The sequence below is a fragment of the Balaenoptera musculus genome, chromosome 5 (assembly GCF_009873245.2).
Source record: "Balaenoptera musculus isolate JJ_BM4_2016_0621 chromosome 5, mBalMus1.pri.v3, whole genome shotgun sequence".
Lineage (NCBI taxonomy): Eukaryota > Metazoa > Chordata > Mammalia > Artiodactyla > Balaenopteridae > Balaenoptera > Balaenoptera musculus.
Genome location: NC_045789.1, coordinates 78,784,207 through 78,928,385, shown reverse-complemented (window position 1 = coordinate 78,928,385; position 144,179 = coordinate 78,784,207). Strand labels below are relative to the sequence as shown.

At 36.6% G+C, this 144,179-nt stretch overlaps 1 protein-coding gene across 1 annotated transcript; it reads left to right on the top strand.

Annotated features, from left to right (window-relative positions):
- Nucleotides 1-23,347: 23,347 nt before the first annotated feature.
- Nucleotides 23,348-95,664, top strand: DTHD1 (death domain containing 1). The gene is made up of 10 exons (XM_036853210.1): nucleotides 23,348-23,640; nucleotides 25,583-26,198; nucleotides 29,942-30,272; nucleotides 32,896-33,075; nucleotides 34,144-34,388; nucleotides 49,310-49,474; nucleotides 51,178-51,467; nucleotides 58,510-58,754; nucleotides 93,848-93,905; nucleotides 95,206-95,664. Exons 1-10 carry the CDS (start codon nucleotides 23,370-23,372, stop codon nucleotides 95,565-95,567), a joined length of 2,763 nt encoding a protein of 920 aa, XP_036709105.1. The 5' UTR covers nucleotides 23,348-23,369; the 3' UTR covers nucleotides 95,568-95,664.
- The last annotated feature ends 48,515 nt before the right edge of the window (nucleotides 95,665-144,179 follow it).

The following is a 144,179-nucleotide window of genomic DNA, read 5'->3' as shown; positions in this document are numbered from 1 at the left end:
AGATAGAAGTTACCAGAGTAGCAGCTTAGAGGTGGGGCCTCACAGAGTGGAGGCCCAGACCTCTGATCGGGAGTCCCCCTTGGCTGGTGCTGGTTTCTCTAAGGTATGTGATGAAACTTATTTTGGAAGTGCCAAAAGGAGTGGGAATAAAGAGTCACTCTGCGGGTAGATAACTGAGGACAGACAGTGCTGAGAGAAAAAGCAAGAAAGAGGACGGAGGTCCTCTCTGCTCTTCCTGCCCCATCCCCCCATCCCCTGAACCAAATAGAACATCAGCTGGCACAACTACCATACAGAAGCATATGGAAGGATACATTTGTGCCAAAACCAAAATGGACAAACAGAGCAAGCACAGAAAAGAACTGTGTACAACTATAATTATGGACCTATATTTTTTTCCCCAGGTTGGTGTAATAGCACCATTGGTGACATATTTTTTCCATATTTGATTCTCTGTTGTTCAAAATTAAAGCTGAAAAGCATAAAAGAGGTAAAGTGTCTCATAAAATTACTCTCAGAAAAAAGTTTGATATAAATTATGGCAAAGCCATAATTTTTGGAAGATATTTTTTAAGATTCAATTTTATATATTGAGAGAGTAATATTAAATTAGCACCATTCAGTATCTTGAAGATGTATTTTGCAGGGAATTTTAGACACATTAGAAATTATTTAATATTAGGGGCTTGACTGGTAGATAATGCCTGCTCTTAAATTTTCTTGACTAACGTGTTATCCTCTGCTTTTTAGGACACAAAAATCTGTGATCCCAACGAGGTACATTTGTAGGTGTTCATATTTATTTAATTTTTTGGACAAAATTTTTGCCCCACAAATCACACACTGTAGGATGTTTATCTATTTAAAATATAATAATAATAATAACTTTTTGAATATTCACCATGTGGCAGATACTGTTAAAACACTTGGAAAACTACAAGTGAGTTACTTTAATCTCAATAACTTCTGGTCAAATTTTCTTCTTGTGTATTTGAGACAGATGGATCATGCTTGCTTTAATCCAAAACACAGGACATTGGACTCTGAAGGCTGTCTGTGTAGACCTCACTCCCTAGGCTAGGCTTAACTTGCCCATTCTTTCAATAGATGTTTATTGCACCGTTACTCTATCAGTCAGTGTTCAGGCAGGGGAGGAGAGTCACTATGTGTTCTGGCAAAAGGAATTTATTATAAGAAATAGACTTTACAATTGTGGGAGGGGCTGGGGAAGTAAAAGTCTGGAAGGGAGATTTTAGAAGATCAGAGAAGTTAGCAAGTAGTCAGTCTGAGAAGCCAAGTACATCCCATTCCTAAATTAGAACCATAAAAGGGGATTCCATGGGGAGCTTTATGGAGAGTTGTTCTTTCTGTGGAGGACAACCAGCTCTGTGGGTCCACAGCCAAGTGTTTTGGGGTATACATGAGGTCACTGTTGATCTTCAGGGCCAGTAAGCTGCAAGTAGAACAGCTGGCAGAGCAGAGGAGAACGAAGACACCTTGGAACCCACTGATCACAGCTTCATCTGTCCATCATCTCATCTGGCTGCAGAATAACTTTCAAAGTAATGTCTGCTGCATCACTTCCAATTTTCAAACCTCTTGCAGGTTCTTCTTTTGGCTAACTCTACAGGTAGGGGGACCAGATAGGTGAGGGGATTCTGGGAAACATAGTTCTCAGTTTAATGAAGATGATGTAATAATCCATCACAGCCGGTCCATGCAAGAAACTCATTAGGCAATCTTCTGTAAAATGGGAATAATAACAGGGTGTTTGTGACGGTGAAATAACATAATGCATGTAAAGATTCTAATAGTGTCTGCCACATGGTGAATATTCAAAAAGTGATTGTTATTATTATATATTAAATAGATAAAAATAGAAAGTAGGATGATTAACTCTGGTCAAGGTAAATTAAGGCCATTATATGTACATCGTTTTGGTGGCCATGAGATTTCCAAGGTCCTTTGGATCTCTGACTACTGAGAGTATAACTAACTAATGGACCCAGCTGCTAAGCTTTGCTGAATTCTCATAGGGCCACGCCTTCCCACTGGCCTCCAGCCAGTCACTGGGTGTGGCAGCAATACTAAGCCAGGTCTGCTCCTGGGAGACCAGAAATTCCTCTCACAGTAGAGACTCTGGCTCAAGACCTACCAGATGACGATGATGAACTTTCTTTAGAACTGCAAGGCCCATCTAGAATCAATACTTCTCTCTTCTCTCCCTCCCTCCCTCCCTCCCATCCTTTCTTCCTTCCTTCCTTTCTTCTTCACCCAAGGTCAGACCAAGCCTCTCCCAGCTCCCTCCCCTTTTCTCTCATTGGAAGTTCCCCTGAATATATTTCTAGCATGTTTAATCTGGTATTGGTATTTGCTTCTTGGAGGACATGGAGTAACATGAGTGCAAAAGAAAAAGGTCAGTACCCTAAGAAAATAAGATCTAGCACCAGAAAGTGAAAAAAAGGAAAAATTAATAAACAGATGATTAATTTAGAAAAGCTGACCTTCATAATTTTATTACACCACAAAAAAAAAAAAAGCTGCCTGGGTATTAATTCTAGACTTCCTTGTTTACAGAGTTTCAAGATAAAAGTTTTTTGTTTTTTTTTTTTTAAACACTGAGTTTATATAGTTCATATACCATGCCCTCCCTCACAGAAGCCAGGCTGTGATGGGGAGCCCTCTAATTAGAAGGGGAAAATTCTCTTTTCCTGAGACCACACTGATGAAGACTCAGAGGAGCCACTCCCATTTCATATCTCCCTACCTTCTTGTTCACATCCACTGGGCTTTTGGCTGGAATGAAGCTATCGCTTGGAGAGTATCCTGTGAAGGGTATCAGCCTTTCCCAGGTCCCAGGAATCCAAGTAGGTAGTGAGACATTTGCTCCTGCTGTTTACAATGTAGCGTTGAATGGACAGGCATCTATTCTAGTCCAAAGCACAGCTGATATAACATTTGAATAAAACTGTAGGGGATGTTAAAAGATAAACTGAGGCATATTAAAAATTTTAAGAGTTTACGTGGGCAAAAATTGACTCAAGTCAGGGGGTGTCAAATCACAAGTGGTTAGGAGCACTCCATAAACAAGAGCCAGGGAAAGACTTATGTAAAGAAAGTGCAGAAGCAAAGAAAGGAAATTATTCGATTGGCTATAGTTTAAAACTTCGTTGGCTATTTGTGATTGGTTGTCCTTAGCTTTTTGATTTCATAAACTTGAGGCATTTACAGGCTTAGATTTGGGTTGGCTTATGTAGCCGCCATGGCATTAGAGCCCCCTCAATCTATTGGCCTCCTTCTTTAATTTAACAGAGATAAGCTAATCCTCATTTCTTCAACTGCTTTAACCTGTATTCCTGCTTCAATAGAGGTTATCAGTAATATGCATATCTAAGTAAATACTTTATTGTCCTAAAGTCGATTCTTTTCCCATAATATAATGTTCCAATACTTCCACTAAATTTGATACAAGAACCAAGAAGAAATTTTGATACTTTTTCAAAGCCTCTTTTGGAGAACTTGTTCATTATTTTATTCCTCTTTACATAAATATCTGTATGCTAAAATCATCTAGGATTCAGTATTAGAAGTGTTTTCTACCTTCTTTCATCTAAAAATGAGAACAGTAGACTTCATCCTGCCATGGCCTTGGTGGCCAGGAAGCTCAATGTTAAGTTCAATGCTTAGGAATGACCTTATCTCTTTTATAGTAATTTATTTTCTTTTTTTCATTGAATGATTTCTAATTTTTCTGGTTTTATTTGTAATGATCATATATTCATGAGTTTATTTTAAGTACCCTAAAATATTTGGATTTTGGTGGGGAGGGAAATACATAGGCTATAAAATTTTAAATACCGTATACATTCCAAATGTGCATCTATTTACAAAAACACGCTCAGGAAATGGACCCTAGTCAAGCATTTTCTCTCAAATTAGATTTGAATGCTATATATCACATAATGAGCCTTTTAAAGTTCCCAGAACTCAAAATTCCATCCAGTGGTCTGACATCATGAAAATGAATCCTTCACCAGTCAAAAAGAGCTAATTCATTATGGGGAAAAAAAAAAATGATGCTAAAAAGACCTACAAATGTCTTAGTCATTATAGTAGTTTTGTGAAACTATAACCAGTTTAAAAAACACTTTTTTTTAAATACATTGTATAAAACAGATACCATCAACAATGGAGAATACTCTTAGTTATTATTTGGAACTAGAGGAACCTGTTTTGTTTCAAGCATAACTGTTAGCAATTACTTTATTCTAGCAGTCAAGGTAAACAAAGCTATCAGATCTGAAAGAATTTGGTATTAACTTAATTGTGAAATATCAGATAGTCTTTACATGCTGCAACAGGTGGGGAACTGGTCTTTTACTTGTAGCATGAAGATAAACTCCAAACAAAAATACATAATAAAGGCAGATTATATAGTATTAGAAATTATTTATTTAAGTCTATCTTAAAAAGCTTGCCAGCTAGCCTCTCCTAGTAATCTAAGCTACATGAACAGGATATAAGTCACAGACTTTAACATCAGCTACATGAGGGATGGGACTTGTGTCTCCCAGTGCCTAAAAGAAGACCCGACACACAATAGATGCTTAGTAAACATTTGTTAAATGAATGAATATGTTTGTAAGTTATCTTGCTCAATTTAGGGTTTAGAATTGAAGTAATTAGCACTCACAAAAGTGGATGGATTTTATTTATCCACAATGCATGGAACACAATTTAGAATGTGTGTGTTATTATATATGTATATTTAGATGTCAGTGATATTTCTGGTCTAGTACACAGTCAAGGTGGTTGCTGTTGTTTTCTTCTAAAATACTAAAAATGAACTCTCAGAGATCCCTTGGGTGTGAGCTTACAAAGCGCTATAAGCTCTGCTTAATCTTGATACTGAGGCTCTCCAAAGAACATACCTCTCAAAACCTCAAAAGGAAACAATATTTTACATAGCAGACACAATCAGTCACAGCACAAAAGCAGCGTTTCTCTGAAGATTTATGAGAGCGCCAAAGGCTTTGCATCTGAAAATGCAGCTGACAGGGGCTAGAAGTAATTACCTGATATTGTATACCATTTTTGTATCCAAGAAAATCATTTGAGAGTAAACAGGGGAAATGTCATGTTGGCTATTAACATAGAGTAGTAGAAATCCCAGGATCCCTAAGAGAAGAAGCCCGTGTGAGAAAAACTATTTCTTTCAGTGCCTTGCATGTTGTAGGTCAGAATGCTTAAATTTTCATTCAAACTCATATCCGCAAAGTTTTCTCTGGGCCAACCAAATTCAATTATCCACCAGCCTGAAAGTTTCAAGAATTGAGCAGAAAAATGTCATTGCTAAAAATAAGTTGATATATAACCTAGAGGTTTTTGTTTTGTTTTGTTTTTTAAGTTCAAGATGGCTGCTTCACAGTTCTTATCCCCACGGAAACAGGATGTGCTTGGTCTCACTAGATGGTGAGCGAACAAACGACCTCCCTGTTGCTGCAGCTGCATCCCTGGGGATGGTTTCACCAGGAAGTTCTCCTGACTTCTGCACTCTTGGTTCACCTGTGGTTCCACTGTTCTTTCTACAAGTTGGGGACTTTGCAACAGTTTTGACGTTGCATCTGAGGATGTCTCAAGTTATTTATATTTAACATCCACCATTCCACTTGCCTGCCTGTGCTATTTGCTGTGTCTTCCCTTTGCTTTCCTTGTCTAATCCATAGCACACACTCTTTTAAAACCAAACCCTGTTTAATACATAGCTAGTTTGCTCTTTAAATTTGTGGTTTCCTTTGATCCTTATCAAATGCAATGTTTAGTCGCTCCTACTAGATTTTTAAGATCCACAGGAACAAGAGCTGTCTTTTAAGCCACCCAGAGGATTAGGACAATGCTTAGCATACCATAAACCCATAATATTAATTGATGGGTGGGCAAATGTCTCACATCAGCGTTCCTTTCTCTGTAATATGTAGACGTACAGGTCAATTGTCCTTATATTTATTCAGCAGAGATTTGGTCATAAATACCTGGTTTCTATCCAGTAGATTATCACTGATCTTGTTTTGCTGCTTGCGCTAGTCATGGCTCACAAGTGATGTTGATTAAAGTTGTCCCCAAATGGGTCACAATATCTATTATTGGCCCAAATTTCACAGCCAAATTGTAGGGAGGGTATCACCACTACCACATTGAAATAGTTAACATTGTAGGGAAGCTGAAGCTGTATCCACATAGCAAACTTTCTCAAGAATTCACTTTCCCTATTATATTCTGCTTCTTTATTTTGTATCATACAAAAGGGCATTGCCACAGCTGCTGGAGTAAGTAATGGCTCAAAACATCAGTCTTCAAGGTCATGCAAATACACTACTGTTTCTTCCTTTGGACAAGGATAAAGTTTTCAACTTCTGCAAAAATCCCCTGTATACTTAAAAATAGCCCTACCATGGATCACCTCTTCCTCTCAAAAAAGCATATTAAAGATAGTTTCTATCTTTTTTTTAATTCCTAGCATGCCCCCTGCTATCTCTCCTTGAAGCGCTCCACTTCCTGGATTCTTAAGAATAAGGTTGTTTTCCAGGTTTTAAGATTACAGCTTGTTGCTGAAATGAGAGTAAGTGAAGTACAATAAAATATTTAGGAGTCTAGTACTTAAAAAAAAAAAAAAAACTAGAATTTCTTAATGAGGATATTTTGAATATTGAGAAAATGCATATTTAAAATCTTCCAGCTTATCTCAACAAGCTAAACTCTGAGGGCCCCTGTACTTCCAGTTATTGGATTAGTAATTCTCAGTTCTTTAGAAATTGCTCCATTTTTACTATTTTAAGCTATCATTAACATTTTGAAGTTTTAACAGATGAAACTGTGGTTTTTAAAAGTACCCATACAGAGGACTCAATTCTTCAATGGATGAATACATTACTTCTCTTGTACAGTGAAATAAAAGAAGTCCTCTGGTCTTGATCATTCTGGCATATTTCTCCTAGTACCCCGAGTCCCTCTTAGGACATGAATAAGGCACTGAGGGATTAACTTTTTCAAAACACAAGGAAGCCACTTCCCATACAGAGGCACTGATTTACTGTACCATTCTGTATAATCAAATGAATTCATATAGCATCTTTACTGAAACGCAATGAAATCATAGACCTCCAAGCACCTGGTTTATTTTCTAGGAGCAAACTTAGACTTTAGAAAAGTGCAAACCAATTTAAGACTAAGGAGAGATCACAACCATGTATTTGCAGCAAAAGGGAGTTTGAGAGAGGTGGTGGGGAGGACAAATTGGACTATACTATATAAATTAGAGTTTTCTTACCCCCATCTCCACCTGGACAAAACGGTATATTGCATTCACTACGTATTATGAGTTTTGCTTTTAAACCAAAACTAATATTCTGAAGCAATATCTAAATATATTAAAAAGTATAGACCTGATTCTAAGACCTGCTTTTCAAACAGCACTTTTAGTGTCTTTGTAGGTAGCAACCAAGAGTTAAAAAACGACCCTCATCTTGTGTTAGATAATACCACAGAGAGTATTTCTAACTTCAGCTTTAGCTTCTGTCTACTGGCTAGACCTATTTAAATTTCCTAACCTGTTTAATGAGCTCCAAAAATAAATGTATATTATAGAGAAAACTGAAACACACTCACTCTTTACAGAGAAATGACACAGAGAGGGCATTTATGCAGTATGTGACCTAAATAACCCAAAGCAGATTTAATTCAATATGGGAGCCTGGGATTAATTACATTGGGGCCATTATCTGGGTCTACCAGCAACTGTAACAGCATCTTTAAAAGGTGACACAATCCTGGATCGCCTGTGCCCTAACAAAGACTGAGCCCTTCTTGGGAATAGAAATGAATTCATTTTTGTTCTCAATTTTTAAAAAAAAATCAAATGAAGTTTCCTTAACATTTTAAAGCTAGTTATAAATTAAGAAATGAATCAGTAAAAAGCAAAATGATGCATTTCTGACAGTGCTCAGAAAAACAGATAAAACTGTTCCCGATGATAGCACTTCACTGTGTAGACCGAATGCATAGGCTGAGAGGTACCTGGAAAGGCATTCCATAGAAGCTTCAACTTTACCATCACAGATTCATTCTTTAAAAATTCAAGTAATCCTGGTGAGGAAACACACACCTGCCAAGACTCTAGCATAAATGGGTTTATCCAAATGATTTCTGGCAGACGATTCAAGGCAGCAAACGAAAATCAACAACATGGAAGATATGCTTAAAGGGAGAGGTGGGTGGGTAGCAGGGCCAGAAAGGAGATGCCAATGATTATTTCATAATAAAAATGCTTGCCTAGGGCCAGCTATGGTTGCTCCTCCCACCATCTGCCACTCACTGAGATCCTAGGGTGCCCTGAACCTGCTGATGAGAGCAATGAGGAGGGGAAGTGAAGCAAAAAAGAAAGGTTGATAACAGTTTTCAGATATCAGACCTGGTTAATATCTGTAGTGGATACAAATAATCTAACACAGCAGTTGATAGCGTAAGATCAAATGTGTCAAGATAACAATGGTCTAAGAGGAGAGAAAGTTGTGGTTCTAAGGAACTCGATACTTTCCATTTGTAAGGAATTTTACTTCTGAGCAACAAAGACACATGAGGATTCAATGTGTACAATATCTTTCTCCGAGTAATGATGGACACTGGTGGGGGGAGATCCTGAGGTGGTCTCAGCTCATCCATATTTAGTTAGAAGAGTTCAGTTACTTCTGAAAAGCAGCAAATTGGGCACCACTCTGCATCCTTTCCCCACTTTATAAAAGAGTGTCCATGATGCTCAGGGTATAGTTCATGCTGAAGAATTTGTTTCTTTCAAATTTATTTTTGCAGTGTGAGGAATAAGACTTCTGATCATAATTCAACTTTCAAAGAGATGAGTCTTGGTATGATATGTCCAGGAATAAGTTCTCTAAGAGATATCAGAGTGTGGGTAGAAGGACATTCTGTGGAGGTGAGGTCTAGAATAGCACAGTCCTATTCCTTTGGTGGATTTCCTTGTGACTGTCCAGAGGAAAGGAGGGAAACTGGAGGTGAACTTAAAGGTACATGTAGTGTCAAAACATTATCAGACCCTTTTATTTTTTTTTCTTTTTTCTTTCTCTTTTTTTTAAAAAAAAAAATATTCTTCTTCTTTCATCTATTTCTTCTTTCTCTTTGCCAGAACTATGCTTCAAATTTCTAATCACACCCTGGTAGAGGTCAAGCCATGAGGAAGGTATAGAAACACATTCTCAATGCTGGGATACCATGCAGTACACAGTAGCAATGCATCTGGCACACCCTCATTTGAAAATCTGTCTCTGAAAATTTTGGCAGAGAAGACGACTGTCTAGTTTTCATTTCACACAAGAACTTACTTCACTGGTTTCATGTCATAGGCCCATGACTGTATAAAGAGTCATAGTTTTCATAAACACAACAGTGACTCAATAGAGAAGGGTTGCAAACTATAATCCAAACACTGATAGTAATTTCAGAGGCCACTAATGTTGTTAAAAAGAGAGCTTCTGCTATCCAAATAATTCAATAACACAGTTCCTGACACCCTGAACAAACCATTTTTGTTATATAGTGACTGTAGAACTTGCCAATAAGAACTTTCAATACTAAACTTTCAGGTATGACAAAACATATCAAAATCAATAATTACCATAATTTATTGGTAAAGATTGGGAATTTGCTTAAACACAAAGGAATGAAACTATCTCTGCAAATATGTCTGCTATAGTTTTCAAATCTGGTGACTTAGTTTCAATCAACTCCTTTACTTCTACTTCTCATTAAGACATAAAAATGGCAAAAATGAAAGTCTCAAATCTATGAGTAAACTGCTCCATCACCATTTTTGTTGGCATAATTTTTAAATGAGTTTTTCAGTTGTTTTAATTTGTATGTAAACCATTATCAAGGAGTTAGTTGCCTATGTGGACCTTATTTGGAGCCCAATATTTAAAACTTGTGCAAAAAATAAAAAAGCATTTGTAACTTTTGAGACCATTGGAAATTTGAATCCTGATCAAGTATTTGATGATAGTAAGGAATATTTTTATTACTTTTTTAGGAGAATATTATGATGATTTTTTTTTTAAAGATTTAATTTTTTATTTATTTTTGGCTGTGTTGGGTCTTTGTTGCTGCGTGTGGGCTTTTTCTAGTTGCGGCGAGCAGGGGCTACTCTTCATTGTGGTGCATGGGCTTCTCATTGAGGTGGCTTCTCTTGTTGCAGACCACGGGCTCTAGGTGCATGGGCTTCAGTAGTTGTGGCACGCAGGCTCTAGAGCACAGGCTCAGCAGTTGTGACGCACGGGCTTAGTTGCTCCACAGCATGTAGGATCTTCCCGGACCAGGGATCGAACCCGTGTCCCCTGCATTGGCAGGCAGATTCCTAACCACTGTGCCACCAGGGAAGTCCCTATGATGATTTTTAAAGAAGAACTTGTGGGTTGTTTATTACATTTCATCATTATCTTAGTCATCAAATATTTGTTGACCTTCTGCTATACCAGGAACGCTGTGCTCTAGATGAAGTATTTGATATCGGGCCGTTACCAGGTGGTAATTATTCCACCTCTGTTTGAATATCAAGCCCAGCCCATTTGACTGCTTCTAACCTAAGTTCATTCTTGAACACTTGCTACTGAATTCCAGGCTTTTTCAATGATAAATTACTCATTACAAAGTCAATAGAATATGTGTTAGCTGTTCTGAAGTAACCCATTTGATATGACTATGTTATGTCAACTTTAACATCACTGCCAAAGACCTGTAGTAAATGTAACATTTGGCCTCAGTTCTTTTTAAATATGTGAATTTAGTTTATCTCAATGTAATACATACATATATATATATATAGATTTTTAAAAAGTAAAATAATATGACAACACTTTGAGGAGAAGCAACATATCCTTGCCCCTTGCCCTCCTTCCAACCCAAGTACCCAAGGATGTGCCAATGCCCTCCAGCCAAAGGCCACCAGGAGCACACCTGCAATTGAACAGGTAGGGCTTATTACTCATTTCAGTGAGGGAGAACTCACACCATGGGGAACCTCAGTTAAAGGGTGTTAAAAGGGACTTATTATAGGATTGGGCTTTGGTGGTGGGATTTTGGGAAAGTTTCCTGCCCTGGATTAGATGCTGTTTAAAAGTGGGGATGATGCTATGATTGGGTATCTCAGTAAATCTTACCTTTAGGGATGGAAGACTAGAAATATGCTCAAGTTAGAGTTGGTAAGAAGGAGACCTCACTCATATTAGTTGGAATCTGGAGATGTTTAGTATTTTGTGGCTTGCATAATACTCATGTCTCATCTGGGTTTAGACCTGATAATAGAATGGTCTTTATTTTGCCTTGATCCATCATAGTCACAGAGTAACCTTGCCTGGTATTGATGTTCTGTGAAATTCTTTTGTTCAACAGGAAAACACTAAGGTTTAGCTGTGTGTCAGGCCAGCCCACAGCAACAAGGCCTTGCTGGTAGTACTGGCCTTGCTCCTACAGGTCAGGAGTTGCTTTCCTCTTTTCCACATCTTTTCCTAGAGGCAATCATATTCAATTTTTTTTAGCAGTTTCTTCTTGGAACTTACCTCCAGATTCCTAAATATTAATTTCCTTTTATATTGAAATATTTGATTTATTTTTAAATATAGACTTCCTCCTGTAGAAAAAAGCCTTTTGCTCTCATATCCACCCTACAATACTCATTCTCCATATCCATGCCTTCTGTACCTATCCTGGTAATGTATTTGTATCACCAGTTTTAATTAAATTAATTATAGATATTTTATGTATTATGGCTATGTAAATATTATTCATAGCAGAGCTAAGCAGTTCACTCTGGTTATATATCCTTTTTTAGAATTTACTTTTATTGATTGTCTCATTTTTTTCATTTGCTCTTTAGCAATAATTCCTCCCCCAATTTCTCTAAGAGTTGCAAAACTTCTCAAAATGGTTAAAACATCATATAGTTCTTCAGCTCCACATCTGCCACTTCAGGAAGCTTCCTGGACTGCTCAGATGATGGCTGCAGTCTGGACTACATTTTATGCATTGATTTACTTCTCTCCTTTGCTGGATTTTCTATTTCCTGACTTTTTTCTTGTGTTACTGCATTACTTGTGGAAAAGCTAGATCCCTTAGTAGTTTCTCAAGAAAAGGTACACAGGAGACAAAATTTTTTGATATTTGCATACCTGAAAATGCCCTTTCTCTCCCTGCACCCTTTAAAAAATAATATCTTACTCTTTTTTTCTCAGTTTATTGAAACATAATTGATGTATAACACTGTGTAAGTTTAAGGTGTACAATGTGTTCATTTGATATACTTTTATACTGCGATATGATTACCACCATATCCTTAGCTAATACCTCCATGGCATCACATAATTACCATTTCTTTTTTCTGTCCCTGCACACTCGAATGATACTTTGGGGAAAATAGAATTCTGAATTAGAAAGAGGGAAATCTCAGAATACTGATGTCACAACTCTATTATTTTCTAGGCCTGAGTGTTATTTTTAACAAGTTCAATGCCCGTGCCATAGGTTCAGACTCCATGGAACCAGAGAGTTGGCAGCACATGCAACACCTTTGGTATTTATGCCTTGTGTCTTTTTCACACCTTAATTCACTGGAAAGCATCCCTCACACCAAGTTGAGCCATGTGGCTGACAGGGTATTGGTGCTCCAGCCAGGTGTCAGGCCTGAGCCTCTGAGGTGGGAGAGCCGAGTTCAGGACATTAGACCAGTAGAGACCTCCGGGCCCCATGTAGTATCAATTGGCGAGAGTTCTCCCAGAGATCTCCTTCTCAATGCTAAAACTGAGCTCAGTTCAAGGACCAGCAAGCTCTAGTGCTGGAGACCCCATGACAAACAACTTGCAAGACAGGAAAACAACCCCACCCATTAGCAGACAGGTTGCCTAAAATCATACTAAGTTCACAGACACCCCAATACACACCACTGGATGCGGTCCTGCCCACCAGAAAGACAAGATCCAGCCTCATCCACCAGAACACAGGCATCAGTCCCTTCCACCAGGAAGCCTACAAAACCCACTGAATTAACCTTATCCACTGGGGGCAGACAGCAAAAACAATGGGAACTACGAACCTGCACCCTGCACAAAGGAAACTCCAAACACAGTAAGTTAAGCTAAATGAGAAGGCAGAGAAATACACAGCAGATGAAGGAGAAAAGTAAAAAACCACCAGACAAAACAAATGAAGATTAAATAGGCAGTCTACCTGAAAAAGAATTCAGAATAATGATAGTAAAGACCCAAAATATTGGAAATAGAATGGAGAAAATACAAGAAACGTTTAACAAGGACCTAGAAGAACTAAAGAGCAAACAAACAATGATGAACAACACAATAAATGAAATTAAAAATTCTCTAGAAGGAATCCATAGCAGAATAACTGAGGCAGAAGAACGGATAAGTGACCTGGAAGATAAAATAGTGGAAATAACTACCACAGAGCAGAATAAAGAAAAAACAATGAAAAGCATTGAGGACAGTCTCAAAGATCTCTGGGACAATATTAAATGCACCAACATTCAAATTATAGGGGTCTCAGAAGAAGAGAGAAAAAGAAAGGGACTAAGAAAATATTTGAAGAGATTATAGTTGAAAACTTCCCTAATATGGGAAAGGAAATAGTCAATCAAGTCCAGGAAGTTCAGAGAGTCACATACAGGATAAATCCAAGGAGAAACACGCCATGAAACATATTAATCAAACTAACAAAAATTAAATACAAAGAAAAAATATTAAAAGCAGCAAGGGAAAAGCAACAAATATCATACAATGGAATCCCCATAAGGTTAACAGCTGATCTTTCAGCAGAAACTCTGCAAGCCAGAAGGAAGTGACAGGACACATTTAAAGTGATGAAAGGCAAAAACCTACAACCAAGATTACTCTACCCAGCAAGGATCTCATTCAGATTTGATGAAGAAATTAAAACCTTTACAGACAAGCAAAAGCTAAGAGAATTCAGCACCACCAAACCAGCTTTACAGCAAATGCTAAAGGAACTTCTCTAGGCAGGAAACACAAGAGAAGGAAAAGACCTACAGAAACAAACCCAAAACAATTAAGAAAATGGTAATAGGAACATACATATCAATAATTACCTTAAATGTAAATTGACTAAATTCTCCAACCAAAAGACATAGATGGCTGAATGGATACAAAAACAAGACCAGTATATATGCTCTCTAGAAGAGACCCACTTCAGACCTAGGGACACATACAGATTGAAAGTGAGGGGATGTTAAGAGATGTTCCATGCTTATGGAAATCAAAAGAAAGCTGGAGTAGCAATTCTCATATCAGACAAAATAGACTTTAAAATAAAGACTATTACAGGAGACAAAGAAGGACACTACATAATGATCAAGGGATCAATCCAAGAAGAAAATATAACAAATGTAAATATTTATGCACCCAACATAGGAGCACTCAATACAGAAGGTAAATGCTAACAGCTATAAAAGGGGAAATCAACAGTAACACAATAATAGTAGGGGAATTTAACACCCCACTTTCACCAATGGACAGATCAACCAAAATGAAAATAAATAAAGAAACACAAGCTTTAAATGATACATTAAACAAGATAGACTTAATTGATATTTATAGGACATTCCATCCAAAAACAACAGAATACACTTTCTTCTCAAGTGCTCATGGAACATTCTTCAGGATAGATCATATCTTGGGTCACAAATCAAGCCTTGGTAAATTTAAGAAAATTGACGTCGTATCAACTATCTTTTCAGACCACAACGGTATGAGACTAGATATCAATTACAGGAAAAGATCTGTAAAAAATACAAAAAAATGGAGGCTAAACAATACACTACTAAATAACCAAGAGATCACTGGAGAAATCAAAGAGGATATCAAAAAATACCTAGAAACAAATGACAATGAAAACACGATGACCCAAAACCTATGGGATGCAGCAAAAGCAGTTCTACAAGGGAAGTGTATAGCAACACAATCCTACCTCAAGAAACAAGAAACATCTCAAATAAACAACCTAACCTTACACCTAAAGCAATCAGAGAAAGAAGAACAAAAAAATCCCAAAGTTAGCAGAAGGAAAGAAATCATAAAGATCAGATCAGAAATAAATGAAAAAGAAATGAAGGAAATGATAGCAAAGATCAATCAAACTAAAAGCTGATTCTTTGAAAAGAAAAATAAAATTGGTAAACCATTAGTCAGGCTCAGCAAGAAAAAAATGAAAAAGACTCCAATCAACAGAATTAGAAATGAAAAAAGGAGAACAACTGACACTGCAGAAATACAAAGGATCATGAGAGATTACTACAAGCAGCTATATGCCAATAAAATGGACACCTGGAAGATGTGGACAAATTCTTAGAAAAGCACAACCTTCCGAGATTGAACCAGGAAGAAATAGGAAATATAAACAGACCAATCACAAGCACTGAAATTGAAACTATGATTAAAAATCTTCCAACAAACAAAAGCCCAGGACCAGAAGGCTTCACAGGCGAATTCTCTCAAACATTTAGAGAAGAGTTAACACCTATCCTTCTCAAACTCTTTCAAAATATAGCACAGGGAGGAACACTCCCAAACTCATTCTACGAGGCCACCATCACCCTGATACCAAGACAAGACAAAGTTGTTACAAAAAAAGAAAACTACAGCCCAATATCACTGATCAATGTAGATGCAAAAATCTTGAACAAAATACTAGCAAACAGAATCCAACAGCACATTAAAAGGATCATACACCATGATCAAGTAGGGTTTATTCCAGGAATGCAAGGATTCTTCAATATATGCAAATCAATCAACGTGATACACCATATTAACAAATTGTAGGATAAAAACCATATGATCATCTGAAAAGATGCAGAAAAAGCTTTTGATAAAATACAACACCCATTTATGATAAAAACCCTCCAGAAAGTAAGCATAGAGGGAACTTTCCTCAATGTAATAAAAGCCATATATGACAAACCCACAGCCACCACTGTTGTCAATGGTGAAAAACTGAAACCATTTCCTCTAAGATCAGGAACAAGACAAGGTTGTTCACTCTCACCACTATCATTCAACATAGTTTTGGAAGTTTTAGCCACAGCAATCAGAGAAGAAAAAGAAATAAAAGGAAGCCAAATCGGCAAAGAAGAAATAAATCTGTCACTGTTTGCAGATGACATGATACTATACATAGAGAATCCTAAAGATGCTACCAGAAAACTCCTAGAGCTAATCAATGAACTTGGTAAAGTAGTAGGATACAAAATTAATGCACAGAAATCTCTTGCATTCCTATACACTAAAGATGAAAAATCTGAAAGTGAAATCAAGGAAACACTCCCATTTACCATTGCAACAAAAAGAATAAAACACCTAGGAATAAACCTACCTAACGAGACAAAAGACCCATCTGCAGAAAACTATAAGACACTGATGAAAGAAATTAAAGATGATACAAATAGATGGAGAGATATACCATGTTCTTGGATTGGAAGAATCAACATTGTGAAAATGACTCTACTACCCAAAGCAATCTACAGATTCAACGCAATCCCTATCAAATTACCAATGGCATTTTTCACAGAACTAGGACAAAAAATTTCACAATTTGTATGGAAACACAAAAGACCCTGAATAGCCAAAGCAATCTTGAGGGAGAAAAATGGAGATGGAGGAATTAGGGTCCCTGACATCAGAATATACAACAAAGCTGCAGCAATCAAGACAGTATGGTACTGGCACAAAAACAGAAGTATAGATCAGTGGAATAGGATAGAAAGCCCAGAGATAAACCAAGCACATATGGTCACCTTATCTTTGATAAAGGAGGCAATAATATACAATGGAGAAAAGACCGCCTCTTCAATAAGTGGTTCTGGGAAAACTGGACAGCTACATGTAAAAGAATGCAATTAGAACACTCCCTAACACCATACCCAAAAATAAACTCAAAATGGATTAAAAACCTAAATGTAAGGCCAGACACTATAAAAGCTTAGAGCAAAACATAGGCAGAACACTCTATGACATAAATCACAGCAAGATCCTTTTTGACCCAACTCCTAGAGAAATGGAAATAAAAACAGAAATAACCAAATGGGACCTAATGAAACTTAAAAGGTTTTGCACGGCAAAGGAAACCCTAAACAAGATGAAAAGACAACCCTCAGAATGGGAGAATATATTTGCAAATGGAGTAACTGACAAAGGATTAATCTCCAAAATATACAAGCAGCTCATGAAGCTCAATATCAAAAAAAACAAACAACCCAATCCAAAAATGGGCAGAAGACCTAAATAGACATTTCTCCAAAGAAGATATACAGATTGCCAACAAACACATGAAAGGATGCTCAACATCACTAATCATTAAAGAAATGCAAATAAAACTACAATGAGGTATCACCTCACACCGGTCAGAACGGCCATCATCAAAAAATCTAGAAACAATAAATGCTGGAGAGGGTGTGGAGAAAAGGGAACCCTCTTGCACTGTTGGTGGGAATGTACATTGATACAGCCACTATGGAGAACAGTATGGAGGTTCCTTAAAAAACTAAAAATAGAGCTACCATACGTCCCATCAATCCCACTACTGGGCATATACCCTGAGAAAACCATAATTCAAAAAGAGTCATGTACCACAATATTCATTGCAGCTCTATTTTCAATAGCCAGGACTTGGAAGCAACCTAAGTTTCCATTGACTGATGAATGGATAAAGAAGGTGTGCCACATATATACAATGGAATATTACTCAGCCATAAGAAGAAACAAAATTGCATTATTTGTAGTGAGCTGGATGGACCTAGAGTCTGTCATACAGAGTGACGTATGTCAGAAAGTGAAAAACAAATACCATATGCTAACACATATATATGGAATCTAAAAAAAAAAAAAAGGGTCTGATGAACCTAGGGGCAGGACAGGAACAAAGTCACAGACGTAGAGAATGGAGTTGAGGACACGGGAAGGGGGAAGTGTAAGCTGAGATGAAGTGAGAGAGTGGTACTGACATATATACACTATCACATGTAAAATAGCTAGCTAGTGGGAAGCATCTGCATAGCACAGGGAGATCAGCTCGGTGCTTTGTGACCAGCTAGAGGGGTGGGATAGGGAGGGTGGGAGGCAGACACAAGAGGGAGGGGATATGGGGATATATGTATACGTATAGCTGATTCACTTTGTTATACAGCAGCAACTAACACAATAATGTAAAGCAATTATACTCCAATAAAGATGTTTTAAAAAAAAATCCAATGCCTTCTGATTTAAGTGTGAACTTTTTTCCTTCTTTGGAGGCCATTAGGATCTTTGTCCTTGATGTTTTGACTATTCATGATAATATGACCAGTTATGATTTCTTCTTCTTTTTTTAATCTATAGTTTTGATATTTTTCAGTCTGGAATAGAAAGCCCTTCATCTGAGAAATATTCTTATATTATTTCTTTGATAATTTCTTTCTGTTTTCTTTTTCTAGAACTCATATTAATTGAACCACCTAGATTGAACTATTAAATTTCTTAACCTCCTTTTTTCTTCCCCCTATTGTCTCTGTTTTTTGTTTAACTCTGGGACATTTCCTCAACTGCTTCATTCTACCCATATACAAGCTTAAAAAATTCCTGTTATATTTTATTTTCTATGAGGTCTTTCTCATTTTCTGAATGCTCCCTTTTTTAGGAAAATCTTTTCTTATTGTGTGGGTGCATTATCTTCTCATATCCTAGACTTTAAGAGTGTTAATTATAGACTTATTTGATATTTTCTTCTCTTTCCTGTATTGGCTCTATTTTTTTCAAATTCTTTATTTGTGTTTGCTTTAGTCTTCAGCATTATATAAGAGGCTTATTTCAAATGCCTAACCCCGTTGACTATTATTCGATACTCAAAAACGAAGCATTAGGGACACTTTTTGGAAGCTTTACATACATAGATAGGGCTTCTGATTGGGTGCTTCATTATTGATGATCTGACAAGGGCAGGGTAATCTATTGAGGGTGGGGAGAAGGGGGATGGACCCTAAAAGTTTCACTATGAATTGTTTTTTTTCTTGGGGTATTCAGTTACTCTAGAGAACAAACTTCTAATCTTCTGCCTGAGAGGTTACACTTGCTTGCCCCTGTTCTTGGGGCTGAGCAGAAGAATAGAGTGGGACCTCACTTTTTAAAATTGTAGAATTTCACTTAACCCTTATGTGTACAGTGGCACTTCCTTCTGGTTTTCTGCTCAGCCCAGGCCTCCTGCCTCTGCTGCAGTTTTTTCATAGAGAACATCTCTAGCTTCCAATGGGTGGGAAAGAGACTGTTGCCTGGCTATTTGGGGCAGAGGAGAGGGATTTCGGTATCTACCTGCTCTCAAAACTGAATTGGAACAAAACTTGTTTACAGAGCCAACTTCATTCTCACTTCCAGAGCTACTGGTTGTCTCTAATTCCTAGGCCCTCCTGAAATTCCACGGCAAGAACCAGCCTATTTTCCACCATAGAGGGACTCTCTTTACTCAATTAGGTCATTTACAACTTGTCCATCTGCTTTTGATCTTCCAAAAGTTTGTTGACATCTTTTCTCCATCATATTATCACCCATTTTCTTTGTCCTTTGTAGTTTATATATTGTTTTATCTTCTACGGTGGTGTTTTAGGAGGAAGCAGAAATAGAATATGTATTTAATCTACATTGTTTAACCAAAAGTCTTAACTTTGATTTTGACCACCTGCTTTTTAAAAACATTTTAATTTTTAAATTTTTTATTCATCGGCTACAAACTTTTATTTATACTGTCTAGTTAAATGTAAAAACATTTTTAAATTGATATGCATATTGAGAATTTTGATATTTAATTTGTATTTTCCCAGTGCGATAAGTTATTGGGGAAAACAAAAACAAAACAACCATTTTGTGTTCTCTTTCTACTCATCATCCAGTTGTGTGAGCTTGCTCTAAACAGATAAAAGACTTTCAATAAGAGAGTTACCAAACGGAGAAAAATTAATCTGGGCTGACTGCACCAAAGTCTGGTGTCGGAAACTACACAGGAACTCAAAGAAAATAACAAGATCAGGTAACAGAACTAATAATGTTGCTAACATCTGACTTACCCACTGCTCCCCACCATAAACTCCATGGAAAGTAGCCCAGTTCCTTACACTTAAAGACTTTATTGTCCTTCCCTCCTGACTCGCATCAGTAGGCTGTTCAGTCTATTGCAAAGTTTTATTTCTTCAGCTGGTAAATGAGTGATTATCCTACTTACTGGAATTTTCTTTCTACTCACTTTGATGCTTTAATATGAAGAACTGCTGTCTTTCCAACCACATAATGTTTTGTGTGAATTCAAGACTGCATACTAATTCCTTTAATGTCAGTGGAAGCAGAGAATTCTCAGTAAAGAAAGTAAAAGAAAGTATTAGTAGTCATAATAACGAGTAGCCACAATGAAGATGCTAATCCAATGTTAAACCCATCACGATGAATTTTTTTGCAGTTAACTTCCGTGGGTGTCACAAATCTTGATTGCAAATGTCAGTTCTTTCCGTGGTTAGTGACATCAATTAATTGAAAACAAGATGCAGGAACATGCAGATGCTTGTTTTAATGAGTAAACGCAGCGTGGCCTGTGGTAGGTCTCACTTTGCAAATATTACATATTTTGGGGAAGCCAGACAGAGAACAAGTTTAGACTTGAGGATAGCAAATGTCAGTGAGGCTGAGGAAGAATGTTTGGGTTTTTTTTCCCCCTGACCTGAGAAAGAATTTTCCCACATCTGTAGAAGGGAATAAATGTATATTGGTCCAGTGATTCAGCATTTCATTATCAGTTTCATTCAATACTTAAAATGTACATGGTGTAAATTCCCCATCGATCTCTTCTATTTCCAGATAGGGATACATTCACTATCTATTGACTGATGACATTCAAATATGCCAATATTATTCTGACTTCTAAATTTCTAACATATTCCAAAGAATTGTCCCGTGTATCTCAAACACAACAAATCCAAAATTAGTCAAATTACCTACCAATCAAGCTGAATGGTTTTTTTTCTAAATTCCTCAACTCGGTTTACCATCTGTTCAGTCACCTAAACCAAAATTTTTAGTTATACTCCATTACCAAGCACAGTTCTATACCAGCAGCCAATAAATATTTCTCAAATAAGTAAATGAATGGATTTTCAGTGCTTTCTATTCCTTTTCCTCTAACTGATGATTTAGCAAGTTCTGGTTACTCTACTTCGAATCCCCTCTCAAAGCATCCCCTTCCCCTGCCTGCACTGTTGTTGTTCTAATATGGGCCCTCAAGTCACTTAATTCTTGTGTCTCTACCATTTAAACCATCTGCATTCCTACAGCATAGACTTGGCTATATATTTACTTGGTTCAAAAATATTTAATTTCTCTCTTTTGTCTGCAAAACAAAATTCCAGCTGCTCCTCCTGACTCTCCATAATTATTTCTCTTGCCACTTCCCAGACTTATAAACCCTCTTCTAGAGCCATCCTTTTCCCTTTTTGATCACACGGTGCCATTTCCTGCCTCCCTGCCTTTGATGATATTATTTCCTATGCTGGAATGTTCCTTCCCTCTGTTGTCAAGCCTGCTCAAATCCTGCTCATCATTTAGCTCCTAATTTAAACATCTCCCAGGCCTCCAATCCGAATGAAATTTTTACTCCTCAAAGCTTTGGTGGTACTCTTAATTCATACTTCTGCTCTAGCTCTCAACACAGTCTGAGCTGATTTTAGTCATCTTTTCAGGTGCCTGCCTCTCTCCGAAGTCTCTCTGAAGTTCCCAGCATGTAGAAAGTGCCTGGGCCACAGCACATGCTATAGAAAGTTTTCAGAATCGGCATCAAATTAAAGCCACGTAGGCATTATAATGTGAATTACACATATATTTCAGGCGTTGAAGGAACAGAGGTCACTGAAAAATAAGATTTCCACTAGAGAATGAGGCCGCACCCCGGACCTCACCCTCGCCACCCCTCTTCGTACCGCCCCTCCTTTCCTTTTCCTTCAGCCTCTGCAGACCACAAGCAGCTGGGGCAGTATTTACTCCTGTGGTGGCATTCGTTTTCTATTCCTTATTCCCTGGGTTTGTGTTTCCCCGTCTCCTCTTTCAGGTGTCTTGAGTGTGGCTCTAAGAGGCCCAGTGCTTAAGATGAGATAAGGTGATGGCTGTGGGCAGGAGGGATTCAGGCTGTGCTTTGGGAGCTTTCATTTCATTCCAGGGCCCCCGAGAGAACACGAGCCCGTCCGGAATGCACGGCCCTCTCCCTCCGGTGCCGTGTTCTCCCTTATGAGAGGAGGGGATTGCAGAGGAAGAAGCAGGCTGCTCTGGGTTTCTCCGCGGACCCCGGGGCTCCGCCCGGTATCAGGTCCTGTGACGCCATGGTGTCATATACAATGTGCCGACGAAGGGGCCAGCAGCGGTGAGAACGTGCTGTGACTGAATTTTAATTATACATGGTGAAGATTCCTTGCTAGTTCAGAGAAAGCCACTCTTCAGGTTTGCTTTCTTTTCGTGGAGGAGCATTTTATCCAATTAGAGAGAAATGATCAGAGAGGAAAGAGGCCAAGTACCTATCTCGATCTCACTGCAGACCTGCCATAGAAGAAGGTACTGATTAACCTAACCGAGCAGAGTGGTAATAGACTGCTCCAGCAGAGTAATATTTTTAAAATTCTTTATTCTAAAAATGTTCTATGCTAACTAGGGAGAATTGTAAAGATGCCCACATGTAACCATATCCAGCTTCAACAATTATTAACTTACAGCCAATCTTATTTCATCTATACACTGCTCCCACACGCCCAGCTTATTTTGAAGCAATTCAGACAACATATTAGTTCATTCATAAGTATTTTTGAGTTTCATATAGAGTTATTATTAGCAGTATTATTAAAAGAGTTTACCTTTGATTAATATACTCCTCATCCTACCACAGAATCCATATTTTGTTGCCTCAAAACTTGAAAAGTATATGAGGCTTCCATAGTATATCAAAAGTGTAAAACTTACATGGAAAGTGGGATTGTGTGAGCTAACTCCACCCCTGTGGTTAATCTATTCTGTACACAGTGGCACCCACGGTGCAGGAACGCCCCTCCTTTGGTCACCTAGTAACTTTTCACTGGTCAACAAGAAGCTGAATAAACTATTATGTTGCAGGAAAGCGCTTGGCTAGCTGACTTGGATCATCTCCTAGATTTTAGAAGAAAAAAACCACAGCCAAGCTTGAATTTGCTAAACCTTTAGGCTTTGCTGTTAGGAAACATTCCACCTGTGGAGCATAAAATGGATACAGAAGACATAGGTTCAGGTAAACTAGGCCAAATATTGAAGCAGATTTGGAGACAAAACCTGATGCTAAAGCAGGCGCTCCTGGGTGAAGACCATTGTGAAGGGGCTGGCGGGGCCACTTGGATAGCCACAGTGGTCTTTCTGGGTCAAGAACTCAGTGGGGCCCTTCACCAACTCTTGGAACACACTGCAGGGACTCTGCGCTCCACCTGCCAGCAGCTGTATGTACTGCTTGACAAAGAGAATCATTGTACCTGGAGACAAGGCAAGTATTTCCTTTATTCTTTCTCTAAAAAATACCGATTGCGTAGCCACTGTGAGAGCGCTAAGGAGCATACAAAAACCGGGATAGAGTCTCTGTCCACAAGGGACCAACAATTTAACATGGGAAATCAGTTAAGGCAATTGCACAATAATGCAAGGGACTTTGAGGCTAATTCCATTAGAGACATAAAAATGAAGTGCGTTAAGTCTTCAGAAATAGGTGAGATTCCATTTTTAGAGTGGGGAATTTCACTAGCACAAATGCAGTATCTAACCTGAAGCTTAAGGAATGAATTGGATTTATGCAGCCAGAAACTTGGGGCCTTAAAAGAGCATTCCAGCAGAGATGTTATTAGTAGGACCCAACACTTAGAAGTAGGAAAATATAGGCTTAGTGTGAGGCAGGACAAGCAGTTTTTTCATATTGGAGTATGATACTCTATTTTTAGACTTATTTGAACTTGAACGTGTTAATTGAAAAAACACTGGGAAGAATGGGGTGGGATTGGATATGAAATTAGACTCCCCCCCACACACGAAGTGGGGTGCAGGTTCTTGGGAATAGGGACAGTTATGGATGCGAAATACAGCATGGAAGGAAGAACATGGTATCTGATGTCTATGATCTCAGACAACAACAAGTTACTCTAGATAAGAAGATAGGTAGCATCATCAAATCTAACTCTAAATAATGTAGTGTCAAGGCGAGCAGGCAAGTCTCATCAATCAGGAATCCAGATAACGTTAAGAAATTCAGTCTAGAGGGCAGATTGTGGACATGAGGGAAATCTGTCCAAAGGCAGCATGACCTAGAGACCATCAGCTGGATCTCATAGCCAGGAATGGAATCTCTGGAGAGAACTGAATGTGGTCCTAGGCAACACAAATGATCATTCATGGAAAATGATGATGACTCAGCTACCGGAATAGGAGTTCAAAATAAAGACAGGGTCTCAGATACAAGACAACAAAACAAGTTGTCAGAACTGGAGCCCAATGATAAGGCTAGACTAGTTAAAGGAAGATTTACTGATGATTTTGAAAACACTGAGCTATAGGGCCTTAAATTACATATTCCTGAGTTCAGAATTGAATTCTAAAGATTGCAGAGTTGCTAAGCCTGTAAGAAGCCATCAGGTGACCCCAGCTGTGAGGAGAGGAGGAATGAACAAATAGGAAAATAATAAGAAATGGGGATGGAGTGAGAGATTATATCAGATCAGATCATGGTGAGGGTTTACACCAGAGCAAAGAGGCTTCACTTGGTTTATTAGTCCTTGAGTAGCCAGGTTCTAATCAGAGAATTGATATAATTAGAGCTATTCTTTGAAAGACTCATTTGAAAATTTCCAGTCATCACAAGTCCAGCAGGAGAAGTAGTATAAACCTAATCCAATCATAATAGCAAACAAAGTACCCAATAAAATACAGCAGCATCTGCATCAGCAGAAATAATGTAACTATGGTATGCCTGCTACCCAAGTCTCATCTGGAGAGCTCTGCTAAACTTTAGGTGAATAATTATATGTGGATCATTGATAAACTGTATAGTACATTCAAAGAAGAAAAACAATTCTCAGAATCATACCAAATGAGGAATGACTGAGGGAGATGTTGACTTCAGTTGAATGGCATCTTATGAAGGGGGGTCATGATACCTTTCTGCAAATATTCAAAGCATTTTCACAAGCAAGAGGGATTAGATTTAGTCTTTTCTACTATGTTAAAAAGCAATTTATCCCCAACTTCTAGATGTGTTAAAAGAATTACAGTTGTGCAAATGACTTCTTCAGAAGGGAGGTAGGCTTAAAAGCCTAGTAAGGGTCTTTGTAGATTTCTAGGGTAATTTCTCCATATTTCATTACATGTCAGTGGAGAAACATAATTTGGTTTAGTTTTGTATTTACTCTTTTTAATGTGTCTCTGTGTGTATGTGTGTGTAGAAATCATTGCATTCATAGATTGCCTCATGAAAAGAAGTGAATATTTGGGGAGCACTGCTACATTTCTAAAGAAAGAAGAAAAGGAGATGTGTAATTTATGCGGCATGCATGATGAATGCACTCCACTGCAGACAATGTCTGCCATTCAAGATATCAAAGCAACAGACATTGCTGCAAGAGGGGAACAAAATGTCATAGAAACAGCTACTGTTTCTCCCACAAATGGAGAGGAAAGTCATTACACAAACCAGGTCCAGTTAAAAAAAAATAAAATACATAGGAGTTCAGAACTAGTGGGAAAAGAAAACAATACATCATTGAAGGGAGATGTAACAGGGGAAGGAGAGTCACAGAACAAAATGTTCCCAGATAATGCAGTAAATGAAGATGATAAACAAATAGAACACATGACTATTGAGAACATAAATGGCAACAGGGAAGAGACGCATGACATAATCCAGACAAGAGAAAGAGAAATTCAGGAGACCTCAGAAAGCCAAAGTGAAGAGATTACCACATCCTCAACAACATGTGATATCTCCAGTAAATATGTGAATAGTCCTCTTCCCAGTGATTCAGAGACTCTAAAGCAAAAGAATAACATCATGGAAAAGGAGTAAGTAAATACAATGTGAGAGGTGCTTGTATATTCCTGCTTATATGTGTGTTTCTACTTGTATATAAAACAATATTTATACACGAATAAAATTTTATATCTATATTTCAGATCTCCAAAAGATATTACAAATCAATAATTCAGTTTAAATTATTCCCATAAAAATGTTTATGGCTGCTATTACTAATATTGTTTGTTTCTTAGTTTCAGGGTAGTTTCAGGAAAAATATTAAAGGTTTCTTTAAAGGAAGAAAGAATTGACTATATAAGAAAGTAGTTAAAATGAACAATTGTCAAGAATATGGACACTTCCCTAAATCACTACTCTTTAGATTATCATAAGAAAAAACTAGGAGACTGCAGAGTTCAAATATTAGAAGAGAATTTCCCAGCCTTAGATTTATTTTATTTATATCCTCAAATGAATTCTCACATTTATTTTATTTATAAATCATCATAAATTCTTAACCCGTGTCTGTAGAACTCTGGGAGGGCTCATGGATAAGCTTCGGGAGGTTCTTAAAATTGAATGTATATTTTCACACCTATTTTGTCTCCTTGGAGATGGTCCAGAGCTTTCACCAGATTCTCAAAGAGCCCATGACTTCGAAAAAATATATTGAAATTGACTGATCTATTTTGTGAATTATCTCCCCAATACAAGGGGATAATAATCCATAATTGTCCAAATAAAATAAAATATTCACAAGCCATATTTTCACAGTAAAATTAAGACCCTTAGAAGGTAATGGGGAATAATAATAATAAAAAAAAATCATTGGCTTGGGAGACAGACAGACTTAAATTTATCTCCTGTTTTATTACTTACTAGTTCTGTGACCCTGGGCAACTTGTTTCATTTCTTAGCCCCATTTTCTTATTTATAGAAATTATTGCTGGGATTATTTGGTAAGGTCAAATGAGAAAATCACCTAAAGGGCCTAGTACCTTGTTGCTTGGAAGATGTTCACTCTCAGCTAAATATTAGTATGTTGATTTATTTCACCTCCAACAACCCTCACTTTCTCCACCTCCCACACACAACCAGACTTCACTTATCCCGTGTCTGCTCTTTCAGAATACAATACCATTTCCAGGACAACACCATGAATGAGTCTATGATCTCAGGCAAGTCATTTTGCTCACTTTGACCTTAGTTGTCTCATCTATAAAATGAAGAGGTTGAGCTGGTTTAGCTGTAAGTTTCCCTAAATGTCTAAAAATCTAATGAATTCTATAGATGTCATAGCAGTGATATATAGCCCGTGAAAGACCCCCCTGGTTTGAAAGGCTTACTGCCCCTGCAAAACAACTATTAAAGTAGTCAATATGTGGTTGCCCATTTCACTTGAGAAAAACATTAACACTTCATATCCTCACATTCAGAAATGACTCAAAGCATCAACTAATGAGTCATTGCTGAACCACTCCCTCTAACACCTCCTTTAGGTGTTTCCTAGTTAGTGATTTCCTCTTTGTGTCATGCAAACCAATTTTGCTTGGCTTGCATGTTTCAGAAGATGACTACTCATTGCAATTCCTCAGACTAGGAAGCCATCATGCCACAAGAAAGATGAGAGTCATAAACAAAACCTAGCTCACAATCTGTTGTGATTCCTCCCTGGAGAGTGTTTTGAAAAAAGCCTATCTCTTCCAGGGTAGTTGTCTTAGTGTATACAAAGGGAAACAACACTAGAATAAACCAATGTGATTATTTTAGTGGCTGGACTAGATCTATTTGATTAGGTCTAGGGGAAATGGAAGCATTTACAGGGCCCCTTGCCCTACTTCGTCTGTCAGTCTTTTGCAAGAAGAGTGTATTGAGTTGGGTTTCCAGGGCACAAAAGAGAGTCATTTTTAAAGTTATACAAGACTGGATCTGTAGTATCCCCCCAGCCTGAGAGCAAGAGACCAAGAGAGTGAGAGTAAGACCAAAAGGAAGGAAGGAAGGAAGGGAGAGAGGGAGGGAGGGAGGGAGGAAGGAGGAAAGGAGGGAGGAAGGAAGGACAGAAGAAACTGAGGGGAAACATATATAATGCAAAAGAGGTAAACACACGTTCTACTGACTGCAATTTGTGGCTTTTATTTGGATCCAGATAAAAGAAACTAATTAAAAACAACAATGGGAAATTTGAACACTGTCTATTTTATGATATTAAAGATTTAAATTAATTTATGAATAAAGTAATGCTATGATGATTAAAAAAATACTGGATCATTGTATCCTATATTAAACAATGTATCTAATTTTCTGAAATACCATTATCACCATGATCAGAGAAGACTCAAACAGACCCATGTGCTGGATAATTTTCTATTCCTTCTAACTTTATGCATTCAGAATTGTAAATATAAATAAATAACCCTCTCTGAAATTTCAACATATTTTCTAGATTTCTGTGTTAAAGGGCACTATAACATTCAATTTACTAACTGAAAAATAGTTAAAAGCTGATTATTCTAGAACTTGATATTAATGCTGCATTTTATAAAGATCCTCATTTCTCTTTGACATTGTTTATATTTCAATCATTTCACTGGTATGAAATGAGAAATAGCGAGAAGAGGGGAAATGCAAGCTGGTAGTTGTAATATAGACAGCTAACATTTATTGAACACTTATTTATGTTAACCCACTACTATAAGAAGTTGAAATATTTAATCTCATTCAACCCTCACATTATTGTGGATCTAGTATTCGTTTCAGTTTGTAATGGATAAAGAAACCAGTGTTTTGGAATGATTTGAGGAAGTATGATACTATATTAGAAAGCTTGGGCTTTTGTGTTAAAGATAGATGGGCTCATTTATTGATTCTACAACTTACCATCTGTGTGATCCTCAGCAAGTTAAAATTTCTAAACTTCAGTTTCTTTATCTGTAAAATAGTAATTACAGTAGTACCTGCCCATGGGTGAGTAGTACCTCATATCCATAATGTGAGGATTTGAATGAAATAATGTATAGCCTAAAACCTGGTACATAGAAAGAGCTAAAATATTAGCTATTTTAAAATAATAGTTAAAGGTTAACTGTTAAAATGTTAAAGGTCAAACAAATAGTGACTGATCTCAAAATTGAATTCAAATCTATAAGACTCTAAAATCTTAGGCAAAGGTGATGGTACAAAAAGCAAGAGTAAAACCAATTTTCAAAATCAGTTTTTGGATTGATTCTTTGAGGACTGTAAATATTCTGTTTCTATTTACTTTGATTAAACATACATTCACAGTACTTTTGTACCTTTCTCTATTTTTCTTAAAAATGTAATAAACAATTCCACTACCATATCTATACCTTTCCTCAAAATTTAGAAGACTATTCAGGCACTAGTATTTGGTTTATCAAGAAGCTTCAGCAATCTTCAGATTTATATTTGAAGTGAACAAAACAGGAATGAATCATCTGCTTAAATAATAATAGTAATAACAATAGTAACAATAGCTTAATATATATAGTACTTTCTATGTGCCAGGCACAGCTTTTTAATTACTTACTGTATAATAGTTCATTTAATTCTCAATCTTCCTATGAGATAGGTATTATTTTATCACTATTTTACAGTTGAGGAAACTGAGGCATAGAGAGTTTAAGTATCTTGCCCAAGGTCACAGAGTTACTAAGTGGGAGAGCAGGGATTCATACAATGACAACGTGGCTCTAGAGCTTGTGCTCTTAGGCATTTCACTATACAGTCTATAAATCAAATATCTGAAAAAATGATGTCCTTTTTTCCCCTGCAGGTATCTTGATGTGCTGAGTGATGATACTCTCACCCAAGTGTCTTGTTGTATTACAGCACCATCCTATGTTCTACAACATCTAGAATGCCGGATAATTAATAACATGAGTTCTTTAATAGTGAGTGATAATGAAGAATTGGTCAGCAATGTTATCACTGTAGAGTGCTCACATATGGAAAAGAGAATTCCATTTCCAATATGCATTGCAATTCCATTTACTGCACGTTACAGGGGAAATTACAGAGACATCATGGTGAAAGTGTCTGATGTAGACCTTCAAGCAAATTACCTGACTCCAAATTCACTGGAAGGAATGAGAGGAAGTTACAAGGTTGGTAAATCCTTGACTACACCTACATTTGCTGTTTGACTTCTCATCTAACTATTACTCAGACTACCAGATCATAGTACAGATACAATTACTCCATTGGTATAAAATGGAAGGGTTGATAAGATTTATGCCAGTGAATTCATGTGTTTTTTGTTTTTTTTTTGTTTTGTTTTGCTATCCATAAAAATAAAAGAGCAGAGCTTATTGGTCAAATTTGGGAGTGAAGAACTTGAGTCTAGGACCCAGCAAGTGTCATATTTTTGCCTGGGAAGCAAAGCCAACATCATGGTTTAATTAGCTTCACACCTTAGACTAGCTTTAGACTAACATTTCTAATGGGATGGACCTCTGTCTAAATTTAAGAATTCTAGAGTCCCCAGATGACACTAGCTTTATTTTTATCATTCATGGGTTAGGAAAATATGTAAAAACTAAACAATTTGTGTGTGTGTGTGTGTATGCCTTGAGATAGTTATTAAGTCTAGTTATTAGTCTGTACATGGAAAACAGTATATGTGGTAGTTAGGATGTGGGTTGTCGCGGAAGATTGGCTGGGTCTGAAGTTTGGTTCCTACACTTTCCTGCTATGTGAACTTGAGTAAATTATGTAATCTTGATATGACTCAATTTTTTTCATCTAAAAAATGAATACAATAATAGTGTCTACCTGATAGGGTAATAAGGATTAAATGAGAAAATACACTTAAGAAGATAAAAGGAAGTCTATAAACACATGTTAGTAGTTAATAAATTATCGTTTTCATGGTAGACTTTCTTATAATAACTCTGAAGCCATCTATGGTGACAAATTCATATGTTTTGAAGAAAGAATATATACATAATTATTAAACTTAGCATAGAGTTGATGGGAGTTAAAGTTTAAGGTTCTTCTGTGGATCACTGAACTTATTTTTAAATAATTAAAATATTTGTCTTTTCAGCTTTATATAAGTTATCATTATTTGAAGAAGAGGGCAGGGAATAAATGTAAAAAAAAAGCCACACATGCAAACAATTCTTTTTAATTTATCTCTTCTGATTTGGGTCTTTTCTGAGTTACAAACAAAGTTATACAGTTGAATATGAAAACTAAGCCTGTTCTAATTATTTACGCCAATTCATGCAACTAAGATATTTTATATTTAGTCTAGGAAGTCTGTAAGTATAATAGTCTAGTTATCATTGCCCTTACGTGTGGCTTTTTAATCTTGACCCATCTGTGTGACTATCATAATGAAAACAAAAAACAGTTCATAGCACATGTGCTTTTCACCAAATGGGCATGCAAGATGATTAGTGAATAGAAAATGCAAAAGAAAAAAATAAGAGAGCCATTGTCTACTGAAAAAAAAAAAAGCATATATTTTCTTTTATAGTTTTCTAATGGTTGTTATCCCTATATTTAGCTCAAGAAAATTTAAACTCTAGGTTCCTTCCAAATTTTTATGTGGTTCATACAACATTTAAGAATTCTAATTCTGGCGTCAGATAAACCATCATCAGAGTTCTGCTCTTGACACACCCCTGCTTAAAAACCCTTCCATTTCCCAAGAACCTACCAAATGTACTCCAACTGCATGGCAACCATAATGAGTTCCCAGAGAACCTTTCTTTCTTACCTCTCACCATTTTCCCTCCAGCCAATTAAGAACATCCATCATGCCCTGAATTTTCCCAACAATGGATTCATGACATGATATTGTGAAATCTCTTCCTTAGTCAGTTTTCAAATGATAGATTATTTTCCATTGTTACTGTCCCTGAAATGTTTGTGTGTGTGTCTGCATGATTATCCTCTCATGCCTGGGTGGAGCCCAGCTGGTGTTTAGGGAAGCATGAATAGACCAGATTACTTCTAAGTCTTCCTCTTCATTTTAAGCTTTGGTGATTATATGAGTAGATAATTTTGTTTTCATTTATGTACTCAATTCCTTTTTGTGTGATAAAAAAGCTTGAATATGTCCCTGCATATATGCATTCCAAATTTAAATGTCACTATATAAAAAAGAAACACAAATGTGTCTCTTTGCAATCATCTGTTCCCCCTGCATGGAAGAGAGAAATAGAGAAAATGACAGAGAAAATTACTTTATCAAGAGACTGTGAATTGTCAGCAGGAAGAATTTGCTGATAGTACAGGTGCTGTAGGATTTGTGTAAACTACCCAAATGATGAAATTTTTCAGTCCTTGGAATTCCTAAAACATTGTTAAATCTTCTGGATAAAGGCCAATATTTAAAGTCCAAGTCCATTCTGGTAAAGGAGGATAGGATTCCAAATATAATTAATATTTGTGAAAACACTAAATGTGATTGCCCATTATCGATTTACCTTTTGGGGGGAATAATTTAAATTTAAAAATACATTTATTTCTCTCTTTTCTATTGTGTAGTTCAAATTTGAGAAACTCCTAATATCTACTTCTACTTCATCTCATGAAAGGACCATCCATTTGGGGTTAATGAAGTAATTCTCAATTGTGGGAGATTACAGGGACAGCATATAGTTGTTGTTGTTGTTGTTTTTTCCCACAGCCAGAGAATATGTACAGCATGTACTTCCAGAGCAATGCACTATTAATGTCCTTTAATGTCATTGTCTTAATGTCCTTAAATCCACACAGGTGACCTGTGCTGAGGTGAAAGTTTATAAGTTGGGTATCTTTTCTGTTGTGTCTTGTTTAAAGAAAGAGTCCTTTACAGTAACAAAGAAAGGCCTTACTCTTAAGCCAAGCATGGATTCTCGAATATCCTTAAATTATCCTCCAGGAGTTTTCAGCTCACCAGTGCTTGTACAATTAAAGGTAAATATTAAAAACTGGTGAGTTTCTTCTCCTAGATTTTGTGGGTCATCAAACATCATCCGAAAAGGATGGAGAAGATACAAATATTTAATATAACAGTAAATGAATTCTTATACTTTTAATGACCTTACAGTGTCATCATTGATATAGTGATGATTTGGAGCATATTAAAGCTCATTCCAAAATAAATCCCTGCCTTATTTTAAAGATTTTTCTAGCTAATTTTTTGTGTTGTTTTATTTATGATATTTGTTGACAAAAACAAATGTTGAGTATCTATGATAGAATTAATGCCAGACATTGGGACTTCTGTATGATTCAAGATTTCCACCTGAGAGGATGGTTAAAAGAGAGGCTAATCAATTAAAATACTTATGATTGTAAATATTTGGTTATATTTAATTATTAAACAGTCCTTTTCTGGGATGAGAATTTAATACATACAAACATTATTTACAAAGTGTACAATGACGTATCAATGTACATTTTAGAAGACATAGTTCCTCAATATTTCCTTCTAGCCTAACTCTCCCTCATGCTCTCCTAATTTCTCCCAGTTGTACCATAAGTGGTAAGCAAAGAAGAAAAGTTAGGAAGAAATCATATTATACACAATTTATTCATGAATATTTTCCATAAACTTTGAAATTTTGGAATCATGCTAGCTATTTTTATCAGCCATTCTTATGTGAGAGGAAACAGATAAATATAGTCTTGTTTTTCTAGTTTCTGAAGATCACTTGATCTAACAATAGTTCTAATTAGAAATTATATAAAATGTCTATTTTGTTTTCTAGGTCATTTTTTTTGCCTACAATTAAGAGTGTTTCTCAGTTATTTATAACATAGAGCAAGGAACCTAGATTTCAGAAAGACTTTGTAAAAAGAAGACCAAATCCGTGATCTTTTATAAATTAATATAGTGTAGATTCCAACCAACAATGTAGAGAAAAATGTATAAAACTATGTTCTATTAAATTTTCAGGAAATTGACTTAGAAATGTGCTGATACTTTGTATCTTCTGCTATTAAAATATAGGAATATACATCTATTTTTTCTTTGTATAGGTCCAACCAATTGACCCATCTCTGGTGGCATATTTAAAAACTCAGAAAGATACTTCCTACTCAGTACTATCCACAAGCCCTCTGATTCATGTTCAGCACCCATCAACACATCTTTTCCAGAAGCCAATCACTGTATTCCTACCTTGTTCTCCACACCCTGATAAAAAAAATCTTCGGTCTGAGATAGATCATAAAAGAACAGCTAGTGCCACAACAAACAGAATCATACCTTTATACCTCAACTGGTGAGTTAGACCCTAATGTCTCTAGTTGACTTGATGGTAAACAAAGAAACTTAAATGATTAAAAGTGTAATCAGATGTATTTAAATATCAGTATTGAAATATGATGAAATATTTTTAATATGGAAATAAAATATTGTGGATCCAGAAGGGTAATGATTTTAGCTGTAACGGGTCCACAAGTATGCTATGTGAAAAGATTGACACAAAAGAGATAAAATTAATCCTTGTTTTCAAAAAATTTATGATATGGTTAAACACAAAGATGTGATATGATGATTGTAATTTCTATGTTTAAGAGCGTTCCGTTGATGTGGGAAAAGATTAACCTGATCTTTTTAAAAATAAATTAAATTTGAGTCTATATTTGCCATATAGGCAGTTTCCTTTCTCTCCTAATTTTTATAATTAAAAAAGATCCCCACAAATAAGACTAATATACATATTGAGTTACCAGCCAGAAATGAAATCAGAAATGAAATGCTAACAACAAATAGGATACACTGAATAATAGTAACCCTGATCTTATTTTCTGTCTTTTCATTTAATACTTAACTTTTTTTTCCTAATAAGAAAGGTAGAAGGGAACCTTTCTATTCTTTGGTTCTGAAGGGAAATTTCTTTTCTTTGAAAAAACATCAGAGGGAGAAACAAGTTCAGAAAGAAATAAAAACTATTATTAATCGAGAAGTTACTATTTGCCAGGTTCCTTATGTACAATCTCCCCACCACCCTACCTTCAGTTTATCAGTGAGAAGTCTGAAACTCAATGAGATTAAGAACTTGTACAGTTATCCCCAGGTTCCACATCTGAGGATTCAACCTACTGTGGGTTGATAATATTTTTTAAAAATTCTAGCAAGTTCCTGAAAGCAAAACTTGAATTTGCCATGCACTGGCAACTATTTATATACCATTTACATTGTATTAAGTATTGTAAGTAATCTTGAGATGATTAAAGTATATGGGAAGATGTGTGTAGGTTATATGCAAAGACTACACCATTTTACATAAGAGACTTGAGCATCCACAGATTTTGGTACCTCTGGGGGTCCTAGAATCAATCTTTTGCATCTGGATACCAAGGAAGGACTGTACGTGAGAAGTGTGCAAGCTTGGTCTGGACTCAACATAACCCTATTCCTAATCATGACTCTACGTAGCCATCATTTATTTAGTTTGAGGCTGCAAGACTAGAAATCGAGAAGTGGATTATTTGCTCTTTACCACTGTTTCTAATTTAGGAAACTGACAATAGTAGAACATTGGGTTGTGGCTAGGAGACGAAGTTAAACTTTCCCTAGTATTAGGTAAGTGAGAGACAACATAGAAATATAGATACGATCCATTTGTACCTGCTTTTGCTTCTTGGGATATATATGTATCTCCCAATTTGCACTGAGTTAATCCATGTTCCTGTATATCATGGTAAGGTAAGATTTAAAACCAGAAATATCCTGGAGCTTCCTATTTAAATGTATTAGTCTAACAGATTAAGACATTCTCTTTCAAAAGCCCCTAAAATATATAGATATATGTACTTCATATACATATACATTTTATATGTATATATACATATATATATTAAAGATGAGAGCTTTACTCTAAAAATTGATTCTGACTGGTAACCTATTGCTAGAATCTAGTATTTCTACTGTCTATAGAGTAGATTGCAAAGGATTAATAAAAATAATTTGTACCTGACATGTACTTTACATCATAAAACAAAGCAGCTCTATTTGACAGAAAGATAATAGAAAACCAATTTGCCTGCCCCTGATTGTTGATCCCATAGTCTATATATACCAATGAGAATAAAAATGTATCCCTGTAATACACAGATATCATTTGTGGAAGTGACTAGATCAGTGTTTCTTTGCCTCTCCTTTGCTGTATTTCCATATCCCTCAGAAACAACAGGGCAGAATGTGGAGAGAAATTAGAGGCAGTGTATTGCATTGTCAAAAATGAAATTGCCAAAAGTATAGGGATAATGGCAGAGGCGATAAGATCCCTAAAAGATATGCATGCTGAGTGTGGCACATTTTCATACACTTAGTCGACTCAAAGCATTGGAAATCCAGTCAGCACAGATAGGAGAAGGTTACACCTTCGTCCAGAGAAATTATACTCAGTAAAAATGACTAGACACTGAAAATTGGTTTAGAAATTATGCACATGGATCTGCCCTCTAGATCTAAGAAAGAGATTCAAACAGCAACCAAATTGAAAGTTGGCAGAAAAATATTCATTCAAGAATAAGAAAAAGCCCAAGTCCTCCATGATGTCTTAAGGAAAAAAAATCAATACCAATCAGTACCAAGACTTCAAAAGAAGAACAAAAATAACAAAAAACAAACTATAGAAATAAGGAAAGAGAATATCATCCTGACATTTCACAGTAATTTGAATAATGAGAATTACAGTTACCTGGAGGATTTTATAGAAATCTATTTTGTAAGTTTAAGTAGTATTCAATAAACAAAATTTCTAAGAAACAGAAAGCCATCAGGATAGACCAGGAAAAGAATGAAGAACAACAGGATGAGATACAAAGATAAAAAGCTCAGATGAAAAGTCACCAAGCTATGATAAGGACTCATCTGAAGTGATGTAACCTAATAATTATAAGTACCATTGAAAGAGACCAAAACAATCATACAAGAAACAACAATCAAAGGCATGGAAATGTGATTTTCTGATGTTGATTAAAACCTTGAGTTAGAAAGTGTTGATTTCAAAATTTACGAAAAAAACCCCTATACTTAGATAAAACATGGCAAATTGAAATGTACATTTAAATAAAACGTAATTCTATAAGCATCCATTCAGCACAAACAGATTAAGAAGGAATAAAATCAGTCTAGCCCTAGGCTCATTCTTTGCAGCATGAAATATCAAGGAAAAATGGACTAAAGCCATCAAAGATTTGAAGGGAAGATGTTGTGGAATTAGGGTTTTCACCTAACAAACAAGTTTTTCTTTTTTTTTTTTAATACAAGGGCTCACGAAATGTACTACTCACTGGTTCTTAACGAAATAAATAGATAAAATTAATGAGCTAAGGATAAAATAAAATTTAAGAGATCAAGAATAGGAGAGTAATTCTTATTTTCAAATATCTGGCATTGAATATAAATAATATAAAAGCAAAAGAAAAAGTAAAAATTCATATGGCAAAGTGGCAACAGAAAGAAAACAAGAAAACAGCATGGTGACATTAAAGAGAAAATATTATATAAATAAAATCATCAGTTAAATAAATATAAATGGGTTAAACATAATTTATTCTGTTGTCCACCTTAATCTTAAATATTTTTAATACTTTATATGCTGTATTTGCAGAGGTTTCCTTAGATTTATTATATATTTTACCAATTTTACTGTCAATTGTTTAAGCTGTTCATTTTATTAATTAAAATTCTCATTTCTAAAAGGCTATTGCTATGTTTTAAAGGTCTTAAGAAAACTTTTTCCAAGGTACTCCGTTTTTTCATTATGCTTCCTATTTCTTCTTTTATTCCTTTAATCATTATAAACACTTTTTTTTTTAAGTTTCATTCAGATTATTCTATCACCTATGAGCATGATATTAACTATGTTATCTATTACCATGGTTAATCTAGTAAACTATCATACTAATTCCATTCTATGACTCTTAGCCTTAGAAATTCATTTCTGAGTATTGATTATAATTTTTGATCAGATCAGCTTTTCTTCTCCCCTTCCCTTCCACCCAGAGCAGCTTCTGTGTGCTTCTTTGTTGCTTTCTTGAGCTAGCGTTCAAAGGGATTTTGGTTGTTTTTGTTGTTTCTCATTTCATAGCCAGTGCTGCCCTTTGGGGATTCCAGTTTTTTGACTGAGTTAGTTCCAGCTGACAGCTGGAGGCTGTATCTAATGTGCCTGAGTACACGTTAGACTCTAGACCGCACACATCTGGTGTGTGTGCATGGTTGGTTGGGGAGAGCAGGCTGATGAGGGTGGGAGGATTCATAGAATCAGTCCCTCATGTTCCCAAGGGAGGAAAGAGGATTCTAGCTTTTTGAGATTTTTTTTCCCAGATCTAGGGGATTTTCTTTCCAGCTTTTGAGTTCCTCCAGCTTGTGTGTGTGTGTGTGTGTGTGTGTGTGACATTTCATCCAGCATTCTAAGATTGCCATTTGTCATCAATTCAACTAGCCAGTGTCAATTTCTTTTGTCTTCTCAATTTCTTTGCCTTAGTACATGATCTCTTCGCTTTTTCTACCATGTTTAGCTGAAGAACTCTCATTTATTCTATAAGTTGAAGCTCAGCTCTTTCCTTATCTGTCAAGACAGTCTCTGATCTCCAGGAGGGATTGACCACTCCTCTCTTTGTGCCAGCCCTATTCTTTTGTACATCCTAAATCACACCATAGTGTTATTAAATTCCCTTTTCCATTTATCATCATTCAGCATAATTATAACATAGTCAGTGCTACGTTGAATTAGGTGAATTAAATAAATTAATGAGTAAATTTGTGGAAAAGTAAATTGTGTCATTAATTTTCTATACTTTCTGACAATACTAAATTGATAAGTTATAATATGCTCTGTTGCTATTAGTGCTAGACATGGGTGGTGCATTTTCCCCATCCAGTGTAGCATAAAGCAATTAAATGAGAACCTATATGAACTATTTATTTAACATTCTTTCATCAAAGGGTGAAAGCCAGTTGAACATTTTCTGTGGAAATAGAAACACAATGAAGCAATCCACACCTCAGAAGATAAAAAAGATAAAAACAATTTGAGGCCAAAACATAGTTTGAATATAAAGAATAAAAGGTCTTTGTTGCAGTTCATTCCTTCATGTGTGAATGATTTCTGGGGAAAAGATGAGAGTTATTTAATTATGAGCCAGAAAAGATTTCTTGACAGTAATGAAAGGAGAAATTAATTTATTAAATGGAAACTTATTCCATATTATGCAAGAAATATTTTAGAGAGTTAGATGGGAAATTTTTTGCATGAAAAATGCCATTTCTATATAATGCTATTGGTTTTAAGATCATCTTATTAAAATGTAATATGTGAGTCATACACAAGAATATTTGTACAATATATGCATTATATTGCAAAAAATAATAAAATGGCGAAACTGGTAAAGCTACCACATAACTTAAGAAATTAGATATTATCAATACAATTACATCTTCTTACTTATCTCTCCCCATCCCATCCCTTACCTCGCTACCCTAATTGCTCTTCATCTTCACCAAAGTTAACCACTACTAGGAAATTATGAATCATTCCTTTGCTTTTATTTTTTAGTTTTATCAATATATTTTTATTCATCACTATACAATACCTTGTTTGGTTTTGTTTGTGCTTACCGTTTGTAAAAATGGTACCCTAATGTGTATAGTCTTATAGTCTTGCTTTACCATTTATAATTGTGTAAAGTTCATTTTCACTTCTATATAATATTCTATTGAATAACTTAGTATTTTATTTATCAGTGTTCTTACTGATGGACATTTGGGTAGTTTCAATTTTTTTGCTAAAACGAATAGTACTATTATGATTATTCTTCACTCAAAGTGTATTTGTGTAAGCACTTCTTTAGAGTATCTACCTAGAAGTCATGTTCAGTCATAGGGTAGGCACATGTACAATTTTACAAGTTTTACGAACTGGTAGAACTAAATTTCATGCTCCCACTATTGCTTTTTATCTTTTCTAGCCTTGTATATTGTCAGATTTTGTAATTTGGAAAATTTAATAGGTGTAAAATGGATCTCATGTGGTTTTAATCTGCAATGCTCTGATTACAATGAAGGTGACACCTTTCATAATGGCTTTTGTTAGACATTTGTGTTTTCTTATATATGAGGTATCTTAATTTCTTTGCTCATTTTTGAACTTTTTACGTTGATTTGTAGGATTGTTTATGGTCTCAATGTTAATCCTTTGTCAGTTTGTGGCCTGTATTTTTATATTTATGTGACAGATTTATCATGTTTTTCTTTAATGATCAGTGCTTTTTGCTCAGTCCTAAAATACTTATATCTCCTAAATTATAAAAATGGTCCTCTTTATTATCTTATAATTTTAAAGGTTTGAATTTCAAGTAAGTCTTTGATCCATCTGAAATTGACTTTTATATACAGTGTGAGGTAGGAATTCTTTTTTTCCCATGTGGATAACATTTTACCAGCATGATTTATTGAACGATTCTTTCTTTCTCTAACATTCTGCAAAGTCTCCTCTGTCACATAACAAGTTTCTTCTTCTGAGCTGTCCCATTGGTCAGTCTTTTTACATAGTTCTGAGCCAATCTAACACCGTCATAGTTATTAAGGCTTTATAATTAAAAAGTCAATATCTGATAGGTAAGCCATATCATATTCTTTTTATTCAGGAGAATTTTTGTTTCTGTTTTTCTTGAAACTTTCCCATTCATATAAAATAGAATCAGTTCGTTAAGGTCCGCAAGAACAAACTCTGGGATTTTGCTAGTAATTTCCTCTGATGTATGGGTCAATTTGGAGAAAAATGACATCTTTAGCATATTAAGTCTTTAAATCTGTTACCTATAATGTATGCTTCAATTTGTGTAGTTTTATAATGTCTTTCAATGAAGTGTTATCAAAGTCCCACATATGTACTACACACACTTTGCTAGGCTTATTCCTAGATACCTTATAATTTTAACTGCTATTATAAATGGTATGCAAAATTTTTGTTTTCTCATATAAATATATATATATGAATGCATTAGATTTTTCTACAGTGGTATTGAAGCCAGCCGCCTTTCTAAACCTTCTCATTATTTCTAATATTTGTTTTTGAGAATTCCTTCAAGTTTTCTATGTAAACTCTTGCATCAACTTGAAGCAATGAAAGTTTTGATTTTCCTTCCAGTCAGCATGTTTATGTATTTAATCCATTTTGAGTTAATTTTTGCATGTGGTGTGAGATAAGTCCAATTTCATTCTGCATATGAATATCCAGTTTTCCCCAAACCATTTATTGAATAGGGTAGCCTTTCCCCATTGTGTGTTCTTGGTATTCTTGTAGAAAATCAGTTGGCTATAGATGTGTGGATTTATTTCTAGGCTCTCGATTCTGTTCCATTGGTCTTTATGTCTGTTTTTATGCCAGTACCATACTGTTGTTACTGTAGCTTTGTGATATATTTTGAAATCAGGACATATGATGCCCCCAGCTTTGTTCTTACTCAAGATTGCTTACTCAGGGTCTTTTTTGGTTCTATATGAATTTTAGAAAATTTTTTTCAATTTCTATAAAGAGCACCATTGGGATTTTGATAGGGATTGTATTGAATCTATAGATCACCTTGGGTAGTATTGAATATTAATTCTTCTAATCCATGAGCATTTGTTTGTGTATTGTTTTTCTTGAAATAGAATTTTGCTGTGTGTTTCAGTTATCTATTTCTTCATATCAAACTATTCCAAACAACAGCCATTTTACTAGTTCTCCTGATTCTGTGGGTTGTTTGGGGTCTCAGTTGGATTGTTCTTTGGTTTATCTTGCTTAGGGTCTGTTATGCATTGCAGTAAGATGGTGCTGAGGCTGGGAAGTCCAAGATGGGTTTATTCACATGTCTGGAGCCCTGGCAGTGGTGGCTGGAAGCCTAGAATCCGCTGGTATGCTGAAATGGCTGGGCCTCGTTCTCTCTCCAGGTAGTCTCAGGGTCTCTTTCTTTCCACCTGACTTCTCCTTATGGCCTCTTTCTGTCATGGGCTCTTTCCAGAAGAATAGCTGGACTACTGACATGGAGAATCAGGGCTTTCAAAAGTACAAAAGCAGACGCTGCCAGGCTTTCTTAATTTTTAAGCCTGGGGTTATCAGATCACCATTTCTGAAATATTCTATTGATTGAAGCCAGTCTCAGAACTGTCTCTAGTTCATTGTGGGAGAGTGCTACACAGTGGCATGAATATTGAGAGGTATGGTTAGTATCTTTGGAGACCAGCTACCGATCTGGCTTAAGATCCTTGATTTATATTGATTTTTTCCTCATTTCTTTGGGGATATTATGCCACTGTTCATGGACTTTATTATCGATGCCATGAAGATCTCAGTGAATTTTATTTTCATAACTTTTTGGGTGATCTGCTTTATCTTGCTGGCTGCTTTTAATATCTTTTCTTTGTACTTGGATTTCTGAATTTTTCTATGATGTATCTAGATGTAAATTTTAAACACTTTTTCTGAATACATTATTCTTTCTGAATAAGTGGATTTACATCTTTTTTTTAGATTTTTTTTTTAAATTAATTAATTTATTTATTTTTGGCTGTGTTGGGTCTTCGCCTCTGTGTGAGGGCTTTCTCTAGTTGTGGCAAGTGGGGGCCACTCTTCATCGTGGTGCGCGGGCCTCTCACTATCGCGGCCTCTCTTGTTGCGGAGCACAGGCTCCAGACGCGCAGGCTCAGTAGTTGTGGCTCACGGGCCCAGTTGCTCCGCGGCATGTGGGATCTTCCCAGACCAGGGCTCGAACCCATGTGCCCTGCATTGGCAGGCGGATTCTCAACCACTGCGCCACCAGGGAAGCCCTTTTTTTTAGATTTAAAAAATAAATTTTATTGCTTTTAGACCTTCGTTTAACTACTTATTCATTTGTGTTTTTGAAGGACTTTATTTACTTATGTAAATGAAAGATTTTTAAAAATTCTATAGTGCTTTACAATTTTAAAAAGTTTCACACACATGATTTCATATAATCCCATAATAACCCTTTTTTCCCCTACCCCTACTTTGTCCCTCCCCCCTTCCCTCTCCCCACTGGTTTCTTCTCTATATCCGTTAGTCTGCTTCTTTTTTGTTTTATTCACTAGTTTGTTTTTTTTTTTTAGATTCCACATATAAGTGCTATCATACAGCATTTTCACATTTCTGAAAAATTCTTATATGTTTTTTAATCAAATATTGCCTCACCTCCATTTTATGTACTCCATTCTTCTGGATTTCCAATGAGATGTATATTAGGCCATATCTTTCTAAATTCCATATTTCTTTTCTTCTCTTTAACATTTTCCATATTCCTGTCTCTGTATACTATATTCTGTATAATTTTTTCACATTTCAGTTCAATTGCCACAAATATTGTATACTTTAAAATGTACTTTTAATCTATCATTGACTTTTTGTTTTCAGCAATTATATTTTTTATATCTTAAGGTTCTATTTAGCTCATATTCAGATTTCCCTCATCATTCTCGATAGTCTCTTGCTGACTGCTTATTTTTATGATACTGTCCTTTATCTTATTAAACTTTTCATATATAGTTGTTTTTTCATTCTGTAACTACTAATTCTGATACCTGCAGTTTTTGAGGGTGTTGCCTGTTACTTCTGCTGGCTGTCATTCATGGTATTCATCTCTTTATATGTTTGGGGACTTTTGTTTGTGATTATGTATATATGAGATTTCTGCAGGTGTAAATGGAGCTGCTTTCCTCCAGATGCTATTTATTTGTCTATGCTGAGAACCAGGTGCTACTTACCTGGGACTACTTCAACCTCTTTGAGAGTCTTGGTCAAGTTCTCAAGTTCACCTTTTATGGTGAGGATCTCAAGGATCACAGCTCCTTGTTTTGCTCACTTGATTATCAGTTACAGTTTTATTCTCCTGTATCTAAGTTATTGGAAAGGAATTTGTCCTCATAGTAATCCCATAATTCCTGGCTGTTTGCCTCCTGATATTCGACCCTGGCTTCACAGATGTTTTGGAGGGGAATTTGGGACATTCCCTTAAGATTCCTCCTGCTTATTGCAAGCCAAAAAAAAAAAAAAAAAAAAAAAATTAGAAAGCATATTTATCAGGATTTAGTTGTTTAGCCTTAGGGAGATAGAGAACTTAGATTACTTAGTGTCAATTTGTTATTTATAATCTTGTGTCTTGTATATTTAATTTATAATATTTAAAAGATTCCACCTAAAAAAGTCATTTTAATTATTTACTTTTTAGTTTTACTGAGGTATAATTAACAAAGAAAATTGTAAGATATTTAAAGCATACATCATGGAGATTTTATATATGGATACACTGCAAAGATTCCTCCCATCTAGCTAATTTACACATTCATCACCTCACATATTAATCTTTTTAAAAAATTTTTGGTGAGAACATTTAAATTCTACTCTCTTCTCTTAGCAAATTTCAACTATATAACAGTGTTATCAACTATAATCACCATGTTTTACATTAAGAAATGGTAATTTTATAAAAAGTAAAACCACACACACCATATTTGTCTTTGTACTGATCAGCCAGTACTATGTTGTCAACACAGGTTAATCTCATTTAATAGAATGAAATGATTTCAGCAAAATTTTGAGGTAAGTGCTTACTGAGCAAATATGATTTTTCATATTTATTAAATTTGGAGGTAGTATACTAGAAATATTTTTAATTTATTATATACTTTTGTACTTAAGAATGTATAATGTTACCTGTGGATTGGAAAGCCAAGTGAGGAAGAATTTAATTTAATTTCCAAATCAAAAAGAAACTATTACTCAGAATAGCCAACAGAATATTGAAGGAGAAGACCACATTGGAGGACTGACACTACCTGGCTTCAAGACTTACTATAAAGCTACGGTAATCAAGACAGTGTGGTATTGATGACAAAAGAATAGACACATAGATCAATGGAACAGAATAAAGAGTCCATAAATAGATCCACATAAATATAGTCAACTGATCTTTGACAAAGGAGAAAAGGCAATACAATGGAGCAAAGACAGTGGAACAAGTGAACATCCACATGCAAAAAAAAAAAAAAAGAATCTATACACAAATCTTATACCCTTCACAAAAGTTAACTCAAAGTAGAATGTAGACATAAATGTAAAACAGAAAACTATAAAACTCCTAGAAGATAACATAGATGAAAATCTAAATGATCTTGGGTATGGCAATGACTTTTTAGATACAACATCAAAGGCATAGTCCATGAAAGAAATAATTGATATGCTGGACTTCATAAAATTAGAAACTTCTGCTCCGGGAAAGACAATGTCAAGAGAATGAGAAGGTGAGCCACAAACTGGGAGAAAATATTTGCAAAAGACGTATCTGATAAAGGACGCTTATCCAAAATTTACAAAGAACTCCTAAGACTTGACAATAAAAAAACAAAGACCTGATTCAAAAATAGGCCAAAAACCTTAACAGATACCTCACCAAAGAAGATGTACAGTTGGCAGATAAGCATTTGAAAAGATGATCCACATCATATGTCATCAGTGAGATGGATTAGTGGTTTAGACTATATTTTTAGTCAGTTTTAGGTTCATAGCAAAATTGAGAGGAAGGTACAGAGATCCTATTTACAAAGCAGAAATAGAGACACAGATGTAGAGCACAAATGTATGGATACCAAGGGGGAAGGGGGTGTGGGATGAATTGGGAGATTTGGATTGACATGTATACACTACTGATACCATGTATAAAATAGATAACTAATGAGAGCCTACTCTATAGCACAGGGAACTCTACTGAATGCTCTGTGGTGACCTAAATGGGAAAGAAATCCAAAAAAGAGGGGATATATGTATACATACAGCTGATTCACTTTGCTGTACAGTAGAAACTAACACAACATTGTAAAGCAACTATACTCCAGTAAAAATTTTAAAAATATATAGTCTAAAAAACAAGAAAAGAAACTATCCTTGAAAAGTTCCCTGTAATGTCTATTTCTACTTGCAGAGACAAAATATTGAGGTACCTTGGAACAATCTTTTTTATCTCAGGGAAAAATCTTAATTGTGTGGCACTATGGCCTGTACCTGGGAATGATGCATCAGGACACTCTTAGACTTGAAAAAGGCAGCCTGGGGAAGACACTTGCTGGTTTGTTTATCCTGCTATTTTATTTCTGGATAATTATACCAGAAATTCTGGAAATTATATTTTCTATCCTGGTGGATCTAAAGGAGCTTCCGTGTTCTTCAATGTCCCTGTTCATTATATTTGAATATTTGACCCCAAATGGGCCAATCATAATTCCCTTAATGCCTGGAATTTTGGACATTGAAAGAGCCTTGAACTCAAGAAATAGCAAAGTCAGTTATTCTTGAATAAACAAGTTGATTTAATAAAGGTTGATTATGTTTTACGGAACTATTAGTACATCAAAATGTCATCTTTTGTGGAGTATAATCAAGGGCTATTCACTACCTGGCAATACTAGTTGTCAAAGTTTGCTAATAGTATGTATTTAAAAAAAGGTGTTTAGTTGCAGTGCTATTAAGAACAGCTGGGATAAATAAGGATGTCACTAAATTTTTTAATTTCAATATGTGCTGTATCTATTATCATATTAAAGTCTAAATTTTAAGTGATAGATGTGCTAACTAACCTAACTGTGGTAATAATTTTCAATATATACAAGTATCAAATCATCACATTGTATATGCAAGTATCAAACCATCACATTGTACATATTAAACTTGCACAAAGTTACATGTCAATTATATCTCAACTGTAAAAAAAATAGTTTAAATTTGACCTTAATATGATTAAGGACTTTTTTGATTTTAAGTGACAGAAAAACAAACCCAAAGTTCTTAAGAAAAAAGGAATTCTTTGGTCCACATAAATTACAAATCTGGGATATTTTTATTGTAATATTTCTCTTGGACCAGGAAAAACCCAGTCTCTCTTCTCTTTCTGCTTCCTCTGTGCCACTTCCATCCTCTAACGTGCTTATTCCTCATGCTGGTAATATTGCTATGTCTTCAAAACTCCAAGTTCAGTAGAAAAGAGGAAACTTCTTTTCCCCATGAGTATACATAAAAGCCCTGGCTCTTATTCTTACTCCAAATCTGTCACAAACCCATCACTGTACAGATCACTAAAACCAAAAGGAAGATGTGCTGTACAAGGCAGGCTAGCCTAGTTTATGGCATGGTAACACAAACCTGATTCATCAAAGACAGGCTTGGTCGTCTCACTCCTAGACTTAAGCTGAAGGGCAACCACTGTTTGGTTGCTGTCATGTTGGCAGAAGAAAGAGCTTTGGATAGACCCACACTAGTAATTAAATGCTTAGCCTGGAAATGACAAAATGACATTGTTCACTATTCATTAACGAGAACAAGTCACATGGCCCCACTCAACCATAGGGGACAAGGAAGTGAAACTCTATCATGTGCTCAGAATGGTAGGGGGAAATTGGGTATTTTGAAAACAGCACTGATGAATGCCAAATGTACGAATTGGCTCAGGTCATACACCCACCTAGACCTGGGAGTAGGGTCAGCCCCACCGCAGCTGAAAACATGTAGGTTTTCACAGAAAACAGACTATTATTAGGAAAAAAGTAGGAGTTATTATCAGAAAAAAAAATTTATTACACATAATTAAGTCAATTTCTAGTAAATGACCAAAGTTCTGGATTCAGTATGAGTATATCTTCCTGTGTTAATCGATTATTAACTTCCAAGTGTTAAAAATTTTACCGTATTTGTGTTTATAAACCAAAAGCCAAAAACTGTTATATTTTCCCCTATCTTCTTGATTTTAATCTGGTTGATCAACACAGTCTAAAGTTTTCAAAGTAGACATTTTAAATCTAGTTCAGTTCCTAATTTATGATTTATAGGACAGCTCAACCTGTGAAACTAAAATGGTTTTAAACCCGTAACTAATCCTATTCACAAATAAAGATGTGGGATTCACACTTACATCTTCATTCTTTAGTACCTAGCTAGAATGGTTCTGTCCCCCTTGTGGGTTTTAGCATCATTAGACCAGGTTTTGTTTTCCTTTTTCCAGCAAGATATTCAGTATCAAGTATTTTTCTTTCTGTAGCTTTGAGGAACAGATACCCATTTAAGTGAATTTAAGAAGAGTTTATTGTAAGGCTACAATAGGTACTCTCTGCTTTCTCTAAACTCTTTTTCCATCTCTAAAACTACCCTAATTCTTTCACCTTGGTTTTTTTCCTTTTCTCTCTTAGCATCTGCTCTGTTTTTCCTTTCTTAATAATCTCTCTGCTTATTCATATTCATAGCCCAGGGCACTACAGCCAAAGGACAATAAGTTACAATCTCTGGGCCTTTTTCTTAGTCAAATTTCAAAGAAAGAAATCAAATTGGCTGGGTGTTAGAAGTTGATCTACTGTTAGCGAAATCAGCTCTGGTTGGGGGAAAGTATCACATAGTATATACAGCTGCCTCTTTTAAGGCTTTGGGGTGGGGCAGGTTAGCAAGGAGAATTGTACAAGTAAGCTAATTAGCCACGTCTGCTGTAGGAATTAGGATGAGAATATCAATACCATTTATCCTTACTACAATTTTAAGTGCTTTACAAATTTTAACTCATTTAATCCTATGAGGTGGATGGTATTATTATACTCATATTATAGATAAGAAGACTGAAATATAGGGAGGTAAATAACTTGTTCATGGTCATACAGTTAATAAGAGGCAGAGCCACTCAGAATTTGGAAGTAGGCAGTATTGCTCCAGAGTCTATGGTTGCTGTACCACGAGACTTGGCTATCCTAAAGCATCAGTTTACATCAGTGAATTTATTGACTTGGGATATTCCCTTAACTCTTTTGCCAGTAGTAAAATGTTTCTCATTCTCCAAAGCTCATCTTCAATACTAGCATTTTCACTTTGCAAGCTTTCCTGAACACCTTCCTTCTGCTGTTAAACCACTCTGTACATTCTCTTCATTACCACACAGATCACCTTGTCCTGTGATTGTTTAATACTGTAACACTGTGAGCTTCTGTCGAGCAAGGGCAATATATATCTTATCTTTGTGTTCCTGGTTCACAGCATAATTACTGGCACATACCATATACTTAATGAATTGTTATTTGATTATTCACTTAATGAAATAATGAATGCATTAAATATGATTTATGCTCCACAAATTTTACCAATTTCTCTTCTGCTTCTGGATATAGGACAAAAAGCACTTCCATAAGAAAACCTGGGAACAATGCTTGTGAATCTTTGAAATTATTGGGATTCAGAAGCCGAGATAGTGGTTGGTTTGTGCTTGATGGTGTCGTGGTGAGAACCGTGCAAAGTGGCTTGATATCATTTGAATTGTGTGAACATTTAGAGAGGTAATACAACAGTAAACAATAACTATTGATGATATTATATCCTGATGGTTCATAATTGATGTTTACAGAAGTAGAATCATAGGATTAGACTTTTTATTCCTCAAATAGAAATATGAATAGTCCTTTAGGGTGTGCTTAAAATGCAAACTAGGCCTGACAAGAATACGCTATCTGTAATTTCATTCATGATAGTTTAATAGGTGTTGTTGGAAAGCACTCTTAACTTAAATTTATTTTTACAGCTTTCTTCTAACTCCAAAATAGTTTTAAAATAGCACCTTCATTTCTGAAATTCCATGGAGATAGTAATTAACCATTCATATCATGCTTATCTCCTATGTATATATAAACTGAATTTGTTATTCCAGTGTCCTCATTTTGCTTTCTCATTTCCATGTTTTCTAGACAGCTCATTATGAGAAGAGTTAGACATGTTAAGGTTCCTGAGAAGTAGACACTCATAAAGAGAGGGCAATCACATGTCCAAAGATAGCCTTTATCTCATAAAGGAAGCGCTTACATCTATAATTGTCTTGGGTCAGTTCCCTAGAAAAAGAGTCTAAGATGAGAATGCAAGTGATTCTTTGAGAGAGGGCTCCCAGGGGACTCCTGTAGAGTGATGAAAGAAAGCAGGGAGGGTAAGGGAAGAAGTGGGAGAAACTATGGCTTGAGCTGAAGTTTTACCTCAGCCTGATACCTCAGGGGAGCTCTGAAGTGTGAGTACCAAGGAGGCTGGCTTTACACTCTTGCATCAGTTAGTCTTTGTCTGTGGATGTGGGGCTGTTCTGGGGGAGGGGGCTCTTGTAGAGCAATTTTCTGGAGAACAGTTGGGCAACGGGTGGGTCAGACCAGGAAGAGGGATTTGAATTAGTTTGCTAGGCTGCCATCATAAAGTATTACAAACTCAGTGGCTTAAACAACAGAAATGTATTGTCTCACATTTCTGGATGCTAGAAGTCCAAAATCAAGGTGTTAGCAAGGTTTATTCCTCTGAGGACTCTGAGGGATCTGTCCCAGGCCTCTTTCCTTGGCTTATAGATGGCTCATTTTGTGTTCACATGGCATTCTCTCTGTATGCGTATTTGTGTGCAAATTTCTTTTTTTATGACACCAGTCATACTGGATTAGGGTGTACTCTAATGACCTCACACTGATTTGATTACCTCTGTAAAGACCATATCTTCAAATAAGGTTGCATTCTGAGGTGCTGGGGATTTGGCCTCCAACACAGGACTTGGGTGAAGGGGACGCAATTCAACCCATACAGCGTCCACCATAACAACTCTTATCACACAGTGACAGAGATGAATATTTCAATCCTCACTTAATAATGACATATATTTTTTGTCCTATTGATAGTAAACAGATTATCTCGATCATCTTTCTCTTTTTGAAGTAATACTCTTTGGTAATGCTAGTTAAAATATAATTTAAAATATGCTGCCATATTTAGAGCTAAGCTGGGGCTGGATGACTTCTTTGTTTATGGGCATCTGTTTTAGAACTTGATTTGTTTAAGCTGGTTTCCTGACTGCCAAGAGTTTCATTCAAGTCATTTATGAATTTAATCAATTAGTCATCAGAATGCTTGATTTTTAAAGGAGGTTTGGTTAATAATGGCTTTTGGGGGGTGTTATTAGTTATTCTTGATATTTTTGAAACTGGCTCTTTCCCTCAGGTTACTCCTTCTTTCTTCCACGCAGGTTTATAGTGCTTCAACCATCTTCCATTGTGGACAATAGCTATTTGGTTTCTTTTGTGAAGTCTTTGGAGGAAGCCATGCTCAGCACCACTGTTTGCATTGTACTTTATCACCAGAAAGACAACCCACATAGAATCATTATTTTAGTGGTGCCTTCTAAAGATTTACATCAGGTGCTTAGGAACTTGCACTTGGAAGCGTGTAGTGGTCCTCCAGAGCCATCTCGCCATTTCCAAGTGAAAGAAGGAGAACAACTCCTTTTAAGGTTTACTGGAAACATATTTGCTTCAAGTAAGTATCAAGAAATCTTTTTGCATATGCTATGGGCTATCAGCCACAAGCTTCAGAAGGAGTCCACTAAGCATGTTTTACTAAGGAAATCTTCAAAGAACTGAGAGGAAGCTTTGGAAAAGAAGGAAGAGAAAAAGGACTTATTTACTTCTTTCTTTCCAGTCTGTTTCTTCTCTTTTTAGGGCATGCACATTCCTTAATGGGCAGACCCTAAGTGACACTTTTAGAAATAGTCTTCTCCATAATTTGTATAGCTGAGTTCAAGCTAGGATCATCTCTTTCCTACACCAGTGTTGTTGCCTCCTAAATATTCCTCTGTTTTCACTATTAGCCATGTGAAATGGAATGTATCAATATTTCCATAGAGTAATAACAGTGATCTTTTAAAAATATAAGTCATGCTTTATTACTCCCCTGATTAAAACTTTGTAATTACCTCCTATTCCACTTTAAATAATACCCAAACTCTATGTTGTCCTACAGAGAATCTAACGTGGGGTCAGTGGACCCCCAAGAGATGTGTGGATAGACTATATTCCAGCATAACTGTCTTATTTATAATTCCAGTTATTCTATTTTATATATTTAAAAGACTATGCTGGGAAGGAATCAATAAGCTTCACCAAAGTCAAAAAGGGACCATGGCACAAAAGTGGTTAAGAACCTTAGATCCAGATGACATACCCTGCTTACCTCTTATCTTTATATTTATCTAGTGATCTTTTATTTCCATTATAAATCTTACCACAACTTGAAATTACTTTACTTATTTATTTGTTTATATACTTTTCATTCCTATATTTATGTTCTTCACTGGAATGTAAATTCCATTAGGGCAGTGACTGTGTCTTTCTTGCTGTGTACCCTTGAGCCTAGAATAGTGCCTGGTATATCAAGGGCTTTCAATAAATATGTAGTGAATGAATGAATATATGATGATGCTGAGAAAGACAAACAGGGTGAGTGACTATGAAAGGTGGCAGGAGATGTGGGAGAAGTGAGGGGATGGGTGAGACAGAAGAGATAAAAGGAGAGAAAGAGAAAAGGAAGAAAAAGAAGAACACAGAGAGAAAACAACTGTGTGAGAGAAGAGAGAAAAAGAGCTTTGGGGGAGTTGTCATCACAGCCATTTCTTTTGTATTGATTCAACCCTTTTTCCTTTCTAACTCCTTTCCTTGAGGCAGAATAATATCGAACAGTGTGCATGTAAAGATGAGGTGTGGGGGAAATTCAGGAATGGGTTTTGTGGGAATTTCTGGCCCAGGAGTCCTGTGATAGACTTGACTTGAAGTAAGAGTCTCTGTTTACTTATAAATTAATATAGATCTCATTGATTTTTAAATGGTGCCTATTTTCTCTCTAATTCTGGAAATTACTCTAAGCTCCACTGGCTCTTTGCTCTCTGTGGCTTCAAAAACGATGTGGCTTAAAGCTGAAGCTGACCTTTTTTTTTTGGTATCTCAGCAATAAGTGAGATTCAAAGTGTCCCAATTTGAAGTATGTCTTCCACTTTCACATGCAGAGTCTCAGCCATCTGAGCCAGCTGATGGGACCTATGGAGTGAGTGACAGAATGTCAGAAAAAGGGGAAGGGAAAGGAGAGGAGGAGAGGAAGGAAGGGTGGAAGATATCCCTTCCTACTTGGCTTCTGGAGTAGAAACTACGCTAGGATAATCCCTGTAAGAAGAGAGTCAAAACCTGGAAGTGTCCCACCCAAACTAGTGATGCAAATGACTTCCTGTAGTACTTGGGACAGCAGCTGTGTTTACCTCCTGCTCCAAACAGGACAGAGTTACTGTGCTTCTCAAAGGCAATGGTTGAGTGTACTATTGCCTATAATGGGGAATAGGGAGTATATGCTAAAATAAGAGTGCCTGGAGACAGGCAGCATGTGTGCGGTCCCTCCATATAGGAATGAAGAAGAACTCCTCTTCACTCAAAGAAAATGAGTCAGTCAGGATGCCAGGATCCTTTCTCCTTTGCCTTTTCTAGAGACTTATGGCCAGATCTGGAGCTTCACTGGATTTTCTCCATCTAAGAGGAACAAGACCCTCAGTAAAGAATTGATACTTCATCCTTCCATCAGGGCCTGTGGTAGCCTCTGTGAATCTCAGATACAAACTGCCAGAGGTTGTCTGCCTGGAGGTCCTCCCCTCAATCCATCTCCACCCTCTTCTCCAGTCATCTCTTACTGTATTTTCCTATCTCATTTATAATGATCACGTTTGGAGAAACTTTTCCTATCTTTCCTGATTACATCTGTTCTTATTTTACTTATTCAGATCCTTGTGTAATTCTCTTAGTGGACATTGTCATAGATATAATCTTCTGTTTATTTTTTAATTGTTTGATCAATGTCAGTGTCTCTGACTACAGTGCCATGAAAGGAGGGCCTGTTTTATTGGTGGGCCTGCTTTATTTTAGGGAGGTGCCTAAAAGCTAGAAGAAGTATTTGTTTGAAGAATGAAGTCAAAAGCTTTGGAACAAACTTAACATTATAGTATTATGTGATTAAAAGTATTTAAAACTTTAATTAATAAATTTAGATGACTGCCCTCTGAGAAATATCAAAATCTCTATATTCCTTATATAGAATACAGATGATTCTTTTGACTGAGGACCTTGGGACATGGAGATAATTTCTACTTCTAAGAGAAAATAAACTAGGTGTTCCTTTGGTTTTTATATTGGCCTTTGGCATTCTTCTGGACACAGCTAGAATCTGCTTTCTCTCTCTAGGTTAGAGCTGTTGATTCAGCACTTAAGCTTTCTATTGCATCACATCTAAGCCCCTAGTGCTCAGAAAATTCATAAAGTGTTAGGAAACAGGCAGACAGAATTTTATATAATGACACCTTGGCACCACTCATAACATCGAGTAATGCCCCGAAGAGGTCTGTGTGTGTCCAAGTTGCCCCAAATACCCTTTGGCCCAGAGAAATAGTTTTCCCAGACACACGTGTTAGAATGTTAGAATGACCTTCCTTTTACTCATTTAACAAAGATTCCCTGTCCTTATGTACATTATATTTTACTGGAGAGACACAGAGAAGAAGCAAATAAATAATAAAATGTACAGCTTAATGAGGTGGAAAGTTCCTTACAGAAGAATAAAGGAAAGGAAATAGAAAGTCTCAGAGAGAGTGGAAGATTTGCAATTTTAAATAGACTCGTCAGAGAAAGTGCCATTTCAGCAGAGACTTGGAGAGAGCAAGCCATGATCCTATCTCAGGAGAATTTGTCCCAGGCAGAGCAAGAAGGCTGGGATCGCTGGATGAGAGGGAGGGGAGGAGAGTTAGAGGAGATGAGGTAGGTACTGGTCATGCCTTGAAGGCCATTTCAAGGACTTTTCCTTTTATTCTAAATGAAGTGGGGAGCCAAGATGGATTTTCAACAGGGGTGTCACATGATCTGGGTCAGATTATATCTGTGTTGAGATTAGATGGTATAAGGCAAGTGTAGCATCAGGGAGACAGGTTAATGAGCCATTACAATGAATCAAGCAAGGGATGATGGAGCCTTAGAGGCAAAGGTATTAGAAATTGTTTCTGGTATTTTCGCCATAAGCATCTTTGCCATATACATCTTTGCCGCAAGCATTTTTACTGCATAACTAATTAGCCATAAGGCAATTTTGCCATAAAAGGTATAATGGCAAAAAATAAAAGAGGGACATTTAAAAGCACATAATGAAACATGAAAAATGAATAACAAAATTATAAAGACTTTACTGCGAAACAAAATATTTAAATACAATTAAAATATGTGTAGATTCATGACAATGCTGCACAGATAACTGATTTTATTTTGTGTGTTGTACCTAAGCGCTTGTCTTCCAAGTCTTTTGTTCATAGTATTTTATACACTTTTTTTTACTTGTTTATTCATCTTTCTGTTTGGCATTGCACTTTTTCTTATTCACTAAAACTTCATCCTTCACTGAAAGAGGTATCCGTTTCCACATACTAGGATGCGTATTTGTAACTGAGCTTTGTGTTGCATTGCAAAACCTTCTACACTGTTTGTCCTTTGCATATTGTCACATGTCTGTTGACAGATGTTCCAAAGTTCTATGGGAAATGTGGTTTCAACCCTGGGCCTGCCAGGCTCTCAGTCTCAGCCTTTCTCCCCCAGTGTAGTGTGTTTCGAAATAAGAAACCAATTCTTGGGGTAAAACATCGTCATCTGTCATGATTTTTTTGTTGCATATGTCAAACCAAACTGTTAACCAGTTATTTTATCTTTTACGCAAAATTGCCTTATGGCCAGATAGTTATATAGCAAAAATGTGCTGGAAAAAAGGCTTGTGGCAAAGATGTCTACAGCAAAGATGCTTATGGTGAAAGTACCTAGAACTGGTGGAGATGTGTTAGGACACAGAAATATCCTGAACCAGTGGTTCTCATGAGAGTCTTCTGCTGTGTTGGTAGCATGTCACTTCTTCATGTGACTTTTCTAAGCAAAAGCATATAGGTCTATGTTTGTACTTCCTATGTCTTCAATGAAAAATGTTCCAATATGCATTATTGAGAAGAAAATACATTGCTATAAGAAATATCTAGTAACTCACAAAATATAAATAAATAAATAAATAAATAAATAAATAAATAAATAAATAAATAAATAAATTCTTTAGTTCTTTAAATGGCAAATATTTATTGTATAGCTCCTATCCTACTATCCCTACTAGGAACTATGTACATAATATGTTGACGAGAAAGAGGGTCTCAAAATGTCAACTAATGATTGCTTTCATAATTTTGGTATGTAATGAATGACTTTTGGTTTTACTTCTCTAAATATGCCAGAGTGGGAGAAAAAAATAAAATAATGCAATTTCTTTGTGCTATTTGTTCTTTTTTTGGTTCTGTTTTTTTCTGTGACAAAGGGTCTTCAAAATATAGTGTTACATCTTAGCAACAGTGAAACTGCAACTTAAGTCTACATAATACTTTCTATGATAACACTAAGATCATGCTATTTATTACTAGAGATCCTCAATAATTTCATCCTTATTTCATATATAAATGTGATTCTTAGAGATTTACATTACAAATCTTTATTTTTTTAAATTAACTGGCAATACGAGGTAGATAAGTTTTAGAAATAGGTAGAACCAATGTGACTACGCCTCATCCTCCAATCTTTATATACTTATATACATTATCCCTTATGAGTAATTGTATACCTGGCAGGGAGTATCGTTCAAGGAGTGGAAGGAGAAATTTACTAAATTATATTCTGTTGGGACAAAAGTAGCAACATTTTTCTTGGTAGTAGTCTAGTGGCATGGAAGTAGAAGTTTGCTAAGTGTTCCCACAGTGATCTAGAAACTCTTATTTACTATTTACTAGATGACATTTCAGTGACTCCAACTAATTTATCTTTTTTTTCTTTTTCCCTTTCTTTTTTTTTCTTACCAGAATGAAACTTTTAAAGCAAACCCTGGCTAGTCATGCCTGTCCTAGGATGTCCTAGGAATCTGTTTTGTTCAAGGAGCCAGGTTGCCTCTAAAATGTAGACTTATGCAAAGGGACATACTCCTATACCTTCCATAACCTGGAGTTTTTCTAATTCTAGATTTAATTGTGCTTTAGAAATTCATCAAAATGACCTCTAGCAGTCACAACAAGGAGAAAAGCATTAGTGTCATCTACACCTCTCACAGAATGCAAGAGGGAAAGCTTCCCATGAGAGAAAGAGAGAGAAAGAGAAAGCTCTGGGCAGTCAACTTTCAGGCCTCTGAGAGCAGCAGAAAGTTACAACTTAGATATAAAAGCTTCATATTGACAGTTCTTTAAAAAATTTAAGTGGGTTGTTTTTTGTCATACAAATTCAAAACAATGTAAGAATGCTTCTTCGTTCTTCTCATTTGCTGTCATTGCTATTATTTACTGAGCCTTTATTATGTGCCAGGCCCTGTGCCAATCATTCTATACATACTACCTCATTTCATTCCCAGAACAATCCTAGGAGGTAAGTTTTTATTTCTCGTTTTAAAGGTAAGGAAGTTAAGGCTCCAAGAAGTTCAGAGATGTGCAAGAACTGGATAAATATTACGGCGTAGGTAAATATTAGAGGCTGAACATGGATCTAGATCTTTATGTCAGAAACATATTATAACCACTACATTACAGCTTACTTTTAAATTTTGCTAAGGGTAATGCACACTTGCTTTATGAATATCGTAGTGTCTGTTTTACTCTTTCAATGAGAAGGTGAAATATCCTGACTGTCATGGTAAAACCCCCAAGAGTGAAATGTTATGTTCACTAAAGCTCCATTATTTTCAGTGGACAGTTGAGAAGACTTTTACATATGCTTGTTTGGGGAGAATTCACCAGGTTTTCAGTAACTATTAAATCTAGAAACTATTCCATTTGGCAGTTCTAGGACAGCACTGTATTTCTGCATGGTGAAAATGTTTTATATATGTACTCTCCCATATGGTAGCTACTAGACAGATGTGGCTATTGAACATTTGAAATGTGGTTAGAGCGCCTAAGGAATTGAAATTTTGATCTTAATTAGTTTTAACTTTAATTTTAAAAGCCACATTTTGCTAGTGGCTACCGTATAGGAGAACACAGTTCTAGAATGTCTGTTGTGAGGTCGTGATAGTGTGCAACGTGATATGAATAGTTAAGGGAAAGGAAAAATATCATTCTTAAAAAGTAAAAATAATTTTCTAAGTAGAGAAAGAGATGAGTATTTCCAATGGTTTCTTGCTGTAGCAAAATGGAATAGAAAAAGAAAATCAGATTGATGATGACCCCCACAAATGCATAAAAAAAGAAAAAGAAAATCAAAGATTATTAGATCTAGAAGCAGCTAGAGAGCACCTGGTCCAAGTGTAGATGAGAATCATTTTAGTAATTTATACAGTCTCAGCCTAGTGCTGCTTTATTAGGTTATGTTTTGACAAGAGGTATTGACACAAAAAAGACAAATTTTTTAAAATGAATGATTATTTGGATTTTTAAAAAATAAGTAAAAAAAGTGGTATATATTAATAGTAACAAATGCATTTTACTTCTATTTAGGCAATGGGAAGGATTATGGAAAAGACTACAAGCTTATTTTTCATTTACAAAGGAAACCTAGACTGGAACTCCAAATCAAAGAGGTGGATGAATTTGGAAACTATAGCTGCCCTCATTATAAGGGTACCATTGTAGTTTATAAAGTACCTAAAGAAAAGATAGTCCACAACTTGGATCAATCTCTTGTACTTAACGAAAACAATGATCAGTTGCCAATTTGCAAATTACCATTGAAATTGCCAAAGGTGAGTAATTTTACTTCCCTAATTACTGTATTTTGTTAATTCTCTATAATTCTCTACCAAATTCAATATTGCATACATATGGATACTTATGGTTGAAAGGAAAGATAGGAATAATGTTGATAAGGAAGGATAAGCTACAAGAGTGATAGAATGCATGTCAGGATTTCTACTTTCTTCCATATCAACTTTGTAATAGGAACAATTCAAGTTGGTCTGGTCCTGACAGTATGTTGTTAATGACTATTGAAAAAATGTCATTCATTTTCTGTAACTGATTCTGAGTAACTGAAAAAAATCATTTATAAAAACATTGAATACCTTTCAGAACACAACAATTTTAGAAAAATCATGTGGTGACAAGGAAAATGACATCAAAATATTTTCAGTGAGACTTACCAAATCCTGCACGTTTGTTTTAAGAGTTAATTACTCTTTCATTTCTGATTTTGTTTATTTGAGTTCTTTTTTTTTTTCTTTTTGGTTAGTCTAGTTAAAGTTTTGTTAATTTTGTTTATCTTTTCAAAGAACCAACTCTTAGTTTCATTGATCATTTATACTGTCTTTTCAGACTCTATTTCATTTATTTCCACTCTAATCTTTATTATTTCCTTCCTCGATTAAATTTGGACTTTTTTGTTCTTCTTTTTCTAGTTCTTTCAGGTGTAAAGTTAGCTTATTTGCAATTTTTCTTGTTTCTTGAAGTAAGCCTGTATCGTCATGAACTTTCCTCTTAGAACTGCTTTAGCATAGATGTTGGTATGTCCTGTTTCTGTTTTCATTTGTCTATGTAGTTTTTGATTTTGTCTTCAAATTCCTAATGACTCATTGCTTATTCAGTAGCATGTTGATTAATCTCCACATTTTTGTGATTTTCTCAGTTTCTTCTTATAGTTGATTACTAGTTTCATGTCACTGTTGTTTGGAGAAGATGCTTGACAGGATTACAATCTCCTTGAATTTATGGAGACTTATTTTGTGACCTAACACGTGACCTATTTGGAGAATGGTCCACATGCACTTGAGAAAAATGTGTATTCTGCTGCTTTTAGATGGAATATTCTTTCTCTATATATATCTATTAGGTTCATTTGGTTTAATGTGTTGTTTAAAGTTGATGTTTGCTTATTAGTTTTCTGTATGGATGATCTATCATTGATGTAAGTGGAATATTAAAGCCCCTTATTATTACTGTATTGTTGTCAATTTCTCCCTTTAGGTCAGTTAATATTTGCTTTATTTATTTTGGTGCTCCTATACTGTCTGCATATATATTTATAAATGTTACATCTAGAGGAGAAGTTACAACTGATACCACAAAAATAAAAAAGATCATAAGAAATTACTACAAACAATTATATACCAACAAATTAGGCAACCTACAAGAAATGGATAAATTCCTAGAAACAAGAAAATCTTCTAAGACTCAGTCATGAAGAAATAGAAAATCTGAATAGACTGATTTCTTGTTAGGAGATTGAAACAATGATCAAAAACTTCCCAGCAAACAAAAGTCCAGGACCAGACAGTTTCATGGATGAATTCTAACAAACATTCAAAAGAATATTTACTATCTATCCTTCTCAAACTCTTCCAAAATATTGAAAAGGAGAGAACGCTTCCAAAAGTTTTTTATGAAGCCAATATTACCCTGATACCAAAACCAAACAAGGACGCCACGAAAAAGAGAAAATTACAGGCCAATATCCTTGATGAACGTAGATGCAAAAATCCTCAACAAGATGTTAGCAAAGTGAATCCAACAATACATTAAAAGAATCATACACCAGGATCAAGTGGGATTTATCCCAGGGATGCAAGGATAGTTCAACATCTCCAAATCAATCAATGTGTTATACCACATTAACAAAATAAAGGATAAGAATCGTATGATCATCTCAATAGAAGCAGAAAAAAATTTTGACAAAATTCAACATCCATTTATAATAAAAATTATCAACAAAGCAGGTATAGAGAAAAGTTACCTCAACATAATAAATGCCATACATGACAAGCCTACAGCAAACATCATACTCAATGGTGAAAAGCTGAAAGCATTTACACTAAGATCAGGAACATGACAAGGATGCCCACTCTTGCCACTTTTATTTAATTTAGTACTAAAGGTCCTATCTACAGTAGTTAGACAAGAAAAATAAGTAAAAGGAATCCAAAATTTTTAAAAAAGTAAAATTGTCACTATTTGCTGATGGTATAATAATATATACAGAAAACCCTAAAGACACTACCAAAAACTGTGGGAACTAATTCATCAATTCAGTAAAGTTGCAGGATACAAAATCAATATATAAATAAATCTGTGGCATTTCTATACACTAATAATGAACTATCAGAAAGAGAATTTAAGAAAACAATCCCATTTACAATTGTATAAAAAAAAAAGCTAGTAATAAATTTAACCAAGGAGATGAAAGGCCTATACACTAAAAATTGTAAGACATTGATAAAAGAAATTGGAGAAGATACAAATAAATGGAAAAATACCCTGTGCTCATGGATTAGAAGAATTAAAATAGTCAAAATGTTCATACTAACTAAAGCAATCTACAGATTTAATGCAATCCCTAACAAAATTCCAAAGGCATTTTTCACAGACCTAGAACTAATAATTTTAAAATTTGTGTGGAAACACAAAAGGTCCCAAATAGCCAAAGCAATCCTGAGAATGAAAACAAAGCTGGAGGGATCAAGCACCTTGATTCAAACTATATTACAAGGCTATAGTAATCAAAACAGTACGGTATTGGTATAAGGACAGACACACAGATCAATGGAACAGAACTGAGAAGCCAGAAATAAACCCACACATACGGACAATTAAATTAAGACATTGGAGCCAAGAACATACTACAAAGAAAGGATAGTCTCCTCCATAAATCATGTTGGGAAAACTGGACATCCACATGCAAAAGACTGAAACTAGACCAGTATCTTACACAATGCATAAAAATTAACTCCAATGGATTAAAGGCTTGCATGTAAGACCAAGAAAATCCTAGAGGAAAACATAGGCATAACCTCCTTGACATTGGTCTTAGCAATGTCTTTGTAGATCTGACTGCAAAGGCACAGGGAACAAAAATGAAAATAAACAAATTCAACTACATCAAAGTAAAATGCTTCTTCATAGTGAATGAAATCATCATCCAAATAAAAGTTGAACCTACTGAATGAGAAAAAATATTTACAAATCCTATATCTGAGAAGGGGTTAATATCCAAAATATATAAAGAATGCATATAATATGACAACAAAAACAGAAGCAACTCAATTAGACAGTGGGCAGAGAAACCAGATAGACACTTTTCCAAAGAAGACATACAGATGGTTGATAGGCACATGAAAAGATATTCAACATCACTAGTTATTAGGGAAATGAGAATCAGCACCAAAATGAAATATCATCTCAAACCTCTTGTATAGAATAGCTATTATCAAAAAGACAAGAAATAGCAAGTATTGGAGAGGATGTGGAGAAAAGGGAACCCTTATACACTTTGGGGTTGGTGGGAATGTAAATTGGTGGGAATGTAAATTGGTCCAGCAACTATGAAAAACAGTATGAAGATTCTTCAAAAATTAAAAATACAACTACCATATGATTCAGCTCTTCCTCTTCTGGGTATTTATCCAAAGAATACAAAAATACTAATTTGAAAAGATATATGCACCCTATCTTCATTGCAGTATTATTTACAATAGCCAAGCTATGGAAACAACCTAAGTGTCCATTGATGGATGAATGGATAAGGAAGATGTGGTATATATACACAATGGCATACTACTCAGCAATAGAAAGAATGAAATCTTGCGATGTGCAATAACATGGCTGGACTTTTACGGTACAATGCTAAGTGAAATAAGTCAGACAGAGAAAGATAAATACCATGTGATTTCACTCATCTGTGGAATCTAAAATACAAAAAAATGATCAAACAAACCAAAACAAAAACAAACTCATAGATACAGATAACAGATTGGTGATTACCAACCAGAGAGGAGGGGGGTTTGGGGGACAAAATGGTTAAAGATGTCAGTTGTATGGTGATGACTGGTAACTAGATTTTTGGTGTTGTTCACTTTGTAGTGTATACAGATATCAAATTGTAATGTACACCTGAATCGTATATAATGTATTGATAACATACCAATTTTACCTCAATTTTTAAAAAGAGTTAATTACTTTTTTCTAAAATTCTTATTCTTATCAGGAGTGTAGGAATGAATTCTCTCAACACATGAAACAAAAAGTAAATAATTTTATTGTTGTATGTACTATTTCTTTCAGTGATCCAGGACTTGTACTTCTAAACTACATTCTAATGAGAAATATAACTGAAAAATTTATCACTCCAGAGGAAGAACAAACTTTTTATCATTTAAAGAAAGCCAGAAGTAGTTTTACATGGTTTTACTTGTGTTATGAATAGCAGAAACATGTTTTCTATGGGATTAGATCTTGTACTGATTTTGAATAAATTAGTAAAGTAAGCCATTAATTTGACAATTTTTTTTAAAGAATTTGGTTGTAGCCATTCTCATTTTTAATTTGACTTTTTAAAAAAAATTTATTTATTTATATATTTATTTATTTATTTTTGCTGTGTTGGGTCTTCGTTTCTGTGCAAGGACTTTCTCTAGTTGTGGCAAGTGGGGGCCACTCTTCATCATGGTGCACGGGCCTCTCACTATCGCGGCCTCTCTCGTTGCGGAGCACAGGCTCCAGACGCGCAGGCTCAGTAGCTGTGGCTCACGGGCCTAGTCGCCCCGCGGCACGTGGGATCTTCCCAGACCAGGGCTCGAACCCGTGTCCCCTGCATTAGCAGGCAGATTCTCAACCACTGTGGCACCAGGGAAGCCCTTGACAAATATTAACTGAACTTCTGAAATAGGAAGTGTGCTATGCTAGGCATTCTGATAAATACAGAGCTATATAGGATAATACATGCCCTAAAGCTATTTGTCCTGGATGCAGCCACTATCCACATGTGTCTATGGAGCACTTGAAATATGGCTAGTCCAAATTTAGATGTACCATAAGTGTCAAATCCACATTGGATTTCAAAGAGTTAGTACAAAAAGATAGAAAATATTTTGTTATTTTGCTCATAATGATTTCATAGTAAGTTATAATATTTTGGTTATGGAGTTAAACAAAAATATATTATTAAAATTAATCTCATATGCTTAAAAAGTTTTTATGTGGCTAACTAGAATAGTTGAAATTGTGTGTTTCAAACTATATTTCTATAGGATATCATTGCTCAAAATTGTTTACAATCTAGCAGAGTATGCAAAACATGTATACAAAATCACCTTGTAAGATTGTGAATAATTAGACTAATGGTATAAACAGTGTACAAATAGTTATTCAGAGGAGGGAAATTGTTTTTCTGGAAGCTAAAATCAATAGAAGTTTCATGGTGGTTGTGGCATTTTATCTGAGCTTTGTAAGTTTGCAGAAATTTGGCCATTGGGAATGAAGAAAAAAGTATGTTAGGCTGAGGAAATGGAATGAATTTGACCGGGGATGGTAGGCAGGAATTCAGAATTCGTATAACCACCATTAAAATAATTTCCAATGTGCCAAACATCTTTCAAATGCTTTCCATGCACTGTATCATTAAATCCTCACAAAAATCATATGAAGCATTATCACTGTTCTCATTTTATAGGAAACTGAGGCTTTGAAATTTTAGGCAACTTGCCCATGGACCCGTAACTAAGTAAGCGTCAGAAGTGAGATTCATACCCAGAAAATCTGCTTCACACATAGGCAACCACTGTGTGCTATTTCCTCTTTAGCAGATAACACTAGGATTCTTAGTCAAGGATACAGGATGGATTTCAGGACATTCGGGTTCTCCCAGGAAGTTGTATGACAATTTCATGTATACCATGCTTTAGTGTAGAGGTGATATTAAAATTATTTCACAAATGATAGGACATGGGTTCTCGTCATTCGCATTGAAAGTAGCCATTTGAGCAGGGTCCTAGAGTCATTAACCCTTTACTTGCTGGTTTTGGGGAGATCCTGGAGTTCTTGGGAGGCATGTGTAGGGTAGCATAGTCTAGTAAACCACTGATACTGAAAATTATATTTTAAGAATGGTATAGCTAGAGCAGTGTACACCCACTATTGGTTTTTCCTCTGTGAGTTTTCATTTCCATCTTAGGGCCTTTGCCCTTGCTGTTCCCTATGTTTGGGGGTCTCTTCCCTCAGATAGTCATGAAACTGGTTCTTATTAGTCAGGTCTCAGCTCAACTATCACCTCCTTATCCTTATTCCTCCATCTCCTTATCTCAAGTCACTCTTTAGCTCCTGACCCTTTTAAAACTTACTTCATAATGCTTACCATCAATTGAAATTATTAGATTTATTTATTTGTTTATTTAATTTCTACTTGACTTTCCTCCTTGAGAGAGCAAGTCCCATGAGCTAAGGACCTTGTCTACCCTATTCCAGCTCTAGTGTCAGTAATTAGAACAGTGTTGGGCATATTGTAGGCACTCTAAATATTTGTGACTGGATGAATGCGGGGAGGTCTATAGAGTTCATTAGATTCTACAAGTTTAGGAACTGTTGACTTAAAGGAATACTTGAGTTCTCTCACGTCAGTCATTTAGAGCCTGCCTATTCAAACACTTAGCTGTCAGGCCAAGGAGCTGATTTGGATCAACATGAAGATTTGAGAGCAGAGAAAGGATACATCAGGGGTGATCTCTTGGTAGCTTGATTTAGCACTTTACTTCCTAAGATCGCTATGTTGTTCTGATGTATGGGGTAAGCAGAGGGAGACAAGTAAGGGGGGCTGTTGGAATTCTCTGGTAGGAAGTGGTGAAAGTCTCACTGTGATGATGGTGGACAATGGAAAGAAAGACTCCTATGTGAGAGAGGACACACTTGAGGTACAAAATGTGACCCAAATTCAACTTTCAGTTTGTAGTGTTTTCTCTATGGCCTATCTGACATTGTGAGTTAATTAGCCAACTTAGCCAAGCTATATAATTAAGGGGTTTATATAGAGTTTCCTCAAGGAAAGTCTGTGCTAGTGATTGTCCATATCTTGTGCATGAGCTCTTCCTCTGCTTTGATTCTAGAACAACACCCTCCACCTGCTTGCCTGAGCAGTCCCTACTGGTCATCCCATACAGCTCTGCTGAAGTGTGACTTCTCCCTGGAAGCCTTTCCTGACCTCCCCTTCACACCAAGTTAGGTGTTCCTGGTGTGTGTTTCCACAACCTTCTATACTTTTCCTATCACTGCAGTTATCTTATTTTATCATAATCCCTAGCTTTCCAATAGACAAGTGTTTCTCAACCTTTTTTTGTCTGTTTTTGCCTTCCTAAGGGATCTTTAGACTGTATGTCTGTTTATGCATTGTATGTATATCTATGTTTCATACGTTAAAAGTTTAGGCTTTTTTGTCTTGCCCAAGAGCAAATTTTCTCTCCTTGAGAGTGATGTTACCTTGGTTGGGAATGAGTGCAATCAACCATACAAACACATCCACTGTCGTGCTCAATTTGTATTGTCGGTGCCGGGCATAGTACACATTTGATAATTATTTGTAAATTATTAGATAAATGAGACAATTTTTCAAACCTTAAAATTGTCCAACCTTGAAATTTATCATCTCGAAACTACATTGGCACTTTTAAAAAACATTACATTTTAAATGTCTGCTGCCTTTCATATATTTATCTACAGCCAGTATGCCACCTGTTTTTTTTTTTTCTCCAAATTGGTTTGTATAGGGCTTTCTGGATTCACTCTTTTGGCCCTTTCTCATGCCTAAACTGAGTTTTCACAAGTAACTTTTTGGCATTGAGAAAGAATCTGTGGCTGGAGAAATTTTTTTCCTCATTTAAAGCTAACATATCTAAATGGGAATTGAAACCATGACCTCTGTTTTTATGAGAACAGACTTCTTCCATAAAGTTCAGAATTAAAAAAAAAGGCATCTCAGCTAGGCAGTATTAGAACGTGCTATTTTTCAGGAAATGGAAGTAGTCACATTATATGGAGCTTAGCATTAATGAAAACTACATTATGCATACATTTATGGACGTGGCATAAATTAGGTGAAGGCATCTGTCAAAACTCAAAGTGTTTTCCACAGAGAAGGCAAGCAGTAAATATTCATATATATGTATATAGATATAAACACACACGTATTCACATACAAATAATTATAAGATGTGACCTTAATGTACTACGTTTGTTTCCCAAAGATGTGAACATATCGTCCATTACTTCATGCTTGTGAGGATCTCTTATTCTTCAGCCTCCATATTCCATTCATTCATATATTAATTCATTCAACAAACACTTCTTGTCTTCATGGGCCAGGCATACAGTGGTGTTCCTATGTATACGGTCTCATTCTTCCCGTGCCCCTCTACAGACTACTCTCAGCTCAGAGGGCAGAGTGAGCCTTTAAACCATCAGCCAACTCCTGCCTCTGCCCCAAACCCTGCAATGACTTGGTTTCAGATACCTGCATGGCTAACACCTTCATCTCCTTCAGTTTGATCAAATTTCATCCTCTCTCTGAGGCCCACCTTGATTCTATTTCTTATTGCAGTCAGCTCCAACACACACAACCTGACACTCCTGATCCTCCTTAAATTGCTCTGATTTTTTTTTTTTCCTCTAAAGCATTTTTATCTTTGAACATGTATTTCCTCATTTATTACGTTTATCATAGGAGCACCTCCACTCCACAACCAGGACATAAGTTCCTTGAGGGCAGGGACCTTTATCTGTTTCGTTCACCGATGAATCACAAGGACCTAGAATAATGTCTGGCATACGTTAGGTGCTCAACAAATGTTTGTTAACTGGGTGAATTCATAAATAGAGCTTGCATGTTAAATACCAAAAGTTTAAAGAGGAACATAAGAAGCATCAAGAAGAAAAGTAAATCAGCATCAGAGGATAGACAGAATTGGCAGTGGACACTTACAGACGGGATGGCCAGTAAGGGCTTCACTGTGGAGGTGTCTTCTGGGCTGAGGAGTTACAGTGACAAGAGGCCTGTGCACTCGTGTGGCCAGGAGAGCACCCAGGGAGGCAAATGGCAAGCACCCAGACTGCAATGGGCATGAGCTTCTCATCAAGGGCTCGAAGGAAGACTATCATGGTGAATGCACACATGAGGGACAGAGAAAAGGGATGAGGTTTGAGAGACAAAGAGGGTCCTGGTGATAGTTGACGTTTCAATATGATCTTCTGAAAACGATCAGAGTCAATATATGTGAAAATGTATGGCTGAAAAGAAGGATGATTTATCTCTAAATTTTTCCTAAGTGATGCTTCAAACGTCCTCATTTTACAGAATATTCAAGTCAATTCAGTTCACATTATGTCTATTTGTGCTTTGGCAGAAACAAGGCAAGTTTCAGAGAACTGTCAAAGATTTTTTTAGGTGGCAGGAAGCGGCATGCGTGTGTGCTTCTGAAATCAAGTCACATAGGTGACTGTCTGTGCTGTTCCGTTATTTGCACCAGTTTGTGTTGTGGCTGCCTTTGGGTGCTGACTCTTCCTGTCTGCTCAGAGGCTTTGCTTTGAAGGAGAGAAGGGCTCCAGGTGGCCGCTTCTGTGGGCTCTGTTTGAGGCTGCAGCATCCCAGTCATACATAACCTTCACATTTACGTAAGCCAGCCGTTGACCCAGGCTTTGCTTAGCCTGAACTTCCTCTTTTTTTTTTTAAACTGAACTCCTGACATGTGATTTCTAGTAAATAATGATACTGCTTCAACACTTACTTTCTCACCACATTAAATAACTTGCTGTGTCAAAGGGAGGAAGCATGCAGAGGCTGATGAGACATTCAGTTCTTCAGAATCACCACTTTCTTACCACTTTGGACTTTCATTGCCATCTCGCTGCCCTGCCAGGGTTGACTTTCTTTTCTTTTTTCTTTTTGGCCGCACTGAGCAGCAAGTGGGATCTTAGCTCCCCAGCCAGGGATTAAACCCACTCCCCCTGCAGTGGAAGCGTGGAGTCTTAACCTTAACCACTGGACCTCCAGGGAAGTCCCTTGACTTTCTTTTCTATCTGATTTTTTTTTTCCCTAACGATATGAACTACTAGAGAACAATCTTGATTAAATAAATGAGAAGTTTCCAACTACTGAAAATTTTTACACTCACAGGCATTTCAATTCTACCCAGGCTTTTTAGTTGTAATAGTTTACAAAATTATATTAAGGTTCAACAATGAAATGGAACTTTTAACGCTATTGGTAACTATTAAGAAAGCAGATTAGAAAAAGCATGGATCTTAAAAAACCTGTAAGAGAAATCAGGTTGTGTGTGTTGGGGGGAATGGATTTTTGATAACTTAGTTTCATGCTTTCTGTACAAGAGTTAATTACAATACTATGTTGCTTCATACTCCACCCCCTACCAATTATAGAAGAAAGTCACTAGAATCTTGGTACGTAGAGCTATCATGTCAATTTCCTTAACCCGTGCAAGTTTTAAAAGCCTCCTCACTCTCCCCGGTGTTTCAATGCTGGCGCCCCTTGGCACTGCCTAGACATGCCCTTCCTACCTGTAGTCTAAACTTCCTCTAAGCCATCAGAATGATCCTCAAAGACACAGTTTTGACCATGTCAGTGAAAAATAGACTTTATATTGTACATGACATGTGAAAGGAAGAAAATGAGCAAAACTGGTTTAGTCAGCAACAGGATACTGCATTCTTTTTTGGGAAATGCTTTGCCCACCGATTTAATCAGAAGAGAACCTTTCCCTTCTCTTTTCCTTCTCCTTCCTCTTCTGCTTCCCCCTCCCTTTCCTTGTCCTTCTCCCCTCTTCTCCTCTTCTTTCCCCATCTCTTTCCCTCCCTCTTCCCCTTTCTCCATCTCTGTGCCTCCTCCGCCTCTTTCCTCCTTAACCCTCTGTCCGTAAAAGGGAAGGTTTTCTCTGCTCAGTGGGCAGTATAACTAAACTAAGAACTGTGCACTGTTTTGTCATATGACTTTCACTAATTCTTTTATAAAGGAAGCACATACATTCTTTCCTGTCTGGGAAAATGTAACAAAAATAAGTAATTGATGTATTTGGATATATTCTGTTAAAATTGTAACATTTAATAAGTAAAAAATGATGTTCATTAATTCAAACAATTTTCTAGTTCATGAACTACAAATCTTTTTTCTCCTGTAGCTATATCAGCCATGTCAATTAACAATTACTAATTAATTGTTAATTACTAATTAAGTGCCTACTATATATATATTACTCATGTATTACTTCTTTTTAGGCCCTCCTAAAAAGGAGGAGGCACTTTTATATATAAAATATATATATATATATATATATATATATAAAGTAATACATGTCAAAGTCCTAGCTTTCAAGGAAATTACACTCTGGTGCAGGAAATAAAGCATACACATTTTAAAAGTTATAAAACAATGCAAGAGATAAATAATTGAATACAACAATACAGTAATATCACAAGAGAGGAACTGATGATAAATTGCAAATAAGTGGCCGAGATGGTAAGTACTAGGACACTTCAGAAAAGGGAGTGGTTCCGGTGGGCTGAGGTGACTTGGGGACACTTCACAGAGCAAGACAGATGTAGAGAATATTTACGTTCTGGAGAGGAAGAGAGAAAGAGACAGTGGGTTCCACATAAGAGGGATGCCATGAGCTGAAACTTAGAAGTAGCAAAGCACCAGGTGTCTTTCAAGAAAGGACAATGAATAGACCTATGTGGCTTGAGTGAAAGATTTGGAAAAATCATATTGGAAATAAGTTGGGTAAAGATTATGGAGGGCCTTGAAAGTCTTATTTAGGTCATCCAAATGTCTCTGTGAAATTGTTATAGAGGGATCCTTTTGTCAAAATTTGTCAAAAGAATGTGATTGATTTCATGATATAGAGATCATGTGCAAAGAAGAGATTCAAACCAGAGATCCTTAGCATATGAGTAAACAACAAAATCTCTCAGCCACTGGTATTCTTGGAATGACTCTGGCCATAACTGAGGATGAAGAAGTAGGTATCTAGTTAGTTTTCATTGAGCTCATCTTTTGTCCTATAGGTAGAGGCAAGTGATTGGAAAATTTTAACCAGGAGGGTGACATGATCAAATTTTGTTAGCATATCATTGTGACAGCCTATAAGGATAAATTAGAAAGTGATAAGCTTAGCAACAGTGAAATAAAGGGCTAATGAGGTAGTCCTTGGAAGAGGTGGTGATGGCCTGATGTTCAGACCATAGCAGTAAGGATGGCAAGTAGAGAGCAGAATTGGAGAGAGATTTAGGACTTGGGATCAAATGGATTTGGCGATAGAGTAAACACATATGGGGGTTGGTACATAGAGGGCACTGGGAGATGGAGGAAGTTGTGGAGTGGGTGCTTCCTAGGGTGGCTCCCAGGACACTGGTTTGTGCTGCTGTCCTATGATACAACTTCGTGTTTCACTGACTTTAGTTTGGGAGTGTGTTCAAACTTGCATTTCATCTCTATTCCCCCTAATGTTGTCCCAGCCAGTAGATGATTGCAACTTGCTCCTTGAAGGCCTATCACCAGTCCCCTTTTCTACTCTAGGCTATACAAGTGATAGAGTCGTTTTTCTCAAAAACAAATATGATTTTCACTCTTCTCCTAAAACTTCTCAATTGGCATTTTCTATCTCTTGATCAAAGTCCGAGCCACTTACCCTGGCCTATAAGGCCCTTCACAAAGCCCCACAACTTACCCTTACAAACCCTTCATATTACATTTACCCAACTAACATCTTTTGCTCTAGTTCCACTTAAGGTCTCATTTCTTTTACATATTGTGGTCTTAACTGCCTCGTGGCTCTTCCCACAGCTGCCCTTGTGACAGCACTGCCTCCACACTTAGCTCTATTATCATCTCTTTAGAAGAAGCCCTTAAATTTCCCAGGCAGAATAAGGTACTACACTGTATCTGCAACCAAAGCACTTTGAATATGTACTAACTTATGGTCTGTTATAATTTTAATTCATGTAATAAGAAAAGTAATGATAATAATAACTAATATTTATTGTTATTCCCTGATAGTAACTTGATAAAGCATTTACACCTATTAAGCCATTTACTAAAAAGGTCAGTGGTTGAAGAAACTGAAGTACAGAGAGGTTTGCTACAGAGGAAATAAGTAGAGAATGGCAAAGCTACTGTTTGAACCCAAGTTTGTCTGATTCCAATGGTGGCACTCCCAACCACTATACCCAGTGTCTTCTTTTGTGATAGAGTTCCTCAGGGCTGGAAGCATAGCTCATTCAATTTTGTAATCCCATCTCTAGTACACATTCAATAATGTTTTGTTGAACTATTAAAGAATAAATGAATGCATGCTGGGGAAATTGATAAAACAATTAAAGGTGGAGTCTTAATAGCTGACAAAAGCTTTACGTGTTTCCTTTCCCAGCTAACAGTTACATTTAGGAGTAGCTTTTCATGCCTGCAAAGGAATGACTAATGTGGGGATTTCACACACTCTGGCCAGATATGGGAGGAAGATGTTTGTAGCTATCCAGGCCTTTCTTGGCACATTCACATCACCCTTTCTGTCAGAAAGGCTATTCCTATCTAGAAGCAAAAAACAATCCTGAAATTTAAAAAAATCTGTTGGAATATTCTAGAAAGAATTTTGCTCAGAGTTGAGCAGGAAACTTGACAGGTCTTCATGACTGACAAAAACTTGTTGGGATTATAATTAATAAGTGAAACAAAGAGAGAAGGTAGAAGCTTATGCAAGTTCTAATAGTGCTGTGTATCTTTGATTTGTTGAATTGCTTTTAAAATCAATATGGTCTCCCACATAGCTGCATTTATGCATCAAAAGCATCTGCTTTGGCCAGAACTGCTTGGAATAGTGAGCAAAATTTTAACCATATTCACCATAGTCAACACTGACAGAGTGCTTGGTAAGTGCCAGGCGTGTTTGAAGTATTCTATATGCATTATGTCATTTACTCTTCACTGCAACCCCACGTGGTATGTCTATTGCTTCACCCTTTCGTAGATAAAAAAATGAATCTGGAGACATTAATTTAGAAATTAGGTTTATCTATTCCAGACTGCTTTTGACAACTTTCCTTTACTGGTTCCATGTGTATTACACATATATTTCCTGAATTATCCAGACCTTGCTTACTTTATACCTGCAGCCATCCCTAGGGCCCTTTCCTTCTCTCTCTGCCAGCTCTTTAGATCATTTGGGGTGTCTTGAATTAGTCTATCTGGTTTCCTCGGTTTCCTAAAGCTGTCTTCTTTTGTGACTGACTCCTTCAAAGCCTGAGAGATATTTAATCCCTTCCTCTTGACAAAGTCATAATCAAATTGAAGCCTTAAAAAGAGTCATTTTCTAAGGAGCAATTGAAAAAATAATGAAGAAACAAAATGTAAGTTTGGCTGCAGTAAAAGTTGTACAGTTTTAAAACTAAGAAAGATCTGAGCTAAAGAAAGATATGGATGGACGTTTCTTCTGGGATTGGTAATGGCGTGATTTCATTTCCAAAAATCTTAATTCCTAGATTTACCTCCAAGTGAGACCACTCTGGGTCAGTTCTTCTTGCTCTAAACTCAGTTTTTACTTTTTTTCCACAGTAGTCTTGCTTCTCCATGGGCTTATTCTGGTCTTTAGATCTTTCTGTGTAGAAGCCCTTCCTTTTATTGTGTGGACCAAACTTACAGGAAGTCTACACTGAGTGTGTAGTTAAAATAATGTCTGTGATGAAAACAATAACAGGATATTTATTAACTGATGCTGGTGTCTTTTAATCTCTATATATTTATTTTAAAAGGTGTGTATGTGTGTGTAAATTTTCAGAGGCACACAAAAATAGAGGAACTATACAATGAACCTATGTGGACCCATCACTCATCATTTTTCTGCCACTCTTGTTTCATCTAATAGGGTTTTTGTTTGTTTGTTTGAGTATTTTAAAGCAAATCACAGCTATCCTATAACTTTATTTGTAAATAATTCTATAAGTTTCTTTAAAAGGTAAGGACTTTTAAAACAAGTAAATAACCACAAAACCATTGCAAAACCCAATAAAATTAGTAGTTATTACTTAATAGCATCTACTACCCAGCCCTATATTCACCTACTGATTTACTTTTCTCTTTTTATAGTTAGTTTGTTCAAAAACAACATCTAAAAATTGTCCATACATTGCATTTGGTTTGTGGGTCTCCTCCACCCCTTGTTGAATTCTCAGTGTAGGTGACGTCCTTTACAGACATCATCTTAATCTAGCCTCATAGCATACTTCAGAGGTAGGAACCATCATCTTTGTTTCACCAGTCTGAGACTTTAGCAAGAGCATTTAGATGGTTTGCCTCGACTTGTATAACCTCACAGGGACAGAGGCTGTGTGAGGTCACAGTATTCAAAGTCATTCTTCTCTCAGGCTTTTCCACTTCCCCCATGCCTTGTACAAGCCGGGTCTTTTGTTTCCTTATGTCTGCCACTTCTGTCACTGTGTCATATGGCCTCACATATCGTTTGTCCCCCTTCAGTGTGTTTGACAAATCTAGATCTTCCAGAGAGCCAGAGTGCTTGTACCTTTTGCTGAAGCTAATAGAGCAACCAGAGCCTCAGATGGTGGCTTCCTTTGTTATCTGGATATTTTAGCTCTTGAGGCAGAAGCAGACTTTCTCCATCATCTTGGTTTTAAATGCATCGTCACTTCTAAACAGCCCAATAAGTTCCTCTGTTCTTTCCACATAGTGACATCAGCTCATAGCTCCTCATTCTCAGAACAGAGATAATGGGCATCCCTTTAACATGACGAAGGCTCCAGCTTTCTCTGGCTTAGGTTATGGTTCACATTCCTCGCTTTTTTTGATGATCTATCACGCAGATGCCCTCAAAATGTTCTCTATGGTTTTAAAAGAACACAAATACTTTCCATGCATGTTTACAGTAAAAGATAGTAAAAGATATGATTCCTGGCAAATAAAAGTCAATGCTCAGTCATGTTTTTCCTAAATTTTGGAATTGTAAGTCCGTCTTTTTTTTTTAGGACAATAACATACCAGCTTTGAATAAAATGGATTCACACAGTGAGGCAGCTATTTTATTTTTAATCCTTTTTAATCCATGATCCTCTGAGTAGATCTCAGATTGGTTTTTGCATGTTTTTATCTCTCTCTAACACTTGCAAAACTTCCCTGTTAACAAACAGGGGACAACTCTAAGGCTCAGAGATCTTGACTGGCAAGAGAATATAATAATAGAGTTTTGCTTTAACTGTGTTTTTAAGGTTTCCGTGTGTTTATACATGTTATATAGTATTTCTGCCTATGACTGAAATATAGTTTCTTTTAAAAATGTAGTTGTGTAGGTAAAAAAGTAATTCTAAAGAAAAATGTTAAGTAATAGCAGCTATTATTTTGAGTACTTATTACACATGGTGCCCTGCTCTAAGTTACATGATATGGCTAAAGGTTTCCTTTAATGGCACTATGAAGCAGATACTATTATCATGGCCATTTTATGAATGAGGCAAGCAAGGCACAAACCTATAAAATCACAAGGTTAAAGGTAATATGATTAGGAGTTGAGCTCTTTCCCTCCATCTAATACTGCTTCTAAGTCCAGAGCAGTGATGATGATATTTATGAATGGTGAGCATAATGCAAGAGGTACTACAATGGCCTAGGGAAAGACTTACCTCACATCCTTCACTTTATATATGTTTTAACTTATAGGTTATAAATAAAGGATCCATAGTCTTATAAATGTTAGCTTAAATATTACATCTGCCACTTAGTGTGTATGTTTTTAGTCAAACTATTTTATCTCTCTAAACTTCAGTTTTCTAGGGAATCTTCCTACACTGTTGGTGGGAATGTAAGTTGGTGCAGCCACTATGAAAAACAGTATGGAGGTTCCTCAGAAAACTAAAAATAAAATTACCATATGATCCAGCAATCACATTCCTGGGCATACACCCAGACAAAACTATAATTCAAAAAGATACATGCACTCTTTTGTTCATAGCAGCACTATTCACGATAGCAAAGACATGGAAACAATCTAAATGTTCATCGACAGATGAATGGATAAAGTAGATGTGGTACATGTCTACAATGGAATACTACTCAGCCATAAAAAAGATTGAAATAATGTCATTTGCAGCAACATGGATGCAACTAAAGGTGATCATACTAAGTGAAGTAACTCAGAAAGAGAAAGGCAAATACCATATGATATCACTTATATGTGGAACCCAAAATATGACACAAATGAACCTGTCTACAAAACAGAACCAGACTTATGGACATAGAGAACAGACCAGTGGTTGCCAAGGGGGATGGGGTTGGGAGAGGGTTGGATTGGGAGTTTGGGATTAGCAGGTGCAAACTGGTATATATAGAATGGATAAACAACAAGATCCTACTATATAGCACAGGGAACTATATTCAACATTCTATGATAAACCATAATGGAAAAAAATATGAAAAAAGAATGTATATATGTATATATATATATATATGTATGTATAACTGAGTCACTTGGCTGTACAGCAGAAATTAACACAACATTGTAAATCAGCTATACTTCAATTTAAAAAAATAAACTTCAGTTTTCTCAGTTGTAAAGTAAGTATAACAACTACCTCACAAGGTTATAGATGTACTAGACTCTACCAAGATTACATATTTTCAGTTATTAGAATAATTACTGGTACCTGGTAAGTAGTTAAAATAGCAGCTGATATCATTATCTGTAGGCGATAATATTTATGATTTAAGTCAGGGCTTTAGACAGACCTGGATTTCAAGATTAGTTCCATGTTACCTTGGAGAAGTTACATCTGTGAAATGGGGATGACAATTCTTCAGACTACTGTTAAGGGTTTGGAATGAAATAGTACAGTTACACATTTAGCTCATTTGTTGGCATCTACCCTGCCTGGTATTCTCTGAGCTTCCTGGCTCTGTGGTTTGGTGTCTGACATTAATTTGGGGGAAACCCTCACTCATTATTGTTTCAAATACTTCTGTTTCTTTCTCTTTTTCTTCTTCTGGAATTCCTATTATCCATATGTTTTCATAGTTGTTTCACAGTTTTTGGATGTTGTGTTTTTCTCTTTGCTTTTCAGTTTTGGGGTTTCTATTGGGATATCCTCAAGCTCAAATTCTTTCCTCAGCTATGTACATGTACTAATAATCCTTTTAAAGACAGTCTTCATGTCTCTTACAGTGTTTTTGATCTCTAGTATATCTCTTTGGTTCTTTCTTAGAATTTCCATCTCTCTGCTTACATTGCACATCTGTTCTTGTATGCTGTCCACTTTTTCCACTAGGGCCCTTAGCATATTAATGATAGTTTTTAAAAATTCTTATCTGATAATTCTAACATCCCTGCTATATCTGAGACTGGTTTTGATACTTGCTCTGTCTCTTCAAACTGTGTTTTTTGCCATTTGGTATGTCTTGTAATTGTTTTTCTTGATAGCTGAATGTGATGTACTGGGTAAAAGGAACTGCTGTAAATAGCCCTTCTGTGATGTGGTGGTAAGTGTGAGGGAGGGGAAGTGTTCTATAGGCCTGTGACTAGGTCTCAGTCTTCAGTGAGCCTGTGAACTTCAGTCTCCCTGATTCTCAGTCTCAGCCTCCTCCCCACCCCCAGCTTTGGCGGGACAGGATGACTAGAGGGGACTGAAGTTGGGTATTTCCCTTCCCCAGGTCAGTTAGGCTCTGATAAAACACCAAAAGATTAGGCTTTGGTTAAATAGTTTCTTCAGAGGGCAGGCCTGGTTCAGAAGAACCGAGTGTTCGGGGATATTTCAGAATGCTTCCTCTCCCCTCTCCCTGCAGGAAGCACAACGGGACTTTTCTCAGGTGTTCACTATGAGAACCCGATGGAGCTCCTGGAGGTAAAATTCACAAAAGTGTGGAAACTTCCCCCGCCCATGACGGGGTCCCCCTGGAGTTTACAGCTCTTGGACTTGTCCATACTGAGCCTCTAGCAATTTATCAGTTTTGCTTCAGGTTTCCTTACCCTGGCCCTAGTTCCCACGGTGGTTTGTGCTTGTGGGTCTCTGCTCTGGTAAGTTGGGATTCTCTGTAGCTGCCTGTCAGTCTCTTCGAATTTGGCACAGAGGTTTGCCCTGTGACCTTACTTCTCTGACAAATTTAAAGAGTTGTTGATTTTTCAGTCTGTTCTGCTTTTTTACTTTTTAGGACAGAGTGGCAACTTCTAACCTCTCACATGTTAGACTGGAAACCGAAAGTCTAGCCCACTTCTTTATGTCAGTATGTCCTCACCCAACACTGATACAAGCTCTTATTTGATTTGTATTATGTTGGACCCATAACTGAAGCACAGAGTTTTTATGCTGACATTAATCTTTTGTATCAGATGACTTCTTTGATCAATATTCTAATGTATTTACAATGTAAAACCACTAAGAATCTTATAGGAGTCATACATTGTAAATTTGAGACTCTACAGTTTATTATTATGATTCAATAAATGAACTCAAGTTAAGCAAATGTCAACTATTACTTAGTTGAAGAGGCCACTATATGAAATAAATACAGAGCAGAGTAAGCAGTGAAAACTGGTACTTGGTTGGCTATGGTATTGTAAAGTCTTCTGGTAAAATCTGTGGTAAAGATACATGGAAATATACTAATTACGTACATTCCCTTGGTTTATTATTCATACCACTCTCACTTCTATATCTTATAACTACAAAATAAATGACCTGTTTATCAGAAAAATCTACAATAAGTGCGTGGAGGTGGGAGGAGTATGGGGGTTAAGGCTGGATGGAGGAGTTGTTGCCACACGATATTATAGTAATCACCTGTGAAAATCTCTCCATGGATAAGTGCCTTAGGGCAAATGATAAAAATGCTAATGCCAGCATCACATTTTTTTTTCTTGGATGTGTTACACTGACATTTTAGCTGTAAGGTTGTGAAGCACCCATGTTAGGTGGTGCTTCACGTATCAGAAAGTTCTTAGCATGTTACCTTACACAAAAACTGGTTCTTCAGTAGAGACTCCAAGAGCCAGTAGGCAGGTAGAAATTAAAGAAGAAAATTCTACCACTTGTTATTTCTATATCCATCAAATAACAATAGTATATTCTTGTAGGTGCCCCTGAAATTAGTGACCACCCAGGTTACAATTTAAAATAGGATATTGCCATTCATCTGTTGATGGACATTTAGGTTGCTTGCATGTCTTGGCTACTGTAAATAGTGCTGCAATGAACATTGGAGTGCATGTATCTTTTTGAATTATAATTTTCTACAAATATATGCCCAAATGGAATATTACTTAGCCATAAAAAAGAATGAAATAATACCATTTGCAGCAACATGAATGGCCCTAGAGATTTTCATACTAAGTGAAGTAAGCCAGACAGAGAAAGACAAATATCATATGATATCGCTTATATGTGGAATTAAAAAAAAAATACAAATGAACTTATTTTATAAAACAGAAATAGACCCACAGACATAAAAAACAAACTTATAGTTACCAAAGGGAAAGGTGGGGGGAGGGATAAATTAGGAGGTTGGGATTAACATATACACATTACTGTATATAGAATATATTAACAACAAGGACCTACTGTATAGCACAGGGAACTCTTCTCTCTCTCTCTCTCTCCATATATATATATATATAACTGAATGTGCTGTACACCTGAAATTAACACCATATTGTAAATCAACTATACTTCAGTAAAAGAAAAAAAAAGATAAGATATTGCTCTAGGTGTCAAGGACATCATTGTTTCCCACTGTCCATTGGGAAACAATGATATCACACATATTATGAAGTGCAAAATGGGAAACCACTACCCTGGTGGTGCAGTGGTTAAGAATCCGCCTGCCAACACCGGGGACATGGGTTCAAGCCCTGGTCCAGGAAGATTCCACATGCCACGGAGCAACTAAGCCCATGTGCCACAACTACTTGAGCCTGCACTCTAGAGCCTGTGAGTCACAACTACTGAGCCTGCGTGCCACAACTACTGAAGCCCACGTGCCTAGAGCCTGTGCTCCACAACAAGAGAAGTCACCACAATGAGAAGCCCGCACACCGCTACTAAAAGTAGCCCCTGCTCAAGGTAACTAGAGAAAAGCCCGCGCGCAGCAACGAAGACCCAATGCAGCCAAAAATAAATAAATAAATTTATTTTTTAAAAAAACAAAAACTTCCTTCATTCTATCACACTTTACCATACAACTTATGTACCAAGAGGGCTTAGGGTGGCCACTAATGGAGAATTGCTTTGCTTGGGAGAAAAGTAGGAGAGATCATGGGCTCCATATAGAGTAGGTCAGAATGGTATCACTGCTGGAAGGATCCAGCAGAACGGTGCTGGGGTTGCAGCAGAACAAACCTGTGGTGACCTCTGATGTGGAACAACTGTGCTTATGTGGTACCTTGGGAGCAAAAGTGTGGTATGGGTAGAAACCAACATGGTGCACTACGTGGTAGAGCACATGATAGACTCCATGATAGACACAGGAAGGGAAACTGTTGTGCCTACAAAAAGAGTGTGGATGGCTGCATTTCCTCGCTGAGCATTGTGGTGTACCTGGTGGAACATGTGGATACCAAGAGAGTAAAGCCCATAGGACTGTCAGAAATACCTGGAGAGGACTTTGCCAGAGCTGGAGTTCCTGCGTGAGGAGGAATGCACCAGAGCTAGGTCATCTGTATGACACCTATGGGGCAATTTATAAATCAGAAATTATTTTTATTATTGTATCTCTATAGCATCAGGACTAAAGTGAAATCAGAATTTCACTTTGGTCCTGACATGATATTGAAAATCTTCATAACTTCTTGGATAAAGATATTTCTTTCATTCTTCCATGCATTTGCTGGGATACCTTTGGAATGCAAGTTGATAATTGATGTAATTCCTACTTGATTGTGCTTTTCTAAGTGGAGCCACCATACTTCGCTATCAGAATCACCTGTGTTATAAATGTGGCCTTATCTGAGACCAATTCTATCAAAGTGTGGGCTTACTTTTTTGCCTTTTCCTCAAGATTCATTTTTGTGATACTAAGCTTTGAGAATACTGCCTTATTTTTTCAGTGAGTAGAAGACCAAACTCCTTGGTGGGAGTGGTAGGCAAGGGTCAGGTAGAGGTCTTACAAAGAGTAGTAAAGAGTTGCAATGTCTTCTGTAGGGAATGGTGGAAGAAATCTCCAGGGATACATAAAAATATTGCTGAGCAGCCCTGGTGCCCAGCTGAAACTACAGACTTTAAATTTGTGGTGATAATAATCTTCATAATTGTCCACAGAGAGTCCTCGAAGCTATCAGGAATTGATTGAGGGTATGGTGTGGTAACCTTGTGGTAAATAGAAGTGCTGATATAAAAGAAAACACAGAAAATGATACAATAGGTTCTACCAGTGGCATGACTGTAAGAGGTGCTAAAATGATTAAAGAAGACAATTTACATCATACAAATAAACTTTATTTAAGACTTCAGGAAGTGGACAGTCTCCTTTCAGAGAACTACAAAATGGGGCAGAAGGCAAGAAACTTTCATAAGATAAAGAAAAAGAACAAGGATGAGACAAATAGAAAATATCTGATTGGCTGGGGTCACATAGTCACTCTTGTTGGGGGTGAGAAGGCCCAGAGCTGGCTTGGCCTTTGGGGACTGGCTGACTGGACACACTGCCTTTCTGGTCAAGCAGAGCATTTACAGGGACATGAATGTTTGCTGATGTGGCACCCTGGAAAGGAGCTTTGTTTCAATAGAGGCACAGCGTTGTGGTGAAAGGGGCCATGACACTCAGAGCTCTGGTTGACCTCTAGGTCAACTGCTTGTTCACCGCTCTGTGCTCAGGTCCACACTGTGATTCTAAAGTAGCAGGGGAAATGCAGCTCTCGGACATCGTGGAACTGGTGGAACCAGGGAAAGTGAAAGTGCTGGGGCCTGAGGAATATTTTGAGCAGTTCCTGTTTCCAGTCATCAGCAAGATGCAGGAGACTATTGTGTCTTGCACCGGAGTGCACAGGAGAGCATATAGGCAAAATAGGAACAAGTTGTAGGAGATGGACAATATATTCATCCAAACAAAAACCCAGGTGGAAGCCTTGGAGAAAAGCACTCTGAGTCATCTTCAGAATCCAGACGATGGAGTTGAGGGCAGAGTGATCAAAATGTGTGAGAAGGTGGAGGAGAAGGAGAAGGAAACTGCAAAGATAGCAGAGAGAGATGTTGGCTGATCTAGTCCAGTGGATAAAGAAAAGCAATTTTCTTGAAAGAGGGTCAGCCGTTTATAGCTAATGGATTCTGGTTAAGCAATGGAGATTGGGAACCTAAAGAAGCTGAAGCAAGAGAGTCTTTTGTTTTCTCTTTTTCTCTCTGTTTATACGCTGCCCTCACTTACACTAAGGTTCTGCTATGGTCTGTAGTTAATGACCTCAATATGAGTTGTAACTGTCAAAAATTTTTGTTTGGGGAAGTAACTTTTATTTGGGAAATGCCCTTACATATGAGAATTAGTGCCTAAGGCTCTTGCAGTGGTAAGAGAAGCTGCAAGCTTCTTGTAAGGAATCTTGCAATCACATTTGTTCCTGGGCTTTGGGTTATTTCTAAATTTTGAGGTACTTTGCTCATTCTTGTGTGACCAGATAGCTCCCTGGAATGTTGGGTCTGTGTGTGTGGCTCATGAGACTCACAGCTGGAGTTCTCTAGCTCTGGAGGTGCCAAAGGAGCTGCATTATTATTGGAAGATGGTTTCATGCAGCAACTGCTAAAGAAGCTGAACAGGGGACCAGACTCCAACTGGGAGTGTGAATGGGGCTGACTTGGCTAAGATTGATGAATCAGAAGAAGGGGTGGAGGATGGTATTGTCTGTATTTTGGGACTTTAGTTTCTGTGTGAGACCAAAGAAGGAAAGATGTATTTTATTGAAAATTTAAATTTTGTGTGACACACTATCTGATATAATCTGTCTGGCCAGTTTGTTTGGATAGCCTAACTCAGCTTTTTTGACAAGGAAACTAGAATAGGAGATGAGATCTTGGTATTCTGTAGAAGTTGATGTTATACCCTGATACATTTCAGGGGATTCTGGGCATAAAATGAAAGAGATATTTGCAAAGGCCCTTGAGGGGCTGGAGAAGGAAAGTGAGAACTATCTGCAATGGACCCTAACCTGGACAGGGAACAGGTGTCTTCAGGGTTCCATAAATTGTCCAGCTATAAGTTCATTTGAGTAGCAGATCTGACAGTTATTTGAGATCAAAACTTTATGATGAGGAAAAAAATTATTATGTTAATAAAATTATTTATTTGATTGAAAATAAAAGGATACAAAAATTACTGAAAGTCTAATTGGGGAGGGAAAACAAGCATATGCGAATAAGGATATATGAATGGCATTGATGATGACACAAGACAACATTGAGTTAAGATAAATTGAGTGGCAGTGCATAAATTCACAAATAAGAAACCAGGGACTAGAGTAGTTGATAAAAGAGGTGGAATTTGACCAATGGCTTTGAAAATATGGTAGGATTTGAAGGAGGAGATTATTCAAGTCAAGAGAAGGTATCATATAAACAGTTTTTACTACCCTATGTGTATATGTCAATACCATGTCAAGCATGGTGAAGAATTAATATAGGAACAAGATACCTTATTAGCCCTCAGAGAGATGGCAGTCTAACAAGTAGAACCAAGACTGATCATGGCTGGTTCTTGGAGTGGTGTAAAGATACAACGAAAGTAAACTTTAAGATGTGCCATGGAAAATAATGTTGGGTAAGGTAAAGGTTGTGCCCAAGTCCAATTTATTGGGTTGCACACAAAAGATCAAGCTGGTACATGTATGATCTGAGTTAAAAAATGGTTTGCTTAGTTTTAAGAATTCAATAACAGGGTTGTACTTAACAAGCATGGAAAGAATAGCCAGTAATTGAAGGAGTCAAAAAATGGTGGCCTGTAAACTTCAAGACACATACCACTTCCAGGTGTGAGTGTCTGTCTTTGGTTCCAATCTTTTAAAAACACTTCTAAGTCAATGAGATCTCTTTTGTGCTTTGAAGCATAAATAAGACATATCTGTACATATCCGAGTTATTTATACTTTTATACTGATGCCCTTGAAAGACTTATAGTGAAAGAAAAACTGCCACATAAGCCCCACTACACCCTTTTACAAGGTATATGTGTATTACTGAGGACTTGAGAGCCAGGTTTAGATTTGCCAGACAATCTTCCTGAGCAGTAACATGTTGAAAGTGACATTTTAGAAATTGCATTAAGCAAAATAAAATATACAATATTAACATAAAAGCAGGTTACCTGAGAGGAATAATAAAAATTCCTTTAGCAAATAGCAGATCCTGAGAAGATGCAACAGAATAGCACTTTTTGATTGGAAGAAGGGAAGAGAGGAAAGTAGGGAAAAATTAAAGCCAGTCCTGCCAATGAAAGCATCCAAGGAACCATATGTAGACACAGAATCTGTGGGAGGGGACACTCCAGGACAAACAGAGGCTTCCCTATTTGGCTTGGAGCTGACCCTGAGCACCAGTGAAATTTAAAAGGTGGTATGCAAGGCAAAAATAGTGCACAGAAAAAATAACCATGGGGGGAGAAAAAAACAAAAAAGAAAGAAAAGGGAAGGGAAGGAATAGGAAGGGGGCACTGAAAATCCCTGAATGACGAGGCTATATGGGAGACCAGCACAGTGCCTGGAAGTGTAAAAGAGCCAAAGATTTCTTGTGCGTCCACAATCACTGCTTCTGTGGTTGGGCACCAGATAAAGAATGTGGCTTGAATTTTCACATATGTGAAAAAATACATATACTTAAACACTAGAATCACTCTCAGTGCATCAAGGTGCTATGACACATCAGTGAAGAAAGAATGACTGAGGGGGGTAAATTGTTTACACAAAGAAAAGAAAAAATCCAATGTGCACCTCTTGTCCTAGACTCAATTCAGGTCATATGCCTGTTGATGGGAATGATAGAACCTGCTGCACTATTTAAATTGGTATTTCTCAATTTTTTGAGAGGATTAAGTACACAGTTAATATCTCAAAAATTCTATGCACTTATTTTACAGTGCTACAGTATCAATATACTTAAATTTGCATTGTTCTTATGTTGATTCTTAACCTCCTCCCATTAAAACTTCTTAATGTAAGTTTTAAAAAATTATATAAATTTCAGGTGTACAGCATTATAATTCAACATGTGTATACACTACACAGTGATCACCACTACAAGTCTTGTTACCATCCATCACCATAGTTTACCCCCTTCACCCATTTCACTAACCCTCCAACCCCCTTCTTCTCTGGAAACCACAATTCTGATATCTGTATCTATGAGTTTGTTTTGGGTTTATTTTATTTGTTCCTTTGTTTTGTTTTTTGAGATTAGACATATGAATGAAATCATGTGGTATTTGTCTTTCTCTGCCTGAACTATTTCACTTAGTGTAATACCTTAAAGGTCCATCCATGTTGTCACAAATGGCAGGATTTCATTCCTTTTTTATGGCTGAGTAATATTTCATTGTGTACATATATACCACATCTTCTTTATCCATTCATCCATCAATAGACACTTATGCTGTTTCTATGCTGTAATAAACATAGGGGTGCATCTATCTTTTCAATTTTGTGTTTTTGTGTTCTTTGGATAAATATCAAGAAGTGGAAATATGGTAGTTCTATTCTTAATTTTCTGAGGAACCTCCATACTATTTTCCATAATGGCTGCACCAATTTACACTCCCACAACAATTAGGGTTCTCTTTTCTCCATATCCTCTCTAACATTTGTTATTTCTTCTCTTTTCAATAATAGCCATTCTGACGGGTGTGAGGTAATATCTCATTGTCATTTTGATTTGCATTTCCCTAAAAATGTTGAACATCTTTTCATGTGCCTGTTAGCCATCTCTATGTCTTCTTTGTAAAACTGTCTGTTCAGATTCTCTGCCCATTATTTTATTTTATTTTTTTAAAGAGAAGAAAGATATTCGCCATGTATTTCTTCTTTAGGTCTTTTTTTTTTTTTAACTTATTTTTATATTTATTTTTGGCTGTGTTGGGTCTTTGTTTCTGTGCGAGGGCTTTCTCTAGTTGCGGCAAGTGGGGGCCACTCTTCATTGCGGTGAGCAGGCCTCTCACTATCACGGCCTCTCTTGTTGTGGAGCACAGGCTCCAGAAGCGCAGGCTCAGTAGTTGTGGCTCACGGGCCCAGTTGCTCCGTGTCATGTGAGATCTTCCCAGACCAGGGCTCGAACCCGTGTCCCCTGCATTGGCAGGCAGATTCTCACCACTGCACCACCAGGGAAGCCCTCTGCCCATTTTTTAAATCATTTGTTGTTTGTTACTGAGTTGTATGAGTTTTTTAAATGTATGTTAGATATTAACCCTTTATCAGATATATGATTTAAAAATATCTTCTCCAATTCAGTAGGTTGCCTTTTCATTTTGATGATGCTTTCCTTCACTTTGCAGAAGTTTTTTAGTTTATATAGTCCCATTTGTTTATTTTTGCTTTTGTTTCCTTTGCCTTTGGGTCAGATCCACAAAATCATAACTAAGAATGATGTCAGGGAGGTTACTGCCTATGTTTTTGTCTAGGATTATTATGGTTTCAGGTCTTACATTCAAGTCTTTAATCTATTTTTAGTTCAATTTTGTGTATGATGTAAGATAGTGGTCTAGTTTCTTTCTTTTGTTTTGCATGTGGCTGTCCAGTTTCATCAACATTGTTTATTGAATACACTATCCTTTCACCATTGTATGTTCTTTGCTCCTTTGTCATAAATTAATTGTCCATATTTATGTGGGTTTATTTCTAGGCTCTCAATTCTGTTTCATTTATCTGTGTGTCTGTATTTATGGCCATACTATACTCTTTTGATTAGCTTTGTAGTATAGTTTGAAATCAGAGAGCATGACACCTCCAGCTTTGCTCTTTTTTTTCAAGATTGTTTTGGCTATTTGAAATCTTTTGAGGTTCCATACAGTTTTTAGTATTATTTGTTTCAGTTCTGTAAAGTATGCCATTGGAATTTTGATAGAGATTGCACTGAATCTGTATATTGCTTTGAGTTGTATGGACATTTTAATAATATTAATTGTTCGAATCCATGGACATGGAATATCTTTCCATTTGTTTGTGTCTTCAGTTTCTTTCATCAGTGTTTAATAGTTTTCAATATACAGGTCTTTCACCTTGGTTAAATTTATCCCTAGATTTTTTTTTTTTAATTAATTTTGTAAGTGAAATAGGGAGCATTTTCTTTTTTCTTTTTTTAATTTTATTTATTTACTTTATTTATGGCTGTTTTGGGTGTTCGTTTCTGTGCGAGGGCTTTCTCTAGTTGTGGCAAACGGGGGCCACTCTTCATCACGGTGTGTGGGCCTCTCACTATCACGGCCTCTCTTGTTGCGGAGCACAGGCTCCAGATGCGCAGGCTCAGTAATTGTGGCTCACGGGCCTAGTTGCTCTGTGGCATGTGGGATCTTCCCAGACCAGGGCTTGAACCCGTGTCCCCTGCATTGGCAGGCAGATTCTCAACCACTGCACCACCAGGGAAGCCCATTCCTAGATATTTTATTCTTTTTGATGCAATTGTAAACAGGATTTTTTTTCTAATTTCTCTTTCTGATAGTTTGTTATTAGTGTATAGAAATGCCACACATTTCTGTATATTGATTTAGTATCCTGCAACTTTTCTGAATTCATTTATTAGTTCTCACTGTTTTTTGGTGGAATCTTTTGGGTTTTCTATATACAGCATCATATCATCTGCAAATATGATAGTTTTACTTCTTCCTTTTTTGGTTTGGATGTCTTTTCTTTTTCTTGCCTAATTGCTATGGCTAGGACAACAATAATATGTTGAATAACAGTGGTGATCATGAGCATTCTTGTGTTATTCCTGTTCTTCAAGGAAAAGCTTTCAACGTTTTACCAGTGAGTATGATGTTAGCTGTGGGTTTGTCATATATGGCTTTTATTATGTTGAGTTATGTTACCTCTATACCTACTTTCTTAAGAGTTTTTTTTTTATCATAAATGGGTGCTGAATTTTGTCAAATGCTTTTTCCACATCTATTGAAATGATCAAATGATTTATATTCTTCATTTGTTAATGTGATTCTTCACATTAATTAATTTGTGGCTATCAATTCATTGAATCATCCTTGCATTCCTGGAATAAATCCCACTTGGTTGTGGTATATGATTATTTTAATACAATGTTGGATTCAGTTTGCTAATATTTTGTTGAGGATTTTTGCATCTACATTCATCAAGGGATTTGGTCTGGATTTGTGTGTGTGTGTGTGTGTGTGTGTGTGTGTGTGTGTGTGTGGTGTCCTTGACTGGTTTTGATATCAGAGTAATGCTGGCTTTGTAAAACAAGTTTGGAAGTGTTCCCAACTCTTCAATTTTTTGATAGAGCTTGAGAAGGATAGGTATTAAATCTTCTTGAATATTTGGTAGAGTTCATCTGTGCAGCCATCTGGTCCTGGACTTTTGTTTGTTGGGAACTTTTTGATTACTGCTTCAATCTCCTTGCTAGTAATTTGCCTATTCAGATTTATTCATAATTCAGCCTTGAGAGATTGTATGTTTCTAGGAATTTATCCATTTCTTCCAGATTGCCCATTTTTGGTTATATATTTGTTTAGAATAGTCTCAACTGATACTGTGGTATCAGTTGTAACTTATCTTTCATTTCTGAATTCACTTATTTGAGTGCTCTCTCTTTTTTTCTTGGTTAGTCTAGTTAAAGATTTGTTGATTTTGTTTATCTTTAAAAAAAAACATCTCTTAGTTTCATTGATTGTTTCTATTTTTTGTCTTTATTTCATTTTTTTCTGCATTGACCTTTATTATTTCCTTCCTTCTACTAATTTCCTTCCTTCTACCTGTTTATTCTTCTTTTACTAGTTCCTTTAGGTGTAAAGTTAAATTGTTTATTTGGGATTTTTCTTGTTCTGGAAGTAGGCCTTCATCTCTATGAATTTCCCTCTTAGAACCACTTTTGCTGGTGGTTTTCCATAGATTTTAGTATGTCATATTTCTTCTTTGATTTCCTAATAATTCATTGTTTGTTTGGTAGCATGTTGTTTAATCTTTACATTTTTGTGGGTTTTTCAGTTTCTTTCTTGTAGTTGATTTCCAGTTTTATGCCATTGTGGTCAGAGAAGATGCTGTGATAATATTTCAGTCTTCTTGAATTTATCAAGACTTGTTTTGTGGCCTAGCATATGATCTATCCTGGAGATTGTTCCATGTGCACTTGAAAAGAATGTGTATGCTGCTGCTCTTGGATAGAATGTTCTGTGTATATCTATTAAGTTCATCTGGTCTAATGTGTCATTTAAGTCCAATATTTCTTTATTGATATTCTGTCTGGATGATCTATCCACTGTTGTAAGTGAGGTGTTAAAATCCCCTAGTATTATTGTATTGCTTAAATTTCTCACTTTAAGTCCATTATTATTTGTTTTATATATTTTGGTGCTTCTCTGTAGGGTATATATACATTTATAAATGTTATATCTTCTTACTGGATTGATCCTGCTATCATTATGTAATGCCTTTCTTTGTCTTTTATTACAGTCTTTGTTTTAAAGTCTATTTTGTCTGATATGGCTATAGCTACTCCACTTTCTTTTCATTTCAATTCACACGGAATATCTTTTTCTGCTCCTTCATTTTCCATCTGTGTGTCCTTTCTTCTGAAATGAGTCTTTCATAGGTAGTGTATAGATGGGTCTTTTTTTTTTTTTTTATCCATTCAGCCACTCTATATCTTTTGATTGGATCATTAGGTCTATTTGTATTTAAAGTAATTATTGATAGGTATGTACTTATTGCCATTTTGTTAATTGTTTTCTGGCTATTTTTATAGGTTTTTTTGTTGTTGTTCTTCTTATCTTTCTCTTTTCCCTTGTGTTTTGGTAGTTTTCTTTAGTGTTTTGTTTAGATTTCTTTCTCATTTTCTTTTGTGTATTCACTATTATTTTTTTTTCCTGTGGTTATTTTGAGGCTCACATAGAACATTCAATGTAAGTAGTACCCTGTTTTAAGTTGGTAGCTATTTAAATCTGAACACATTCCAAATCTTTATCTTTTACTTCCCCACCCCCATTTTCTATTTTTGATGACACATTTTACATCTTTTTATTTTATGTACTCCTTAACTAATTATTGTAATTTTAATTCTCTACCTTTGTCTTTTACCCTTCATACTTGCTTTATGAGTGATTGATCCACTACCCCTATTATATATTTACCTTTTCCAATGAGATTTTTACTTTTGTATGTTTTCTTATTATTAATTAGTGCCATTTCTTTTCAACTTAAGGAAGTCCCTTTAATATTTGTTGCAGGGCTGGTTTACTGGTGATGGACTTTAGCTTTTGCTTATCTGGAAACTACTGATGTTTCCTTCAATTTTGAATGCTAACCTTGCTGGATAGAGATTTATTGGTTGGAAAAAAAATATTTTTCAGCACTTTGAATATGTCATGCCTTTCCCTTCAGGCCTGTAAAATTTCTGCTGAAAAGTCTGCTAATAGACTTATGGGGGCTTATTTTGCATGTAACAAGTTGTTTTTCTCTTGCTACTTTTAGGATTCTTTCTTTATCCTTAACTTTTACCATTTTAATTGTAATGTGTTTTGGTGTATGTCTCTTTGGGTTCATCTTACTTGTAAATCTCTGAGCTTCTTGGACCTTGATGTCTCTTTTCTTACTCAGATTAGGGACGTTTTCAGGCACTGTTTCTTTAAAGAATTTTTCTGGCTCTTTCTCTCTCTCTTCTCCTTCTGGAACCCCGATAATGTGAAAGTTATTCCATTTGATGTTTTCCTAAAGGTATATTAAGGTATATTTACTTTTTAAAATTCCTTTTCTTTCTTTCTTTCTTTTTTTTTTTTTTCATTTTGCTGCTCAGTCTCGGTTTTCTATTGCTTTGTGTTCCAGGTCAGTGATTTGTTCTTCTACCTTATTCAGTCTGCTGTTGAATCCCTTAAGTGTATTTTTAAGTTCAATTATAACTTATGTTCAGTACTTTACTATATTTTCTGTCTCTGTTGAAGTTCTCACTGTGTTCATCCATTCTTCTCCCAAGTTTGGTGAGCAACTTTATGGCAATTATGCAGAACTCTTTATTAGGTAGATTGCTCATTTCCATTTCATTTAATTCTTTTTCTGATGTTTCGTCTTGTTCTTTTGATTGGAACATATTTCTCTTTCTCCTCATTTTTTCTAATTCTCTGGGTTTGTTTCTGTGTATTAGGTAGATTAGCCATCTCTCACAGTCTTGAAGGATGGTCTTTTTTAGGAAATGTCCTGTGGGACTCAGAAGCATAATCCCACGTGGACACCAGAGCTAGGTGTCAAGGGATATCCCCTTCCTGTTGTGGCAGGGCCCAGCTGGTGCTGCTGCAGGGCACTGGTTGGTGGAGCTGGTCTCCCACCAGCTTCGAGGCCCACCTGCTACTACTGTGCATGCTGGTGGGTGGGGCTATTGCTCAGCTGGCTGTGAGGGCTGGCTGAGGTGCAGGCATGGGCAGAGTTCTCAGTGGGGTACCCCCATTAGCAGTAACAGTTTAGAGCGACAATTCCAAAATGGCATCCACCTGTGCCCTCATTCACAAGATAGTGTGAGATCACAAAAATGGCTCCCACCAGGGTCTCAGTCCCCAGCGAACATCCCAACTGGTGGCTTCCTCTCTGAAAGATGCTTTAAGATTGGTAAGTCAGCCCCCTTTACCTATGGTCCATATGTTTTTTAACCTGGTGTTTTAACACTGGATTTTGAGTTGAGGGAGGCTTTGTACAAGCCCTTTAAGAGGTTTTTTTGTTCCATTTAATTCTATTGTTTTCCTGGACATATTTCCTGTTGGTTTTCAAAGCCAGGTGTTTTGGGGGCTCATCTCTCCTGTGCAGGATCTAGGGTTTGGGGTGCTGGATGTAGAGCTCGATTCCCTCACTTCTCAGGGAAAAGATCCGTACTTTATGATCTCTCCTGATTGTGGATCACTGTGGCTGAGTTTTGGATTTTTCCTTGGTGAGACTTTTATCTCTGTCTCTCCTACCTGCCTCAATGTTTTCCTTTTACCCTTTGTCATGGAGGCATTGTTTGTCCAGTTTTAGTCCCTTACTGAGGGAATTATTTGATATGTGGTTGTAGATATGTTGTGTCCATGGGAGGAGGTGGGTTCAGGATCTTCTATGCTGCCATCTTGCTCATATGCCTTAATGGAAGTTGTATATACATGTTTACGTAATGTCTATGACAAGAATACCTACAAAATATTATATTCAGATTTAATAAACCTGTACTGAGTGTTTTTTATGAACCAGTGTGCTATGCATTAACATAGAACACTTACATTATTCTGGTATCATTGCTATGAGTAAATGTTTTAAAAATTTTGTTTTATTTTGAAATAATTATAGATTTACAGGAAGTTGCTAAATATAGTACAGAGAGGCACGATATATTCTCACCCAGTTTTCCTCAGTGGTTACACCTTACATAATTTTAGCAAAATATCAAAGCCAGGAAGTTAACATTGATACAATGTGTATGTATAGTACTATAACATTTTATCAGATGTGTAGATTTGTGTAACTACTGCATTCAAGATACACAACTATTCTAGCACTACAAAGACCTCCCCTGTGCTACTTTTTTATGGTCTTCTACCACTATCCTAACCCCTGTAAATCACTAATCTGTTCTATATCTTTATAATTCTGTAATTTCAAAAATGACATAAATGGAATCAGAATATGCGACCTTTGGAGACTGGAATTTTTCACTCAGCACAGTACCCTGAGGTCCATGCAAGTTGTTTCATTTATCAGTGATTTATCCTCTTTATTATTGAATAGTATCCCATCTTGTGGATGTACCATAGTTTGTTTAGCCATTCACCTATTGCAGAAAATTTTAGTTGTTTCCAGTTTTTGGCTATTACAAATAAAGTTGCTCTGACCATTTGTGTACAGGTTTTTGTGATGTGTGTGTGCATCATAAGAAATCACATTTCAGGGCTTCCCTGGTGGCACAGTGGTTGAGAATCTGCCTGCTAATGCAGGGGACATGGGTTCGAGCCCTGGTCTGGGAAGATCCCTCATGCCGCGGAGCAACTAGGCCCGTGAGCCACAACTACTGAGCCTGCGCATCTGGAGCCTGTGCTCCGCAACAAGAGAGGCCATGATAGTGAGAGGCCCGCGCACTGCAATGAAGAGTGACCCCCACTTGCCGCAACTAGAGAAAGCCCTAGCACAGAAACGAAGACCCAACACAGCAATCAATCAATCAATAAATCTTAAAAAACAAAAAAAAAAAAGTAGAAATCACATTTCAGAGCTGAGACTGAGGGGGTAAATCAATTGTCCAGAGCACTGAACAGGTTTCCAAACCCAGATGTTTTCACTTTACCTCCTGTGCTGTTTTCATGATCCCATATTAATGAGAACAAACTGCAGACAGTGTAGAAAAGTAATGATTATATATTTGATTCTTCCTTGACAAAGTTTTGGTTTCAGAATAATTTCTGCTTAAAGATTTGATTGTTTTTAGCATCATGTCTGCACACTGATTCACTCATTTTTTTCACAAAAACTAATGTTTGAGTACCCATTAGGTACCAGGCCTGGTGCTGAGTGTTGAGGCAAGATGCCTGGCCCATGATGGCTTTTACAATACTATGTTTGTAGCATAGAGGTAACTTGATCTTTGTTAGCTAGTATTAACAGTTTTAAATTTTATTTTAGAAAATGTTTCTTGAGAGTTAATGTGAATGCTAAAATAATATTTAAATGTGTATTCCTAAATTTAAATTCTCTGAAAGATTTGGGTTAATATATGTTGCCTTATCTTAAGAAAGCAATTGCTGAGCATGCATGCACAAATACACAACCTAATTTTGCAAGGCATGCAGTTCAAGACTTTTTCCAAATAGGGGTGAAGTTCAGATGGACTTTTATGTGTAGCTTGTTCACAAATTAATGATTTCTTCTGCTTATTCTGTGTCCCTTTCTCCCAAAAGCATGAAAAATTAATCAACCGTCCACAGAGTACCAAAAGAATTTCTACAGATCCTCTAGGTAAGGAATACTTGCTCTGTCTTCATTATGATGGTGCTATTTTTCTCTTATATTTTATGTGAATCTTTTGGTAAGAAAGAATAGAGAACTTTGTAATTAACAATAAGTTATTAAATAATCATTTATTATCAGTCTAATAAATGAGTTTTCCTTGATAAGTCATGCATGTATAAACAAAAACATTCTTGAATGTAGATGTAGTTAACATTTTATTAAAATCTACAAGAAATATGAATTCTACTAAGTATTATTGAACTAAGATAACTAGTAATTACTTTGTTTGGTAAATAGACTACTACAGTTTGTCCTGAAATGTTGACTATTAGGGTTCAAAACTTAAAATAGGTTTTAAATAGAGGTATATATGGAGGTATGAAACCACATAGGAAACATGTAAAATTTGATTGTGGTTATTCATAATACAATTACATAACAATGACGCATATTTCAGGGTAGAATTTGACACTTTTATTCTATTTTAGCCTTTGAAACAATTCATTTTGTGATGCTAATTGTTACTACTGTGATAATTTATTAGTCTTCAAAAGACATCGGTGAATGCGTTTGACTACTGTGTCAGTCTCACCACTGATGGCTTAACATTTCATTCAGGTGTTATCTTTATGGACTTGTACAGAAAATACACAAGCTTTGCTGAATTATTAGAAGTGAGTAGGATAGAAATAAACCTTAGAGTTATACACTCTTTCAGAGGCAATAAAATTGTTTTCAAAGAGAGAGCAGGTGACAGAGCAAAAACAAAACATAAAATACCAAAGCCCAAACCCCAAAAACCAAAAGAAAAAAACCCCAGTAAAACAACAATAGCAGTAGGTGAAAGCCAAGCAAGTTTATAATGTTGTTAACTATTGAAGAACTTGATGTTCAAATAAAAGCACTCCCACTACTATTGTCAACAACCACAAGAGTATAGTGATCTTTCCTAAGTGTACCAGGAAGTCCTAAATTAGGACTAGATTTGCCCCTATCCTAGTCTTACTTAATTAGACTATCTGGGGTGGGGGCCTAAACACCATTTTAATGAGCCCTACTGGATCTCAGGGAAGTTAAAATTTGAGAAGCATTTCTAACCCTTTGCAATAGGTGGTTCCCTCAGAAGAAGACCCCAGAAAGGGCAGAGGTTCAAAGGCTCTCAACTGTCCATCTGGGTGGTCCCAAATCTTTCTGCTTCTCAGAGGCCAAACCAGAGATTAAGTTTCCTGTGAACAGTTGGAGGGTTAGATGAGCACACCCTCCATGAAAGGGTCCTAACACTGAGTGTCCCACGTGTGCCTCGCAGAAGCCCTGTGGGACAACTTGCTCTACTGGCTGGCAGACGAGCTCTCAGAAGAAAACGCCCTGTGTCTCTCCTCATCCCTCCCCCTTCGCCGCAGCACCATTCAGCTCATCAAACTGAAGAACACTGATGATCTCACAGAACAGACCCACGAACTTCTTTGCTTTTGGAAAAGATCGCTCCCAAATTCCACGGACAAACTTCGCCTTCTGGCTCGCCATCTCCGCAAGATCGGCAGGAGTGACCTTGCAGAAGAGCTCAAATTCAAGTGGGAAAATAAAGTGTTCACTGAACCTCAGCAGTGGTCTGATGTGGCAGAGTTCAGCCCCGTTGCTCTTTCTTTTGCCCTAGAAAAGGGGTCATAGTTGGTTTGAAGACCGTTTCTGTCAACATTTTACTAGCAGTTTCCAAGTAATGTTGTTTGAAGTGAATCTCTTTGATAGACGTGTTATTGAGACAAGTGAAGAAGCACTAATCAGACAATAAAAAGCATCTGTGGGTTTGAATCCTCGCTCATGGTTCAGTGATATATGTTCTGCAGCCAAACTTAAGAGCATTTGTAATAGAGTTTGCCCTGTGTGTAGTTTAATAGCTGGGGTTGCTTTTTAAGTGTAAAGGAAAGGTATGGTATACAGAATCCCCCCCTTTTTTTTATTGTTATCTACATAAAAGTAAACTAGTTACCCAGGACTCCAAGCAACTGATTCACATTATGTGCATACCGTGGAGCCCACAGTTAACAATACAAAATAAATTGGGCTGCAGACGCCTGATGTTGATGATAGCAAATCACTTTAAGAGAACATCTAAGGTTGAAATAAATTAAAAATAGAAGAACACTTCAGCCATTTACTCCCACAAACTATTAATAAGATTTAGCCTAGAATCGGGAAAACCTCGTATGTTATTATTAGCAAAATGGGGCAGCGCAGAGACCATGGAGCATCAGTGAAAGAACTCAGGGCCTTTTGCACTGACGTAGGAAAACAACCTGCTACTAAATCAGTTTGACAGAAACCTTATTACATAAGCCCTATAGGAGCATTATTGTTTTAAAAAACCACCTGTAAAAAACCAAAAACTAAAAGAAAAAAATAATAATTACGTGGGAGGAACCAAGATGGTGGAGTAGAAGGATGTGCTCCCACTCCCTCTTGCGGGAACACCAGAATCACAACTAGCTGCTGGACAATCATCGACAGGAAGACACTGGAACTCACCAAAAAAAGATACCCCACATCCAAAAACAAAGGAGAAGCCACAATGAGATGGTAGGAGGGGCACAATCAGAGTAAAATCAAATCCCATAACTGGTGGGTGGGTGACTCACAGACTGGAGAACACTTACACCACAGAAGTCCACCCACTGGAGTGAAGGTTCTGAGCCCCACGTCAGGCTTCCCAACCTGGGGGTCTGGTAACGGGAGGAGGAATTCATAGAGAATCAGACTTTGAAGCCTAGTGGGAATTGATTGCAGGACTTCGACAGAACTGGGGGAAACAGAGACCCCACTCTTGGAGGGCGCACACAAAATAGTGTGCGCATCGGGACCCAGGGGAAGGAGCAGGGACCCCGGGGGAGACTGAACCAGACCTACCTGCTAGTGTTGGAAGGTCTCCTGCAGAGGCAGGGGGTGGCTCTGTTTCACCATGTGGACAAGGACACTGGCAGCAGAAGTTCTGGGAAGTACTCCTTGGCGTGAGCCCTCCCAGAGTCTGTCATTAGCCCCACCAAAGAGCCCAGGTAGGCTCCAGTGTTGGGTTGCCTCAGGAAAAACAACCAACAGGGAGGGAACCCAGCCCCACCCATCAACAGTCAAGTGGATTAAAGTTTTACTGAGCTCTGACCACCACAGCAACAGCCAGCTCTACCCACCACCAGAGCCTCCCATCAAGCCTCTTAGATAGCCTCAACCACCAGGGGGCAGACAGCAGAAGCAAGAAAAACTATAATCCTGCAGCCTGTGGAACAAAAACCACATTCACAGAAAGATAGACAAGATGAAAAGGCAAAGGGCTATATACCAGATGAAGGAACAAGATAAAACCCCAGAAAAACAACTAAATGAAGTGGAGATAGGCAACCTTCCAGAAAAAGAATTCAGAATAATGATAGTGAAGATGATCCAGGACCTAGGAATAAGAATGGAGGCAAAGATCGAGAAGATGCAAGAAATGTTTAACAAAGACCTAGAAGAATTAAAGAACAAACAAACAGAAATGAACAATACAATAACTGAAATGAAAACTACACTAGAAGGAATCAACAGCAAAATAACTGAGGCAGAAGAACGGGTAAGTGACCTGGAAGACAGAATGGTGGAATTCACTGCTGCAGAACAGACTAAAGAAAAAAGAATGAAAAGAAATGAAGACAACCTAAGAGACCACTGGGACAACATTAAACGCAACAACATTCGCATTATAGGGGTCCCAGAAGGAGAAGAGAGAGAGAAAGGACCAGAGAAAATATTTGAAGAGATTATAGTCAACAACTTCCCTAACATGGGAAAGGAAATAGCCACCCAAGTCCAGGAAGCACAGCGAGTCCCATACAGGATAAACCCAAGGAGAAACACACCGAGACACACAGTAATCAAATTGGCAAAAATTAAAGACAAAGAAAAATTATTGAAAGCAGCAAGGGAAAAACGACAAATAACATACAAGGGAACTCCCATAAGGTTAACAGTTGATTTCTCAGCAGAAACTCTACAAGCCAGAAGGGAGTGGCATGATATACTTAAAGTGATGAAAGGGAAGAACCTACAGCCAAGATTACTCTACCCGGCAAGGATCTCATTCAGATTTGATGGAGAAATCAAAAGCTTTACAAACAAGCAAAAGCTAAGAGAATTCAGCATCACCAAACCAGCTTTACAGCAAATGCTAAAGGAACTTCTCTAAGTGAGAAACACAAGAGAAGAAAAGGACCTACAAAAACAAACCCAAAACAATTAGGAAAATGGTCATAGGAACATACATATCGACAATTACCTTAAACGTGAATGGATTAAATGCTCTAACCAAAAGACACAGGCTTGTTGAATGGATACAAAAACAAGACCCATATATATGCTATGTACAAGAGACTCACTTCAGACCTAGGGACACATACAGACTGAAAGTGAGAGGATGGAAAAAGATATTCCATGCAAATGGAAATCAAAAGAAAGCTGGAGTAGCTATACTCATATCAGATAAAATAGACTTTAAAATAAAGAATGTTACAAGAGACAAGGAAGGACACTACATAATCATCAAGGGATCAATCCAAGAAGAAGATATAACAATTATAAATATATATGCACCCAACATAGGAGCACCTCAATACATAAGGCAAATGCTAACAGCTATAAAAGAGGAAATCGACAGTAACACAATAATAGTGAGGGACTTTAACACCTCACTTACACCAATGGACAGATCATCCAAAATGAAAATAAATAAGGAAACAGAAGCTTTAAATGACACAATAGACCAGATAGATTTAATTGATATTCTTAAGCCATTCCATCCAAAAACAGCAGATTACACCTTCTTCTCAAGTGCGCATGGAACATTCTCCAGGATAGACCACATCATGGGTCACAAATCAAGCCTCAGTAAATTTAAGAAAATTGAAATCATATCAAGCATCTTTTCTGACCACAATGCTACAAGATTAGAAATCAATTGCAAGGGGAAAAAACATAAAAAGCACAAACACATGGAGGCTAAACAATACGATACTAAATAACCAAGAGATCACTGAAGAAATCAAAGAGGAAATAAAAAAACACATAGAGACAAATGACAATGAAAACATGATGATCCAAAACCTATGGGATGCAGCAAAAGCAGTTCTAAGAGGGAAGTTTATAGCTATGCAAGCCTACCTAAAGAAACAAGAAAAATCTCAAGTAAACAATCTAACCTTACACCTGAAGGAACTAGAGAAAGAAGAACAAACAAAACCCAAAGTTAGCAGGAGGAAAGAAATCATAAAGATCAGAGCAGAAATAAATGAAATAGAAACAAAGAAAACAATAGCAAAGATCAATAAAACTAAAAGCTGGTTCTTTGAGAAGATAAACAAAATTGATAAGCCATTAGCCAGACTCATCAAGAAAAAGAGGGAGAGGACTGAAATCAATAAAATTAGAAATGAAAATGGAGAAGTTACAACAGACACCGCAGAAATACAAAGCATCCTAAGAGACTACTACAGGCAACTCTATGCCAATAAAATGGACAACCTGGAAGAAATGGACAAATTCTTAGAAAGGTATAACCTTCCAAGACTGAACCAGGAAGAAACAGAAAATATGAACAGACCAATCACAAGTAATGAAATTGAAACTGTGATTTAAAATCTTCCAACAAACAAAAGTCCAGGACCAGATGGCTTCACAGGTGAATTCTATCAAACATTTAGAGAAGAGCTAACACCCATCCTTCTCAAACTCTTCCAAAAAATTGCAGAGGAAGGAACACTCCCAAACTCATTTTATGAGGCCCCCATCACCCTGATACCAAAACCAGACAAAGATACTACAAAAAAAGAAAATTACAGACCAATATCACTGATGAATATAGATGCAAAAATCCTCAACAAAATACTAGCAAACAGAATCCAACAACACATTAAAAGGATCATACACCACGATCAAGTGGGATTTATCCCAGGGATGCAAGGATTCTTCAATATATGCAAATCAATCAATGTGATACACCATATTAACAAATTGAAGAATAAAAACCATATGATCATCTCAATAGATGCAGAAAAAGCTTTTGACAAAATTCAACACCCATTTATGATATAAACTCTCCAGAAAGTGGGCATAGAGGGAACCTACCTCAACATAATAAAGGCCATATACGACAAACCCACAGCAAACATCATTCTCAATGGTGAAAAACTGAAAGCATTTCCTCTAAGATCAGGAATGAGACAAGGATGTCCACTCTCACCACTATTATTCAACATAGTTTTGGAAGTGTTAGCCACAGCAATCAGAGAAGAAAAAGAAATAAAAGGAATACAAATTGGAAATGAAGAAGTAAAACTGTCACTGTTTGCAGATGACATGACACTATACATAGAGAATCCTAAGAATGCCACCAGAAAACTTCTAGAGCTAATCAATGAATTTGGTAAAGTTGCAGGATACAAAATTAATGCACAGAAATCTCTTGCATTCCTATACACTAATGATGAAAAATCTGAAAGAGAAATTATGGAAACACTCCCATTTACCACTGCAACAAAAAGAATAAAATACCTAGGAATAAACCTACCTAGGGAGACAAAAGACCTGTATGCAGAAAACTAGGGAGACAAAAGACCTGTATGCAGAAAACTATGACACTGATGAAAGAAATTAAAGATGATACCAACAGATGGAGAGATATACCATGTTCTTGGATTGGAAGAATCAATATTGTGAAAATGACTATACTGCCCAAAGCAATCTACTGATTCAATGCAATCCCTATCAAATTACTAATGGCATTTTTTACAGAACTAGAACAAATCATCTTAAAATTTGTATGGAGACACAAAAGACCCCGAATAGCCAAATCAGTCTTGAGGGAAAAAAACGGAGCTGGAGGAATCAGACTCCCTGGCTTCAGACTATACTACAAAGCTACAGTAATCAAGACAATATGGTACTGGCACAAAAACAGAAACATAGATCAATGGAACAAGATAGAAAGCCCAGAGATAAACCCATGAACCTATGGTCAACTAATCTATGACAAAGGAGGCAAAGATATACAATGGAGAAAAGACAGTCTCTTCAATAAGTGGTGCTGGGAAAACTGGACAGCTACATGTAAAAGAATGAAATTAGAACACTCCCTAACACCATACACAAAAATAAACTCAAAATGGATTCGAGACCTAAATGTAAGACTGGACACTATAAAACTCTTAGAGGAAAACATAGGAAGAACACTCTTTGACATAAATCACAGCAAGATCTTTTTTGATCCACCTCCTAGAGTAATGGAAATAAAAACAAAAATAAACAAATGGGACCTAATGAAACTTCAAAGCTTTTGCACAGCAAAGGAAACCATTAACAAGACGAAAAGACAACCCTCAGAATGGGAGAAAATATTTGCAATTGAATCAACAGACAAAGGATTAATCTCCAAAATATATAAACAGCTCATTCAGCTCAATATTAAAGAAACAAACAACCCAATCCAAAAATGGGCAGAAGACCTAAATAGACATTTCTCCAAAGAAGACATACAGATGGCCAAGAAGCACATGAAAAGATGCTCAACATCAGTAATTATTAGAGAAATGCAAATCAAAAATACAATGAGGTATCACCTCACACCAGTCAGAATGGGCATCATCAGAATATCTACAAACAACAAATGCTGGAGAGGGTGTGGAGAAAAGGGAACCCTCTTGCACTGTTGGTGGGAATGTAAATTGATACAGCCACTATGGAGAACAGTATGGAGGTTCCTTAAAAAACTAAAAATAGATTTACCATATGACCCAGCAATCCCACTACTGGGCGTATACCCAGAGAAAACCGTAATTCAGAAAGACACATGCACCCCAATGTTCATTGCAGCACTATTTACAATAGCCAGGTCATGGAAGCAACCTAAATGCCCATCGACAGATGAATGGATAAAGAAGATGTGGTACATATATACAATGCAATATTACTCAGCCATAAAAAGGAACGAAATTGAGTCATTTGTTGAGACGTGGATGGATCTAGAGACTGTCATACAGAGTGAAGTAAGTCAGAAAGAGAAAAACAAATATCGTATATTAACGCATGTATGTGGAACCTAGAAAAATGGTACAGATGAGCCAGTTTGCAGGGCACAAGTTGAGACACAGATGTAGAGAACTGACATATGGACACCAAGGGGGGAAAACTGTGGTGGGGTGGGGATGGTGGTGTGCTGAATTGGGCGATTGGGATTGACCTGTATACACTGATGTGTATAAAAGTGATGACTAATAAGAACCTGCAGTATAAAAAAACAAACAAACAAAACAACTAATACTAAAGTTTCATTGGGTTATGTGTATGGAAATATGTTAATATAAATGTTTCAGACATTACATGAAATTTCTAAAAATCTTATATGTTCTGGTATAATGTTATAAGTCATAATTCTAGTTATTACTTTAAAATGTATATCTCAGAAATAACTAAATTTCCTTGTCAATTGCATTATTATGAACTTTCATCAAATCTTTAACCACGGTCATTTTTAAGTCTTTTGTCATTTACAGACAGTTCTGGGTGTACTCTGATGCTTTTGCAAATATGTTCCTATAAAAGGGTTTCATCTTCAAAGAATTCATGGAAAAGACTCTGACAAGTACAGGTTTCTGGTAACTGATTGTACTGCTGAACTGAATGAATAAGCATTTTCAGAACTCTAATGAAAAACTGATGAACTCATAAAAGTGCTAACAAAAGATCAAGATAAAAAAAAATTAATTACATGGGACTGAGTGAACTGATGAGGATGATTATAATTTTTGTGACTTTCTGTTTGAATTTAAAAAAAAATCCCACAAGGACTCAGAGGCAAAGAATATACAAATCAATTTTCACTGCAAAGTAAAGGAACTGTTACAGTGGAGGATTACTGGACTGAATGTCTATATTATGACATAGTATGAGTGTGTTTCGTGTTTGGTAATTGCAATCATTGTTGCTTTTGTTGTGGTCATCCATTTACAATGCTTGGTGTCAGTCTATTTATCTCTTGTAAAAATAATATACAGTGTGTGTGTGTGAAAAAAAAAGAAAGAAATACAAATTGTATAATTTTGGTTATTCCACGTATGAGTGAAGCGTTCTTATATTTGCATTTAAATCTGGCATTGCATGATATAAGACGAATGTTAAAATTCAAAAAAAAAAAATAATAATAATTACCTAAGCCCCTCCATCATTGATAATTCCTGTTAATGTTTATGTTTTGAGGCTTTGGAAACCCTAAAGCACTTTAGCTTCCTGTAACAGCATGACATGAATGGGCCTTACATTAGTTACATGAAAAATTAGACATGTATATGGTTCTCAGATTTAAAGGCAGGATTTCCTTCTATTAAATTAGCCAGAGACTTAGAGATCTATTTGGTTATATGTTAAAAAAGAGAATTCCAATTTTCAAACACGTTCCTATTAAGAAACCTTTCAGCAGTCAAGATTTTTATCATTTTTACATGTTTCCAGAAAGGTACAATATTTGTCACGTATCCTTGGAATGAAGAAAACAGACTGAAATGTTCATTGTCTTTCTGACTACGAAATAAAAAAGAAGTCACGAAAATAAAATTTGCCTCTTATTCCACCACTAGAGATTACTATTATGAAAATATTTTCTTCCAGTTTTTCTTTTTTCCTGGAAGGAAAGGTTTCTACTTCTGTGTATACAGATGTATATAAACACACCTATGTGCACACACACACACACACACATACACACAAATACATACAAATCTCTTCAGATGTACCACCTCACTCACCCACCTCCTCCTCACTCACTCACACATCTCCTCACACCCCATCTCTGTGTCCTCATACCCCCCAAGCACACTCACTCATATAGACACAAGCATAGCCTCCCACACACCTGTTACAGACACTCCTGCCCCTTACAGGGACAGACTCTCATCCACCTGTACCTTCTCACATGCATTCATACACTCTCACATACACACACCGCACTCCTGCCGCCTCACACAGACACACTTCTTCATATACATCTCCCCCGCACAGACACCCTTACACAACATACAGTCTCAGATTCACGCGTACACCCTCACATATGCCTTCACACATGCATACACACCACCCTCCTGCAGCACACGCACACATATACTCGTCAACATGCATACCCCCCGACACACACAAATATTGTATGTGCACCTACACTCTCTCTCTCTCTCTCACACACACACAAACTCATTTACATCCATACCCTCACAGGCACATATCCCTTCACACACACATACAGACACATTTTTCCCCAGAATTTTTAAAAATGCATGTATTATGGCAGCAGTAAAATAATATAAAGGTATATAAAGAAAAAAAATTGATCATCTCTGCAGCACCTCCTCTCCCTTAGGTAACCAAAGGAATTATCAGCCCCATATGTGGCATGTGTGCCACATCCACGCTCTACCCTTGTGCATCCTGCTCTCTGTCTGGTGGGCTGAACTGTAGGGACCACGTTGGCGATGCTCTGGCTTCTGGGTGGCCTTGGTTAACGGGGAGCCCCAGCAGGAGGCTGGGAGGAGGGAGAAGAGTGAGTTAGATGGTCCCCTTTCTTCCTCCCTTGAATTCACTGAAGCCGGGATGCATCCCTCACCCAAAGGCCACTGCCCCTCTCCTCTATGGGCAGCTCTCTCCCGGGATTGGGAACCACTCCTGCTTATGTCCCATCCGGTCTCGGGTAGTGACAGCTGTATTGCTGCACTGTCCCTTGCGGTCCTCCATACCCTGCCCACCATTTTAAGACAAAGCCTCCTCCAATTATCCTAATTTGAGTGTATCATGTGTTTCCTATTGAGACCCTGACTGGTACTTCTAATAGCAACTTACATGTTTTTTTTTTTTTCCAGAATGGGGGTCGTATATTATATATACAGTTTTAAATATTATTGTATTTTATTAAATTATGGGCATTTTCCAATGTCTTTAAATGTTTTAATAGCTGTATAATATCTCACTTCATAGCCATAGCATAATTAATTTTAGTATTACCTATTTTTGAAAATTTAAGAAGTGATATAATGCAGTATATATACTTTTATGTCTGGCTTTTGAATTCAAATTTATGTTGTTGAAATCCATCCATGTTGTTTATGTGGCAATAGTTTGCTCCTTCTCATTAATAAATAATATTCCATTATATGTAGATACTATATATTATACATCCACTTCACTGTAAATAGGTATTTCAGTAGATTCCAGTTTGGAGCTATCACAAATGGGGTTTATATGAACTTTCTGTATACACATTTTAGTGAACATATATATTAATTTCTTCCAAACATAAACTTAAAGAGTATTACAAATGGGTTACCATAGTTCATTTAGCCTTTCCCCTCTTGTTGTATATTCAGATGACTTCCTTCTTCTATAAAAATAACGATGCAATGATCATCTTTCCACATATGTATATAAATTATTATTTAATTAGGATACATTTTTAGAAATGGGATTACTTACTAGGAACATTTTTAAGGCTCCTGATACACATTGCCAAATTGCCATTTTATATTCTAATCATCAGGTTATGAAGATTCTTAGGAAAACAGTATATTTAAGTACATTTATTACATAAATTAATCAACTTGAGGCACATAACATGAAATTCTACATCCTAGGTAAGCCTGGATTGTCTTCAATTGCTCTATTGGAAAAAAAGAGATATTGGTTTAAATCTTTTACAGTATTTCTTCTACTAATGAATAGAGCATATTCTAGTGGCATTGCCATTTTTAAAAATTATCAAAAGGAGGAGTAATATAGCATATGGACAGATTCCAGGATGTCAGAGAACTTAGCAAATATGGCTAATTTCCAAAAAATGGAATGTTAAATTCATTTATTCAACAGATATTTACTGAACACAAACCCTGGGTCAGGCAATCGGCAATCTGTTCAATGCCAGAAGTACAAAAATGAGTAAGAGACAGTCCCCTGGGTTATGCTTTCTGCGTAAAGCAAGAGCGAACGAATGAGATCATCATATTGTTCATTGCCTGTAATGAATCAAGCTCTTTCGGCTTAGCCCTTTACAAGTATTCACTTATTTAATTCTCCCAGTGTCCTACGAGGTAGGTACACAGCCCAGTTTTACAAGAGAGGAAACTGGAGATTAGAAAGATTGAGTGCATTGTTTAAGGTCACAAGTGAGTGAAACAGGATTCAAAGTTAGGCTGTTGGCTTGGCTCCCACCATATCATGTTGCCTAAACTTTCTCTACTCCTACTACTCATTTTGCAAAACAATATTTCTAATTCATATCAGCAGTACAGATAGATATTAGTTTTGAGGATGGGGATGGGGGAAGGGCCAGGAGGTGGGAAGGGGTTGTGATCATTGATAGTTGTCCCAACTCAATTAGTTAAATGCTCTCTTAGACTTGTTTAAGAGACTGACTGATTAGTATCATATTGCATATTGACCTAACACAAACTGGTGATGCACAAATACTGGGCTATTTGCAGTAGATATCAGTAATCACCAATAAGTAGAGCCACATTACCACAACTTGGCTATTCAGGCACATCAAGAGCGCTTCAAAATAGCGGCTGCAAAACAGGACCATTTAGCAATAAAGCCTTGGGCATCATTACTGACATGCCTGTTTTATACCATAAAGGGGTAAGAATGCTTCTACCATTTAGAGCTGATCTACATATCTCTATTAATATCAATTTCACTAATGGAAACCCATTACAACCATCATTTTGTTAATCATTAAGTACCACATTTTATAAATTAAAAAACTTCTAACATTTATTATTCTAAGGAACAAAACCTGTGATGTTACATCATAGTTATCTTGATCAGATGCTTACCATATCTGGGGTATAAATTCATGACTGGAACAACTGATTAGTCCTAAAAAATATAACCTAATTGAATGCATACACAATATCACATTGTATATTCTGAAGTATTTTAGAGTAAAATAGAAATACCTTAATAAGCCAGTTAGGTAGACTTTGAGGACATCATGATGCAACTTTTGAAACAGCTAAATTTTGCAAGGAAAGTTCTATTATCCTAACCCAGTGTTTCTCAGTGGGGGTGTTACTGGCATTTTGAATGGAATATATTTTAAGTGACCTGAACTGGCTCATGCATTGTAAGCCATTCAGCACCCTGAGCTCTGTCCACCAAATACACAGAGCTCCCCCCGACCCTAGTAACTATGAGAAACAAAATTCCTTCCACATACATCCAGGCATGGAGGAAGGGGGTCGGGAGAGTAGAAGTACTGTCACTGGACTTAAAAATAGGGTGTCATGAACCTTGAAGGAGGGTGCTGAGAACCACTGTCTTAATCAACTTTTGGCTTGAAGCAGGGCATAAAAGAAAGGGGGAAGAATAAGTTAAAGGAAATTTAGAAATTTACGAGCAAAAGAGGGTCCTAGCTTAAACTCTCACTGCTATCAGTGTTTGCAAGAAATGTCAACTGCTGTCCGATGACTTGCCTAGAAATACCCCCAATGAGGGTTCCCTCTGGGGTACAGCCCAGAGCTGTGCTATAGAATAAGTTCTTCTAAGGTACATAGTCAGGCTCCCTGAATTTAGAAGACTTTGGAAGAGCAGTAGTTCAGAAGAAAAGGGAAATGTTGAGTGAGGTCGAAAGAGTGGCTGACGCAGGTGTCGGGTTTCCCCTGTATCTTGGCTAAGCCGGCTTCTGGGCCCTAACCTCATCAGAATGCCCCTGTGCTACGTCAAGGCGTTTTGACAGACGTCACATCCTTTATCCTCAACTCGCCCCTTCTCCCTGGTGTCCTCCACTGGCACTTTCAATTTTCTTCACTCTGCATTTATTATCTAACATACTAAATAACATATTTCAATTACAGTTATTTATTTTTGTAAATCACCACCTTAGTGTATGTCATGCAAGGGTCAAGGAGCTTGTTCCTTTTGTTCATTGATGTAATCCTATTATTTAGAACTCTGTCTGGCACTCATTGAATGTTTCTCTGTTTTGTTATTCTCATTTTACAGATGAGAAAATTGCAGCTCAGAGTTACAGTGATACCCAGTCAGTGGTAGAGCCTGGATCAGAGCCCAGATGATTCTGTTTACAAAGTCCTTTTTCCTCTGCTTGCAACACTCTGCAACACTCTTTTTCCTCTCCCGTCCATAGCCCTCTCTCTTCCATAACCTCGGGTAACGTTTTTCCAGTTTCCTGAATAACCAAGACTTGGTTAATTGTCCTTGGCACCCTATTCTTAGGGTGCCAAGGACATTCAATAGGATGTCCTTGGCATCCTATTCTAGTTATAGCACTTCTATTACCCCGCTGTAGTTGCCTATTTATCTGTGTTTTTCTCCAACCAGTCTGTAAGTTTCTTGAGGGCAGAGACTGAGTTTTGTTCATCACTGAATTTCCATTACCCTGTCATGTTGCAGCATATTGTAGGGACTCAATAAGTCTTTGTTGAATTAATGCATGAATGACATCTCTATACTGACATGCTTGGACCCTCTTTTCCTGTTCCATCTTCCTTCTGGATGTTCCATCTTCCTTCTGGAAGCAACACGGTGTGGGCAGATATTCTGTCTGAAAAGGTAAAATTTAGCTTGGACTCTAAACATCTGCTCTGTCATTCATCAGGCTGGAATAACAGACACAGATAAAACCTGCTGCAAAGTTACCAGGATCCGATTTTTCTCCCCCAAACACACCACAGCTGTCAAGTGTCCCTTTCTTTGAGTGACTGCTGCTTTCTTACACGCTGAGAAACTTTGTTCTCCAAAATCACAGACTATCAGAAACTTTGCTGTTTGAAATCACATCCATAAGAAAGAAATATCTCTCTCTTGCCTGGAGGATTTAAGTCACTTTGACAAAGAAAAGCAGTCTTGATTGACAACCTGGGTTCAGAGCATCAAATAAAGGATTTCTGGATACAACACTGCACATCTGTCTTAACGTTAGTGTTTCCAAGGAAACAGAACACTAGGCCCACTTTGCAGTGCAGACCTGATGTTGATCCCTTTACACAAGCTCTGCTTTGCTTTGAGCTGGTCAAAACACTCAGTTCCATCCTATGCCTATGACCTAAAATAACTCTGTCTTTGCCTTTGTTCAGTGAGACACCACTGTTCCTTTGGTGTGTAATCTCCCTCATTACAATGAGTCAATCAACCCAACTTTGTTGAACTTTAATTGTGTGCCTGGTAGTCCTAGGCTGTTTGGGCTCCGACATCCATGCTTCTGTGCTCTAATCCAGTAGCTTTCAATGGCTGCATGTTAGAATCAGCAGGAGGTTCCTGGACCCATCCTGAGGAATCCTGATTGAAGTAATCTTGAGTGAGTCCTGGAAATCAGAATCTTATAGCACGCACCCCCCCCCCTCCGCCCCCCACAGTTGATTCTGCAGCCAAGGCTAAGAATCATTCTTCTGGCCAAATGGACCTAGGAAAATCTGGAATGGGTGTTAAAATTCAGTTTCACAGGACCACAGCTCAGCCCCCTAAGTCAGCAACTTTGGCAGTAGACCTGAGGAATCTGTATTCTCAGTGAATATCTCAAGTGATGTTTACATACATAGAAATTGAAGGATGTTGCCTACTCTATTTACTTCCTGCCCAAAGCACTTTATTGTTATTTTTCATGGTTAGCACGGACCCAAGAGTAGCACAGGAGGGAAAGCGAAAAGAACAGAGCAGGTTCTGTGCTATGCTGAATATAAAAGATTTTTTTCTCTTAGTTTAGAGTCTTCTTTTGAGACAATTCATTTGTTCACAAGACTAGGCAGGGTGGCATCAAGAGCTGAGGCAGGGAACTGGGGTAATTGGGAAGGAGGAACATCTGACCCAGAGGAACTAAATACAGAGTTTTAGTAATGTCTTAATGAGAACAGTAGTGCCAAAATCACAAAGATGAACTGACTCCCCTGGAAGCTGATTATTCTATGCTTTTAAATTTGGTCCCATTAATAGATTACACACCCAACTGTACACTGTGAATTAGTATTTTTGAACTTTTGTCTAATTTTAAAAAGCAAATTTATATTTCATTGTATTAGATGTGCTAAAAATTTTAAATGCACTATATTATATTCTTTGTAGACATCTTTTCGGCCATTTTTATATATGTTGAGGGCCTCAAAAATTGAAAGTGACCCAGGCATTGCTCCACCTGAGAGGCCATGTCTGTGCCAGACAAGTTGAAACTTAAAAAAATAGTCACTGCAAATGCCTAGATATCACCACAAGAGGGCCTCTGTGTCTCAGATAAAATTAAGGAAACATTCAACACTTTACAGAGAAATCCCTTTATGTTGTCAAAGGATTGTTTTGCATGATGCTAACAAATTTTTTAATAAGTTATTTTGAGGCATAACCTCACTTATGGCCAATATATTGTTAGTGTAATAGTACATCATTTTGTGGCTAAATTCTGCTCTAATGTTCTGAAATGTCTAATTCTCATTTGATATAAAGAAACAAAGTATATAGAAACTCCTGCATTTTTAGAGGCCTTTATATTACATGGTATCTTATGTTTCTTCAGTCAAAGCAATGGAAATAAGACTGCAGTCTATTACTGACCATAGGAAATGATGTATACAATTTCCCTGAAATCATCTCGAAATAAAAATTAAAAGTATAAACTATTGAACGTATTGTGGAATAAATGCATTTTTGACTCACTTCACTTTCTAAGAAAGTAAACTGATTTAACTGATTCGATATCTAAATAATTACCTTCTAGCTTTTAAAGTGTTCTGAATAAAGTGTTGCTGTGGTTTGCCAGTAAGTAAAATTGGCTTACATACATTCAAAGTGGATTTCTGAATTAAGATTATTATTTAAAAATAATCAAATGATATTTTTCAGAATATTTTTAATCATGATTTTAAAATCATATATTTCTGAGATTAAATTCTAAAAAAAAAGGTGAATATTACCCCTCCACAAAGCATCACAAAACACACAAACCAACAACAGTGTGATGGCAATAGAGCAGCCCCTGAACATAAAGCAAAAATAAGCAGAGCTGAAAACAGTCAATATACAAGGATAACCACTAAAATGTGATTGATTGTATTAAAATATTTGCCACTTCTCTTTGTGGGAAGGCAATGCATTCCTGCCCCATGGTGGTTACTCTTGGTCATATGATTTAGAGCACCCAGTGAAATATGAGCATTATATTTGAGCAGAAGCTACATGAGCCATCGAGTGGTTCCATCAGGTTTCTTTTCTCTCTGCTTTGAGATCAGCAATGTCTCAATTAAGAATGTTCTATCAGCCTGGATCCTGGAGTACGGGAGAGATTCATAGCCTATTTGTGACACACAGCATAAAAAGTATGTGAGAAAAATATATTTCATTGTAACTCCCTGTTTTCCTGATTGATGCAATTAATTTACCAAGCATAAGGAAGAAAAAACTATGATTGGTTATCAATGCTATCAGACTTTAATAAAAGGAGTAGAGCCATGGGCTTTATAAGGAAAGCATAAAGAAGAAAAAGTGATGAGAAGGGCAGCAAAAATGCCAAGATTGGAATCGTTGGTGTTAACAGCAGACTGCTCTAACAAATGCGGGGAAGTGAAAGTCATTATAGGTAGGACAAACCCAAATACTATGGCACTGAAGAAAGACTAATAATAGATACCAATTTACTGAATGCTGACGGTGTGCCAAGAGCTTTTTACATGTCATTTCATTTTATTCTCATAAGTATCCTTCAATTAGATGCTATTATTTTTCTTTCCTAGATGATGAAACAGGTCTTGAAATGTTAATTCATTTACACATTCCCTTTTTCATTTGTTCATTTATCCACTAACTCATCATTCAATGAAGAAGTGTTGGTTTTGTTGTTGTTGTTGTTGTTGTTGTTGTTTGGTCTATGCTGTGCAGCTTGCAGGATCTTAGTTTCCTGACCAGGGATTGAACCCAGTGCTCCTGCAATGGAAGCGCAGAGTCCTAACCACCAGACCACCAGGGAATTCCCAATCAAGAAGTATTTGTTAAGCACCTATTATATTACTGGGTGGTGAAGTTCGGCTTTAAATCCCTCTCTATCTGACTCTGTGGTTGACGGAATTCTAAGATGACCCCCAAGATTTCTCACTCTCTTATCATACATACTCTGAATAATCCCCAGCACTATGAATATTAAGGATTTAACTCAAGAATTAGGTTATGTTACATGGCACAGTTGACTTTAAAATAAGGAGATTATTCAGTTGGGCCTGACCTAATCATATGAGCTGATCTCAGAAGAAGTCAGAGAGAATTGAAGCATGAAAGAAATTCAAGATAAGGAAGGTTCTCAATTCCTGAGATAAAGAGGGCCACATGGCAAAGATCTAAGTGTAGCTTCTAGGAGAAGAAAGCAGTCTCTGATGACAGCTAGCAAGACAATGGGGCATCAGTCCTATAACCGCAAGGAAATGAATTCTATCAACAGCCTGATGAAGTTGGAAGTGTATCTTTCCCTAGTCATACCTCCAAATGAGGACACAGCTAGCCAACATCTGGAATTCAGGCTTCTGAGACCAAGCTTGAGTGAAGGACTAGCTACACTGTGCCAGACCCATGGAAACTATAAACATATAAATAGGTATTTTTCAAGTCGTTAAGTTTGTGATAATTTGCTACACAGCAAGAGAAAACAAATGAAGTCTCCTTTAGGCTAATAACTTTGAGTCATCATTAATCAAACTATAATTTATGTTCAGAATTATTTGCTTGAAAAGGTAGGAAAGTATGACAGTAGGGTTTAGAAATATGTTCAAAAAAGAACAAGGCAAAATAAGGAAAAAGAAAAAGCAATGAGAAATGATTATAATAGAGGATCTCTAAGCTGTCTTCTAAATCAGAGCTTATGATTTTATTTTCTATGATTTCATGACCTCTCAAGTCCCTTCTTTTCAAAGTTATTCTATGAATTTTATTAATTTTTCCAGATACACTGAGTTATTTGTTGACTCTAGGTAAAAGTTTGTCGCAGTAGTGGTCCACCCATAATATATAACTTTGAATGTGGGATATTTTTCAGGACTGTGAAAATTTTATTTAGACATTTCCATTTTTAAAACTTTCTTATGACTACACAAGTCTCTGCAGCAGTTGGACTAGAATTCTTCATTATTTCCTTATGTGAGACTCAGGAGTCTGGGCAAAAGCTTTTCCCCTGAGAATAGTATAAACAAATATAAGGGCACTTTCATTACTATTGTCTTTTATGTCAATGTATGTATTTTCTACCATAACCTTGACTTCTCTTCACTTATGTTTTTTCCTCTCTTCTTATCTAGCATGGGTTAAATATTCACTGGTAATTTGAAATTTTTTGGACAAATCCCTGTAATTTTTGTTCAAGATCCTTTCTTATTTAACCTTACTATTCTTCTGTAACAAAAGCTTCATGAACAGTTTCAACTTTCCTTATTCATAATATGTATCTATAATGAAATATCATTTAACTAAAATATGCGGAAAATAAATGACCTTTATTTTAAGAGACTCCCTTCCCCATTCCAAGATCTATGTAAAATATTACTCCAAATACAAAAATAAGGCATAAAAGCAGCAAACTGGTTTTCCATCCTACAGTTTTATGAAAGGAAATCTTGCCATGAGAAAGTAGTCTAAGCTTCCTAAGTAATGGATCTTCTTTGTGTCTCTCTTGAAGTGTGCTCCATTATTCATTAGTATTTACTCTCAGGATGCCCTTCATCCAGGTTCAATTTCCTTTTCTTTCATTTTTAACTCATTACACTGAATTATGTATCTCTATTCCAGAAAACAATCCCCCTCTTCTTCTTCTTCTTATGTATTTGGGAATGTAATTACCTTTGGATTCAGTAACATTGTTTCAATTAATGTCTCAAGTTGTCTTTCTAGAAGAGAATAGTTCATGCATGTCTTGTCTGTTTGGGCCTTGCACTGTTTTGAATAACATGTAAAAAAGTTAAATTGCCACTTCTAGTCACTGAATAGAATACAATAAGGAGCTATATTTACCTAGTTTATAAAATCTTGCAGAGGAGCAACTCTGCCTTTTTGAGAACAGTCTGGGTGAGAGAATGTAAAAATTGAACAGTATGGGCTGTCAATCTACTGCCTTATGACATATGTGAAAGTAACAGTATTAGATAATGGGTCAGATGTCCTGAATCTCTAGTTCAGGCTCTGAAATTCACTCACTGTTGACTTTTGGCAAGTCCCTTAATATCTTTGTCTCATTCTTTTTCACTTAAAGTTGAAAGGATTGGATATATTTGAGATAGCATATTTACTGCTTGAGGGTTGTTATTGTCTCATCTCTACATGTATCCATAACACATAGTTGATCGTGACACAATTCATACAATCATTCATTCAAGTTCAACCAAAATCCTCATTCTTAAACTCGGTGGTTTTCAATATACTTACTAACACTGAGTTATCATTTAACATGAAACAATATACCACTCCTGGAATAGATGGTCCCCAAATCTTCTTCTATTTTTCTAGTGTTCTATGTTTCTTGTTGCACCTTCTGATACAAGGAAGTTTGCATGACCTCAAAGAGGGTCCCATTTTGCTCCAATTCTTGACTATGTGCCTTGCTTGCCTGCCCTTTCCTTAAGGCAGGACATACTTTGTTCCTGAGTAGAATGGACTGCTAGGACAGTGGTTCCCAAACACTGGTGTGCATCAGCATCTGTTGAAACCCAGATTGCTGGGCCCCAACCCCGGTAAATGATTCAGTACGCCTGGGGTAGGACACATGAATCTGTATTTCTAACAAGTTTCCAGGTAATTGTGATTTGCTGGTCTGAGGATCACATTTTGAGAAACACTGCTCCCTAGAAGAATATTCATTAAACTAGAGTTCATAGATGTCAAAGGTATCTATGGATAGAATTCAGAGAGTTCATGAAAAAGATGGGTTAAAAATTATACTTGAAAAACAATTATATTTGTGTTTTTACTAACCAATGCTGAATATAGGCAATAAATCACAGAAATAGTAGTAGCACCTGGCCTTGTCACAATAGAAATCAGGGATATTTTATTATCACCTTCCAATTATTTCAAATTGTTTCAGATTTCAGTTTCTTAAGATAGGGTTTATGCACATCACTACCTTGACATAACATTGGTTATTTTTACTTCATTAGATTTTGTTATTTTATGAGTTATTAAAAGATCAGAGACTATTGTATCTCAATTAAAAATATATTGATGCCTTTACTTCAATATAATTTCTCCTTTGTAATTTTATGTATTTAATTTTAAACTGGAAAACACCAGTCCGAATAGAAGTCATAGGCTTCCTCTATCTGCCTGAGGCTTCATGACAGGAGACATGAACTCCCTTCCTAAAGGATGGATATAATAAAGACTTTGAGATCAAGTCATATTTCACCTACCAGGACCATTCTGGTTGTACCAACACCGTTCAAAGATCTGGTAGCAACAGAACAGAAGGTGCTGGGTGAAGCCTCTCTCTCATCACCTTTGAACCTGAGCAGGTAAACATCAAGCTACGTGACTGGACAAGTGAAACTATACATTAAATTTAACCTTTCCCGTGTTATTTTTACTTTTGTAGATGGCACTACAGTGAGATGCCACTGATACTTCTTTTCTCTTAACTATCGCTTAGGGCAACAGTTCTCAAAATGTGGTGGTAATGGTGGGGTCCCTGAAACTCTGTCAGGGGGTCTCAGAAGATGAGGTCAAAACTCTCAGCAATATAACTAACATGTTATTTGCCCTTTTCATTCTCATTCTTTTATTAATATACAGTGGAGTTTTCCAGGGACTACATAATATAAATTGTTTAAATTGCAAAAATTTAAACCATGCCACTCTTCTCTATTATTTTTCTGTTTTGGAAAATGTAGTATTTTTAAAGAAAATATGTTATTTCTGTTAACATACAATGGACTTATAATTGTTATTTTAAAATGAATTAATAAATATTTCATGAATTTTGTTTTAATTATAATATGGTAACTATAGCCAGATATAACCAACAAGAAAAAAACACTTTGAGGTCTTCCATTTTAAAAAGTAGAACGGGATCATGAACCAAAAAGTTTTTTGTCTCAGAGAATTTATAGTCCGTAGAATATAATTATTAAAATATCAGGGACATCCCTGGTGGCGCAGTGGTTAAGAATCCACCTGCCAATGCAGGGGGCACGGGTTCGATCCCTGGTCCGGGAAGATCCCACATGCCGCGGAGCAACTAAGCCCGGGCGCCACAACTACTGAGCCTGCGCTCTAGAGCCCGCGAGCCACAACTACTGAGTCCAAGTGCCACAACTACCGAAGCCCACGTGCCTAGAGCCTGTGCTCTGCAACAAGAGAAGCCACCGCAATGAGAAGCCTGCGCACCGCAACGAAGAGTAGCCCCTGCTCGCCGCAACTAGAGAAAGTCCGCGCACAGCAACGAGGACCCAACGCAGCCAAAAATAAATAAATAAATTTATTGAAAAAAAAATGTAGACGTGCATAGCTCCCATGGTGTCGGAGAATATGAGAGTGTCAGCTAGACTGGACTTCATTCAGATGCTGACCAAGCAAAAGAGGCCTTGGCTACAGTCTTCACCCAGGGCAACATGTATTTACAAGCCTTCCCTTAGAGGGAGCTTTGATAGAAAGTAGAGAGAAAGATGACCTAATGGGGGCCTGAAGGAAATGCCAGCCAGTGGGAAAAGAGTAGCATTTAATATAACATATATCCCGTTCAAAATCATGTTTTGGGTAAACATCAGCAAATCTAACTCATGGCTAACAGTGAAAATAATGTCTGTTCTCTCATACACGACAGGCAATCTTCCGTAGGAAGTTGAAATATGTAAACCTCTTCATTCTCATTTTAAGTGACTCGTGGAAGCAGAGGCATTTGAACTGTGTTAAAATAGTCTATTATCTAGGAAAGAAAGCTCATTATCCAAAAAATACATTAATATGGATTCATTAATATGGTTATAGATTAATTACTATGATTAGTTCATAGGGCTTCCATAAATCATTACTGAATGAATGATCACATTAATCGAAGAACTAGATTTATTGGCTAGGTGCAAATACTATAGCAGCCCCACCGCCAAAGAAGCAACTAGTTATTTCCAGTTAATAGTAACTTGTGGTACACATGTGGGCAATTGGTCACCAAAATGCAGACAGGTTCTTTATTTTGTTCATTAATATTTCCCAAGTACTGAGAATAATATGTAACACAAAATTGGTGCTCAGTAAATATTTAATAAATAAATTGGTTAAGGTGGTTTAGGGTACAAGAAAGGCAAAATTTAACTCAAAGTAGTTAAGATAATAGAATGAATATGTCAGTTCACATACTGATAAGTACAAGTTGGGAAAAATTTAGAGCATCCTCTCCTATAAAGGGAGGGCTTTGGAGCTTTTATACTAATTCTCAGTGATTCTCTCAAACCCACTGTTGTCAATGAGTTGTCCTGTACACAGGCTGGCTTCACGCATGGTTGTAGCATAGAGGCATCCCTCAGTGTTCCTGAGGGATTGGTTCCAGAATACCAGTTAGTTCATGGATACCAAAACTCACTGAGGTCCTTTTATAAAATGGTGTAGTATTTGCGTATAACCTATAAACATCTTCCCATATACTTCAAATTATCTCTAGATTACTTATAATACCTAATACAATGTAAATGTTATGTAAATAGTTGTAAATACAATGTATATGCTACATAAATAGTTGCCCATACATGGTAAATTCAAGTTTTGCTTTCTGAAACTCTCTGGAATTTTTTTTTCTGAATATTTTTGAGTCACTGTTAGTTGAATTCATGAATGTGGAACTGGAGGATACAGAGGGCTGACTGTCCTAGATTCTTTCACATGTTTCTGAAGAGAAGGATTCTCACCCAAAATGAATGATCAAACCTCCACCTCATAGTATTTGGACCATCCTCAATATAGCCTCATGACCAGGAGGGTACCAGGTTCTGGGACACTCATGGTGACAAGGAACAGAGTGATCAACACACCCCTCCATCTTTATGCTGAACATCATCTCTTCTCCCTTAAAGCTCTGGTACCATCAGCCCCAGCCTTGGGTGAGAGCCTTACCTTCTTTCTACACTTAAGCATTAATTAAGGCATTTCACTCAATACCAATGTGGTTATTTTACCAGAAGAAAAAAATTGGTTAAACAAAATGTTCCTCACTTTGCTAAACTCTAAAAGAGTGGCTGCCAATCCTGGCTGACTATCAGAGTCATTGTTGAGTTTTCTAAAAATTGAGATTCCTGGGACCAAAGCTGGTGGTCCTGATTCTGTAGGTCCCTTATGTCATTCTGACTATCAATTAGGTTTTAGAATCATCACTATGAAGCACTGTAAAAATATATGGTATGATATTTGAAACTAAGGAGCTTTCTTGTATTGGGTTTGACACTCATCCTTGCAGTGTTGGGTACTGTCCTTCTTTGTTTTCCTTGACACTGTAAGCATATTAAAAGGAGAAACTGTCTCACTTATATTTAAGCCTCACTATATCATCACTTTTGATATTTTGTGCATAGTGTGCACCCAACAAATGTGACTGGGTTTGACACAACACCGCAAAGGAGAAGGGTAGGGATTTGGGACCAGCACATCTGGGAGGTTCACCTGGAATCTGAGTCTTGCTTTCAGACACTGAGGGAACTGTGCCTCCCATTTCTCCTGGAAACCATCTTGTAGGTCAATCAGGAGCACTGCTCTCTCACAAGAATCAGGGAATAGTCAGTATGATAGGTCAGTGGGATGGTCAGATTAAAACCTGTATTTTAGCTACATAATAAAAATATTTCTAATGTAATATTAGACATTCACATAAATTCTATGCCAATATTTATCAGATAAAGTTTGAGAATAAGAAGAGACTCGATGTAGATTAAAAATTCAATATTGCTTTGATTTTCAAATCAAAACAACAGTGAAGTATCACCTCACACCAATCAGAATAGCCATCATTAAAAAATCTACAAATAATAAATGCTGGAGAGGGTGTGGAGAAAAAGGAACCCTCCTACACTGTTGGTGGGAATGTAAATTAGTGCAGCCACTATGGAGAACAGTATGGAGGTTCCTTAAAAAAACTAAAAATAGAGCTACCATATGATACCACAATCCCACTCATGGGCATATATCCAGATAAAACTATAATTTGAAAAGATACATGCACCCCAATGTTCATAGTAGCAGTATTTACAATAGCTAAGACATGCAAGCAACCTAAGTGTCCATCGATAGAAGATGTGTATGTGAAGATACACACACACACACACACACACACACACACACACACACACAATAGAATACTACTCAGCCATAAAAAATAAAGAATGAAATAATGCCATTTGTAGCAACATGGATGGACCTAGAGATTATCATACTAAGTGAAGTAAGTCAGAGAAAGACAAATATGATATCGCTTATATGTGGAATCTAAAAAAATGATAAAAATGAACTTTACAGAACAGAAATAGACTCACAGACATAGAAAGCAAACTTATGGTTACCAAAGGGGAAAGTGGTGGGGAGCGATAAATTAGGAGTTTGGGATTAAAATATATACACTACTATATATAAAATAGATAACCAACAAGGACCTACTGTATAGCACAGGGAAGTGTCTTCAATATCTTATAATAACCTATAATAACCTATAATGGAAAAGAATCTAAAAAAATAATATATATATATGTCTATATATATCTATATATCTATCTAGATATATAGATATATATATCTGTATCACTTTGCTATACACCTGAAACCAACTCAACATTGTAAATCAACTATATTTCAATTAAAAAAAAGAAAAAATTCAATATTGCTACTGGAGACAACCAAGGAATAAATATGCTAGCACATATTTTCCTCTATTATAAATTATATTAAATCTTGTGCTTTTCTACTGTAGTAAATATTCAGCAAGTAATTCTTACTTATATCTTAAGTCAAGACAAATAGAAATCTTGACAGATAAACATAACACTTAAATAAGTTTTTTTTTTGGATAGTTGGAAGTAGTATTTATTTGGATACTTCATTTAGGATAAAATGATGAATACTAAAGTGAACACAAATACATATAATATTTTATGAAAATATTCAGATTCTTGATAATTTAATCTTTCAAGTGAATTATAAACTCTTAGAAATCTGGGGTACAATTCTATGGGAGTTATTTAGAGAAAACTCACTTTTTTATAATTTTTCAATTTGTGGAGTTATTGTTGTCTACATTTTGCCAATTATTAGTCAATTTTTTAAATTAATGGTCTCAGCTAGTAAAGCAGAGGACCTTTTTGTGGGCTATTTAATATCTTCACTTCTTAAAGTAACAATTAACATTCGGTGCAATTTATCAAGTATTCAATTTGCTGCCAGGAAGTAGTTTGCTCCTAGGGAAAATTTATCTCTCTGAGTTCTAATTTCAGTTCTCTATTCAATAAACAATGTGCACACAATTAAAAGCAAGTGAAAAATATGTTTACTTACAGAAATATGAAATATAACAGAAGTTGGAATTGGAAAGGCTCTTAGGGATCTATGTGACACCTTCATTTTGCAAATGACAAGATTAAAGTTTAGGGTATTTAAATAACTTTCCATAGGCTATGCACCTAATTATTGGCAAAGCAGGAGTAGAATCCAAGTTTCTTGATATCCAGTCCATTTACCTATCAGTATAGTAGCATATTTCAAATTCTGATACTTAACAATGCTGGCAGTAAACTAGATGATTCCAGGTGGATATGGATGAACACTAAAAATTATTATGCATTCACTTTAAAATGCATTGGGAACTTCTGGCTTCTGCTTAGGATATAAAAATCTGAGAAAGGGATTGCTTATACCCTAACAAACAGAAACAGAAAGATTAACTACATTTTCTTGAATCCATCAGAGACGAAGTTGCAAGTCCACCAACTAGCCTGAATGCAAAGGAAAGACAGGTACTTTCAAGGAGATACAGGCCTTATGCACTGACTTATGGGAAAGATCACATGTGGAAGATGGGGCTTCCATGCATGCTGGTAGGAGAAATTCAGCTAAAAATTTTAGTGAAAAGCTGCTAAAAGTGGAGTATGGGCAAGTATGAGAGTATAGAACCCCTCAGAGCTGAAGATGCAAGGGGAATTTGCACCCACCCAGAGGCTCTTCTCCACAGCTCTCCACTGGATGCCCACAGAAAGATTGGGAAGAGGTAAGAACAGAAAGGAAGCTTCCCTCATGGTCCAGGTGTGGAAAAGGGGAAGGGCCACTACTAGGGGAAAGACAAAAAGTCCACCTGGATGCTTCTCCCCATGGGAAAAAAAAGCACCTTGAGCTACTGAGGGATAGGCAGCAAATCCTGCCACATCCAGGTCACAGGTCAAGACTCACTGTGGCTTGCAAAACGGAAAAGGAAAAAACTCTCTACATCTTGGTAAGGGCAGGAAATCTCCCGGGCCCAGGCCATAAGATATCTTTTACCACTGAGGGAGGGGAAGGATCACTAAAAGACCTGAGATGCAGTGATACAGAGCTTACCTAAGACTGAACCTGAATCAAGGCAATGGTGGACCCTGCTTCCCTCTACCATCAGACTAGCAACAATGTAGTAACAAGCAGAATGGGTACTTTACCACTGTGGTCTTGCTCACAGAAATCTATAACTCCTTCTCATAAGAGAAACATCAGACAAATCTAAGTTGAGATACAGTCTACAAAATATCTGACCCATATTCCTCTGAAATGTCACTGTTATCAAAACAGTGGAAGTTAAGGGGATATGATGACTAAACATAATGTGGTAACCTGGATGGGATCCTGGAACATGAAGGAGAAATTAAGTTAAAACTAAGGAATTCCAAATAAACCATGGCCTTTAGTTAATATTAATATATCAGTATTGGTTCATTAATTGTAACAAATGCATCATACTAATGTAAGATGTTAAAAATAGGGGAAATTGGATGTGGGGTATATGGGAACTCTTTGTACTATCTTCACAATTTTCTTATAAATCTAAAACTCTTCTAAAATAAAATGTATATTTAAAAAATTTCATTTTAAATCTCATTTAAATAATTATACAAGTAGTATGCAGAAATGATTAAAAATATTTGAAGATCATACGGAAATAACAGGTTTGGGAAATGTGGCATTTAAAACAGTTAAGTGACTATATTATGCCATGTTATTTGTCAATTTATTTATTTATTTACTTAATTTTTTTTTTTTTTTGCTTTTTTTTAACATCTTTATTGGGGTATAATTGTTTTACATTGTTGTGTTAGTTGCTGCTGTATAACAAAGTGAATCAGCTATACGTATACATATATCCCCATATCCCCTCCCTTTTGCGTCTCCCTCCCATCCTCCCTACCCCACCCCTCTAGGTGGTAGGTGGTCACAAACCATGAGCTGATCTCCCTGTGCTATGTGACTGCTTCCCACCAGCTATTTATTTTACATTTGGTAGTGTATATATGTCAGTGCTACTCTCTCACTTCGTCCCAGCTTATCCTTCCCCCTCCCCGTGTCCTCAAATCCATTCTATACATCTACGTCTTTATTCCTGTTCTGCCCCTAGGTTCTTCAGAACCAATTTCTTTTTTTTTTTTTTTAGATTCCATATATATGTGTTAGCAAATGGCATTTGTTTTTCTCTTTCTGACTTACTCCACTCTGTATGACAGACTCTAGGTCCATCCACCTCACTACAAATAACTCAGTTTTGTTTCTTCTTATGGCTGAGTAATATTCCATTGTATATATGTGCCACATCTTCTTTACCCATTCATCCGATGATGGACACTTAGGTTGCTTCCAAGTCCTGGCTATTGAAAACAGTGCTGCAATGAACATTGTGGTACATGACTCTTTTTGAATTATGGTTTTCTCAGGGTATATGCCCTGTAGTGGGATTGCTGGGTCATATGGTAGTTCTATTTTTAGTTTTGTCAGGAACCTCCAAAATGTTCTCCATAGTGGCTGTATCAATGTACATTCCCATCAACAGTGCAAGAGGGTTCCCTTTTCTCCACACCCTCTCCAGCATTTATTGTTTGTAGATTTTTTGATGATGGTCATTCTTACTGGTGTGAGGTGATACCTCATTGTAGTTTTGATTTGCATTTCTCCAATGATTAGTGATGTTGAACATCCTTTCATGTATTTGTTGGCAATCTGTATGTCTTCTTTGGACAAATTTCTATTTAGGTCTTCTGCCCATTATTGGATTGGGTTGTTTGTTTTTTTGATATTAAGCTGCATAAGCTGCTTGTATATTTTGGAGATTAATCCTTTGTCAGTTGCTTCATTTGCAAATATTTTCTCCCATTCTGAGGGTTGTCTTTTCATCTTATTTATGGTTTCCTTTGCGGTGTAAAACCTTATTTATTTATTTATTTATTTATTTTTGGCTGTGTTGGGTCTTTGTTTCTGGGCGAGGGCCTTCCCTAGTTGTGGCAAGCGGGGGCCACTCATCATTGTGGTGTGCAGGCCTCTCACTATCGTGGCCTTTCTTGTTGCAGAGCACAGGCTCCAGACACGCAGGCTCAGTAGTTGTGGCTCACAGGCCTAGTTGCTCCGTGGCATGTGGGATCTTTCCAGACCAGGGCTCGAACCCGTTTCCCCTGCATTAGCAGGCAGATTCTCAACCACTGCGCCACCAGGGAAGCCCTGTGCAAAACCTTTTAAGTTACATTAGGTCCCATTTGTTTATTTTTGTTTTTATTTCCATTTCTCTAGGAGCTGGGTCAAAAGGTATCTTGCTGTGATTGATGTCATAGAGTGTTCTGCCTATGTTTTCCTCTAAGAGTTTTATAGTGTCCAGCCTTACATTTAGGTCTTTAATCAGTTTGGAGTTTATTTTTGTGTATAGTGTTAGGGAGTGCTCTAATTTCAGTCTTTTACATGTAGCTGTCCAGTGTTTCCAGCACCACTTATTGAAGAGGCTGTCTTTTCTCCATTGTATATTCTTGCCTCCTTTATCAAAAATAAGGTGACCATATGTGTGTGGGTTTATCTCTGGGCTTTCTATTCTGTACCATTGATGTATATTTCTGTCTTTGTGACAGTACCATACTGTCTTGATTACTGTAGCTTTGTAGTATAGTCTCAAGTCAGGGAGCCTGATTCTTCCAGCTCCGTTTTTCTTTCTCAAGATTGCTCTGGCTATTCAGGCTCTTTTGTGTTTCCATACAAATTGTGAAATTTTTTGTTCTAGTTCTGTGAAAAATGCCTTTGGTAGTTTGATAGGGATTGCTTTGAATCTGTAGATTGCCTTGTCCAGTTATTTTTTTAAATTCTGAATTTCTCAGTCCTGGGTTTATATTTTTACTCAGTTCCTTAATGGTGTTTTATGGTTTCACAGCTCAACAATATAACTCTCCTTCTGATTGGAAGCTTCATTAGGGCAAAACATATATGCTTATTCAATTTCCTTGGGGTCCCCTATGACAATGTTCAAAATGGATATGGAGCATTTATTCATACAATCAGTTTGTACAAAGATGAATGCTTCCTTGTGCTTTTCTTTAATTTTACATCACTAATTTATCTCAAGTGTTGAGAAGCCCAGATTATTGCTACATTTTCCTTTGGAGTGACTAACATTTTGATAATTGATAATCACAAAATTGTCACAGGGAGTTTTTCTGTGATCACTTGTATTGCTTTATACTGAGATCAAGGTAGGTGAATCTCTTAATCTCTGCCAGCTCTCGGTAGATCTGTTTAGAGCTGGGAGAGCAAATATGTATCATTTTGTAGTTCAGTTCTAATCCCTTGGCATGGCTGCCTAGAAGTCTGTTCTGAGGATTCTACCACCATGAATGCCGTGACCAATTTAAGAGTGAAGGAGAGAGTGATTATGTCATGAAGGCTCATGTATCACATATCTGGCAAATTCAGCTAAGAGACTATTTGATACTAATAACTTCTCTCACTCTCATAAGGGGACTCTGAAAGCCTGAAAAACTTAAATAGTAATATATATAGATTTCAGTGGGCAAATTCAGACATTTTAGCCAGTGGTAGAGTGTGTGAGAGCTTTCTTGGCCTCCTTCAGTTCTTGCCACAAAGGTTACTAAATTTGCCTAATTGTGAGGCTGCTGTTTTGGGGTAGTATTTTTCATACATTTCCACCAAAATCTTTTATGAAACATACATGAAACTCAATTTTTAGACAAAAATTGTGAGTAAAAAATATTACATTATCATTACTGATGAAAAAAGACAATAAATTCACATGAACATAAAGAGGTAAAAAGTTCCATGTAATAGTATAGAATATTTTTTACTGGAAGAAGAGAGACCAAATGGCACTCTCTCAAATTAAAAAAATGTTTCCCAGTTAGCCTGGCAATGATCTCAGCCCTGGTTTCTGGGAAGGCTCTGAATCACCTCTCACTTACCGTATATTCTAATTTAAGTATGATTCATCCCAACTGAGGCCAAAGGCAGTCAATTATCTCCCTGTGGTACCTCACCTGCCATCCCGCTCATTCTTGACTGAGAAAGATACTGCTGTGATCACCTACCTGGTACCACTTCTCCAAAAATGTTTTAGAATTTCCATTTACAGGAACTGTTTCCAAAAGACTAGTTAGTGAGCAAACTCTCCATCACTTGCATCACTTATCAGCTAGATTGTAAGCTCTTTGAGCACTGGGAAGATGTTTTATTTAGCATTACATCTCTGGGACCAAGGGCAAATAAATGAGATGATTCCTCCTCACACTGTTTCTATGTTGAGGGCTGCTTGGCTTCGGTATATGCAGGTCCCTCCCATCTGTCCATCTGTCTCTCCATCCATTCATCAAACTAATCAGCAAACATTTATTGAACATCTATACTATCAGGCATAAAGAGATGAATACATCAGTTTTTGTTTCCTCAAGAAGATCCCACTCTAGTGTGGAAGAATTATAATATAGTACCTCTACTTCAATTTTCTGTAGATAGATCAGAAGTGCAATTAGTGTCTGCTCATCATTCAGGAAAATTTTTTTTTGAATAGTAAAATATCTAAATGTCAATGCTTTTAAAAGAAACATTATTTCTGGGATGGTTTTTCCTGTAAATTGGGAGTCAAAGTAGAGGGAACTTATGGCTGACTATAAAGGGCTCTACAATTGAATAGCAAGCACCTGGATAAACATTGAGGCCAAGGAGGTAAGAACAGGAGTGCATCTCGCCCTGAACTCTGGCAGAAGCATGAGACTGATGGATGTGGTCCTTGCTTTGGAGAAAAACAGCCACTCTATCATTTTTTTTTTCCTTAGTAGAAATATCTGTTCCATTCATCAATCTGACAACTCAACACCAGAAATATCCTTGAAAACACATCCATCTCTCCTTGGACTCTGCAAAGATACTTTCCTTGGCAGCTGAGAAGTCAGCAAGTATACCTGTGGTGACATTGGCACCATGAGCAACAGAAACAGATGCAGAACCAAAGCTGCCCTGCACAGCTTGGAAGGATCAATGGGAAAGTACTTCTCCATTCATCACTTTGCAGTCTTGGGGCTTCCATAGTACTCTGCTCACCAGACAAACAGGGACTGTATTTGTTTGACTATATTAGGATGATACAGTCAGCAGACAGATTACAATTTTTGAATATCTTTCCTAATAGAGAAAACCAAATGTGAGGTAGTATCCACCCTTATTGAACACCTGTGCATTTTTCAAAGGAGATCATTTCTTGCATTCATTCATGATTGTTTTCTCATCAAATTAATTATTGAATACCAATCAGCTAGAGTTGGGTAGAGTGTTAGATGCTGTGACTTCAACAAGTTGAAAACATGTTTTTTTCTAGACAAGCTTTCATTCAGTAATTCTTTCATTCAGCATATATTATTTGAATGTCTATTATGTGCCATATACTATGTTAGGTTCGGAAGATATAATAGTAAACAAAACCAGACATGGCCAGGTGTCTGCCCTCATTATTTTGGACTTTTTCTTTTAATACTTTGCCGAGAACACTAATAAAATCTAATGGATTCTCTGTGGCTTGTAGGTGGAGCTGTAGGCTAAATGCTCCCAGCAGGGCAACCTATTCTTTCAGAACTAAAGAATCAAGGAGACAAAGAAGGAAGAAGCTTGTTTCCTGCATGGAGGAGTACTGGAAATGAAGGCTGTTAAATAAACGGATTAATCTGATATATATTTAAAATATCAGTATATTATGCTGAAACCTATATTAGGTTCAATGCAAAATAAATTTTGAAAAGTAAAGTTATAGATTTAAAACTAATAAAAATGTGGGAAACAATAACAAATATGTCCCTTTTTATCAGTATATTGCTTTCAGGACACTTTGTTTTTCACATTGAAATGACTGAAACAGTACAAAAAGAGCCTAAAAGGAATAGAAATGTGACACAGCTGGATTTCTTGTCATGGAAACTTCCCTCCAGCAGACAGTCTTGTTCCTTGACATTTGGCATCCCTAAATATCAGGGAAGGAAGTTAGAATTAGATATCCTAAGAGAACTTCACGACGGTGGAGGAGTAAGACGTGGAGATCACCTTCCTCCCCACAAATACATCAAAAATACATCAAAAATACATAGACATTTGGAACAACTCCTACAGAACACCTACTGAATGCTGGCGGAAGACCTCAGACTTCCCAAAAGATATATATGGTTTTTTTTCCTTTCTCTCTTTTTCTGAGTGTGTATGTGTATGCTTCTTCGTGTGATTTTGTCTGTATAGCTTTGCTTTCACCATTTGTCCTAGGGTTCTGTCTGTCCGTTTTTGTTTTGTTTTGTTTTGTTTTGTTTTGTATAGTTTTTAGTACTTGTTATCATCGGTGGATTTATTTTTTGCTTTGGATGCTCTCTTATTTCCTTCTTTCTTTTTTTAGTACTTTTTAATTATTTTATTTTTAATAATTTAAAAAATTTTTATTTAAATAAATTTATTAAATTTTATTTTTTCTTCTTTCTTCCTTTTTTCTCCCTTTTCTTCTGAGCCCTGTGGCTGACAGGGTCTTGGTGCTCTGGCCAGGTGTCAGGCCTGTGCCTCTGAGGTGGGAGAGCCGAGTTCAGGACATTGGTCCACCAGAGCCCTCCCGACTCCATGTACTATCAAACAACGAAAGATCTCTCAGAGATCTCCATCTTAATGCTAAGACCAGCTCCACTCAACGACCAGCAAGCTACAGTGCTGGACACACTATGCCAAACAACTAGCAAGACAGGAACACAACCCCACACATTATCAGAGAGACTGCCTAAAATCATAATAAGGTCACAGACACCCCAAAACACACCACCGGATGCGGTCCTGCCCACCAGAAAGACAAAATCCAGCCTCATCCACCAGAACAGAGGCGCCATTCCCCTCCACCAGGAAGCCTACACAACCCACTGAACAAACCTTAGCCACTGGGGGAAGACACCAAAAACAATGGGAACTACGAACAAGCAGCCTGCGAAAAGGAGACCCAAACACAGTATGTTAAGCAAAATAAGAAGACGGAGAAACACAAAGTAGATGAAGGAGCAAGGTAAAAACTCACCAGACTAAACAAATGAAGAGGAAATAGGCAGTCTACCTGAAGAAGAATTCAGAGTAATGATAGTAAAGATGATCCAAAATCTTGGAAATAGAATGGAGAAAATACAAGAAACATTTAACAAGGACCTAGAAGAAATAAAGAGCAAACAAACAAGGATGAACAACAGAATAAATGAAATTAAAAATTCTCTAGAAGGAATCAATAGCAGAATAACTGAGGCAGAAGAATGGAAAAGTGACCTGGAAGATAAAATAGTGGAAATAATGACCACAGAGCAGAATAAAGAAAAAGAATGAAAAGAATTAAGTACAGTCTCAGAGAACTCTGGGACAACATTAAATGCACCAACATTCGAATTATAGGGGTCCCAGAACAAGAGGAGAAAAAGAAAAGGACTGAGAAAATATTTGAGTCGATTATAGTTGAATAGTTCCCTAATATGGGAAAGGAAATAGTCAATCAAGTCCAGGAAGTGCATAGGCCCATACAGGATAAATCCAGGGAGAAACATGCCAAGACACATATTAATCAAGCTTTCAAAAATTAAATACAAAAAAAAAGTATTAAAAGCAGCAAGGGAAAAACAACAAATAACATACAAAGGAATCCCCATAAGGTTAACAGCTGATCTTTCAGCAGAAACTCTGCAAGCCAGAAGGGAGTGGCAGGACATATTTAAAGTGATGAAAGAGAAAAACCTACAACCAAGATTACTCTACCCAGCAAGGATCTCATTCAGAGTCAATAGAGAAATTAAAACCTTTACAGACAAGCAAAAGCTAAGAGAATTCAGCATCACCAAACTAGGTTTACAACAAATGCTAAAGGAACTTCTCTAGGCAGGAAACATAAGAGAAGGAAAAGACCTACAATAAAAACCAAAAACAATTAAGAAAATGGGAATAGGAACATACATATCGATAATGACCTTAAATGTAAATGGATTAAATGCTCCAACCAAAAGACACAGACTGGCTGAATGGATACAAAAACAAGACTCATATATATGCTGTCTACAAGAGTCCCACTTCACACCTAGGGACACATACAGACTGAAAGTGAGGGCAGGATGGAAAAAGATATTCCAAGCAAATGGAAATCAAAAGAAAGCTGGAGTAGCAATTCTCATATCAGACAAAATAGACTTTAAAATAAAGACTATTACAAGAGACAAAGAAGGACACTACATAATGGTCAAGGGATCAATCCAAGAAGAACATATAACAATTGTAAATATTTATGCACCCAACATAGGAACAGCTCAATACATAAGGTAAATGCTAACAGCCATAAAAGGGGAAATCGACAGTAACACAATCATAGTAGGGGACTTTAACACCCCACTTTCACCAATGGACAGATCATCCAAAATGAAAATAAATAAGGAAACACAAGCTTTAAATGGCACATTAAACAAGATGAACTTAATGGATATTGATAGGACATTCCATCCAAAAACAACAGAATACACTTTCTTCTCAATTGCTCATGGAACATTCTCCAGGATATATCACAACTTGGGTCACATATCAAGCCTTGGTAAATTTAAGAAAATTGAAATCATATCAAGTATCTTTTCTGACCACAACGCTATGAGACTAGATATCAATTACAGGAAAAAAGTCTGTAAAAATACAAACACATGGAGGCTAACAATACACTACTAAATAAGCAAGAGATCACTGAAGAAATCAAGAGGAAATCAAAAAATACTTAGAAACAAATGACAATGAAAATACGACAACCCAAAACCTATAGAATGCAGCAAAAGCAGTTTTAAGAGGGAAGTTTATAGCAATACATTCCTACCTCAAGAAACAAGAAACATCTCAAATAAACAATCAAATCTTACACCTAAAGCAATTAGAGAAAGAACAAAGAAAACCCACAGTTAGCAGAAGGAAAGAAATCATAAATATCAGATCAGAAATAAATGAAAAAGAAATGAAGGAAATGATAGCAAAGATCAATGAAACTAAAAGCTGGTTCTTTGAGAAGATAAACAAAATTGATAAACCGTTAGCCAGACTCATCAAGAAAAAGAGGGAGAAGACTCAAATCAATAGAATTAGAAATGAAAAAGGAGAAGTAACAACTGACACTGCAGAAATACAAAGGATCATGAGAGATTACTACAAGCAACTATATGCCAATAAAATGGACGACCTGGAAGAAATGGACAAATTCTTAGAAAAGCACAACCTTCTGAGACTGAACCAGGAAGAAACAGAAAATATAAACACACGAATCACAAGCACTGACATTGAGACTGTGATTAAAAATCTTCCAACAAACGAAAGCCCAGGACCAGATGGCTTCACAGGCGAATTCTAGCAAACATTTAGAGAAGAGCTAACACCTATCCTTCTCAAACTCTTCCAAAATATAGCAGAGGGAGGAACACTCCCCACCTCATTCTACGAGGCCACCATCACCCTGATACCAAAACCAGACAAAGATGTCACAGAGAAAGAAAACTACAGGCCAATATCACTGATGAACATAGATGCAAAAATCCTCAACAAAACACTAGCCAACAGAATCCAAGAGCACATTAAAAGAATCATACACCATGATAAAGTGGGGTTTATCTCAGGAATGCAAGGATTATTCAATATACGCAAATCAATCAATGTGATACACCATATTAAAAAATGGAAGGATAAAAACTAAATTATCATCACAATAGATGCAGAAAAAGCTTTTGAAAAATTCAACACCAATTTCTATCATAACCAATTTATGATAGAAACCCTCCAGAAAGTCGGCAGAGAGGGAACTTTCCTCAACATAATAAAGGCCATATATGACAAACCCACAGCCAACATCATTCTCAATGGTGAAAAGATGAAACCATTTCCTCTAAGATCAGGAAAAAGACAAGGTTGTCCACTCTCACCACTATTATTCAACATAGTTTTGGAAGTTTTAGCCACAGCAATCAGAGAAGAAAAAGAAATAAAAGGAATCAAAATTGGAAAAGCAGAAGTAAAGCTGTCACTGTTTGCAGATGACATGATACTATACATAGAGAATCCTAAAGATGCTCTCAGAAAACTACCAGAACTAATCAAGGAATTTGGTAAAGTAGCAGGATACAAAATTAATGCACAGAAATCTCTTGCATTCCTATACACTAATGATGAAAAATATGAATGAGAAATTAAGGAAAAAATCCCATTTACCATTGCAGGAAAAAGAATATAATACCTAGGAAGAAACCTACGAAAGGAGACAAAAGACTTGTATGCAGAAAACTATAAGACACTGATGAAAGAAATAAAAGATGACAGAAACACATAAAGAGGTATACCATGTTCTTGGATTGGAAGAATCAACATTGTGAAAATGACTATACTACCCAAAGTAATCTACAGATTCAATGCAATCCCTATCAAACTACCAATGGCATTTTTCACAGAACTAGAACAAAAATTTTCACAATTTGTATGCAAACACAAAAGACCCCGAATAGCCAAAGCAATCTTGAGAAAGAAAAACGGAACTGGAGGAATCAGGCTCCCTGACTTGAGACTATACTACAAAGCTACAGTAATCAAGACAGTATGGTACTGGCACAAAGACAGAAATATACATCAATGGTACAGGATAGAAAGCCCAGAGATAAACCCACACACATATGGTCACCTTATTTTTGATAAAGGAGGCAAGAATATACAATGGAGAAAAGACAGCCTCTTCAATAAGTGGTGCTGGCAAAACTGGACAGCTACATGTAAAAGAATGAAATTAGAACAGTCCCTAACACCATACACAAAAATAAACTCCAAACTGATTAAAAACCTAAATGTAAGGCCAGACACTATAAAACTCTTAGAGGAAAACATAGGCAGAACACTCTATGACATCAATCACAGCAAGATCCTTTTTGACCCAGCTCCTAGAGAAATGGAAATGAAAACAAAAATAAACAAATGGAACCTAATGAAACTTAAAACGTTTAGCACAGCAAAGGAAACCATAAAGAAGATGAAAAGACAACCCTCAGAATGGGAGAAAATATTTGCAAATGAAGCAACTGACAAAGAATTAATCTCCAAAATATACAAGCAGCTCATGCAGCTCAATATCAAAGAAAACACAACCCAATCCAATAATGGGCAGAAAACCTACACAGACATTTGTCCAAAGAAGATATACAGATTGCCAACAAACTCATGAAAGAATGCTCCACATCATTAATCATTAGGGAAATGCAAATCAAAACTACAATGAGGTATCACCTCACACCGGTCAGAATGGCCATCATCAAAAAATCTACAAACAGTAAATGCTGGAGAGGGTGTGGAGAAAAGGGAAACTTCTTGCACTGTTGGTGGGAATGTACATTGATACAGCCACTATGGAAAACAGTATGGAGGTTCCAGAAAAAACTAAAAATAGAACTACCATATGACCCAGCAATCCCACTACAGGGCATATACCCTGAGAAAACCATAATTCAAAAAGAGTCATGTACCATAATGTTCATTGCAGTACTATTTACAATAGCCAGGACATGGAAGCAACCTAAGTGTCCATCATCAGATGAATGGATAAAGAAGGTGTGGCATATATATACAATGGAATATTACTCAGCCATAAAAAGAAACGAAATGGAGGTATTTGTAGTGAGGTGGATGGAGTTAGAGTCTGTCATACAGAGTGAAGTAAGTCAGAAAGAGAAACACAAATAACATATGCTAACACATATATATGGAACCTAAAAAAGAAATGGTACTGATGAACCTATTGGCAGGACAGGAATAAAGACGGAGACATAGAGAATGGATTTGAGGACACAGTGGGGGAGGGGGAAGCTGCGGCAAAGTGAGAGTAGCATCGACATATATCCCTACCGAATGTAAAATAGTTAGCTAGTGGAAAGAAGCAGCATAGGACAGGGAGATCAGCTCGGTGCTTTGCAATGACCTGGAGAGGTGGGATAGGGAGGGTGGGAGGGAGGGAAGCTCAAGAGGGAGGGGATATGGGGATATATGTATGCACATGGCTGGTTCACTTTGTTGTACAACAGAAACTAACACAATATTGTGAAGCAATTATACTCCAATAAAGATCTATTAAAAAAAGAAGAATTAGATTTCCTTCATCTTACACTGCTAGTAGAGGATAGAAATTTAAAAATAAATAGATAGGTTTTAAGTAGAGGCCACAGTAAGATAGTGACATGAAGAAAATAAAAGATATGGCTGGTTTTTATGACTATTTCTGACTTTTTTTAAATAAGAAAAGCTGGAAAATGTGTTGTGAGATGACAAATAAAATCTATTACATGAGACTGAAAGGGGAAAATTCTAAATAATAGGAGAGGTCACTCCAAATGTTCTCCTCACTATCCCACAAACACATTACATATAGCACTGGCCCATTGCACATGCTACCTATCTGTACTTGGAATAAACTCTTCCCTTCAGACCTCTAGCCAAAAGAAATATTTCTCAAATCTTTTCTCCTTCATGGCTCTTCCAACCACAGTGATCTCCTTTGAACTCATTATACTTGTCTCTATCACCCATTTCTCTGTCTAACCAAATGTTCCTTTGTGATTTCTTTTAGATCACTCATTTGGTATCACCATTAAAGAGTCCAGACTAAGACCAAGATGGAGTTGCTTATGCTAAGCTCCACATCAGCAAACCAGAACTTAGCTAAGTTTATATGCTCAGCTCTCCAAGAAAAGGAAAGCCAAGGTCAACCAATCAGTGTTTGCCTGCTCAGCAGAAATTTGCTGACATGGCTGAAACACTTCTCTTTGCTCAGTGTAAGGAAGGTAACCCTGTTTTAACCAATCAGCAAACACCCAGGATAACTTCCTTGTTTCTGCTCACTGTGGCCTACAAAATTCTCTCACTTTGTACAACTCTTCCAAGTTCCTTTCTATTTTCTACACTGGACACTTCCCAATTTATGAATAATAGAATAACCAACCAGATCTTTTCAAATTTTATAATTGTTGGACTTTTCCTTTAACATTATTTAGCTCTTCCAGGCATATATATCTCATATTTTCCCCCCATCTCCATCATAAACTTTTAGGGATCAGCGATGCCTCTTCCACATTTTTCTCTATCACATGGACGAGGCAGAGAATCAATACTTAAATCACTCTATGACCTTAGATAACTCAGGAACTACTCACTACATTTGGACCAAGTGAATTTAGAAGTCAGCTAGAGCAGCATGCAAACTTGCAGATCCCATCTGGACCTCATATGGCATCCTTTGTCCTACTTTGGCTTCTTTTGTGAATAATTTCTGGATCATCACAATAAATATTTGTTAACAATTAAATAAAGAAATGAGTGAGTTGTGTCCCATTTGGCAATCTTGTTATGGCTCCAAATATATGTAATATTTTGGATACTTCAGATGAGAAAAATTTGGGGGGGATGTTTATTTAGTTAGAAGGCTTGAGAGGGACTACAGTAATTTTTCCAACCTCTTGTCAAATGTGCAAAATGTTGCAACTTAGCTTTTGCTCAAGATAATGCCTTGTCAGAATTCTGTAGAATCGAGTAGCGTACTTTTTCCTATTTCCTTCAGCCCATCCTTCATGTTTTACCCCTGTCTTTACTGAGAGGAGTGCAATCCAAATGAATTAGTCTTTTCTATCTTCCAAGGTGATACTGCACTGCCATTTTACTCCAACTTTACTGCCCATTTTAGAGTCCTTTTTTCCTTCTTAAGCTTTGATATTGTAGTTACTTGAAATTCTAATAACAGTATATCCAAGAACTTGCCTAGTACAAAGTAGAAATAACACAAACACTGCCAAATTCATTGCATCTTTCTTTAAAATTTCAGAAGACCCACGAGCCTCTTGATACATTTTAACACAATTACTATGAACATAAATTACATGTGCCTTAGGAAAGAAAACAAGTGCTTTGATCTTTCTATTTATTTGATAACTGTATACATGAAGATTTAATAATTTATTTTACTGGGATAAGGAACATTTATTATCCTAATATCGATTGAAAAGATGACACAGGCAAACTAATAGCTAACATCATACTCAACAGTAAAAAGCTGAAAGCTTTTCCTCTACATTCAGGAAAAATTCAAGGATGCCCACTCTCGCCACTTTCATTCATCATAGTTTTGGGAGTCCTAGCTGGAATGATTGGGTAAGAAAAATAAATACAAGGCATCCAAAGTCTAAAGGAAGAAGTAAAACTGTCACTATTTGCAGATGACATGTATATATAGAAAAACCCTAAAGACCCCATGAAAAAACTGTTAGAACTAACAAACAAGTTAAGTAAAATTGCAGGAAACCAAAATCAATACAGAACATACTCCCAAGTTCACTGCAGCATTTTATTTATGATAGCTAAGGTGCGGAAACAACCTAAGGGTCCATTGATGGATGAATGGATAAAGAAGATGTGGTATACATATACAACGGAATACTATTCAGCTACAAAAAAGAAGGAAATCTTGCCATTTGTGACAATTTGCATGGACCTTGAGGGCAAATGCTAAATGAAATAAGCCAGACAGAGAAAGACAAATACGGTATGATGTCACTTATATGTAGAATCTAAAACAAAATAAAACATAACCAAGCTCAGAGAACAGATTGCTGGTTGCCAAAGGCAGGGGCTGGAAGGGGATGAGGTAGATGAAATGGGTGAAGAAGGTCAAAAAGTACAAGCTTCCAGTTATAAAATTAAAAAGTAATGGGGATTTAATGTACAGCATGGTGACTATAGTTAATAATATTTGTATTAATTGTATTACATATTTGAAAGTTGGTAAAAGACTAGATCTTAAAAATCTTCATTAAAAGAAACAATTTTGTAACTTGTTTGTATGGAGATAGATGTTAACTACACTCATTGTGGTGATCATTTTGCAATACATACAAATAATATAGAATCATTATATTGTACATATGAAACTAATATAATGGTATATGTCACTTATACCTCAATAAAAAATGATACAAACAAAAATAATAGTTAACATACATCAAGTGCTTGAATCTTCTAATTATTTTACATGTATTATCTCTGTTGTCGATTCTCTCAAATACCCAGTGAAATCCTACTTTTTTATTGTTGCTATATAGATAAGGATTGAGATATACAGAAGTTAGTTAAGTAAGTTGCTCAAAGCACACAGTTGTATATTGCAGCCAATATACAAATCCATGCATTCTGACTCTGGAATTCAGGATCTGCCTTCTGACAGCAGGAATTGGTTGTTCCTTCTGGCTTACAAGAGCTGATTCTTAAATTTTCAGGAATTTGGTGAGCCAGTTGATATCATACTGGTAGCTTGAAATTGGCCATGGTGAGTGTTGTAGGCAGAAAAATGGCCTCTCAAAGTTGTCCATGTCCTAATCCCTGGAACTTATGAACACGTTATTTTACATGGCAAAAGGAACTTCTACATGTTTTTATGGATACTGGCCCTGGGAAGATTACCTTAGATTGTCAAGGTGGGTCAATCTGATCACATGAATCCTTAAAAGTAAAGAACTTTCCCCACCTGTCATCAGAGAAAGAGATGTAGAAACAGAAGCTGGGTCAAAGAGGTGAGTGTGAATAGGAAATTGCTATGGCAACAATAGAAAACTAAGGAGTTGATTGGGAGTTTTTACACCACAGAAATCAGCAAATGGTATAAACTGGATTTTATGGATTTTTTTTTTTGAGAGACACTTTAAACACTTACCAGCACATCACTGCTCTTAAACATTATACTATACTGTATTCTATCAAATAGATGAAGAAATAGAAATATCAAGGTTAAGTAACTTATTCAAAAGACAGAACAGAAATTCAATTGTCTGTATAAAACTGTTTGTTAGAAGCAAGAAGAACAATAATCCTGCAACCTGTGGAACAAAAACCACTTTCACAGAAAGATGGACAAGATGAAAAGGCAGAGGGCTATGTACCAGATGAAGGAGCAAGATAAAACCCCAGAAAAACAACTAAATGAAGTGGAGATAGGCAACCTTCCAGAAAAAGAATTCAGAATAATGAGAGTGAAGATGATCCAGGACCTCAGAATAAGAATGGAGGCAAAGATCGAGAAGATGCAAGAAATGTTTAACAAAGACCTAGAAGAATTAAAGAACAAACAAACAGAGATGAACAGTACAATAACTGAAATGAAAACTACACAAGAAGGAATCAATAGCAGAATAACTGAGGCAGAAGAACAGATAAGTGACCTGGAAGACAGAATGGTGGAATTCACTGCTGCGGAACACAATAAAGAAAAAAGAATGAAAAGAAATGAAGACAGCCTAAGAGACCTCTGGGACAACACTAAACGCAACAACATTCGCATTATAGGGGTCCCAGAAGGAGAAGAGAGAGAGAAAGGACCAGAGAAAATATTTGAAGAGATTATAGTCAACAACTTCCCTAACATGGGAAAGGAAATAGCCACCCAAGTCCAGGAAGCACAGCGAGTCCCATACAGGATAAACCCAAGGAGAAACACGCCGAGACACACAGTAATCAAACTGGCAAAAATTAAAGACAAAGAAAAATTATTGAAAGCAGCAAGGGAAAAATGACAAATAACATACAAGGGAACTCCCATAAGGTTAACAGTTGATTTCTCAGCAGAAACTCTACAAGCCAGAAGGGAGTGGCATGATATACTTAAAGGGATGAAAGGGAAGAACCTACAACCAAGATTACTCTACCCAGCAAGGATCTCATTGAGATTTGATGGAGAAATCAAAAGCTTTACAGAAAAGCAAAAGCTAAGAGAATTCAGCACCACCAAACCAGCTCTACAACAAATGCTAAAGGAACTTCTCTAAGTGAGAAACACAAGAGAAGAAAAGGACCTACAAAAACAAACCCAAAACAATTAGGAAAATGGTCATAGGAACATACATATCGACAATTACCTTAAACGTGAATGGATTAAATGCTCTAACCAAAAGACACAGGCTTGTTGAATGGATACAAAAACAAGACCCATATATATGCTATGTACAAGAGACTCACTTCAGACCTAGGGACACATACAGACTGAAAGTGAGAGGATGGAAAAAGATATTCCATGCAAATGGAAATCAAAAGAAAGCTGGAGTAGCTATACTCATATCAGATAAAATAGACTTTAAAATAAAGAATGTTACAAGAGACAAGGAAGGACACTACATAATCATCAAGGGATCAATCCAAGAAGAAGATATAACAATTATAAATATATATGCACCCAACATAGGAGCACCTCAATACATAAGGCAACTGCTAACAGCTATAAAAGAGGAAATCGACAGTAACACAATAATAGTGAGGGACTTTAACACCTCACTTACACCAATGGACAGATCATCCAAAATGAAAATAAATAAGGAAACAGAAGCTTTAAATGACACAATAGACCAGATAGATTTAATTGATATTCTTAAGCCATTCCATCCAAAAACAGCAGATTACACGTTCTTCTCAAGTGCGCATGGAACATTCTCCAGGATAGACCACATCATGGGTCACAAATCAAGCCTCAGTAAATTTAAGAAAATTGAAATCATATCAAGCATCTTTTCTGACCACAATGCTACAAGATTAGAAATCAACTGCAAGGGGAAAAAACATAAAAAGCACAAACACATGGAGGCTAAACAATACGATACTAAATAACCAAGAGATCACTGAAGAAATCACAGAGGAAATAAAAAAAATACCTAGAGACAAATGACAAAGAAAACACGATGATCCAAAACTTATGGGGTGCAGCAAAAGCAGTTCTAAGAAGGAAGTTTATAGCTATACAAGCCTACCTCAAGAAACAAGAAAAATCTCAAATAAACAATCTAACCTTACACTTAAGGGAACTAGAGAAAGAAGAACAAACAAAACCCAAAGTTAGCAGAAGGAAAGAAATCATAACGATCAGAGAGGAAATAAATGAAATAGAAACAAAGAAAACAATAGCAAAGGTCAATAAAACTAAAAGCTGGTTCTTTGAGAAGATAAACAAAATTGATAAGCCATTAGTCAGACTCATCAAGAAAAAGAGGGAGAGGACTCAAATCAATAAAATTAGAAATGAAAAAGGAGAAGTTACAACAGACACCGCAGAAATACAAAGCATCCTAAGAGATTACTACAGCAACTGTATGCCAATAAAATGGACAACCTGGAAGAAATGGACAAATTCTTAGAAAGGTATAACCTCCCAAGACTGAACCAGGAAGAAATAGAAATATGAAGAGATCAATCACAAGTAATGAAATTGAAACTGTGATTTAAAATCTTCCAACAAACAAAAGTCCAGGACCAGATGGCTTCACAGGTGAATTCTATCAAACATTTAGAGAAGAGCTAACACCCATCCTTCTCAAACTCTTCCAAAAATTGCAGAGGAAGGAACACTCCCAAACTCATTCTATGAGGCCACCATCACCCTGATACCAAAACCAGACAAAGATACTACAAGAAAAGAAAACTACAGGCCAATATCACTGATGAATATAGATGCAAAAATCCTCAACAAAATATTGGCAAACAGAATCCAACAACACATTAAAAGGACCATACACCATGACCAAGTGGGATTTATTCCAGGGATGCAAGGATTCTTCAATATACGCAAATCAATCAATGTGATACACCGTATTAACAAACTGAAGAATAAAAACCATATGATCATCTCAATAGATTCAGAAAAACCTTTTGACAAAATTCAACACCCATTTATGATAAAAACTCTCCAGAAAGTGGGCATAGAGGGAACTTACCTCAACATACTAAAGGCCATATACGACAAACCCACAGCAAACATCATTCTCAATGGTGAAAAATTGAAAGCATTTCCTCTAAGATCAGGAACAAGACAAGAATGTCCACTCTCGCCACTATTATTCAACATAGTTTTGGAAGTCCTAGCCACAGCAATCAGAGAAGACAAAGAAATAAAAGGAATACAGATTGGAAAAGAAGAAGTAAAACTGTCACTGTTTGCAGATGACATGATACTATACATAGAAAATCCTAACGATGCCACCAGAAAACTACTAGAGCTAATCAATGAATTTGGTAAAGTTGCAGGATACAAAATTAATGCACAGAAATCTCTTGCATTCCTATACACTGATGATGAAAAATCTAAAAGAGAAATTAAGGGAACACTCCCATTTACCACTGCAGCAAAAAGAATAAAATACCTAGGAATAAACCTACCTAGGGAGACAAAAGACCTGTATGCAGAAAAGTATAAGACACTGATGAAAGAAATTAAAGATGATACCAACAGATGGAGAGATATACCATGTTCTTGGATTGGAAGAATCAATATTGTGAAAATGACTATACTGCCCAAAGCAATCTACAGATTCAATGCAATCCCTATTAAATTACCAATGGTATTTTTTACAGAACTAGAACAAAAAATCTTAAAATTTGTATGGAGACACAAAAGACCCCGAATAGCCAAAGCAGTCTTGAGGGAAAAATATGGAGCTGGAGGAATCAGACTCCCTGACTTCAGAGTATACTCTAAATCTACAGTAATCAAGACAATATGGTACTGGCACAAAAACAGAAACATAGATCAATGCAACAAGATAGAAAGCTCAGAGATAAACCCACGCACCTATGGTCAACTAATCTATGACAAAGGAGGCAAGGATATACAATGGAGAAAAGACAGTCTCTTCAATAAGTGGTGCTAGGAAAACTGGACAGCTACATGTAAAAGAATGAAATTAGAACACTCCCTAACACCATACACAAAAATAAACTCAAAATGGATTAGAGATCTAAATGTAAGACCGACACTATAAAACTCTTAGAGGAAAACGAAGGAAGAACACTCTTTGACATAAATCACAGCAAGATCTTTTTTGATCCACCTTCTACAGTAATGGAAATAAAAACAAAAATAAGCAAATGGGACCTAATGAAACTTCAAAGCTTTTGAACAGCAAGGGAAACCATAAACAAGACGAACATACAACCCTCACAGTGGGAGAAAATATTTGCAAACGAATCAACAGACAAAGGATTAATCTCCAAAATATATAAACAGCTCATGCAGCTCAATATTAAAAAAACAAACAACCCAATCCAAAAATGGGCAGAAGACCTAAATAGACATTTCTCCAAAGAAGACCTACAGATGGCCAAGAAGCACATGAAAAGCTGCTCAACATCACTAATTATTAGAGAAATGCAAATCAAAACTACAATGAGGTATCACCTCACACCAGTTAGAATGGGCATCATCAGAAAATCTACAAACAACAAATGCTGGAGAGGGTGTGGAGAAAAGGGAACCCTCTTGCACTGTTGGTGGGAATGTAAATTGATACAGCCACTATGGAGAACAGTATGGAGGTTCCTTAAAAACTAAAAATAGAATTACCATATGATCCAGCAATCCCACTACTGGGCATATACCCAGAGAAAACCACAATTCAAAAAGACACATCACCCCAATATTCACTGCAGCACTATTTACAATAGCCAGGTCATGGAAGCAACCTAAATGCCCATCGACAGACGAATGGATAAAGAAGATGTGGTACATATATACAATGGAATATCACTCAGCCATAAAAAAGAACGAAATTGGGTCATTTGTTGAGACGTGGATGGATCTAGAGACTGCCATACAGAGTGAAGTAAGTCAGAAAGAGAAAAACAAATATCATATATTAACACATATATGTGGAACTTAGCAAAATGGTACAGATGCACTGGTTTGCAGGGCAGAAATTGAGACACAGATGTAGAGAACAAACGTATGGACACCAAGCAGGGAAAGTGGCAGGGGATGGTGGTGTGATGAATTTGGAGATTGGGATTGACATGTATACACTGATGTGTATAAAATGGATGACTAATAAAAACGTGCTGTAAAAAAAAATATATATATATATATACATATTATTCAAGTCATCGAATGATGGAATGACCCAGTTGTTAAAAACAAAACAAAAACTGTTATAATACATGTTTTTAATCTTTGCAATAACTGAGAAGTTTAATTTTTTTATTGCTGTAGAGTGTATTTATGTTAAATGTAATTAAGTAGAATCCTTTGCTATCACAGCACATCATTTCAGGGTCCCCTATTTTTTCTGAGTGCACCTTAGTTGATACATATCACTTTGTCTCCGAGAAATAGTCAGGATAGGATCCAAGGATATGTAGGCTATTTAAAGAAAATGAATCACTGAATGACTATTCATCTATCCATCCATTAATTTATGCATTCCAACAATAATCCAGTTACTTCTCCAATTTAACAAATACTTATTGTTGAGTTACTATATGCTCAGTTTTAGGTATTTGGTTATTAGTAGACAAAACAGTTAAAAAGAAACAACACAAAACCAAAAACTACCCTGCTCTCATAGAGCTTAAGTTCTAATGGAGTAATATACAAAAATCACCCCCAGACACAGAATATTAATTTGGAGAGTAGGGACTTTCACATACCTAGGTGTTGTCATTTTGGGAAAGTCTGTCCCAAATAAAGTGTGGAGCCCACCCTTGTAGTCTCCTGACCTTTCATCACCCTTCCTCCTTCTTCTATTACCCCTCCTCTCCTTTTGTTTCTTCCCCTTTATATAAAGTGGGTCTCCCTTAGAAAGTTATCCTTAAAGGTCCTGGTAAATAAGGATAGAGTTCAAATAAAGAGCCATTATTGAAGCCACTACTTAAAGAGGCAAGATCAAAGCTACGGGAATGACAAAGGATGGTGGGGACGCTCAAAAACTAACAATGGCAAGTTCCTGAACCCAGAAGGAAGAACCCTAGATAGGAGTTATGCTCATGGAGAGACACAGCCCCTGCCAAAGGCACAGCACCCAAGCAGGGAAGGAGTAAAGTAAAACACCATGATATCTCACTCCTCCTGCCACCTGTTCTGCTGCTGCCTCGCACTGGCCAACCCAACCAGAAGCCAGCCAGCAAGGGAGCCTGGGTGATGCAGTCTGCTGTGGTCAAGACCTGGGGTTGCAGAGGTCAGAGACTGGATCCAGATGAGAGGCAAATGGAGAGTTAGGAGTACAAAAGTAATTCTAATTATGTTGCAAATGGATAAACTATATTATTGCATATTAATAAGGGATATACCTTAAACTAAAGATATACTCTTCTAATAGTGTAACTTAAGGGAATGATAAGAAATATCTTGGGCTGGTGAGGGCTACCTCTTGACCCTCAGATCATATTGATCTCTTACAAGGTGCCATCCCTATCACACACCTTCTGTGTTACTAGAACTCACTGCTGCTTTCAGTCATTCACCAACTTTTAAGTTAGCTGCAGTTGCTGATTTGCCAAGTTAATGTGTTTTCAGAGGAAATACCATGGCACTCAAGAAAATAATCAGATACAGGAGATGAGGAGGTTAGGATGTCCCAATCAGACTGTCTTTTGGCCTCTTATTTATTAGTGTTTACTTATGTAAAATGAAATCCTGCCCTTTAAAGAATGGATCTATGGAACACTTTGGGTGAAAGGAAGCCTTCCGGTCCTGTGGGCATTGTCCTTACATGGGCAGCCTTAAGAAGTTACTCACTGATGTGTTTGGAGAAACATGAGCTCTTGTATCATGTACACTCTTAACCAGCAGATGTCATGCAAAGTCCTGTGCGTGTATTTTTCTACTTATTGCTGTCAGTAGAAGAGCAGTGTATGAAATCAAGGAAAAATTCTCATAGGCTTGAAATACCAAGAATTATCTCT

Excerpts from the sequence above, each read along its gene's own strand:
- DTHD1 (XM_036853210.1), top strand. The coding sequence starts at position 23,370 with ATGGATACAGAAGACATAGGTTCAGGTAAACTAGGCCAAATATTGAAG. Across the intron at positions 23,641-25,582 it reads TCATTGTACCTGGAGACAAG|AAATCATTGCATTCATAGAT; the intron begins GCAAGTATTTCC and ends ATGTGTGTGTAG. Across the intron at positions 30,273-32,895 it reads GAATGAGAGGAAGTTACAAG|GTGACCTGTGCTGAGGTGAA; the intron begins GTTGGTAAATCC and ends AAATCCACACAG.